Source organism: Bactrocera tryoni, chromosome 5 (genome assembly GCF_016617805.1).
Source record: "Bactrocera tryoni isolate S06 chromosome 5, CSIRO_BtryS06_freeze2, whole genome shotgun sequence".
NCBI lineage: Eukaryota > Metazoa > Arthropoda > Insecta > Diptera > Tephritidae > Bactrocera > Bactrocera tryoni.
In genome coordinates this window covers 55,673,293-55,817,471 of record NC_052503.1, presented here as the reverse complement: position 1 = coordinate 55,817,471, position 144,179 = coordinate 55,673,293, and the positions used below count along the sequence as shown (strand labels likewise).

The 144,179-nt window shown below is 36.0% G+C and overlaps 2 protein-coding genes across 2 annotated transcripts; one reads left to right on the top strand and one right to left on the bottom strand.

The window, feature by feature from the left end:
- Nucleotides 1-13,004: 13,004 nt before the first annotated feature.
- LOC120777601 (transcription factor Sox-19a-like) lies at nucleotides 13,005-18,896 on the top strand. Its single transcript, XM_040109039.1, has 2 exons — nucleotides 13,005-13,076; nucleotides 18,181-18,896. Exon 2 carries the CDS (start codon nucleotides 18,330-18,332, stop codon nucleotides 18,894-18,896), a length of 567 nt encoding a protein of 188 aa, XP_039964973.1. The 5' UTR covers nucleotides 13,005-13,076; nucleotides 18,181-18,329.
- A 28,793-nt stretch (nucleotides 18,897-47,689) lies between these two features.
- Nucleotides 47,690-115,447, bottom strand: LOC120777020 (SOX domain-containing protein dichaete). The gene is made up of 7 exons (XM_040108133.1): nucleotides 114,506-115,447; nucleotides 90,273-91,285; nucleotides 86,475-86,638; nucleotides 61,478-61,544; nucleotides 61,190-61,317; nucleotides 56,016-56,104; nucleotides 47,690-49,956 (listed from the first exon to the last, which is right to left on the bottom strand). The coding sequence occupies exons 2-7, from the start codon at nucleotides 91,142-91,144 to the stop codon at nucleotides 49,309-49,311; spliced, it is 1,968 nt and encodes a 655-aa protein (XP_039964067.1). The 5' UTR covers nucleotides 91,145-91,285; nucleotides 114,506-115,447; the 3' UTR covers nucleotides 47,690-49,308.
- Nucleotides 115,448-144,179: the final 28,732 nt, after the last annotated feature.

The following is a 144,179-nucleotide window of genomic DNA, read 5'->3' as shown; positions in this document are numbered from 1 at the left end:
GACTTCTGGTCTCAGATCAAGTATCCTCTAGGTAGCCAAAAAACCTCCGTCTGAAAACGAGCTAAAGTGAGAAAGCAGAACACCCCTTGCCCTGGGTTATGCGTTGGGGGTTGGGACAATAACGTAAAAAATACTTCCAACGAAAACAAGAAAACAGCCTTGGAATGGTGATTCGTAAAGCTATCTGGCTATCTCCGGATCGAAAAGCCACCAACCAGATCGACCATGTTGTTATAGACGGAAGACTCGTCTCCAGTGTTCTATACGTGCTTACGCTCCTAGGGCCTAACATCGACTCGGACCACTATCTAGTTGCAGTCAAAATACGCACCCGTCTCTGTGCAGCAAAGAACTCACGTCCATAAACACAAGGAAGGTTCGACGTCGAGACGCTGCAATCACAATAAACAGCCGAACGATTTTCTACTCGACTTGCACTCCTGCTCTCTGAGAGCACTCATCAGCAAATCGGCATAAGGAAGTGTGGGAATGTATTTCAAGCTCCTTACGTACAGTTGCAAAAGAGACCACTAGTTTTCGGAAAAAACAAAATAGTAGTGTCGTCTCGCAGTGGAGAGAAAACAGACTGCCTATCTCGCAACGTTATAATCGACCACAACACGAGCACGATGAGGTAGATACAGAGAGTTAAAGAGGGAAGCGAGAGGCAATTGCATTCAAACAAAGATATATGCCGAAGTTGATTACGAAGAGTTTGACAAACTGGCTGACAGGGGTTATACTCGAAAATTCTTGGAAAAGATGAAAAGTGAAAGCATAACACCAGGAGATGGCGAACCCGATTCCGTAATCGGTGACGATGGAGCGTACGATCCATTGCCCGACTATGAAGAAGTTCGAATAGCAATTACCAGTCTGAAGAACAAGAAAGCAGCGGAAGGCGATGGAGTGACGACCGAGCTATTCAAATACAGGAACGAACTGGCAAGGCGCATGCATCAGCATTTTTGTAGAACACGGTCAGAAGAAAGCATACCCTTCGGTTAGAATTTAAGTGTGCTCTGCCCAATCTACAAAAAATTAAACTCTCTGCGCCAACTATCGTGGGACAATCCACCTCAGCATCGCATATAAGGTGCTATCAAGCGTATTGTGTGAAGGATTAAAGTCCACCGTCAACAAACTGATTGGACCTTATCGGTGTTGCTTTAGGTCTGGAAAATCAACAACTGACCGGATATTCATCTTCCGTAAAATCTTGTAAATGCCATGAAAAGAGAATCGGCGCGCGTCACCTCTTTGTTGATCTCAAAACTGCTTTTGACAGCACGAAAAGAAGCTGCCTTTATGCCGCGATGTCTGAATTTGGTATCTCCACAAACCTAATATGGCTGTGTAAGCTGACATTGAGCATTACCAAAAGCTTCGTCCAAAAAAGATTTCATATCGTGCGACTTTTTCAGTCTAGTGCTGAAAAAAATCATTTGAGCTGCAGAGCTGAATCGAGAAGGTAAAATCTTCTACAAGAGTGTACAGCCGCTAGCGTACGCCGATGATTTGATATCATTAGGCTCAACATATAGCTTCGAAATTTAACGCGAAATAACTGTCGCCAACATATGCTTCTTCGGACTGAGTAAGCAATTAAAAATTAAAGTGCTCCTTCGACTTACCAAACTTTATAAGTCAATATTCCCGTCCTTCTTTATGGTGCAGGGGCATGGATGATGACGACATCTGATGAGTATACGTTACGAGCTTTTGAGAGAACGGTTCTGAGGAAGAGATCTGATGGAGAGGGATCTGGCTGCACTTGGTATCTCGAATTGGCTCCAAATTACGAAAAGAAGAAACGACTGGCGCGCTGTTGTAATCTTGGCTGCTACCGCATAAGCGAAGTCTACACCAATAAAGAAGAAGGAGTCCTCTGCGATTTTTTCTAAGAGAGAATTGCCTTATTCGATAGAAGCTTAATAGCTGTTTACCGTGAATACTCGGTTCTCTTCAAAATAACCTTCCATAAGTTGAAGATTGCAGAAAGTGTTGTGGTTGCCTAAGTTTATATTTATTATATATAGATATAGTTTCAAATTATACATGTTACCATTCGCATCTGCTAATTTGAGTTTTAGTGCCATACTTACATATTCACTTTAACAGGAAAATATTGCCGATACCCTAAAAGACCCCGGAAAGTAACATACTTTCATCTATTACCAGCTGCATTATTTCACTTAAAGATTACAATTGCTTTTTGAACAAGATAGTTACTTTCGAATAATTCTCTATTGAAGGGTATTTTACCGTACTCATATACATAAATATGGCTAGAAACTCCACTAACTCCTTACGATCGGTATCTTTCCAATGATTATTATGATTATTAATTTTTCCATGAACTTTTGCAACCAACCGCTCGCTATGAAATGTAGCTTTACACTGATTTATATTTTCAAGTGTGTGATACACATTGCAATAAAACGATCACAATTTCAAATAAACGAGTTAAGATATACTAGAACTGCAATTAAGTGAGAATCTCAGTAGCAAAGACCTGACAAATTTAAAAAGGGGCGTGGCCAGCCCCCTATTTTGTTTAATGTACATATATCCTAAATCACTTAAGAATTACTACTGACTCTGTAAAAATAGGTGAAATCGGAAGACAACCACGTAACTAACCACATATTAAAATATACTATGAGGAACTAAATACGACAAACAGTCTCCGACTGTCACTTGTGCCGAGTGGTTGTCTTTTTCTCGCAGCGCCTTCTCGCATAGTGTTCGTATAAACGTGTTTTCAGTTTACATTATCTTTTACTTCTTTGAAACTCCTACTTGATTTGGATTTTGTGTTAAATTTCTTGATATCTGTTAATTAAAGCTAAAATGCCCTCTGGGCCCCCCATCATTGGGGTTAATCGGTTCGCCTTGCTAGCCGAAAACTCCAAAGTTAAAAAGAAAAAAGAGAAAGCTTCAATTGGCAAAAATATATATCTTTTCCCTGAACTCCCCACGGTGCAAAAAAGTAACCCTAAGTTTGTGGTGCTAGAATCCCTTGATACGAATAAAACTCTATCTCAATATTCGTGTTTCGCGGTCAACCGGTCTATCAATATAATTAGTAAAGAAATTCATTCAATCTCCGAACTTCGCGATGGCAATCTACTCTTGCTGGTTAGTAGTGTAAGTGTTGCAGAGAAATTTCTAGCCTTAAAAGAATTATACGGCATCTGCCCAGTCAAGGCAAAATATCACGAGCACTGGAATTACAACAAGGGAACTTTTTACGCACCATTCCTTAACAACGTACCCGAAAATGAAATAGTGAATGAATTGGCAGCCCAAGGCGTGGTGGTCGTGTACAAATTTAAAAAAAAATTAATGAACGAATGCAACCGTCCGGTGTTGTACTTCTTACATTCGATCGTTTTCATATTCCTGAAAAATTGGACATTGCTTGGCGCAACGTGCGAGTTTTAGGTTTGTTCGAGCGGAGGAATAAAAATGCCAATGATGTTGTTTCTATGACATTATATTTTATTCTCTGATGTTTCAAGTTATGTTCTGCTTATAGATATAACTACTAAAGTGATTACAATTTTCTTAATCTATTTCTTTGTTTTGTTTATTTTCTTATATGTGAAATACAATATTTGTAAAATGTAATCTTATTTTCTATTGAATGCAAACAAACATGACTGTGGGGTTTACCTGATAATGAACAAAACTATAATACTCTCGTTAGCAACTTTGTTGCGAGAGTATAATAAGGAAAAGATATTTACATATGTATGTAGCTGCATAATTATTCGTCGTTACTTGATAACAAGCGCAATTGTTTGTGACGAACTGGACTAAAGTCGGTATCATCGCTGGAGATATCCATTTCAGCAATGTAGATAACATGCGAAGAAAATGTGTGGGTAAGAGTTATCGAATAAGTTGATTTCCCAGTTACTACTGTGTATGTTCATTTCAGCAATGGTGCTAAGTTTGCTAAAAACAAGACAGTGATTTTGAAACCGTACTATATTAAAAGTTTTTTACAAAAAAAAATTTTTTTACAACCGTGTACCTTCATGTTACCATAGCATTATAATAGAAGGATTATCTCTAAATTTCAGTTATACATATATATCTCACATTGACCGATATTTTCCATCAAAAGTCAACTATGGGTACCGGGGTCTAAATATTCGGTACCTAGGGGCTTGAACAGTTTTTATACCCTGAACAGGGTATATTAAGTTTGTCACGAAGTTTGTAACACCCAGAAGGAATCGTCGGAGACTCCATAAAGTATACACATATATAAATGATCAGTATGTTGAGCTGAGTCGATTTAGCCATGTCCGTCCGTCCGTCCGTCCGTCCGTCCGTATGTCTGTATATATACGAACTAGTCCCTCAGTTTTTAAGGTATCGTTTTGAAATTTTGCAAACGTCATTTTCTCTTCAGGAAGCAGCTCATTTGTCGTAACTGCAGATATCGGACCACTATAACATATAGCTGCCATACAAACTGAACGATCGGAATCAAGTTCTTGTATGGAAAACAATCGCATTTGACGTGTTATCTTCAACAAATTTTACATGGATTACTGTTTAAGGTAATAATATAATCTCCGAGAAAATTGTTCGGATCGAATTACTATAGCATATAGCTTCAATATAAACTGAACACATATAAACTGAACACATAACCGAAGTAAACGTTTTTTCTTGTTTGATCATAAGGTGGTGCACACAAAAAAAATTATTAGTGCAAAGTTTTATCCCGTTATATTAATTGGTTCTTGATTTGTGTACAGAAAACTGAACGAATGAAGTGGAATTTAAACGTTTGCTATTTGGGAAGTAGGCGTGGTCATTGCGCGATTTCGCGCATTTTCATAACGTGACATAGAAATATGAAAAAAAAATATAATTTACCAAATATTGTCGAAATTGGTCAGTCGGGTTTCGAGATATGCGATTTCACCAAAAAGTGCGCGGTGCCACGCCCATCAACCAATTTTCACACCGGCTCTCATAAAGCTCTCTCATACTATCTCGGTGGTAAAATTGAATGTCTTTGGCGTCTTTAGTTATTGATTTATCGCTCTTTTAATAGTTTTTAACAGTACCGTCATATGGGGAGTGAACGGAGTTTTCATTCGATTTCGTCAATTTTCACAATATTGGTAAGAGTTCTTATAATATTTGAGCTGCGCGAATTTGGTTGTTGGAGCTTAAGTGGTTTAGGAGATACATATATACATTAAACTTATTAGAGAGCGGGGCCACGCCCAATTTTTCAAATTTTTCCCTCCGGAATATGCCCCTGGCAACAGCGATCCTTTGTGCCAACTATGAGTTTCATATCTTAATTTAGTGCTTAGTTATGGCACTTTATATGTTTTCGGTTAATGGCGAATTGTGGGCGTGGCAGTGGTCCGATTATGTCCATCTACGAAATCGAACTTTTTTTTGTGCCAAGGAACATGCATATCTAGTTTCGTCAAGATATCTCAATGTTTACTCAAGTTACCGCTTGCACGGACGGAATAACTGTTTCGGAGAAACTTTCTTCACCGGCTTTGGAAACAAAGTTTAGAGAAGAACGCGTTTAAAGTTTTGAGACACTTTAACTTAGTTTATTATATAGTTCAACATATCTCCGAAACTATTTGCCCGATCAACTTCAAATCTTCGGAGAATATTACCAGACAAAATATTATCAGAAATCTAACAAAAAATTGATTTTCTGAAACTCCCAAGTGGATACAGCTCTGTAAAAGCTCCTTCTAAAGTCTGCTTTGCAACATTGCAGAATCTCCAGCAACCGTCGGCCAAAGTACGTATGAATAAGTATACATACACACTTGTATATTGAATACTACAGCTCTGTGTGCGACTTAAATTTTACCTATAGGACCAGCCTGTGTACGTCTACATGAACATCCTCAGCATAAAAGCGTTTATTCATTTCTATTGTTTCATCACATTGTTTTTCCTCAGCCTTGTGCACAATTGCCTATTGTCGTTTTAATCAACTGTGTCAATTGACTTTTGTTTTTCTCTACCGTATTCATTCGTTAGTGTTTATCTAACTGACCAGACTACAACACTAATCAACTCATCAACCAACAAATCCAACGGTTGTAGAAAATATTAATCGCAAAAACTATGTGTATGTACATACCTCAAATTTATTAGCTATTTCATGGTATACATACATACTCCCATAACACGTACCACTTTAGTGTAATAGTTTTGTTCACTCTCGGTTTTAAAAATAGGTCTTAAATTCATATTCGAAACGTCCGTTTAATTAATAAGTGAGAGAAAAGATGACATTGATCTGAGAGATTGAGAGGTGTTAAGTTGTTACATTATGGTACTCACATAATAAATCGTATATGCTCTTTATCACCAACTTAAAAAAATCGTGGGATCCATCACAATTTGTATTAAATTTGGACTGTAATGTACATTCTTACTTAGTTTTCTACATTAAAAATAGAAGATATCCTCGCAGCTTTTGACGGTTTGTAAAAATATCTTGTAAAAGCTGATTTCAATGTTCCTTATAAGAACTGAAAATTTAAGCGATTGTTGTCAGTATTTGTTCAGAATTAACTTATATTATGGGACATACACTATATGCATTAAGAGGAATGATAGCGGATATGTTGGTAAACGATGACTAGCAAAAAGGACAGAGTCCAACCGGTTTTCATGCGATAGGGCTAAGGATCTTGTCATACGCAAGTAATGAAAAAGGTAAGGTGAAAACATTCAAAAACCATTATCCAAACTTTGCAAGACTGAACGTGAAATATAGTATCTCGGGAGTCTTACTTTCGGCAACCCAGAAGACAGAGCCGAAACTGGCAATATCCTCAAGGAATTTGTGAGTTTTAGGTATCAAAACGAAACGACTTTCGTTCAATATGCGTCACTAAAATAGCTAAAAGTCGGTAAATAATAGGAATTTTAAAAATTTGGGGAATATATTCTTAAAGGTCCAGTCTTTAAGAATATGCAAAAAAAAAACGATTTTTTTTCAAAATTTTAGACTAGAATACCCCCTTAAGGGGTCCCATAGTATAAGTAAATTCCTATTATTTACCGACTTATAGCTATTTTAGTGACGCACCGTATAGACTGCCTGCAGTTAGACTCAAATCTTTCTCGAAACTACTATTTTCAACACTTCTGACATGGTTTCTCAAGTTCTAATGAACCGATTAACTTGAAATTTGGTGTGGACCTTCTTTATCTCTCTATGGTTGAAACTAGGATTATTAAAAACTTTTGATTTTTACTATTTTTAAAAAATTTGGATCTTTGCCAAAAAACGGGCAAAAAATTCAAACAGTCGCCATTTACTGAAATTTTTTTTATTTATTTATCCTAGTTCAGACGATAGCGGCATTTGTATCTACTGATTAAATTTTTTTTTTTTTGTCAGATCACCCAAAGTGTTGGAATCGTGTCAGGAAGAACGCACCCTTATTTTCAACCCCCGCCGAGCCACCACGCCGCAATTAATCAAATTATCACAAAAAATTTTTTTTTAGTTTTTTTGTATTCTTAAAATATCAATAAATATCTGATAAAAAATTGTATAGCAAAAATGTTCTTAGTTTTTTTTTTTTATTGGACTTTAAAAAATGCCGTTAAATAGCATTTCTAGACTAGAATACCCCCTTTAATGCGTCTGAGTTATTCTTTAGTTACCGCAGTTTTAGCCTTCGTGTATTAATAAATTCAATAAATTGACTGAATTAAATTTTTTTTGTTTTTCGAAGATCTTAAATTATAAGTATTTTATTTTTTGAACGGAGAGACGTAAATTCTTTACTCAAGAGATAAGCGATTAAGATCATTTATGAAAGTTGCGCGAGATTAATTTTAACGAAGTCTAAATAACAGAAAACAGTTAATTGCAATGTATAGTATTTAGTCACTTTACCTACTTAAGAGTATATAGTTTCAATTTCATCATTGCAAGATTTACTATATACATACATATGTACATATATAATATTTAATAGTACTTTCTTTATTGCCTTTTAAGAGCTTGCCATTAACAATTCATGCTTTCAAATAAGAAGGTAATAAATTTATAGAAAAGTGAATGAAAAGCACAAATTCCCCATTATGAGCCAACGAGCACAATAAAATGTCCTTATCATTTGCGGCGAAAAGCGAGATATATGTATATATGTACCTACTGTTTACCAACCAAGCACGTTCGCTTACAATGACTATTTAAATGGTCCAGCGTTGGAAAGACATTCCAGCTAATGCGAAAATTTATTGTTTGAAAAACAAGTTAATAATTCATGATTTAGTACCAGCACAGCAAGCAGAAGTGAATATAGGGAACGCTGGCGAGTTTAATGGTAATTCAGGAAGGACAATGCGAACTCGGGCACTGCAATGTTAAAGAGATCAACTTACACACATCCATATAGTATACACATGAATACGAAAGCTCTTCGTAGATACCTATATATGTATATATGTATGTACGAGTACTATGCATAGTCTGCATGTGTTGGGGTTAGAGCGGAAAAGCGGTTGATATCATATGCATGGTGTGATAAAAATAGTTCGTGGTTCAACATTTTTTTTAATTCGTCCCAATACCTCTAACTATGTGGATCAGTAAAATCTCAACAAATTACATTCAGTTTAAGCATTATATCTTTAGATTCGTACTATAACCATATGAAATTATCCATAGATAGACAGATATAAATATGTATGTACGGAATACAGTCGTGGAAAACATTTAAAATTTGTACTAATTAGTCATTTCGGATCTATATCTCTTTAATAACGCATTTTAACAGTGCAAAATTCCATCGCCCTCATATAAAATAAGAATTCCGACCCATATATTTACATATGTGTACATATATACATATATCACCATTATGAGTGGTATCTATGTAATATTGTTAACAACTAAAATCAAGTGGCCTTCCTTCATAATTTTTATTAGAATTTATCGAATACTGCATTTACATAACCATTAATACATACATAGCTTACGGAAGCATTAATTGAAAATAATTTTTTTAAATTTGATATTTTTCTGGTGAGTGTTAAGATACAAAATATTTTTTAACCATAACAGTAATATCTGAAAAATAGTGTTACTAACAACCAACAGTATTTTTTACAGTGTTTCGGTCAACCTGTTGCTTTTCGAACCTGCTTCCTCCTTTTTGTCATTATTTGACAATTACCATTGTGATACGAAAATAAAACCGAAAGTTGTAATGTCCACAAAACTGGCTAAAGTGCGGTATGCAATAATAGGGGAAAGAAGCCATCGAACACTTCCCGAGAAGCCATAGCTGCGAGCGGTATGAAACAATCCCCGAAACCACCAGTTCACTGGTTAAATGTTGCTTCTGCTTATACTCGTACAAATAGGAGAGGTGAGTGAGGAGAGAAAAACAAAACTAAAAATAGCCGTGCACATAAATTTGAATGCAGTGGTGTGATTTACGCGTAGCAACGTTGGACGGCAGTGTGAGGTGGCAAGTGTTGCCAACGCTCAGTGGAGCAGGCTTTCTCTACGCCATTGGCCAAATAATTTGAAAAGTGTGCATGCGCGTTTCGCGCTCCAGCCGACGGTGTGAGCAGGTGGCGTCAAAACGCTTTTTTATGGAGTGGATTCCCATAGACTGCAAAGTAAAATAACGTACAAACATTCACAGAACTCCACTAACCACAGACAAGCCCGACAAACACCCGCGCAGCTGCATTACAAAACACTCACTTACTTGTATGTGTATGCTTATGCAAGGGGAGTGTTGTAAGGGTGTTGGTTGCCATTTTCAATTGTGTGCTTATTTCCTTTTATTTTATTGCGCTCCTTCGTTTGCTCCGTGGGGGGGTTTATTTTCATTTTTGTTTTCTTTATTTACATACATACAGATATGTTTGGGCGGTTGGTGCATGGGGATGAAAGGTAAGCAACTCTCCGGTCACCTTGGAGACTTCTATAGCACATGCGCTGTTTTAATTTCGTTTTTGGCGCCAAAAGGATATTTAACCGTCATACTAGTTTGAAGCAGTTCGTTTTGTTGCATATTGCTCTGAATAAATGTTTTACTGAAGAAGTGTATAGGGTCTACCAAAATACGCCGTGATGTTAATTCGAAATAAGCACTCAAATTTGGTCAAAACGGGTTCTGGTTTTTTGACCCATAGATGCTGTGAAGTGAACCGGAATTTGAAAATATTTATGTTATAAACAATTATAATGACTGTTGAGCCGATTTACCCATTCTTGGCATAAGTTGTCAACTCGATTTCGATTTCGACTTTTTGGTCGTAAGTTTAAATACCTCGAGGACAATATTTGTGCAAAGTTTTTTTTAATTTTATTGTTAATCCTTATTGAAGTTTAATTTTGCACTGGCTAAATTGGTCGAGTAGCTTCTGAGATTAGGATTTCACCTAAAAGTGAGCAGTGCCACACCCATTTTCCAATTTTTACACCAGATCTTGCCAGCCTGTTGTGTAATTTATTGCTTGTGGCTCATTTATTCAGTGAGTTATCGCACTTTTAGTAATTTTATATGTAGACCAATTCAGTACTGTGATTCATGTCTCTAAATTTGGCATTTTGAATTAGTGACAATTTTTGTAACTTGAGACGATTTTGCATTTCAGTACGTGTCAGTCACAAAACTCTTTCAATTAAGGGGATATTCTTTTCTAGAAGCATGAATTTCAGGTAATTTTTAAAGTGTCGTAAAAAAGGCAATTAATATTTTTACCATCCATTTTTTTACTATTTATTTGTTAATTTTAGAAGAGTACAGAAAAAAATGAAAAACTAAAAAAAGTAAAAAATTTCAAAAATTATGAGCTGACGAAGTGAAGCACAAAATGGCGACTGCCTGAAAAAAAGTTTGCTTGAATCACTTTTTCTGACTATTTTGAATTTTTTAAAAATAATAAAAATAAAAAATTTGGGGATGGGGCTAGTTCCAACCATAGACAAGCCTCTAAAGAAGACTCTATAAAAGTTTCAAGTAAATCGGTTGAGTAAAACCTGAGAAATCGTGGGTATCGTTCCGAAAAAGTCAGTTTTGAGAAAAACGCGTTTAAAGTTTAGGAGGCTGTATCTCCGAAAGTAAGTCGAATTTTGAAAAATCCTTCCAAGGTCATATTTTTGAAAGTCTAAACTTTCAAGATATGCAAAAAAATCGATTTTTTCAAAATCCTAGACAAGAATACCCCCTTAAAAACGAACAGATCTTATTAGCTGGTATAGAAGATATTTATAGACGTATATAAATCGGAATGAAATTAAACATGTTAAATGATAAATATGTTGACTTTCAGTCAGAATAGTTATGAAATTTATTTGAATTTTTTTAACTTTTGCGTGTTTGAGTTGCTTACAAATATAAAAACCTACAGTCGATTAATATCTATCATGATCTCTATAAGTGAAGTGTCAATATTCAAAATGGAAAAAAATAATTATGATCAGTTTTGTGAACTGCTTTCTATCAGTCGACAAATTTTAGACTAAAGTAATTGTTCACAAATTGAGACTTCACTTTAAAAAGTCTCAAATAGTAACTAGAGATTGATATTGATATCTGAAAATTCTAGTCTAACTCAACCCCTTAAGTTTCACTTAAATATCCATTCATTTGTGTTATAGCTTGAACTCTACGAAACATTGCAGTGTATTGAATCAGATAGTAGAACAGTAGAATACTAATGCCTTAGTACTTGCCTGGACATATAAACATTTTTATTTGTATAACATCATCAAATTGTATATATGCACATATTATACATATTTACCTGTGGCGTATTGAAGATTGTTTACAAAAAGATAGTAATTTCTAAATGGAATAACACATTACTATATCACGACAAAGAAACTGGACTATTGACATTATTTAAATATTTACACTCGACGAATGTGATAAAGACATAGAACATTGTTAAATCTAAATAAAAGGAGGACATGCAGAGGTAAAAGGACAAATTGTGGCAGCCTTCAACTATGCCAGAACGCGTTCATCACCATCAAAATAACTATATATAACAACAACACTTAGGCAAATGATAAAAATATGAAATGCATTTCCAATTGTACGTGGGTGTGTGTGCGAGTTTTGATTATTCTATGCGAACGATCGCAAACAAATCGAAGCTGGTTCACGATTTCCTGTAGATTTTACACATCGAACACTTGCACGGACGCAATGTCGCCAACTCTACACAGCACATTCGCCACCAAGCGCACCCTGAGCCGCCCACATAAGCACTCAACACACACCACTACAGATGTTCAACGGAGATTTGCGCTCCTTTTACCAACAATTGTGTGTTTTGTTTTTGTTGTGTTGTGTTTTGAGGTTGTTGGGTGGTTGTGGTTGAGCGTTCTTCTGCTGTGCATTATTCCACTAACGTTGTTTGTTTGATAACGTTCTATTCGTCTGTTGTTTTTTTCGTGCAGTCGGCCTCGCGCATTTCTCACTTTTTGCCAGTTTGTTGCTCATTTCGTGCCTTTTACTGGCGGGCTACGCATTGTTGGAGCGCATGGTCGCGAATTTAAAATATTGTTAATAAAACGATTGAGTGTTGCGTACTGTGATTGAATACCTTTCGGAAAATCGTATTCGTAATACGTACATGTGCGCGTGTGTGCGAGTGCTTGTGTACATGGAAAGGTGTGTGCAACAATGCCCGCCATTTGTATTATCTAAAAACACTTGTCAATTGACGTGCAACGTGATCGGATGCATTGCGATAGCCGTCCCAAACGTTTTACGCAAAACTCTTCCGATTTGTATTCTTTCGAAACACTAATGTGACAATTTACAAGAAGGCTTTCAATTCGAGTAGTCGGAGATTTACGCACATACAAATGCAATTGTGTACAAATATCAATACCAATAACAACAATAAAGTGCAATTTTTGTTTTTTAATATATTAAAAAGACTATTTTTTTAAGCAGTGAATTTTAAAATTGTATTGATAAATATATTAAAAAGTATAAAAGTGCAATATTAAAGCATATTTTCGACAATTAATTCCTTTTCCTTCAAAGGACTTCAAGTTGAATAAGGTGAGAAGATTTAAAAAAATATTTTGATAAACAAGATCACGAAAGTTTTATAGCTTAAAAATGTTTTGCTGATCCCTACGATAATTAAGGACTATTTATCAAGAGCGAAATTTATTTCTTCAAAAATTTCAACTTATGTGAGTTAAGTTACTTGGGAAACGAAATTCAAAAAAATTAAACTGGATTTCCGAGCATTGAAATACAAAAACTCATAACGAAAAGGACATGCAATCGACAAATCTTAAAATTCTCATTATATTATAAATGATATTAATTATGATAATTTTTAATCTGAATCTCTTTAACCAATGCTAACCTTATTGATTTGTGTTTGATTATCATCCTATTAATTCGGTTAGTTTATGACAGAAATAACGAAAGCTCGAAACGTGATGTTCAATATAAATAAATTGCTCAAAAAAATACATATATAAAGTGCTCAAGAACAACGAAATAAAGGAAATTTTTAAAAGTATTTGCTTTGCATTAAACATAATTCTTGCAATATGATTGATTCAATTATTTGACACATAATAAGCCTGTACACCTTTCAAACAACTAAAATAAGCATATGTGACTATATTCCCCTGAGCTCAGTTCCCTAATGCATAACTGTTTCAAATTGTTATAAAGTATGAATCTGCAAGGTCCGGCGCTGACTCGCGTGTTGCATATACATATGAATGTGGTAGAATAAATTTAGAATACCCGCTATTAATATATCCAAGACCAAGTTGATGACGGCAATGTCCTAATCTATCGGGAAGTAGGTAATACCCGTATTTCCTTGTGTCCTGTTTTTTTTTCTTTTACGCATAATACTTTCTTTAATTAGTTATATTTCTTGTGTTAAATAAAATGATATTCGAACTAAATCCTTTGCGGTAAAAAGAAACTGCAACGAAGAAGAAACATAACAGAACAATACAGTATATTGGCAGAGTAAACGCACAATTCAGCGCTGAATCTCGCATCCGCTCTGCAGTACCTAAAATCGACCAGTTCTGATCGAAATCAGCTTTGCGCTCGGCTCGGCTTTGAGCGTCCACTTTTTAGGCACCCTAAGACCCTAAAAAAACTAAGGAAGCGTTTAGTTCGGGTGTAATCAAATATTTTATTTCTTTGCATCGTGAATGGATTAAATTCCTCGGAGTTGGCAAAACTTTATTTTAAAAAATGTTGCGAAAGAGTTCAACACTCATTGTTCGACGAAATCCTGATTGGATTGCAATCAAATGTATATCATATTAACTTATATTATAGGCCATAGTTTCGCTTAACTTTATTACAATATTTTAATTTTCGTCAGCGAATATTATATTAAAATCATACTTAAATGAGATATATCGGATATAAACTCAACCGAAGAGACTAAATTTAATATCTTGATTTGATGTGGAAAATGCCAACCAGATGGTCGGCATTGATTGTGTTAAGAATGTGAGATTTATATCAAGGCATTTCGCATTCATCACAATGCAATGTGGTTTGAAGCCAGATGGAAAGTCGTAAATTGCTATATTGGGTATATTGGGGACAATGAAAGGTGTGTGCTTATTTCATTAACCTTTGTTATTGCTTTATTATACTCGATAGTATCCTTTCAAGCAGTTTTATAAATATATAACTCACTCACTGATCGACATATTCGGCATGAGGACTGTTAGCATAACAAGGAATTTATACGCGTTCTAGTATATGGGACTTGAGTAATTCATAGACCAATTTCACATATTTTAAATTATAGTATTTCCAGAACGTGTTCCCAACTCTCCAAAATTAATATCCTAAAAACTCCACTAAATTCGCCTGAATATTTTTATTAAAATAAATAATAAGTTATTATTATACTTGTATAAGTCATATATTCAATTATAATAATTTTTTTTAATGTAAATAATCAAACATTAATGAAATAATAATAAATTTAACATTATAAATAAAAAATATAAATTATTAATAACAGGTTTTGATGCTCCATATTTATTTTGTTTAATACTTCAAGTATACATAAAAGTATAACAAATTTTAACATGGTTGAGAGGCTGTAAGCGATTCACCATTCTGTCATCTCAATTGAAAGCCAATTACGTAACTTATTTTTCAACAATTGAAATATATACAGTGACATATGACAGTAAGAGTTCGAGGCATTTTCGAAGCGCTGCGTCTAAATCATTATAAACTCATTTCATAGTAAAAATATGCTGACTTGGAAAGATTTGACCATTGCTTACTACTAATTGATGCCGCTCAGACTCCGCGTTATTTTTAGATTGTTGATATGACTTGATATTGGTTTGATATCAGGTTTTACCTGAGAGGTAGCACTTTTGGATGTAAATCAGCAATTAGTTTTAATATGGAGAAGTTGTCTGAAAGCTGTTTTTTTTAATATCCTCTGATAAACAACAAAGAAAATTCTGATATTTTCCTTTAGCCGCCGATAAAGTTCTAAGCGAGTTTATTTGCCATATCGTGGAAAGTACTTTGAAGTTGTGTACTTCAGATGATTCTTGGAATTAAACTCAATCAGTACCGAATCTACAAATTTCTCTAAATATTAAGTCGATATAATAAATGTTTGTATCACAAAAATAGATTTTCAAATAGTTTAGTAATTTAATGTTATCACTTGTTGGAAAATAATAGAAGTATGTCAATTTGCTTCGGTAATCTGTAACTATTTGTAGAATTTTTAGTTCAAAAAATCAATATTCAAAGTAAAGAAATCCCCTGAAAATACACCTAGAAATTTAAAAACCCTAAAAAATTCCATCTCTTTTAAATTCTAAATTTAAGTGAAAACGCCCCAAATTGGTAACACTGTTTCCAGTATTATACGTTCTGTTAATTTTCTAAAATATCTTAGATATTAACTGTTTTTGTTGTTGCAACGATTAGACAGACCCTGCTGAAAGGCAAGCAATAAATTAACTGTCATCGAAATCCGTTAATGGTAGGCCAAGGAAATGAGCTATTTTCGACAGGTTCGAACCATTGGGAGAGGAGTGTTAAGTGAGTTTGTGAAACCAAGGCATGCTTAGTGCTTAGTGTCATACGGAAACTCATGTATGCAAGATATAAATTTTGTAAGGTCTATTATGGACAAATAAGAGTTTAACCTGAACTAAATTGCGCACTTACTAACGGAATTTAACCCATATTGATCGATATATACGGTATAAGGTCAACAAGAGGTTTTATAATTTTATATTAGGTATATGGAAGATATAGGTAATATTAAGGCGTTTTTATCTATTTTTGGCATTACCATATATTATTAACAGAAACAGACACTCATAAAAGTATACTACATATTCATAAAAGTATTTCACATATCGTCAACAATAAATAAGGAGTTAAGTCAACAAGATGTTTGAAAAAACTGATATTAGTTATATGGGGTCTATGTAAAGCTTTCACTCGATTTTATCGATATTTTCCTGTTATTGGGAAAATGCGCTCTCAAAATTTCATTAAGATAATCTACATTTTGGCCGATATATACTGTATAAAGTCATACGGAAGTTCGAATATGAAAGTATTGTCCCGATTAAACCCATTTTTGATATACAATACTGTATATAAAGGATTCTAGCCGAATTTTAATAATACGGAGGCTGCTATATATATTTCTGGCCTAGGCAACACTAAGTGTTGCCAGGTGCAATCTGACATTTCCATTGGAAAGTTTGACATTTTTTAGCATAACATCACTCAGAACGTTTTGTCATTTAATAGTGAATTGTTTTATTTACAGGGAATTAAAAAATTCATCTCGGCAAAAAAATGGAATTAATTCGTGAACATTTTTGTGCAATCATTTTTCACAACTTTCGACGTGGATTATCACGACAAGAGTGCATCGATGAACTAAAATCTTTGTATGGCTATGAAGCATCATCCTATAGCACTGTGAAAAATTGGTACAACGAATTCAATCGTGGCCGACGCTCGCTCAAAGACGAATTCCGTGAAGGTCGTCCAAAAACAGCCGTTGTGCCAGAAAACATCGATGCCGTACGTGAACTAATAATACAAGACCGTCATGTAACATACCTACAGATAGAGGCATGCCTATGCATTTCTCTCACCAGCATACATTCGATATTACATGAACACCTGGCCGTAAAAACGGTTTGTTCTCGTTGGATCCCGCACAATTTGACAATCGCTCAAAAAAAGGCTCGTGTGGATTGGGGTAAAGAAATGCTAAAAAAAATATGATCGCGGTGCTTCAAAAGACGTTTATAAGATCGTCACAGGTGACGAATCATGGATCTATGCGTATGAGCCCGAAAAAGAACAGCAATCGCCCATGTGGGTCTGCCAAGACGAGCCAAATCCAACGAAAGTTGTTCGTGGAAGAAGCACTTCGAAGCAAATGGTCGCCTGTTTCTTTGGCAAAACTGGTCATGTGGCGACTGTTCCGCTTGAGCACCGTAGGACGGTCAATTCTGAGTGGTACACCACCATTTGTTTGCCTGAAGTCTTCGGAGAAATTCGAAAAACGAACAAGAGAAGACGAATCATTGTGCACCATGACAATTCGAGCTCTCACACATCTGCTCAAACCAGCGCCTTTTTGACCGGCCAAAACGTCGAATTGATGGGTCATCCGCCGTACAGCTCTGACTTGGCACCCAATGACTTCTTTTTGTTCCCACACATCAAGAAAATAATGCGTGGTCAACGATTTTCGTCGCCAGAAGATGCTGTTGAAGCATTCAAAAACCATGTTTTGGAGGTGTCTCAATCAGAGTGGAAAAAGTGCTTCGAAAATTGGTTTGAGCGCAGGCAAAAGTGTATAAATCTTGATGGAGAATATTTTGAAAAACAATAAAACCATTTTCGTTGATAAATATTCCTATTTTCATTATTAGGCCAGAAATATATATAGCAGCCCTCGTATATCTCACAGATTGTCAGATATTATAACTATAGTATTTATTTCCATCAACTGAAAAGTTTTTGCTATTAATATAAATATGAAAATATAAAATAAGAAAAGAATAGTTTTTATATGCATATACTATATCTTAATTCCTCAAATCAAGTACGATCTATTGACATTAAATTTAACTTTTATTTTATATTTCAGGTGTAGCAGCAAGCCATACGTAATATCTTTTAAGAAGAACTCAAAATTCTTATAAAACTTGTCAAAACCTGAACAATTGGCAAAACAAGGTGTATAAATAGGAAAAGTTAATACCAGTTTTAAAGTGGCCCTCAAGTTAAAGATCAAAAATGACGAGTATGTCCACAATTCTTCAACAGCAGCAACAAAAACAACCCACAGACTACCGGTCGCGTTTGCACAATGGCGATGGTGGCCGCAGCAGTCGCAGTAGTAGTGAAATGAGTAGTGGTGGAGAGTCGCCGCCACAACTAACTGGATCGGACGCGCTTAACATGACGATGGCGGCTACAACCGCAGCAATGACGATGCCGCACAAGCCGCATCATCAACACAACCAACAACAACACCACAATCATCAGCAACATACAAATATAGCTGCGAACTCCTCATTATCAACCGCCAATGCTGCGTTCAACTCGCAACAACATTCAAATCAGCAACACCAGCACCCACATCAGTCGCACCATCACAATCATCACCAGCAACAAAACGACCATATTAAGCGGCCAATGAATGCGTTCATGGTCTGGTCACGCGGACAGCGACGCAAAATGGCGCAGGACAATCCAAAAATGCATAATTCAGAGATTTCCAAACGTTTGGGTGCCGAGTGGAAATTACTTACCGAGGGACAAAAGCGACCATTCATCGATGAAGCAAAGCGTTTACGGTAAGCTACTTATTCACATACACTTGCAATTGTATGTTTGGATGTGCAGTGGCACATATACCATAAATCTCTAGTCACATACATACATACATATGTGGGCAGATCGACGACATCGTTGTTGAGTTGTTCATGAAGAGCCGATGCGAATTGAGATTTTAAAAGGGAACTGTCATGCCCTGATTGAGCAGTTAACGGAGAATTCGCATTAACAACGACAGCTATTGTTCCTAACCTCCCACAAAGTAATAAACACATATATACATGCACACTGGCATAATACTCAACTTCGGGTGTTCATATATATATTTATTTACTGTATATGTCTTCATTAGGTAATGAAGTTGGAATAGTTGACATTACTGTTGCTCCTTATCACTACTAATATGCGTATTATTTATTTAGCAACTTGTGATTTTCTCCCTCAAAGAAACTTCTATTCTACTCTGGTACATTTACTTGATAATTTCATTTTTTAATCGAACGACCTAAATCAGTGTAACCTAACTTTCAAAAAGTACCTTCTAAAATCGAAATTGACGGCTCATCGCAAGGTAGTTCCAAACTTCTCGATAAACGAATTTTCAGCGTTCATTTCCAATTACCTGTACTTATGTATTTTCTGCACATTGTATGTGTGTGTATATATTTGTATATGAATACAGAGCCCTCAGGTTCTGCCATCTTCGCTAGCAATGAGGTTTTTAGGGTAGTAGTTATCAGTTATAGAATCCAATAAAAATTGTGAATTGGTGTCTAAACGTCTAGTAAACTACTTAATACTCACCTTGTCATAAAAAAATTACCTGAACAACCAAAAAATGTCAATTGGGAACTGTTGCTAAACGTATCGATTTTATAAAATGTTTGCCTAAAACTACTGAAATAATAAAAAAAATATTTTTTGGGTTTTAACTTAAATTTTGTGCAAACACTTCAATTTCTAATATCTTGTTCTTTATCTGTCGCCACTGGCAGATTCACTACTATGCCCTATCGTGAGTTCCAATATAAATGTAATTCCACAGTATTGAGTAGGTTTCCCAAACACTTGTACATGAAATATTTAAATATGATTAAGTAAACTTCGAAAAAGATAGCACAATTTGAAAGAGCTCTCGAGCTGGATCACCCGCAGATCTTATCGATTGACCCTTTAATTCGCCTATAGTTGCAACCTGAAGAGTACGAGTACTATGCGTACAAACATACAATACTGTATAACTGACGCAACTGTCCCATTTCAACTGTCATTACCCCACTCTCAATATTATAATTAATTATGTATATTTTGTTTATTAATAATATTTGTACGCGTTTGTCAGTTGTCATAAAGTGTTGACGTGAATCCAAGTATTCCCGTTATACATACATATGTATTTATATCTGTTCCACTCGCTGGACTATCGGAAGCGTCGATCAGCTACATATTTACATACATATGTAGACTCATAAGTACATATGTAAATAAAATCACCTTAAAGACGCTTGAGTAATTGGTGAATATGGATGGCACAAATTTTTGACATTATCATTTCGGTCCGTTTCGTTTGCATATGATAAAGTCGTGTTAACTAAATTTTCATTATTTATCTATTCTTTTTGAGAGAGCTCCTGTCTTCATGTGTGAAGTATGGATGTGTTGTTGGACAGCAAGTTTAATTAAAATATAAAATGCAAATTGTCGCAATTGCGCAATCAGTTTTGGACTACAGTAGTAACGCGAGTACAATAAATTGATTCATTGCGGTTATAAGAAAGCAATCAGTTAAATTTTATAATTAATGAGTTGAATAAAATGGATGTATGATTATATTATATGAAATATGTTTATAAATTTTGACATTTTTTCCTTATTGAATTTGCGATTTGTCTAAATGACGCTGACTTATTTGTTCGAGCGCTTCATTTAGTTTCTTTCCGAGCTGCTAAAAATGGTAAATGCTTCACTATGCGCTTTGTTAGCCGCGGCAATGATGTATTACAGTTGTTGCATGGACATTCCACATGCAAGTAAACAATTAAATTTTGATCAAATTGGATTGCTACAATGACAGGCCTTCACAAATAATTTAGTGATACAAGTTAGCTTCATTCTTAAATGCAGATGTAACTGCTATTTCATTTTAGCTTCATACTTAGAATGAACTAATGAATGGAAATGAAAATACTTTGTCGAAATCAAGTACAAACAGGGTGAGCAAACCTGGAAAATAATACCATAGGATCAGTTTTTAATTCCAAACCAACCACATAACTTAAAACTCCTACATAATTTGCGTATTTTTCTCATATTTGTCTTATGGGAGGGGTTAGGGTTTCAAAGTAAAAAATTGAATTTTTTGCGAATTTTTTTCTTAAATATAGATCGAGTAATTTTCTTCATGCCTTTTGTACATTATTGAGCACACTGTTGTCAATATAGTATAATTGATAGGGAGGCATGCAACTGCTTCTTTGTAAAATATGGTCGGACGAAAGCATGCCCAACGACTGGAATTTAAGTGTGCTCTGCCCAATCCATAAAACGGGAGACCCCACAAAATGCGCCAACTACCGTGGGATATGTAGGTAGGTAGGAGTGCAGCCCTGTTGTCTATCGGGCTGAATTAGCACTTGCTGTGCCATTTTGATGCACTATTCGTAGAACCTTCTGTATCTGCTATCACGTTTCACCTTCTCTTTCAAACTATTTTGAGGTTTCGATGAAGCTACTTATATCTAATATGCTTTTAGTAGAAATCCATTCAAGGTTTGGTGATTGATGGATTCCAAATGTTTTGTGTCAGATCTGTGCCAGCGCTGGGCATTCACAGAGAAAGTGGAAAATTGTTTTCCTTGTTCCCGGCTATTCCGCAGCATCGGCAGATGTTGTTGTAGGGCATACCCATTTTGGATGCGTGTTCCCCAATTGGACAGTGCCCTGTTGTGGTAGCTGTTACTCTGTAGATACTTTTCCTAGACTTATTTAAAAAGTCGTTGCTTCTTTTCCTGTCATATGTAGGCCATAATTGTTTAGTTATGACGCATTTTGTAATGTTTTTTCATCTATTATTTGCATCTTGTTGAAATTGTCTATTGATCTCTTTTTTGATGGATCCTAGCGGGCTTGGTATTAGCTCCGCCTTGGATTCGTCAAAGAAAGCTCCTGCCTTTGCCAACTCGTCTGCTTTTTCGTTACCGAAAATGTTCCCCTGACCGGGAACCCTGACCGGGAACCCAGATCAAGTCTAGTTGGAGCTTGTCTTTTATTGAGCTTAGTGCTTTCTTGCAGTTGTGAACTATACTGGAATTTGTCATGGGCGAAGACAAGGCCAGGAGCGCCGCCTGGCTATCCGTAAATATAGTTGCTTTATGTATATTCTCGTGGTTTTCCAATAGAACTTCGCAGGCTTTTTCTATGCCCAGTACTTCCGCTTGGAAGATGCTAGCCGAGTTCGGTAGACGTGTAGAGAGAGATATGCCTAGATCAGCGAAGAGTACAGTCCATTTTGGATCCGTCGCTATAGACTGAGATGGTATATGGAATAAGTCTCCTAAACATCGCATATAAGGTTCTACCGAACGTATTGTGTGAAAGATTAAAGCCCACCGTCAACAAACTGATTGGACCTTATCAGTTAGACCTGGAAAATTAACAACCAACCAAATATTCACAATACGATTTTCATCATACGCCATCTCCCGTGAAAAAAGATTCGACGCACACCACCTCTTCGTCGATTTTAAAATTGCTTTTGACAGCACGAAAAGGAGCTGCCTTTATGCTGCGATGTCTGAATTTGGTAACTAATACGGCTGCGTAAACTGTCGTTGAACAACACCAAAAGCTCCGTCAGGATCGGGAAGAACCTCTCCGAGCCGTTCGATACCAAACGAGATTTCAGACAAGGCGGCTCCTTCCGTGTGGTTACTTCAACCCACTTCTGGAGAAAATAATTCGAGCTGCAGAACTGTACAGAGAATGTATCATCTGTACAACTCCTAGCGTATGCTGATGGTATTGATATCATTGGCCTTAACCGCCGTTAGTGCTGTTTTCCCCAGAATGGATAATGCAGTGAAGCGACTGGGTCTAGTGTTGAACGAAGGCAAGATGAAATATTTCCTGGCTCGAAATCCAACGCAGAATATTTCTTGCCAACAGGTGCTACTTCGGTCTAAGTAGGCAATTGAGTAGTTAAGGCCTCTCTCGACAAACAAAAACAAAACTATACAAGGCACTCATTATTCTCGTCTTGCTATATGGTGCATAGGCATGGACGATTACAACATCTGATGAGTCGACGTTATGAGTTTTCGAGAGAAAATTTCTGTATGAGATATACGACGACATTGACATAGTTCAGCGAATTAAAAGACAGCGGCTACGTTGGCTAGGTCATGTTGTCCGAGTGGACGAAACACTCCAGCAATGAACGTATAAGCCCTTTAGCATTTGACGAAGAATGATATGATGTAAATTTACGACGATCTCCACCTTAATACCGATATTAGAAACCAATGTAGGCACACTCTTAAAACGTCATAATCTACTTACATACATTAGGTTTTTCAGTAAGAGCGCTACAAAAGTTTTTTTAATTAAAACAAAAACGGTTTGGAATATCAATGAAACTCTTTATTCCTGTGGAAAAACATTCGATATCATTATGAAATTCTTTTCTTTTACGTGGACACCACGGGCACGCTTGCAGAAGTCCAGACGCCGAACCCAATTTTCGACGGCTTTCAAGCATAAATAGGCCGATACTCACATTCGATATTCGTATGAAGTGCATCAACCGCAGCTGGCTTGTTGGCATAGTAGATACTTTATGCAGCATCACAGGAAATAGTCTAACAGCGTCAAATCGGACGGCTGAGGCGGCCAATTGACTGGGCCATTTCGTGAGATAACACTTTCACCAAACTTGGTTTTCAATAAATCGATTGAGACATTCACTGTGTGTCTAGAGGCGCTGTCCTGTTGGAACCACATATTGCCCAAGTCCATGTCATCCAATTCGGGCCAAAAGTATTCGGTTATCATTAAGCGGTAGGGATTTAAATTCACTGTATCGTGGCGGTCTTGATCATCAAGAAATACGGGGCAATGACGCCGCCGGCCCATAAACCGCACCAAATCGTAATTTTTTCGAGATGCCATTGAGCCAGAAATGAGCCTTATTTCTGATGATGATTTCTCGATGAAAATCCGGATCATTTTCAAGTTATTGCTCAGCTCAATTCACGAACGTACGACTCTGGTGGTCAAGCGGCTTCAGTTCTTACTTTTCACAAAATTCGCTACAACGACGTCACAGAGATGCCCAACGCTTGAGAACGACGTGTGAGAAACTGATTTGGGTCTTCCTCAATTGATGCACTAGCGGCAGCAATATTCTCGACACTACAGGCACTTCTTTCTCTCTCTGGCACGGTAATATTTTATACTGTGCGTGAGGATTCACATTTTTCTACTAGACGCTCAATTATTGACCTGACAGGAAGATTATGACGACCATAAATTGGGCGTAGGGCTGTTGAAGTTGAGGCCAATGACTCCGAATGTCGGTAGTAAATTTTAATAATTTCGACGCACTGTTAGATCGTATATCTCTTCTTCTTCTTCTTCTTCTTCTTAATTGGCGTAGACACCGCTTACGCGATTATAGCCGAGTTAACAACAGCGCGCCACTCGTTTCTTTTTTTCGCTATGTGGCGCCAATTGGATATTCCAAGCGAAGTCAGGTCCTTCTCCACTTGGTCCTTCCAACGGAGTGGAGGTCTTCCTCTTTCTCTGCTTCCCCCGGCGGGTACTGCGTCGAATACTTTCAGAGCTGGAGTGTTTTTATCCATCCGGACAACATGACCTAGCCAGCGCAGCCGCTGCCGCTGTCTCTTAATTCGCTGAACTATGTCAATGTCGTCGTATATCTCGTACAGCTCATCGTTCCATCGAATGCGATATTCGCCGTGACCAATGCGCAAAGGACCATAAATCTTTCGCAGATTTTTTCTCTCGAAAACTCGTAACGTCGACTCATCGGTTGTTGTCATCGCCCAGCCTCTAGACCATATAGCAGGACGGGAATTATGAGCGACTTATAGAGTTTAGCTTTTGTTTGTCGAGAGAGAACTTTACTTTTCAATTGCCTACTCAGTCCGAAGTAGCACCTGTTGGCAAGAGCAATCCTGCGTTGGATTTCCAGGCTGACATTGTTGGTGGTGTTAATGCTGGTTCCTAAATAGACGAAATTATCTACAACTTCAAAGTCATGACTGTCAACAGTGACGTGAGAGCCAAGTCGCGAGTGCGACGACTGTTTGTTTGATGACAGGAGATATTTCGTTTTGCCCTCGTGTCATCCAATTCGGGCCAAAAATATTCGGTTATCGTTGAGCGGTAGGGATTTCCATTCACTGTAACGTGGCGGTCTTGATCATCATGGAAGAAGTACGGCGCAATGACGCCGCCGGCCCATAAACCGCACCAAACCGTAATTTTATCGAGATCCATTCAGCCAGAAATGAGCCTTATTGCTGAAGATGATTTTTCGATGAAAATCCGGATCATTTTCAAGTTGTTGCTCAGCCCAATTCACGAACGTACGACGATTCTGGTGGTCAAACGGCATCAGTTCTTGATCTTGTTAGAATGTAGGCCAAGACCTTTTTGCAAAATTCGCCACAACGACGTCATAGAGATGCCCAACGCTTGAGAACGACGTGTGAGAGACTGATTTGGGTCTTCCTCAATTGATGCACTAGCGGCAGCAATATTCTCGACACTACAGGCACTTCTTTCTCTCTCTGGCACGGTAATATTTTGCACGGTGCGTGAGGATTCAAATTTTTCTACTAGACGCTCAACTGTTGACCTGGCAGGACGATTATGACGACCATAAATTGGATTGCTCTTAAAGTTGAGGCCAATGACTCCGAATGTCGGTAGTAAATTTTAATAATTTCGACGCACTGTGAGATCGTATATCTTACCATGATGAAATGGCAAGCCTTATTGAAGAGAAATGTCAAAAGTGTGGGAAAAAATGGCTTCGTTTGCTATCTCTATCGGCCTACTTCTGTAGTGTCTCTTGAAAAACCTTTTACATACTACTTTGAACAAAATATTAAGAATTTTTCTCATAATTTTAAAATTCTTAATTTATTATTAAAAATCTGTAACAAAGTAATCCCTGTTAGCTCCAATACACTCGTGACAACGTTTTTTCTTATCTTCCGTCGTTCCGTCGAAATTGATTGAAAAATCAGAGAAAACCTAACGAAGAATCAATTCAGTATGCGAAGGTGCATTATTGTGGTGTAAAAATCAAGAGTTGTCGGATAATGCCCATAATTCCGACCTCAGTTGGATAACATTGTTCCACAGACGTTAACGCGACGCTGCTTTCGAAAAAATTTAGTGATTTTGGAGGCAATCGGGCTTTCACATTTTTTTAAGGCCCGAATGATATTTCAAAATTCACTAACCTTCCGAAATTCCAACGATGCCAGTAAGATCTCTGACTGTTAATCGTCGATTCCCAAGCACCAATTCCTTTATTTTATTGATGATCATCATTTGATGTTGATGACCGTCCTGGACGTGGTTCGTCGACAACGTGTTCTCGATCCTCTTTGAATAATTTGTACCAATCAAAAACAATTGCTAGCGACAAACAATTATCAACATTCTGAACCAGAAATTTGATTCCGCACAAAAAAAGTAATTGAACTCCTTTGTTGAATAATTTCGAAACTAAATTACCCTGGTCACCTGTTGTTGTGCATAAATTTTCTGGCAACTTTATGCATTGATTTCTTAGTTGCAGTTCTATTCTACCCAGTGGCGGATTAAGAGTATCTAACTAACCTAAGCACAGAGCCTGTGTAGGCCCTCTATTGCTTAAATGGAAATGGAAGGAATGGAATGGAAGGTAGAAAGTATAAAATGAAAGTTCATCAAAATAGAAAGTGTAGTAGGTATAATTTAAAACTTAAAACATTTTGTTCCCTGTCTTAATCAGAGCAAACTCCGAAATTACATCGTCGAAATTTATCAGACGAAGTATGTCTGTCTCAATACACATTTGAGCATTAAGTGTGTCAATTATTACATTGAAAGTCTCAATGTAGAATTTGGCTCTAGGATTCAAATCAAGGTCCTCTGCATTTCCATTATTTACTTGTTTCTTCCTAATTCGTCTTCGAGTTTCCTTACATTCCCTATTAGGAAAATTTTTTCTTGCCTCGATTTCAAATTTTTCAAATTGATTCCTCATTTTAACGAGATGACCCGATAAAGAATGATACAAATTGGAACACGTTTTATGATCTAATCCTTCTTCTTGGAGTCCTTTACTGGTGGATGAAAAACTTGTAGAATATCAATATCATTTGATTTGTATCTTCCTAATTCGTCTTTGAGTTCGCGTAGTTTGTTCGAAAATTTTTTCTTGAATCGATTTCAAATTTTTCAAATTGATTCCTCATTTTAACGAGATGACCCGATAAAGAATGATACAAATTGGAACACGTTTTATGATCTAATCCTTCTTCTTGGAGTCCTTTACTGGTGGATGAAAAACTTGTAGAATATCAATATCATTTGATTTGTATAGACGTGCGCTCGCGTAGTTTGTTTGAAAATATTGAATTCAATAGGATTTTTCTTTGTGTACGGTATCGTGCTGGGGAATACAAGTAAGTAACATTATTTGTGTTTGATTTGCGGTGGAAGGCCTAGATTCGCATTGGTGAGGGCCAAGATTTGCGGAATTTTCAATTTTCTGTCATTTCAGAATTAATTTTTAATAATTTTTTCTGATTTTGAATCTTTCGGCATGTAGTTTTTTGTTCGGGTGTGTGTGCTTGCACATAGTTTTGTGGCAAGTATTTTTTGTTTGAGTAGTTGATTTTTTCGTGAAGGTGTTTTTGTAGCAGGTTGTTTTTTTGGCATTTTGAATTTGTAGGCGGGTAGAGCAGGTGGTTTTTTGTGGAGTGTGAGGGCAAAGTGGTTTTCGAAACAGGTGGTTTTTGCGGTTGGGTGTACTGCCATACGGTTTTGGTTGCTGAACTGTCACACAGTTTCAGTGCTGTACCGTATCGTTGGCGTTCTCTGCCGGCTGAATTGCCTGTCAAGTGTGAGTTGTGCTGTGCGTCCAGCGTTCAGCTGCTCGTGTTGCGAGGGGACTTGGGCAGTTTTTGCTCAAAAGGTCCTGGTGCCTGTCCTTGTGCGGGAAGGTTTAACTTTGCGACTGGTTTGGTCGTGGTAGTGAGCCTTTGTGCCGCGGTGTGACTAGATGCATTGCCGCATCGGTCGACTCGGGGTGGTACGGGGACAAAGTTCCATCCGGCACCCGGTTTGAGTGGCCATTTTCAGGCCTAGTGCTTGAGTTGTGGGGTGTGCCCTTGCGTTTTTTTCTTTGTGTTCATTCATACGCGCCCGGCGAGCAGCTGTTCCGGGTTTTCCCTTGTACTTGTGGTACCAGCGTTGGTGTTTTTGTTTGCCGGCGGATCAGCCTGCTTGGTAGGTTGATTCCTAAGGTAGAGATGCCTCAGGTACGGAAGAAGAGGAGTGATTCCCTCGCTGGGAGTGATAGTTCGGGGTCTAAAACCGTGGTGGCAGACATGTCTTCCAGGGAGGAGGGGATGGGACCTCCTTTGAGGTCCCCACCGAAGCGCAAGGCGCGTTTGGTGTCTCCAGTGGAGGTAGTGGGGGTAGTATGGGTAGTATGGGTGACGCCTCTGAAAAAGTGGTTGTTCACCCTGTTAGTTCGGGGGTTGAGCGCATTAGGCGGGATGGTAGTGCAGGGAGCAAAATTAGGAAGAAGCGTCTTGAGTTGGGGGGGGGGGGGGGCAACCAGCCATGTTGTGGCTGCGAAGAGACTGAATGGTGAGTTAAATGAGTTGGTTTTCGGGGCAAAAAATTTTGAGAAGGAGGTCGCGAAGGGGCTGCTGGAGTTTGCCTCAAAGTATGAGGAGCTCCTGATGACGGTGATTACCGAGAATGTTCATCTTCGTGGACAGGTGTATGCGCTTAGAGGAGGATGTGGGGGGCACTTTTCAACGCCGGGTGGGTCTTTGCTCCGGTTACGCCGAAGCCGGTGGAGACTTATGCAGTGGTTGTGAGGAGCAAGGGGCCTGCAACTTCCTCTAAGGAAGTAATTAGGAAGGTGGTTCAGGAGGTGGGTCCTTCACTTGGAGTGAGGGTCCATGATGTCCGGCCACTTAAGGGAGGTGGGGCGATTATTCGCACTCCTTCTGCTCGTGAGAGGGAAAGAGTGGTGAAGAACAAGAAGTTTGAGGAAGTGGGGTTGGACGTCACTGTCACCCTGAAGTTGGGTCCTCGGGTTGTGGTCTATGGGGTTCACACGGAGATCCCCCATAAGGAATTCATGGAGAAGTTATTCCGATTGAACTTCCGGGACTTCAGCCCGGCGGCCCTGAAGTCTGACGTGAGGATGGTTAGTCGCCCCTGGACGGTGGCTGCTGATGGTAGGACCAATGTCGTCCTTGAGGGTACGGACAAGTTAATGTCCGCCCTCTTGGAGGCAAGTCGGTGCTACATCCTTCCGGGTGCGACCGGACTGCCCCGTCGCTGGCTGCTTCCGGTTTATGGGTTTTGACCATAGAGTGGCTGAGTGTAGGGCTAGATCAGATGTCTGTCGGAGGTGCGGTCAGGAGGGCCACAGGGCTGCCGGTTGCGTCAATGCACCACATTGCAGCAACTGTGCTTTCACGGGTAGGCCAGCTGAACATCTTATGATGTCAGCTGTCTGCCCGATTTACTGTGGCATTGTTGAGCTGAGGAGATGGTGTGATCATAATTTCATTCAAATTATGGTTACCCCTCGATCTCCTCCCCCGCCTTATGTGAGTCCATGGCGGCGATGGCGTACCACGGGTATTGACTGGAACCAATATGGACACTCGGTTAGGGAAGCGGTATCTTGTATACCGCTTAGTGAGTTTGAGGAGTTGGGGGTGGACGAGCAAATTGCTCGTCTTTATGAGGTAGTTTGGGGGGTAAATGATAGGGTTTTTGGTAGGTTTGAGTCTCGTAGGGTTTCTAAAATTAAATGGTAGACGCGTGAACTTACCTTGATGAGGAGGACTGTCAGGCGATTGAGGCGGAAGTTTCAACGCGCCCGGCGGTCCAATTCTGATAGGTTGTCCCAGCTTAGGTATGAATTTAGTTGTGTGAATAGGGAATATAAGGAAATGTTAGTTAAAGTTAAGGAGGATGAGTGGAGGAGTTTCGTTAGGGCAAATAGGAACGACCCCTGGGGTCAGGTCTATAGGATTTGCAGGGGTCGTAGAAGTCAGGATATCACCTCTCTTCGCGTCGGTGACACTCTGTTATCGACGTGGAGAGAGTGTGCGGGGGTTCTGTTAGAAGTGTTCTTTCCCAGGTCGGAGGTGCAGGTACCTCAAGCACAAGAGGTGCCTGTCCCTCCATTAGCTGATGGGGAGTTGGGGTACGCCTTTGGCCTGGTTAGGTCTAAACGGTCTCCCGGTTTTGATGATTTGAACGGAGAGATGTGCAAAAGCTTGTGGAAGTTCATTCCGGAATACCTGGATGCTATTTATGATAAATGCGTTTGGGAGGGATATTTTCCACGCGAGTGGAAAATGGCTAGGGTTGTTCCTCTCCTGAAGTCCCCTGATAAGATCAGGAGCGATCCTTTATCTTATCGGGGCATCAGTCTCCTTCCAGTACTTGGAAAAGTGCTGGAGAGAGTAATGGTGGAACGACTTCAGGAGCTAATGTTTGGGTTTAGGGAAGGACGCAGTGTAGAGGATGCGTGGTTTTTTGTTCAAAATATTGTTAGGGATAATGTCAACAAATATGTCCTTGGCATATTTGTTGACTTTAAGGGGGCATTTGATTACCTAAGCTGGGATCGGGGGGTGCAACGGCTGGAGGAACTTGGCTGTCCGGAAATTGCTCTTTGGCGGAGCTATTTTTCGGACAGAAAGGCTTCTCAAGTTGGTATGAATGATAGTGTGGAGATTGAGATGGTTCGTGGCTGCCCGCAGGGTTCCATCTGTGGTCCATATATTTGGAATCTCATGATGGATTCCCTGCTTGGGCAGCTCGAGCCACTTTGTAAGTGTTGTGCGTATGCGGATGATCTTCTACTTCTGGTGGAGGGTCGTTCGCGGTGTGATTTAGAACGGGCGGGAGGAGATCTCTTAGAGATTGTTAATTCTTGAGGTTTAGGTGTGGGGGTTGACATATCGATGGATAAAACGGTGGCAATGCTGCTAAAAGGTATATTGTCGCCGGTTCGTCCACCGATTGTCCGTGTGAATGGAGTCAGTATCAGATATGTGACGCAAGTCAAATATCTGGGACTGACTATGAGTGAAAGAATGTGTTTTACTCCACACTTGGTTAGGGTTAAGGAGCGCATACTGACAGTCATAGGCAAAGTACGACGCATCTTGAGGAGTGATTGGGGTCTCGGGCGTCGTGCTGTCCGTACCATATACCGTGGCTTGTTTGTGGCTTGTGCCACTTATGGAGCTGCTGTATGGTGGGAGACAGTAGTGGCGGTCTCGGGTCGTCAAAAACTCCTCTCGATGCAGCGTTGTATGATGCTTGCATGTCTGCCTGTATGTCGTACTGTTTCGACGGGGGCTTTGCATGTTTTGTTAGGAGCACCCCCTCTTGACCTGATTGTCATACAGCGTGCTGTTGCTTTCAGGTTAAGAAGGGGTTTGAGTGTTTCCTTGCTGCAGTGTGATTGGATCTCCGATGATGATGTGGAGAGGGAGGGATATCTAGGGAGCAAGATGCTTCTAGATGATAGGGTTAGGTGTAGGTGGCAAGAACGTTGGGACAATTGTCCCAATGGCCGAGTGACGTATGAGTACATTCGGGATGTTGGGTTTGTCGCGGATAACCCAGACTTCAGTTTTTGTCTGAGTCTGGGTTTTTTGTTTACGGGGCATGAGCCTCTGAATGCATTTTTGCATCAGAGGCACCTATCTGATCGGTCCGGTTGTCTTTGTGGGGCGCGGGTAGAAGATTGGGTGCATGAGGTATGGGGATTAGCTGGACAAATGGGCACTTAGATGTTAGTGGTGTGATCTCCTCTAGTCGGAATACCGAATTAAGCATTTATGTATTTAAGTATTTAAGCGGCGAAGGCGTTTAACTGTGACTTAGGGTTAGTTTTTGGTATGAGTGTTGTGTGTTGTGTTGGGTATATTTTGTGTGTCAGTGGGGTGCAGCCTCACCTTCTTTATTGGCCACCAGTCCAGAGCGGTATGGAAATTCAACTGGTAGTAGTTGCGGCTACGAGGTCTTACCGGAAACTTAATTCTGGTACCACGGGGAATAGGAGCCCTTGGAGGTAACTCCAACCTGCTCATGCGGATTGGCCCCTCGGGGAGTATTGTGGTGGTTGTGGTTTGTACCCAAATGCGGGTAGAACTGACTTTTTGTTGGTTCGATGTGGAGTTGCATTGCAACCGGGTGCCGGACCCAAAGCACGGCAGAGGTTTTAGATGGGCCTCGAACCCCACCAAGGTGGTTAGTGTGTCCTTTCCACACTGCCAATTGGTACTGAAAATGCCTGGCATTTTCAGAGCGCTGATCAACGCTTTGATTTGATCCGTGTACTTTTGAGTACCGTGAAGTAAGGCTGTCGTCAGCAAGTGCCCACGTTAAACATTCCGTTTGTTGTCAACAGTGACGTGAAAACCAAGTCGCGAGTGCGACGACTGTTTGTTTGATGACAGGAGATATTTCGTTCACTGCCTGACCCATTTTCTGTGCTTCCTTGTCCAGCCTGGAGAAAGCAGAACTAACGGCGCGGGTGTTGAGGCCGATGATATCAATATCATCGGCATACGCCAGCAGCTGTACACTCTTATAGAAGATGGTGCCTTCTCTATTTAGTTCTGAATTCATTATTACTTGTATGTAGTATAATATACAAGTTTGAAAATCTTGGCATTGCTTCTTATTATTAAGAAAAATAGATGCCATTTGAGTTTCATTAAAGTATCCCACAACATTAACTCTATAAGGATTAAAGCAAACCTGATGTTTGAAAATCCTGACATTAGTTACATTGGGGCTAAAGGGCAAGTTTTCACCCGATTTTATGCATTTTAGTCCCAGGGATGCACCATTAGGAGGATATTATGCTCACTCATTTTTATTAATATAACTCACATATTGGAGGATGGAGTCATATAAAGAGTCAAGGATGTGGGAAAAGTTCTCTGATCGCCATTCACTTGGCGGTGGCCAGAAACCATTATTTTACATATGACTCAAGCAGCTCACGGTTTCCGGTCCTAGACCAAGTATCCTTTGGGTAGCCAAAGTACATCCGTTGGAAGGCAAGCTAAAGTGGAAAGGCGTACGCTGCAACCGAAACCATTGGTTTTCGGAAAATGCAAAAGAACAGCTGGTACGATGTGGAGTGCCGTGTCGCAGTGGAGAGAAAGCAGACTGCCTACCTCGCACGTTACAATCGACCACAACACGTACAGGATGGGATAGATACCGAGAGTTGAAGAGGGAAGCGAGACGCATTTTCAGAAAAAAAGAGAGAGGCCGAAATACGTGAGTTCGTAGAGCTTGGCTGGCTGGGGTAATGCTCGAAAAATCTACGAAAAGATGTGGCGACTAACCGAAGGTTTCAAGACAGGAGCATACTCCTGTAGAACCCCCAAAGGTGATGTAGTGACTGATACCCAGAGCATACTAAAATTATGAAGGGAACACTTCTCCAACCTGCTGATTATTTCTTAATTTATTGGATCTGCTTGGTAAAGCCTAATAATAAGTATTCAAATCTTAAATGCTTTTGAAAACTCAGAATGTGATTGAGTTTTTAGGGTAGAACGCTTTTTATAGAAGGCTGGTAGATCATTTCTTTTTCAACGAGTTTGATTGCGGGAATGTACCAAAGCATTAGAAAATGGGCTTGGGTGATCTCGGAGTTTAGTAATATATTTAATTCAGCTATCTTCTAATTCTTTCCTTACCATAGGAACACCAAGATCGTTATGGAATTTTTATTACGCATGTACCATGGTGCATAGGTCATTGTTCTAAGCATTTTAGATTGGAATCTTTGAATTATATCATGGTTGGTCGTACCCCACAGTTGAATGTCATACATCCAAATCGGTTTTATGATTGTATAACAGGACGTTGTTGTCTAGGTTAAGGATACAATTTTTGTTTAAAAGCCCATTTAAATTTGCTGCTCTTAACTTCATGCAAGTTTCTTTACTCACTAAATGTTTTCGCCACGTGCGCCATCGATCCAGCTGATATCCCAAGATAAGTACCTGCTGAATGGCAGTAAAGATATAAGGTAAGGAGAAGGCGAACCCGATTCACCAATCGATGACGATGGAGCAAACGTTCTATTGCCCGACCATGAAGAAGTTCGAATAGCAATTACCCGTCTGAAGAACAACAAAGCGGCGGAGCCTATGGAATGTCGGCCGAGCTATTCAAACACGGTGGCCAAGAACTGCTGAGGAGCATGTAACAGCTTCATTGAAAAATATAGTCGGACGAAAACATGCCCAACGATAGGAATTTAAGTGTGCAATGCCCAATCCATAAAAAAGGAGACCCCCCACTCTGCGCCAACTACCGTGGGATTAGCCTCCTCAACATCGCATATAAGGTTCTATCGAGCGTATTGTGTGAAGATTAAAGCCCACCGTCAACAAACTGATTCTACCTTATCAGTGTGGCTTTAGACCTGGAAAATCAACAACCGACCAGATATTCACCATGCGCCAAATCTTGGAAAAGACCCGTGAAAAAAGAATCGACATGCACCACCTCTCCGTCGTTATCAAAGCTGACACCACGAAAAAGAGCCGCTTTTATGCCGCGATGTCTGAATTTGGTATCCCCGCAAAACTAATACGGCTGTGTAAACTGACGTTGAGCAACACCAAAAGCTACGTCAGGATCGGGAAGACCTCTCCGAGCCGTTCGATACCAAATGAGGTTTCAGACAAGACGACTCCCTATCGTGCGACTTATTTAATCTGCTGCTGGAGAAAACAAAATCGAGCTGCAGAACTTAATCGAACAGATAAAATCTTTTATAAGAGTGTACAGCTGCCGGCGTATGCCGGTGATATCGATATCAAAATTGACAAAGTTCAGCGTAGGCTCCGGCTAGGTCATGACGTCTGAATGGACGAAAACACTCCAGCTCTGAAAGTATTCGACGCAGTACCCGCGGGGAGAAGTAGAGGAAGAGGAAGACCTCCACTCCGTTGGAAGGACCAGGTGGAGAAGGACCTGGCTATGCTTGGAATATCCAATTGGCGCCACGTAGCGAAAAGGAGAATCGATTGGCGTGCTGTTGTTAACTCGGCTACAACCGGTTTCTAGGCCAGTAAAGAAGAAGAAGAAGATTTAGTGCATCGTTGTCAACAAGGTGCAGATTCCTCTCTATTCCTCTAAATCGGCTAAAGATCATAGCATTTGTTACTGCGTTGACTCCGATATGATCATCTAACCACGTATACATACATTCTCAGCTCTATAGCATCGACAGAGAAATTGTGAGGATTATTTTGACTCGCGTATAAGTTACTAAAATCGGCAACCATGTTAAATACTTCATCATGGAAAAATATTTGAACAGGTGTGAGATCTTTTACGACAGACAGGAAGTTAGAAGTTGATGGACTTGGACTGGTGAGCTGCTTTGGATACGCCGGATTCGAGTTCTCTTGGTGGCTAATGGTTCATCTTCGTTGCTGGGTTCTGGCGGAACCTAAGTCATCAATACTGCCATCTTCAATGAAATTGACGGCCTCTTCTAAGCCCAGAAAGTTGTTACTGGCGTTAAATTTCCGTTTGCGTCTAATTTTGAAAATCTGGAAAATCAGTGATAAACTAAGTACACAAGTGGCCCCTGTACCAGAATTGCCACAGTAATTTTTCGGATATAACCAATACTCACATTTTTATTACACGTTCCTGCAAAATATGTAAATCATTTATTGTTTATTGGTCCTCAAATAAAAAAGTAAACTTCGGATTTCGTGTTACTTCAAAACCAACATAAGTCATTTTTCAACAACCAAGAATTTTTAATTTATACTTCGCGTGTTTTTCGAATCGGTAAATTCTGTAAGTTGGTAGTACTGTTAGTGACATCTATGCTAAATTTCACGTCAACATATTCCAGTATTTGAGATACGCGTCGTTTTGTGATTTTTTTGATTTTTATTATGTCTGAATTTATTGAAAAAAGAAGGATAATGCACCACCGCATACTGCATTGGTTATTCGTGTTCATTTCGCCACATTTCCAACTAATATCGTGTCGCAACCACCGCATTCGCCTGATTTACCTTCGCGTAACTTTTGGCTGTTCAGCAAATTCACATGACCACTCCGAGGACACCGTTTTGACTCAATTGAGGATATAAAAGCTGAATCGAACAAGGCTCTGAGGATTTTTCCAAGTGCTTTGATGGCTGGAGAATTCGTTGGCATAAGTGTATGTAGCAGGAGGGGATTACTTTGAAGAAGATGAAATGGACAAAATTCACCTTTCAATTTGATCACAGTAGTACATACGAGCCGCCACCAGAGACAGAAGCATTTCATCTCAGGGAATCCTATTAATGATAGTGATTAATTTGTATAGAGGAATGCTTGTTGAAACATACATATATATGTATATAATAATAATATTTACTTAGTAATGAAAATGCATACTAATTCATAAAAATAAATAGATAAAATAACTATGTGACAGTTTTACAGATAAATTTAATTAAATATAATATAAATGAATTTCAGGATTTGAACATAAATGCTCGTATTCGCATTGAGCTTAGCTTCTTCACGCTTACGATCAGCGCCATCTCAAACATGCGAAAGCCGCTGCTATACTGCTGTACATAAGTAAAAGCGGCAGCGGCAGTGGCAAATTACTATCAAACATTCATCATGCCCATAAGTTTTTCTATGGCGCAAATCTAAACAAAGACAGAGGCAATGATGCTAAGCGGTGAGAAATTCAATTTTGACAGTGCATTTGGCGTAAAATTGGCTCCATGAAACAAAAAAAAATTTAATTTTTCTGAACATTTTCTTGTCGCGCGGTGTTTAAAGCTTATACTAATGGATGAAAGCATTATTAATAAAGTAATTCGTTTTGCATTTAATTTCTTTTGTACTTATTCTAGGATTTAAGTGAGAATTTGACGTAAAGTTATTTTTTTAGAGATAACCCGACGGCGTCGACAGTTGTCGTTCTCGCTAACTTCAATATCCTCCTATTTTTGCCAACGACAGTAGGACGACAGTAGAGTGGAAGATAGAAAGAAGAGGTAGAGTGGTGATGCCACTAATATGTAAAATGTAAAATTATTCACAGCCCTAACAAACTTGAAGTTATTTTACAAATAAAAGCATAAAATAGCTATATTATAGCTCTATTATATCATTTGTAATAACAATTGATAATTTAAAGCAAAAATATTGACCTATTTACTTATTTTTGCATAAAAAATTTCACTTTGAACAAAATATTAAAATTTCATTGAAGTGAAAGGAATTAGTATGGCCACAACGTGAAATTGTGTACATACAAAATGGACAACTGCGTTGTTTTGTGTACATGCCGGCCATTGTGTTGTTGTTGCTTCTCAAAATGTACATGTAGTAAGATGAACAACGACGTTTTCAGTTCACTGTCGTGCTGCTGCAGTCTGTCGCAGTCATTGTGTTTACACTTTAAGCGGTAAAAAACGCACCGCTCAACGCTTTTATTTAGGTATGCCAGTTAGTCACTGTTTCATTGTTATCCTTTGATCATTCAGAATTGTTCACGCGACGCACATACATACATACATACATACATGTGTAATAGAATTTATCTATTAAATGCTTATTTTCTTCTGCGGTTTTGACCAATAATTCTCCTTTTTAATTCAACAGATTATTTGTTGTAAATATAAATTGTGAACTTTTAGTAATATCATAGAAACCGGAAGCGAAAATCTAAATTTATATAATTTATAGCCTTTTCCCCGTTTCGCTTATTGCGTGCTGTATATTTCTTTTCAAAATTATATTTTTCGATGTTTTCTCATGTGAAATCTACAAATTAGTATCACAAGATTTTAACGCCGCTTCGCACAGTTGCTGATATGACCATCGTGAATGCAATAAAAATAAGAAAAAAATTATCCGAAGAAGGATTCCTAGAAAAAGGACGCGCACAATTGTGTGTTACCGGTCTTAAGGCCATATTATTGAAAGAAAAAGCAGTACGATTCTAAATCTTATTTCAAGAAAAAAAATTATTTTATATTGATGGAATGTATTTAAAAATAATATTCATGTACATTGATTGAAAGCGATCATTTTTTTGTGTGGTACTCCTGAAAACAGTTGTTATTTTTTGTTAGGCAGAGAAATACATCGCATTTGGCGCATTTTATTCTAATTCTGCTTGTACATTCTTTCACGCGGCACATCCGTGGTAAAGTTTCATATCCATTGCCTCTGGCCAATGATCATACCGATCAAGTACGTACATCAACTGGGAGGATCAAACGGGAGGATCTGTTTCTTTTTGCAGCTGGCTCTGCTGTTGATGTGCAATCACGGAACAGGTGGATTAATTGGCCTTTCAGTGAATTTGGCCAATACTTCGCCGAGCTCAGATTTAAACCAAATAGGTCTTTAATATTCTTTTTTCGCATGCCCGCCTTTTAGTGCATCGGCTCTGTACTCTCTCCATGCATTGCATACTGCCCATGTCAATCAAATGAAAAGTTGTTTTTACAGTCCATTTCTTCGTTTTTATAAAAATTCTGTGGTATTCCATTGACTGATCAGCTATGTCGACTCCGCCCAATTTAGCGTTGTAACGCTTCACGATTTGAGGACATGGTACTTTACATTAATGTGCTTGCGTTCCTCTTTGCACCACCTTTGTACCACTCCAACTGGGTCTTTTTCCACATTCTGTGGATACTAGCGTAACGCACTTGCTATCGCGCCGGGTCTAACCATTTAACTGCAAGGGTCTTTAACACATTCGAAAAAAATTATTAACTGATCTAACGCAGTGCATTGAAGGTCTGAAAGGTATATTTCTTTTCAAAATTATATTTTTCGATGTTTTCTCATGTGAAATCTACAAATTAGTATCCAAAAAGATTTGCTTTAACATTTGCGCCTTCCATATTTATTAACATTCTCTGCTCTGACTCTGATGTAGTAACTGTTCTCATAAAATTAGCTCCCAGCGCCATCTAACCATCCGGATAGAGCCCACTCCGAAATTGTTGTGGACATTAGAAGTGCTAGCGCCACCTACCAGCCAATAGTGCAGCTATGAAATCTGAGGTTAGCATTCAGGACATCTTCGGAGTCAGATAATTTGCGGTTGCGGTCTCAAAGATTTTGAAAATGACAGCTATTTTCGGAATGTTTTATTATATAATTTTCTGGAAAATAAATATTTAGATATAATTAATAAAAATTTTAAAAATTAAAACAACTATGTACTAAGTAAATGTTGGATGTTATCTTCTCCGCGCTTTAGTCACTCTTTCATGGTGATGCTCTGCTTAGTTTTGTCTTTGGTATGGTCATGTTATAATAAACTCTAAAGCTTTTAACCACATTCCTCTTTTTGCTACAAAATATTCTTAATAAATATACTTTAATAATAATATGAGTTTTTTGTAATATAATAGGAATTGTTGACGCAAAGGTAAATTTGGAGAAAATTCGTTGTGCCTCTTTGTAGACTTTTTACACATTTCTCTCTTTGCATGGTGTATTTTGCTCCTAAAAGCAATGTTTTTCGATGTTCCCTATATGATAACTACAAATTAGTACTTAAACGAACTTGATGCAGCATTTGCGTCTTCTCTATTCATTAACATATTGAGACATAGATGTCGCTAAACGACGTACTCTTTGGATTAACTTATATCAAAACCACTTTATGCTACACACTTTTCAGTCAGAAAAAATGTTCTAAACTTCACATCTGTCAAAAAAACTAACCTTAACACGTTCGCGGACGTGAATGCTATAGCATTCATTTTCATACTGATGCAAAATGACGTGAATGCTATAGCATTCAAATTTTAAAACCAATTTTTATTCATTTAATTTTATACAATCTTAAGTTTTTGTAATTAATTCACATTTCAAAATAATGACCAATTGGTTCATTAGATACTTTCATATTATTTTATCTTTTCTCCGTGTATTCACAAATTTCCTCACGTCATTCTGGTTGAAAAATATTTTCTATATCGTCGTGGATGCTATAGCATTCATTGTATATAACGGTTAAAATACGATCTTCTGACTACTCTTATAATATATGTATGTCTAATTAGATTTCGGATATTCTAACTAGTTTCAAAAATAATTGCCTGTATATTTTTACAGCTCCCTAAAATTTTTTGCGTCCGCGAACGTGTTAATAAAAAAATCGAAAATAATGGCAAGAAAGAAATTTTTGTTTATATAAATGATATTTTAATTTTGGAAAAATAATAAAGTATATACTCTGGTATATACCTGATTTCCGAACGGATGATGATCTCGTTTACATTTTCGAATGTTATCTGAAGAAGGACTTTTAGCAATGTCGTCACATATCTAATGCAATCAACGTCAATCAAAAGCGACTCTTTTTCGTCTTCATCATTCTTGCACGGTTCCCAGATAGCGGACATACGGCTGTGAAGGGAACTTTTTAGAAATATTGCTTTACATTTCGTTAATTTCAAAAGATTCTCTTGTGTGATTAGTAAAATCATGCCTAAGCAAACGCAGCTTTCATTCTCACAAAAAGCTGTTATTTGCAACATTACATTTTAACGAAAGGTCAGTGCGACGTGTTTTGAAAAAGTATCGTCAAACTGGAGATCTAGTAGAAAGAAAACTTCAGGAAGAACAAGAAGCACTAGCTTAAGAGAAGACAGTGCTAACTACTACCGATTTTAAAACGTAGCCGTAAGAAAACAGAGTTGCTGAAATCATTTAGTACTGATATTCTAACTCGAACAGCGCAAAATGAGCCTAACGGTATGGGAATGCTAAGATGAAAATCGGTAAAAAAGCTACTCGTGACCAGAAAAATTAAAGAAAAGCAGTTGAGTTAGGTTACAAATAAATCAACCTGGACGCAAACCAGAAGGTTTTTTGACGAGTCGAAGTTTAACCTTATAAGGCCTGATGGTTATCAAGCCGTCCGCCACAGAAGTGGTAAACGATTCGCAGAAAATTGCACTCTTAATACTGTGAAACATACACCCTATATAATGATATAGGGTTGCATTTCCAAGTACAAATCGGACTTAATTTTAATATTAGAGGGGTCAATGAGCATTGAAAAATATATAAATATTACTCGTATAATGGAAAGGGTGGGAAGCCAAGCCCTATGTTTTAGAATAGTTCTGCACCTTGCTATCGTTCCCGCTCGGCAACTTAGATAATGAAGAGTTTTCACTCTTCCATTTGGTTTAAGTTAATTCGTTAATTTTGACATCTGAGATTTGAAATTTTAAGGAACATTTGGGATTATTTCATTGCATTGGCCATCAAAAAGCGGATCTCAATCCAAAGAGAACGAATATTATATTAATTAATGTGTGCATTTATTAGTTTAAATGAAATAATGCTATAAAAAATTATTATATAAAATTTTTTGCTTCATTAAAATATTAATGTCGTCACTATAACTTTGAAAAAAGTCCACTATTTTTGAAGGGACTGAATTCAACACTGTAGGGGGATTTGCTCTTGCAAGATTGCACGATGACATGAAATGCAAAAATCCTATACCGAAATATGCAAGGCCTAGAGTGCACCCATTGCAGAATCTAGTGATATATGAACGGCTGATTCGGTCAATTTATTGAGAATGACTATTGTGAATTAGCGCACCTTCTGCATTCATTCCTTAACAAAAAACTGTAACAAAGCTTTATAATTTAAATAGAAATTATAAAATCTATTCAAAACTTACCTTCCTCAAAAATTTAACGGCGAAATATGTCTTTTAGCGGGATTCTGTAACCAGTCTCTAGTCTCTATTTGAGACATTTTGAGGTAAAATCTCAATTTGTAACTGGTTACTATTCACTAAACAGTCTCTAGCGTTAGTCTCAAAATATTGACTCAAACTTGAGACCTGGTAGTTAGCAGGTCACAAAACCAAAAAGAACTCTTGTCTGCCATTTTGAATATACTGAATAGAGATCATCACAGATATTAATCGTTTGTAGTTATTTTCTATTTTGTAAGCAACTCAAACACGAAAAGGTTAAAAATAAATCAATTTTACATAAATTTCGTAAATATTATGAAACAAAGTCAACATATATTTTTATTTTTATTGATAATTATGTTTTTTGACTATGTTATAGAAAATTTAATATTTGTTATCGACATATTTATTTCATTCAAGTTTAAAAACATCTCTGAATAATGAAATGTAATAGATTTTGTGACTGTCACTTACAGAATAGCAAAATCGTCTCAAGTCTCAAAAATTGTCTCTAACTCAAAATCTCAAATTTAGAGACTTGAGACAGTATCATGCTGAAATTCGTGCACCGTGCAAGGTTTGCAAAAGCAAGAGAATACCAAATTTTAAAATTCCCCCCAATTTCTTCATTTTACAGTATACAAATAAAGCACAATGAAGTTATTGGGAGAATACTTTTTACAAATAAAATAAGACATGACATCTAACGTCTCAAAATGTTTGAAATATTAACATAATTAATCAAGCTCCCAGATACTGCCTCACTTTTTACCGAAAATAGCGGTCAATCTCGATGATTGACAATGAAACTCATATACAAATATAAATATAAATATTTTCGAACTTTTGGTTGACTTCATATCGCACATATCGGTCATAAATTGAGATATCATAATGAATTTCTCAGTTGTCTTATAACAGTGTATGCCTCTTAGCCTCCATATACTAATATAAGGTTTTCATAAATATCTGGTTACTGAATTACCCCCAATATACTTGAGTTATGTCAAAAGTTAATGCGATAAGTCCAGGTATTCTCCTAGCCCAAATACCAGGTTGTTCAATAAGTCTTGTCGTTCGATAAGAGAGCGCGTTGCTACTAGCCCAATTTTTTTTTTGTTTTGTTGCTACACTCTTCATATGAACTTATGTGAAGTTTCATTTCAATCAGTCAATTCATTCTTTGTTTACAAGCCATTTACTGTCGCCGTGTCACAGTATTTTTTACAATAAGAAAAATTGAATATCGTGCAGTAATAAAGTTCTTATTTTTAGAAGGTGTAGCATCAAAAGAAATTCTGGAACGAATGTTAAGAGTGTATAATAAATATTCACCTACAATTAGAACAGTATAAAGATGGCTGATGGTTACTGAATTTAGACGTGGTCGTACAAGCCTTGAAGACGATCCACGTGAAGGACGTCCAAAAAGCGTATCAACACAAGAAATCATAGCCAAAATACATGATATGGTTTTGGAAGTTCGTCGATTGACTGAGAGAGATTAAGTAGAGGCTCTACACATCTCATTAGGCAGTGTGAGCCATGTTTTAAGTGAAATTTTGGGTTTTAGAAAGCTGTGTGCACAATGGGTGCCGTACGTTTGGAGCGGTAAAGTGGATTTTGTGCGTCGATTCATCACTATGGATGAGACTTGAGTCTATCATCATGATCCTGAAACAAAAAAAAGAGGCTAAAGTCTGGTGTGAACCTGATTGTTCGGCTTCGAAACGAATTCGTGTCCGGAAATCGACCAAGAAGGTTATGGCATCAGTTTTTAGGATGCGAGAGGAATTTTGTTTGGGGATTATTTGCAAACTGGTAAAACAATTAATTCTGAAAGTTATTGCAACCTTTTGGACCAGTTGTAGGAAAAAATTCGTGTAAAAATATCCGATTTGCCGATTTTTTTTTTTCAGGACAATGCACCGAGTCACAAGAGCATTTTGATAATGGCTAAAATCCATGAATTAAAGTTCGAATTGTTGAAGCAGCCACCGTATTCACCAGATTTGGCCCCCAGCGACTTCCATTTGTTTCCAGAACTCAAAAAATATATGCGTGGCAAGCGTTTTTCATCAAATGAAGAGGTCCTTCCGGATTCTCACTTCAGGGATGGGATCCACAGATTGGAGGATCGTCGGAGCAAGTGTATTAATGTTCAGGGAGATTATACTGAATAATAAAGTGTATTTTGAATCATAAAAATGTTTTTTTGTGTGTATTAATAAAGAGAACACATTTCGTTGCAGCTCAAAAATATATTCTTTCGACTCATTTTTACTTGATGTTAAAATTAACTAGCGTGAGAACCATTATTGTGCTACACGAACTGATACATCCCACAGGACCTTGGTGGCCAATCAACCGGCCCAAAACGTGAAATTATCTGCTCACCGAAGTGTTATCTTAATGAATCCATTGACTGATACGATGTGTGGGTAGTGGCATCAAATAGTTATTCTGGCGCCATATCGGTCGCCATTGACGGTTACGATTTCACCGGCATCATTTTTGAAGAAATATGTATGATTCCAATAGTTCACAAACCGTTGCTTTTTTGGATGAAATGGCAGCTCTTAAATATTTTCAGGTTGCTCTTCGTCCCAAATGCAACAATTTTGCTTTTTTACATAACCATTGAGCCAGAAATGAGCCTCGTCTCTGAACAAAATTTGGGTCGAAAACGTCGGATTTTCTTGGAACTTTTCACGAGCCCATAGAGCGAAGCGATGTCGCTTGGGAAGGTCAACTGACTTCAGTTTTTGCACAAGCTGTATTCTGTACGCTTTCGATTTAAGATCAAAATGCGCCAGCATACGTCAGTTCGAATCGCCGAATCGACTCTCCACGGTCTTCGTGTACACTCTCAGCTACGGCTGCCATACTTTCTTCACTGCATGCTGGAAGTCGTATATTCGGTCCAATATTATCCAATAATGAGTGCTGGGTCTCAAGGTGGGTGATGGTGTTGCGAATATACGCTCAATAGGCCGATTAAGTTGACCATAAGTTGAACGTGAATTTTCGTAATAAAGTTGAACGATTTGTAAACTTTGCTCAGGCATAAGTCTTTCCCTAATGAAATGCCAAACAATACTGAACAAAAGTAACAAAAATAACATGACTACTTGACACGACTCATGCGTGATCTGTCAAAAAGGCTATTGAAAAAGGTACCCCTACTTGGATTACCCGTTAATTCAGTCCGATGAAATGAAATTGTTCAGATCGGATCAATATAGCATATAGCTCACATACAAACTTAACGATCGGATCGGTTTTCTAAGGAACCTCTTGTATTTGTGAAGGGAATTGTAGCTTCAATGTAACCGAACAATAGATTTCCTTCCTTCCTTCTTTAATATATGCGATTTATCTACATACATACATACATATAATAGTTCCTTTTCTGGGCATAGGAGGAAAATATATCTTATTTTTTTAATCCATGTAGAGGAACACGTATGAGCTTTGATTCCTTCTGGAATATACTGAGCTGGCATTCTGTCGTGGTAACTCATGCAATTTTTTTAACAAATCTTCTACCAGTTTGTTTTGTACCATGAACATATGTATCTTTGCATATACTAGTATATACATACATATGTACATATATAAGAGTCATAAGTCAAGAATTTGAGGGCTTTTCAATTAAACTAATTCCAGCATTCCCATCTCACCGAGCCGCGAAGGTGTCAACGCTTTCAAGCTACCAATTGCGACGAAACGAAGCACGATGATTTGAGTTAATTGCTCATTACTCATTACCTGAGGAGCGCGCCGTGGGGGCATTGGGAGTGTTGTGTCGTTTAGGCAAACTGTTTGCCACCGAGAGGATACTCAAAGCCAGAGTAGTTGAAGCGCGTTCAAATTGGCGCAAATTGCAATTAGTGCTATTTTCCAATTACTTTTACCTGCTCGATCCGCTAAGTGGCGCACGTTTCGTTTTGACTGTATCCTCAAAAGAACCAAATAGCAATTAAAATAAAAATAAAACAACTATTTTAGCCATTTAAGGGTTGATTTTCTCTTTGCGCTGCAATGTTCATAATTATGATTTTTGCTTTTTTGTCACAGCGCAAACAACTCTGGTGACAGAAGGCACAAAATATGAGCAAATGCAAAAGTAAAAAAAATGAGGAAACGCTTTACTTTCGCTCACTTGAGTTGGCTGGAGTGCTGTTTGAGTTGCGGTTTGCACGCAGCGGGTTAATAATTTTGCCAATGCCTTTGTGGCAAACGTTTCACATTGGCTTGCCATTAATTTAAGTTAATTCCAGATACATACTTATATGCGTGTGCATGTGTAGATATGTTTATATTTACATAAATATGTATACATATTTATTTTATGTCACCGTCAATTGTACTCAGTGGTTGAAAATGTTGTTGCGTACTTAGGATTACATGATTGACATAGAAAGACCTATGAATTTGCATATTTTTTATTGATAATAATATTTTAATTACAATGGCCACATCGTTAGATTCAATGTGTGTGTGAGTTTGCACATTTATTTTAATATTAATTATGCTATGCATTTCTATTTATTAACATTTACTAATTCGTATTTGCTTTATATTTGTAGCTTATTAACTCTGCTTAATGCTATCGACTTTTTCTTGGTTTTTCATTTCTCTATTATTATTTAAACAATTTTATTCATACTTCTTTTATTATTAAATGCTTAATGGTATTGATTTCTTATTTATTTACTTAAAATTTATATCGTACTGTATTATTAATATGTATGTATGTCCGTCACAAATTGTAAGTTCTACACATTTCGAAATAATCTCAACAACTCAACACATTTTTACAGTTCTGTGCATGATGTTCTATCAAAAGACTTCAACAAACCCAGGTTATTAATACTATTTATTTTCCTTTAGCCCAATGCCTTGTCAAAATTTTAAAACAAACATTAAATTAAAAATAAATAAAAATTGAAAAAAATTAAGTAAAATGTTATTAATTTAAACACAAATATAAGTTTCTATGTGGCTGCTTAAACTCCATGAAACTCTTTTATTTTCACGAAAAAACGATTGAAAAACTGACTTAATGTAAATGTTTAAGGGGTTAGGCCAGTTAAGAGACCTAAAAAAGAGCCATGTTTCTGATTGCAATAATAGAAAACATTAATAAATAATGTTATTGCAGAGCTAAAGTTGATTTATTCAAGTGGTTATGTGGAAAAGTCTTCGATGATCGTCGTCCGATTTGACATTATAGTTGATTGATTAAGCTAAAGGAAGTTTCGATTTTGTGAAAATCCTTGCTGGTCTAACTCCTTAATCAAAAATATCTACCACCCATTCTTATTTGTGCGCTAAACTTACAAAATAGATGCTAGAAAAACTAAAATATTTAACAATTGCAAAAGAAGCATGCCTTACTGTCTCCTGACAAATGTAAGGTAACGTATCTACGCATTAAATATACTTTTGAACATAATACCACAAGTATATTAATTCACTTAACACTTTTTTTTATAATTTTTCAGTTTGACAGTTAAGATGTTACAGTATTGTTCAACCTCTTAGGGAATCTTATCCGCGTTGAGCACTGTTTAGACACTCGTTCACAAATGAACCTGCCAACTTTGTGTGAATCGATCAACTTTGTAACACTTTAATATCTATTTTCACTTACATATAATTTTTACACATTACATTATAAAATCCACCTCAAACCAAACCAAGGCCTAAACTCTTTTTTTTTTTTTGCTACAGTCCTGTAAAAAATTCGACCTTCTGCTTAAGTACTTCCACAGATTTTTCTACAATTACTTTTATTTAGTCAAGTATTTGTTAGATATTCGTTTATTTTATACTTGTATATGCAGCTATGTACTAAGATTCTAGAAATAAAACCGTTGTTGTGAAATATTCGTACGATTTACGGTTATCGCTGAAACGCATACATTTGTATATACAGTGAAACAAAAAAAACTTGTACAGATAGATGTTTTGACTTTGAATGGACTTTTCTTTTAAACTATTTCAGCTTTTAAGCTGTAACCTAGAACAACAGTATCGGAATCTTATGCAGTTTTCGTATTTTTGTAAACATTCTAACAATTATCTCGAATTTGATCTGGTTTTTGGCAGTCAAAAAAACTTTTGCAATTACGTAGACAACACTTTAAATTAAATTCTAGTACGTACCGATATTATTGTTTTGTTTTATTAGCGCATAGTCAGAATTATGAGTGTTTTTGATGAACGTATTTTGCGGTCGTATATTTTGAAGAAAACATGGTGAATAAACAAATATCTTTGGATTCACAGAATCTGGAGTCGAAATTGGCAAGGAAACAAAAGACGTCTTGGTAGTGGAACGGGGTATCAAGGAACACCCCAAAATATCCGCTGTCGTTAATGCCAAGGAGTTGGAGAAAGCTACTATTGCAAAACTCCAGCCTCAAACTGCTTGGAACTTCCTGCTTTCGCCCGATTTTAGAGCGTATACTATATACGTATATAGAGAAATATTACGAAACGTTGCCTATAAAAAGTGTATACACCGTGATACCGAATTTTGTGATTCTGTAATTTTTAGCGATGAGTATTTAATTTTAATTTTATTTAATTTATTTGGAGTTAATGGTCGTCGATTTGTATGACATAACAAAAGCTAAACGTTAAAAGATAAAAAATGAAATAGGACTGTCGCTGGAAGTGGCTGCATTATGTGATGTGAGATGCAATGGAAGCAAAAGGGGTGCAGTGGGCAAATGGCGTCGGTAGCCCTCTTTTCATCGAAGAAATTATATTAAGAATGCACCATTAATAAATATTAATATTAAAAAATATTTTGGCATCATCGGCAGCTAAACTCAATTTAAATGAAATATGAGCAAATACATCTCCTGATTAAAAAGAAAAAATTGGTGCATTCTGTGAATAAAATATTGCAAACTATGATAGAGGGCAAAGGAGCACATGCAAAGTATTAGTTTTCCTCAAAGAGTGTTAAAATGCCCAGCTATGCACACTGTAGAATTTTTTTGTTTGGAAAATGGAGTTAATTTAGATATACAATGTATGTGTGTATATTTTTTTGAGGAAATCTGTATCTTTAAAAAAAAATTTCATTTAAATAAGCAAAACAAAATTGTTCGTGAGTTTTTTTAAGTCAACTAGTTACAATGGCAGTAAAGAAGAAGTTAGAATGGCAATGAAATAAAAAAATGTAAATTATGAAAATGTGTAAAAAGGCATTTTTAACACTTTTGGATGCATCTCAAAAGTTTGAAACCATCTCGCTGTACAAGTTTTTTTGATTCACTATATGTTCTTATGCTTATAACCTCACTTTTTCCAATTCTAGTTCGTCATGGACAGGTTGAGTTCCTCACTCTCGACGGATGGTGGTCAAAATATGACTGTGAGCGGACGTCGAAAATCGCCGCCAGCACCAGTTACGCCGGGTCCGCTACCCGAGCCAATGCCACCCAAGCCGCCGTTGCTAACCACGCCACCACCCAAACCAACGGCGGCTCCACCAACTTGCCCGTACTGTGCGTATTGTGAATAGTCAAGTTGTGCGTCCGTTGGCGAGTGTAGATGTGGCTTAGAATCCACCACACCAATTGGAACTCCACCACCGGCGCCACTGCTGCTGTCCAAATGCGGTGTATTGTCGCGTTCGTCCAGATTGTTATTCGCTGTTGTATGGTTGTTATTATTGTTGCTGCTATTCTGATGTGAGCTGCCTATACCTAGACCATTGAGCAAGTGTTGCTGTTGCTGTTGATGCGCCACTGCAGCGGCAGCCGCCGATGTGCCATGCTGTTGGGCACCGTAGATTTTCGAAATGTCAAAGGCATAGTTGGCAGCACGATCTTGATACATCTTGGAGTCGAAATATGCCTTTGTAAGGACGCTGGGGTCCAAGTAGGCGCTGTAGGCGGCACTCGCTTGGGCAGCTTTCGAGGTCTCGTACAGCGTGCCAGCTGTGGCTGCGGAGCTCAGGTACGAGCTGCGATCTAGCGCGAATTTCGGTACATCCATTTGGCCGGTCTATAGAGAAGATAAGAGAAAAAAACGAAGAAAAAGCTTAAGTGAACCGTTAAAATAATTGTGTGGTCTAATTCTATAAACATTTTGATTTGTTCCAACCACGATAACAAGCGACTTAAATGGAGAGCCATCATTCTGCACCCGCAATTAAGCAATGCTGAGGGAAAGTAAACATGCCATACAGGTTTCCCGCCCTTTCTAACGGCCCTTCACACAGCTACCGTACAGGCGAGGCGAGAAGACTGTAATTGAATGCAGTTGTAATCGCATTTGTTTAAATGTTTGCTTTTCAATTCAAATCTATTGAGAATCCTATTATTACATTTCACGCTCGTTTTTGTTTTCCTTTCGGTTGATTGTGTTTTGATTTCTCCAATTACAGCTTACGGAACTGACGACCGGTAGCCAAACAGTTTGTAAGGGTGGATTCATTCTCATTCTTTGCGCTGTACTTTGCAACATATGTGCTTGAACTGAATGAAAGCGGGGTAGGGGTGTTTGTATTTCTAGAACGCTTTAGGGTATAATTATGTTGTTAACACACTCTTTTTATTTTGTGTAAATAGATGGTGTGTAAAACTTCTGGTAAGATTTAGGCTATAAATTTAATTACCAGCGACGCATTTTCTATACAAATTTTACAATACTGTGAACTAAATGTTTTAATATGCTCAAGACACTATCAGATATAAACTCAACCAAAGAGACTAAAATGGAAAATGTCAACCAGAGAATCGAAATTCTTTATATTAGGATATTAGGGATATGAGGTTTAGACCAAGGTCTTGGCTAAGTTAATTAACTTTCAGTAGTAAACCACATAATTTTCAAGGAAACTTGTTTATTTAATTAAAACTCATCAATTACCAATCTGTACGGTGGAAAGTCGGAGATCATACATATATATAGTACATATGCCAAATTTGTGGCTAGATTTAGACATTGTTCAGGTTTACTTGAAAACATATTTTCAAGCAATTTTATGAATAAGTAACATAACTTTTAGCCCGCTATATTCATTAGTGTTTGATTTGCATACTCAAAGGATAAGATGGAATTTAAAATTGTGTTGGATAGAATGTAGTGGTTGTAGTGGGCGAGACTATAATCCGATTTCAACTTATCTTACACTTTCGAACATTTGTTGTGAGCCAGCTTGGTTGATATAGCTTCTTTGTGAGATATGTATGTACATTGAACCTCTTAGAGGACGGGGCCATGCCCATTTTTTCAAAATTTGTTATAGAGTTTTTTAAGTTTTGATTCATGGCGTTTTGAGGACGTGGCAGTGGGCCGATTACGCCCATCTATGAACTCGTCTTCACTTTTTGCGGAGTAAAACGTGTCATAACGGTATCTCAATTTGTACTTAAGTTATAGATTGAACAGACGGACGGACAGACATATGTACATCCGGATGTCAACTCGTCTCACCCTATAAAGTATATATATAATTGATCAGTATGTTGAGTTGAGTCGATTTAGCCATGGCTGTCTGTTTGTCTGACTGTCCGTTTGTCTGTCCGTCTGTTTGTCTGTATATATACGAACTAGGCCCTCAGTTTTTAAGATATCGTTTTGAAATTTTGTAAACGTCATTTCCTCTTCAAGAAGCTGCTCATTTGTCGGAACTGCCGATATTGGACAACTATAACATATAGCTGCCATACAAACTGAACGATTGGAATCTGGTGTTTGTATGGAAAACTTTTGCATTTGACAAGATACATTAACGAAATTTGGTATAGATTATTTTCTAAGGCAACAATGTAATCTCCGAGGAAATTGTTCAGATCGGTTAACTATAGCATATAGCTGCCATACAAGCTGGACACTTAGTTGCTAAAAGAAATGCACTTGTGAAGGGTATATTAGCTTCCGTGCAGCCGAAGTTAACGTTTTTTCTTGTTTTTCCCTGACTTCGTGATGGTCCTGCGTTCACACGTGGTTTAGCCCCCAGTTTAACCAAATATTTCTTCTGATTTTTTAGCCTCGTTAAGTTTGCAGCTTCGTATTACTTGATATTTATAATATATACATATGTATATATGCAGTACTATACCATAATTTATTATCGATTCGATCAGCTCCATCGCTTCGAGTTACGACGCACGCATACATATGCAGAATGGCAGAGAGAACTTTCTGTCATACAAGTTTCACTTTTCTGTCTTTTATTGATTTGTTTTCTTGAAGAAAATAAGTACTGAACTTTTTTCTGGGTTCTCTTAAGGAGTTTCACGACTTCAAGAAATAATTTTTTTTTATTGTCTGATTTAGTTCTATAACATCTCTAAAATACTGTAGATACAGCTTTGAAAATTTGCGCGCTCGAGGTCAGCTATGCCGTCACTTAAAACGCGTTTTTCTGGAAGCTTTATTTTCAAAGTCGGTTGTCAAGATTTCTCTGGAAATACTCAACCGATCTTAACTACGTTTTACACAGGTCTTCGTGATATAATTTACAAGGTCTTGAATGAAGGATGTTTTTTGTTCGATTACAAACATTTAAGAAAACTAAAACGTCGATATCGAGATGAAATCGAGATGTCTCTAGGGTCATGCATTGGTCGATTAAATCGATTAAATCGATTTATATCGATCTTGGACATTTGTGTCAACATTAACCCAACAAAATATTTGTAGAGATCTGTTTGCATCCCAAACTTATTCTCAACTGAAAATGTCACTTTTTGAGCCGAATTCTCGACATTTGCGGGAAATTTTGCTTTTCTTTTTTAATTCCAAGAAAAGTGCGGCTGAGGACCCGTCCACGCTTTACTGAGGCTGACACATACATAGATAATACTATTATTCTACTTCTACCATCTATATGATTTCTATTAGGTATTAAAAATATAGAATTTTTGTAAAGCACCTTGTGTTAGTGTGCAAAAAAATGTATCATAAAGCATTTCGTGTGTTAATTAAGCATTGCTTTTTGAGGGAATAACGGAAAACACTTTTGGACCGTTTTTATACAATAACGTCTTAAATTTACAAAAAAAAACGGCGGAAGCAAAGTTGTAGACCTAATATTTTCACCTAAATTTCAATTTTTTTGTTTCTCTTTTTTCTAATACCTACTTCATTTCCTTAATAAAACCTGGCATTTTTTTTTACTTTTGATGATCTTGTAGAAAGTTCTTCTGTCGGAGGCGCCTGTTTTTCGAGGGACTGCCAGAAATTACGTCGTAATGGCCGAGGTTTGAATATTTTCCTTTGAAAATTTCACAAAATCTTTATAAAATTTAGGCAGTGCTCGACGAATCCCTTGCAATCCTTTAACCAAGTGAACTAAGGTATGCTGACATTCTTTATCGATCTTCTTACCGAAGTGGGTGATTTGTAGAAACCGGTTAATTTATTTCACTACTAGCGACGTACATACTTACATAGTTTTCACTGTGAGTGATATTACTATTTAAAAATTATAAAAAAAATCGGATATCTATATCTTGTATTATTTAGTTTTTTCTTAATATTTGATTAGTTTATTTTTACTTCTAATGTTTGTAACAAGTTTTACAAACGATATGCCAAAGCCTTTGTTCGTAGGTCGATCTCTGCTAATTCGAAGGTTTGCCTTTGGGATTTGTCAATAGTTAAAAAAGTTTTCACAGGAAATTGACGTCGTTTAAATGAGGTTGGTAGATCAGTTGAGATCATCGTTATTTACACACATACATATATTCAATTACGCACGCGACTGCGGCGCCTTTCTTGGTGTAATGCGGATACATCGCATACTATGTTGCAGCCTAGCCGACCCGCTCGGCCGATCGCCACGGTAACTCTTTTCTAATACTTATATTTTTAAATTTGGGATATCTTTTGAATGGAAGTCTTTAATATGAAGTAATTAAGCAAAAAGTAAGCAAGGATTAATACTAAGGTACAAATAAAGCATTTCTGCAGAGTCGGTATTTTAATCATTTTTAAATAAAAAACACTCATTGGGACGTTAACTATAACAATTAGACATATTTTCGCTGTCGCGTCATTCTTTGTAGATAATTATGAATTTGCTTCTGATTGATTTGAAGTCGCGTAAAACTTTGGTAACTTTAATCGAGCAAAAAATGTTACTAACTGTTAAGTTAGAATAGATGGATCCCACTTGGTGAAGTAGTTATTTGTCCTTTGCGTTCTCCAAAAACTCCTTAAAGTGCATCACCTATTTCAATAGATCGACGAGTCGTTTTGAGCTTATTAATTGTATATACCATATACATTTGTATGTATATGTCTATATATGTAAATATCACTCTACACATATTTATAGCCATTTATTGAAGATCTTTCGACTGTATGCATTATTAAATGCCATGACTTTTATACTCATTGTATTCGGCGTTATTATTATTTTGAATAATTGAGGTGTTGTAGGCTGAGTTGAAAAGTTGGTGGCGGTGAAACTCGACATCAGATTGATAAATATGCGGGCGTTGCAAGTTGATTGAATATACATATACATAATGATGCTGCTAAGGCTGTCATTATAAGTTGGGTAATTATAGGGTTGATGTAAAAAAGTTGAGTTCTCGTTAAGAAAAAGATTTCAGCTAAGAAAGTAAAGGATTGTAAAACTCGCAAACTGCAATAGCAGTAGGCAAATTTACAAATGGACATTATCATAAACAAGTGTATATTTACTTGATAAGTAAAGTAACTTTATGAAATTGAATGGTTTTACAATATAAAGAAACTGATGGGTGTATCATACCTATAACACCGACTATATAGTATGTATTTCGAAGACATGCAAAAAAATATGAAACGAACTCCCAGGGTTGGCGCTTTTTTATTTGCTTACGTTTTTTAATGAATGCTTAGATACATGATAATCGTATGTATTCAAGCAAATATGTTCTGCACATACATAAATATTGTTTTGTTTTTCCTTTCTTATTGCAGCAGGTGCAATTTGTCACTCCTCACTCAACAGGCAAACAAGGTCCTACATAATATGTCAAGTACAGAACGCCCACATGTCGTTTTCATTAAGTGATATGTGGAACCAGCCTTAAACGCGTTTATATTTAACAATTAAAAGTACTTGTCACGCCTAAAACCGTAGCTGTCTTACCCTAATTCTCTGGATGATAACCAACTCCAGAGACTTTTTTACACGCTTACTAAATTGTGTCCTTATAAAAGTGTATGCAAGGCAATGGTCCCTTCATAAAATCAATAATTGAATAATTGCAAGTTCGCTGCAGAGCACTGACAGCAGGGCACATAGAACAAACATATGTACATACAAATATAATACTCGTATACCCTTTTTCTCTCGGCTTTTGTATTTCCCATGCGCTCTGTTTACTCTCCGCCTTTAGCGTGTGCTGTAGCTATGAAAAATTCTTCACAACAAAGTTGACGATGACTTGACATAAATCCATGTCCGTTGTAAATTGGTGTGAAAAAGTTCAAAGGATTACGGGAATGCATTGAGTTGCACTTGAATAGGCCTAGAGCAATTTAGAACAGCGTGCAGTGCAGTGCAATATTTGATGGCTTCGTTATGATAAGGTGCACATTGGGCATCGCTCACCGCTTAAGCGTTCGTATAAAAACATAATAGGCAGCAGTGAAAAGTAGGCATCAGTATGTGGAAGTTCCGTAATTATGTGATTAAATTGAATAGCAAACACACGAGGTGCCTCTTCCACTTGGTGCATCTTAAGTGCGTTGCGGAGGTGGTCGGTTGGTTCGTTGCAACCGTTACAAAAGCACCGTTGTTGAACGGTCGGTTAATTTCGACTATAAATTCAATTGAGTTGATTGGTTGGCGCCTTGCTCACCGCCTTCCTATACCGTATACAATTCGGAATTTTCTACTACACTACCCATACGCCATATGTGGAATGGCTCGATTTGCTTTCGAAGGCATTTCGGCAATAGAGGCTTGTTATCTCGAGACTTAAACATAGTATTTTTTATAAGACTTAATATCGGGTGATTTTTTAAGAGCTTGAAAAAGTTATCAAGCTCTTAAAAAATCACCCGATATATAAATGTATACGTATGTAAATGAGTGTATGTGTGTAACGACTCACCTGTGATGCTGGTGAATTGGTCTGTGTCAGATGGCTGCCCAAGTGATATGCTGCTGCTGGCCCTGGCGCAAAGTACCCTGGCGTTATACCTGAAATACATATGTAAGGTAACAAAGTGTTTGAATAATTTGTAGAAAACTGGTAGCGCTACTGCTCTATTGTTTAAAATAATTGCCATCCTCTTCAAAATACGAAGTTAAAAATTGAAATTTGATTCATTGTTAATAATTTTCATATCAAAATTAACTCGTCAAATGAAAAAGGGTTAAATTGCTGACTTCATGTAATTGTTTTATGATTCAGCTCTTTCAAGACATTTTTTCAAGTTAGTCTTTTAATCAAAAAGAGGTGGCAAACTTCAAAGTACTGATTACGATTTTTGTATAGATAAATGAATAGTGAAAATAGCAATGAATATGTTTTGTAAGTACTTTTGGTGCATAATTACAAGCGCCATACCAATAATTTCGTTTGAAGAAGTATGCAGTTGTTGTCTAGAAATTCTCAAAGAGGTAGTTGTGTGAAAACAATGTCTAAATTGCTACTTTTTAGATACTGCCTCCACTACGTCAACCAGTGTTTGAATGAACAACAATATACACATACATGATATAGTATGTAAGTGTGGGCGTTTGTAAGTATGTACCAGTAGAGCGTTTAGGAATTAAATTAACATATTCTCTGTATTTTTTCAAAATTGTACAACATTTTTTCGAGTTAAGTTATAATATAAAGAGGTTTTATAACTTTAAAGACATTTTTTGTGTGTAAAGTTAAGTAGCAAAAATAGTCGTGATAGTTGATCATTGAATTTTCTTGTTATCAGTTTTTTTTAAGTGACATATTTGCATATAAACTATATACATAATATACATATTTGCATTTACATCACAAAATTATTCGAAAAAAAATTCATTTATATAGTACGAGTATAAAATACTTGTAGTACTAGTAGTAACTAATATCTAGTGGCGTATGCTTTCATCTAAAAACCTCTTTTTCTATTTTGTATTTAAACACCAAGTTTTTTGTTCTCCTAGCTGATATCTCGGCGCTTTCTGTGACTATCGCTGCTTTAAGGTTTCTTGACGTAATCTTGGGTGTCCGAATGGCGCACTCTAAATCTGCCCACAAGTGCTCGACGGGATAAAGATCCGGCGACTGGGGTGTCGTTTCTAAAACATTTGGTGTATTATATAATATCCAAACTTTTGTTTTGTCAGCCGCATGCTTTGGGTCATAATCTTGCTGAAAGTTATAGCGACTCGAAAGTCCAAGTTTATCCGGACTAGTATTCAAATTGTCTTTAAGATTTGATTATACTGTCGATTATCCATTTTGTTAGTAATAAATTGTATATTATCGATTTGCATTCATACATTACACCACAACATTAAATTGAACATATATTATTAGGGGGATTCTCTTGCTCTTGCAAAACCCTTGCGCGGTGCACGAATTGCAGAATTTTCCTCTTGATGCAAGGGCTGTAAAATATGTCAGATCAAAACCAATGTTTATTTTCTTGCAACGACACGTAAAAATATAATTGCAACCCTGTTTTAGCTGTCATTTTACAAAAAGACATTTTTCGCCGTTAAATTGTTGAGGAAGGTAAGTTTTGAATAGACTTTATAATTTCTATTTAAATTATGAAGCTTGGTTACAGTTTTTTGTTAAGGAATGAATGCAGAAGTCATTCTCAATAAATTGACCGAATCAGCCGTTCATATATCACTAGATCTGCAATGGGTGCTCTTTTGGCTCTGCATATTTCAGTATAGGATTTCTGCATTTTGTGTCATCGTGCAATCTTGCAAAAGCAAGAGAACCCCCTTATTGTATTTTTACGGTGCATTTCCGAATTCGTTCTTCGTCATACTTTATTACCGCAGTTCGGCCCGAAAATGTTGAATTTAGTTTGATCACTAAATATTACTTTTGCCAAAAACTTTCTGCTGTAATAAATGTTCTTATTTGTGAACAAACGTTTTAATCGGTTATTTTCACTTAAGAGCGGCTTGATGAGTTCATTCATTATACCCAGCTCCAAGCCCGTTTATTCCGCTAATCGTAGCGAAACTCTTAATTATTTCTGATGCAGAAGTACGTTTCCTAATTATAACTGCTTTATCGTGACACTTCAATTTTCAGGCCATCTCTTTCGCTGTCCTAAGATTAACGAAATCCTCTGCAAATTGCTGTGGATGATTGAAGTGGTTCTTTTTGTGACGCAAGATATTTCTTTCAATGTACTATATTTCGTTTATTTCGTGTACAGATATTGAATATAATGTTTCTTTACTACCAGTTTCCTTTGACTTTCAACCCATATTTTAGACAATTCAAAGTATTTTAATTAGCTCCAAGTGAAAGCGATATACTATACATACATCTGTAGGGATAAGTGAACAACGGTGTTTTTGCGATTCCGTTGAGAATAAAAATTCCGAATACTCATGAGATCCAAATTCAAGTCAGTTCATGTTTAGAGCGGTGTAAGCTCATAATTCTGTTTTTGAAGTGTTGTATTATTTCTTGGAAAAGAAAGCTTGGTATTTACATGTATTAAAAATTGTGTGCTTAGAACATGAAACTAGGATAAAATAACTGTTATGAGACCTTCAAAGAAATATTACGAATACTTTTGTGAGTCACTGTATGTACATACAGCTGTGTACGTTACGGTTAAAAAAAGTAAAACCGTTATATTGCACAAAAGCTATTTAATATTTTACTAAAAACTAAAATAATTCAAAATACTTAGTTTCTTACAATAAATATACAATGTTTGGTTTATTTTATATTATTAAGTCAAAATTGACTTGGACAAGTATTTAGCGCGCTTCAATAGATCTATAAGGCAAAATATATGTATATCATTAACAAGTGGCGTGAAATTATTTGATATTATATTTTCCCTGGTTAACCGTTATTTTTAATCACCGCTTCACAGCTGCGTGGCAAGCTCCCTATTAACCTTTGGCATCTGTCCAAAAGAATCGAGTTCCATACTTTCTCTACTCCTGTCCAAAGAACGTTGCAATTGTAAATTTTCTTTGCCCAGTTTTTCTTTTGACTTCATTCCACAAGCTTTAGAGTTTGGATCGGGTTTAGATCTGAATCTTGCGCTGGCCAATAAACAAGTGGAACTTTTTGTTGCGCACACCAGTTTTTTATTACCTTTCCATCGTTATCGTGCATAAAGATCCAATCTGCTGACATAACATCATAGGTATAGGGCTCCATTGTATTTCTCACTATGTTAAGATATGCAAATTTATCCATAATCTCTTCTATCTTCAGTAGTGGTCCAAGTCCAAGCCAGGAAAACGACCCCAAACTTTTAAATTTCCTCCACCGTGCTTTACGGTCTTTTTGGTATATCTTGGATTGACTTCTTGGTTCTTCACTTGATATACTCTTGATGATGTTTTTGCATCAGGACCAATGTATTTCGGTTTCATACGTAGAATGTATAATTTTCCAAAAAATTAGATCTTTTGATCTTTAACTATGAGTGATTGCCAAACGTACTTTGATATTCTTTTTCGACAGTATTGGTTTGTTTAAGCCCAATTCTGCATTGATTTCGACCATTATTGACTGGGAGGATCTGAACCTTTTCATAAAATTGCATGAAGACTTTTTTTAATATAAACAATATATGTATTTAATGTAGCCATTTTGATTACGTTTACTTATTGTATATTATATACGTATTTATCTTGAAATATATTTAAGCTTTTCTTTTTATTTTTTTTGGAAAATATCTGCAGTTAATAATGAACAAATAATTAAACAAATATTTGAAATTAGTTTGTTTTATTCTGCATACATACATACATATGTCTGTATGTGTTAATCTGAGTTAATACGCATAAAATGTAGTAATGAAACCTATTGAGTCCAAGGCCTATAATATAAGTTTATAAGAAACCAATATGAATGTAATCCATTCACGTAATAGCCGAATTATGAGGTAGAGTATTTCCCGCGCCTTGATCTTTGAAAATTCCAAGAGTATAAAATGCCCGCTAGCCTTTCCTTACTTGTTTTGTCTTTATCTTGTTTTTGCAAATCGCCAGAATTTAAAATGTTCTGTTACTCCCGAACTTAGCTCGTTGTTAGATGCTATTTAATGGAAATATTCGAGCCTCTGAAGCTTTATTGCAACTTTAGTGGTTTTGAACTTAACCTTTGTATAGGAGTGTGTAATTATTATATTACACTAAAGTTAAATGCTCCTTCCTTGTAGAGGTTCGCCTCAAAATAACTTATTTCCAAACTTCGTACGGCAAATTGATTAATGCTAATTCAAAACCTCACAGTCTTAGCAGATGCTCCGGCCCAGTGCGTAATAAAATCGTGAACTAAGGAAATCCTGCACTGCAGTCGTTAGAAGGCAGAACAATTCCATATGGGGTGAAGAACCATAAATAGTCAAAGTTTTTTATTGCTGATGCATCACCATGAAGGAGGAATACTCCTTTTACGTTCATACATAGTTAAACTTGATGACTTAACAAGTCCTAGCATATGTTTTTGTTGCATTAAAATTTATATCGTAACTACAATGTACGAGTACTTATGCATGCACGCATATAGTTATGAGGGTGGCTCATACAATAGTTCATCTTATTATATGTATGTATATATATACATATAATTTATAAATATATAGATATACACATAGAATGCTATGTGGTACAAGTCATCGGTACATTAGTGGGATACGCGATTCTTGATATTGTTCTCTTTCGTGCATGTCATTTAGAAATTTGTCTTCTGGCAAATAATGTACTTCCGACACACTACTCCTAAGCAGGGCGGTTCTTCATGGGTGTATTACTTTATGTAATATATATGCATATATACATATATACAAATCAATGTTATGCAGACTTTATACATATGCAAATCCATATTTGTTTAAAGGAAAATTTGATTTAGTTTACAGCACTTACATATCTTTGCATATTAATGAAAAGAGAAGACTACTCAATAGTGCCTGTGCAATTATCCTGTATGCATGTTTTATTTTAAAAATGAAACATCTCTGCATTTTAATTACCATACACATTAATGGCTGTAATCTTACGTACAACTTTACTCTTTTTAGTGTCTACGTACTCTGTTATGTGAATTCAACATTATGCGACATGTTTACTCACCTGCACGTAACGCCTCCACGGGCACTGATGGATATGGCATCGGATAAGGGTAACCATCTCGGCGCAATGCTTTCGGTTTTCTTCTGGGACGATATTTGTAGTCGGGATGTTCTTTCATGTGCATAGCACTGGAATTGATGGGATAAATAAATTTTAGACATTTTCCGTAATAACTTGAATATTTTGGGAATTAGTGAATCTGTTAAGTATGTGCATACATTTTCAATTAAGATAATTGTCCAGCCAATTTTAGAGCGTGGTGTAATGTTCTTGGGCCCATTAACTTACCGTAGTCGCTTTGCTTCATCGATAAATGGGCGTTTTTCATCTTCGGTTAGAAGTTTCCATTCGGCACCTATAATGCAAATTGAAAATAGGGTTACAGTAAAATATTAAGAAAGTTGAAAAAAATGTTATGGAGAAAATGTCAGGTTCAAAGTTAGCCGGCTTCATTTGCTAACTTTTGTATTATTGAATGAAGATTTAGTGACAATTATTGTTAAGAGTAAAAAATAAAATATTAGCCAAAAATTTAAACAAAATCTTTGGTAGAAAATAAAATGTATTTTAAAAGTTTATTCTTCTTTTCGGAAAATCTTAAAGTAGTAGCCGCTTCGTGGACATCTAAGGACATATCTATCGGTATACATATCTTGAAGTTATGCAAGTAGCGCAACAACAACGAAAGATTTCGCCGCCTAATTACCGAAAAAGAAATAATATAATATAATATACAAGACTATGGACACGCAACGGTTTGATATACCTCAGCAGACGAGCCAAAGAACAACCAAGGAACGAGTGTATTCTATTGAATAAATGAATCAATGGCTGAATACACGAATATTAAACTGTGAAGGCAAATCAGTTAAAAGTGCCACTGTGTTGTAAAAAATGACTGCTCAGAATTTTACTCACTAAGAGTAAACAAACAAACAACAACAACAATTGATAATGAGTATGAAAATACTAAAGGGGTTCAGAATAAAGTGAAAAAGCGTCATAAGGATATGCGGTGCGCACAAAAACAATTGCATAAGTGAATAGGATATACCAGAACCGGTGACAGTGCGGGTATCCGCCCGGTGGCATTTCAGTTTCCAGTACCAGTTTCATACATCGAGTTGTTATGAGAGTATGGAAAGCCATTTTCAAAATAGAAACAAAACCGCAAAGAAAGTAGGAACTCCGACATGATAGAACTTAAGAATATGTATATGCATTTTACAGCCAGCGTGTATGTGTGTGCACATATATACATACATATACCGTACGTTACGACAATATTCAGAACCTGCTCTGTCGAGTGGGCGTTGAATTGAAAGATTTGCAAGGATGACGGAGACTGGGGGACTGAGTTGGCTTGAGACGCATGCCTATGTATGTATATATGTATATCAAGCGCTTCCAAGCTTTGTAGTGCGGAAATGAACGGCAAAATTTGTAAATAAATTTACAAACGCTCGACAGGGTACAGAATATATATAGATATGTAGATCAGAAGCGCACATTAAGACACTTGAATTTGCGGGTAGGTATGTAGAATTAAATATATACATATGTGTAAGCGTTTGAATTTGTGTGCTTACAGGTTGAATATGAAAACCGACACATATTATCTCTAACCCTACTTGCCTAAATATGATTGTATTCAGGATATATGTATGTATGTATTATCAATATATACATGGGAGTATGTATTTCTTCACATTAGAAGGTACATATGCTTTTGAAAGCAGTATGTTGCTGAAGTACGAAGTTGTCCAAAAGAACGGCAAGTACACTGTCAGTCGAGAACAATGACACCCAAAGTACTAGATGCATGCTTACAAGTACAAATGAGAGTATTTATGTAAAATAGTAGTGTAAGCTAGATGGCTATGGGAGCAGGTATTGTACTCGAATGTGTTATAATGTTACTTGTTGTATTTGAACGAGGCATTATAACGGAAAACGACATATGTATAACATACAAGTGCCTACTAAAGGAAATGAAAGCAAATTGAAATAGGAGAAGAGTTGAGTCTAAACTCCTATATGCTAATGACTTTAAAGGTACACATACATACATACATATGTACTTATCTGGGTTGCTTAATGTGGCTTATCATGTCAGTTACGAAATCGGAAAAATGAGTAACATGCTAATTGTTTATTGCAAGTGCTTATACTTATATGATGAGACAAGTGCTCAGCGAAAACCCCTTTTTAAACTGTCAGAAACTCTATTTGCTAGATATGATAAATGTAAATAAAGTTAATTACTAAGTGAGTGTAGGTATTCCACTAGATTACATTTAATCCGAATTAGTTTTTAGGAATCGGAAATGGAAAATAATCGAGAGAAGATGGACTGGAATAAGGGTTCCATTTGTAGGTTATTTACCAAGGACACAAAAAGTTGGTTCCATTAAAATGATACTTTACCTCATTGAGCTCGCTAAATAAAGATTGCAACTCTCGAGGATGTCAAACATTCATAGTAATTCTAATAGTATTTTCTTTCTTTTGTTTATGCGCGCATAAATTAAAATATTCTTCTGTCAATCAAATCCTAACAAAGTAAATACAATATTTGTAAAGGATCGATGTTTTGGCATTGATGCGCGTTCTTGCCTTGCTAATAATAATTCAAGAATACCTATCTTTTCAGGAAGAATGACAAATAGAGGTCGAATAGAATATTACATTATAAAATTATTGAAAATTCTTTCCCAACGACTTTGAGCCTCAGTGACTTTTATAATTCACAAAACTCAAATAATAGCTGCGAAATATCGCGAAAAGAAGTTAAGTGCAAATATTTATTCATATACATATTTAATCCACCAAAAGTGAAAAGTTATACATTATTTCCACTGAGCCACAAATGTCATAAAACATCAAAGTCGTTTTCATCTTATTTTCAAGTTCTTAAAATTTATTTCTTGCGCACTTGTACATATGTACAAACATTTATAAAGAAATACTACTGTGATCATTTCATCTCCTTCAAAGTACTTCCTCCCACAGTAAAACACATATGCCATCCTCCGTCGTGATGGCCATCAGAGCCTTCTGCGATTTAGCTTTTACTATGTCTTCAATTGAGTCAAAACGGCGTCCTCGGAGTGGTCAAGTGAAATTGCTGAATAGCCAGAAGTTACACAAAGGTTAATCAGGCGAATGCGGTGGTTGCATCACGATATTAGTTAAAACGTGGCGAAATGATCACGAATAACCAATGCAATATGAGATGGTGCATTATCGCATCTTCCCCAACTTCACTTCTAAGTTCAGACATAGTAGAAATCGAAGAATTCACTTTTAGAGCCTCACAAAATGACGCGTATCTCAAATACTAATGAATATTTTGACGTGAAATTTAGCATAGATGACACTAACAGTACTACCAACTTACAGAAAAAAAACATCAAACGTCATAACAACATTGGTTGCAACACTGAACACGCGAAGAATGCATGCTGATCATCACTTTAGGGTAATTTTTTCAAATGCTACACAGATGGTTGCATGCTGGTGCATGCAAGATTTAAAAACACGGTTTTCCGATACAGTTCTTGAAAGTTTCAATTTGAGTCAGCTCTTACCAAAATTTAACCTAAATTTGGAATGAAAGGATTTAACTGTACTATTAGAATGTCTAATTAGACGTTTGGGAAAATCTTGCGCGGAAACAAATTGCAAAAAACGAAGCTTTAAGCAGAAGTAGCGCTATTTCAATAACCATGGAAAATGAAAATGAATTCTTCTTTGCGCCGAATCAAGACTTGGCTTAAAACAACGATGCTCCAGAAAAGATCCAGAAAAGAACGGCTTAGCACTCCTCAACATCAACTACGAAATTGCTGTGGAACCAGAATAATTAATAGAAAGATTGATTTTATGCTGTAAATTAAATGTTGAAATATGTATAAAAAATAAAATTATAGTTTAAAGTTAAACATTTCTTAAATCAGTTACAAAATCATAAAGTACCCCCATCAAAATTCTACTCTGGATCCGCCCCTGTCTATATATAATTAATATCATCTCAACACATTTTTTTCGTGATATTATATTTACATAGCCTGAATCAGGAGTGTTGTAGAATTCGATAGTTGTCTAAATCAGAATTGAAACTGCTAAAAAAATATAGTAGGTGTCACAAATTCAGAAACAGAAATTTTATCAGTCTTGTTATCAGAAACAAAGCAAGAAGATAGTCGCTGGCAGATTATAAATGTAAGTTAGGAAGTTAATTTATTTCATTGTTACGAAATAGCGCCATCCTGCACCAGGTAAACATAAGAGAATTATGTATATTCAAATTCTATATTCTGTATATTCTCCCATGGTTAGATTTACAGTTATAGCACAAACCAGACAATACTTGGAAAAACGTCAGGCACCACACCTTGAATGGATGTCCGCATAAAGTATAGCGGACATGAGTAACATAACATAACATTAATTCTCTGAAAGTTAAAAAAGTCCCTATATCACACGTAAAAAAGTATTGGAACGTTTTCCCTTGATATTAGAAAAACTAAGAAAAATCGAGCAGTTAGTATTTGTTGGCATACATTTTCCTTCATAGTAGCAATTAGGCGGTTTGGCATAGAATGCCCACATTTTTTTCTTTTTTTCTCTACAATACCTTGCCAGTCTTCTAATAAGACCATCTTTAATTCGGGTTTAGTGGTAATGGGTATCTTTCCTATCCTCCGTCCGGGTTCATCCCACAGGAGCTTGATTGGGTTGAGCCACATATGCAAGTACGTACGGCGTGTGCTGTACGCTTAGGGTCTTTGCCGTGTTGAAACGGGTATGATGTACCCAAATTCAGTTTTGGAGCACTTGCTTGTTTATTAAGCCCTCAATAAAAACCAATTCTTCCCCACATCTGTGGAAGTGAGATTTTTATGATCGCGGCATAAGATTGAATGATGAAACACATAGTTTTGTAGGAAATTTACTGCTCTATAAAAATGGTGTACAATGATATTTCGATTAAGTTAAGCGTTTACGAGATATTCATCGTCAAACATCAATGCATATTAGGGTGGATCAAAAAAAAAATTTTTTTTCGTTTGGTATTCGGAAAAATAGGTTCCTAGACACCTCAAAGAAAGCCTCTCCAAAAATCTATTCATAATATTTTTTTTTTCATTGAGTTATAAAATTCATAAGAAATAAAGAATTTTTCCAAAAATAGTCAAATTTCAACCGTTAATATCTTTTAAACGGTTGGGTTAAAAATCATAAGAGACCATATTTTAGAGCATTCAATTTCCTACAAAACCTAATTAACAAGATATTTTTTCAAGTAGTTGGAAGCGAGATATAAATTTTTCTATCTGATAATAAGAAAAAATAGAAAACCGTTAGGCGGAGGACCTTCCCGTTACAATTAAAAACTCATATTTGGAGAGGCTTTCTTAGAGGTGTCTAGGAACCTATTTTTTTTGCGAGTACCAAACGAAAAAAAAAATTTTATTTTGAATCACCCTAATGTACATACATTGATCGACAATTCGGAATTAGAAAAACGAAAATCAGTGTATGGGAGTGGGATAGCCCCGATTTTATATCTATCTACTATTATCATGGTACATACCAAAATAATGTTCCTTGGGTTTCATTAAAGTACTTTAAATACAATTCCAAATCATATGAGTAAAATCAGCCGGATGTTCAAAAATCCTGATATTAGTTACATGGAGGAAAGTCAAGTTTTCGCCCAATTTTATTTATTTTAGGCGCACAGATACACTCTTATGACTAAAGTACCCTTTATAATTTTCATTGAGATAACACAAATGTTGGCAGAGTAAAAAGTCATCCAGAAGCTCGAAACCCGTTATATTTGGTTTATGGGGACCCAGGGAAGTATTGACCCGATGCAATCCTTTTTTGATGAGTTGTATATCCTATACATGCCGATATTTTCGGTTAAAATTCAATAACAGATACTGGAGTTCACATTTCCGGTATTTGTGGCCTGGAACAGTTTTGTTTGGATTTGGAAAATTGTTGGACCTAAGGTCGCATACTTTATAAGTATAATTAGCGCAAATTTTTATACCGTTATATAAATTAATTCTTGATTTGTAAATTGGAAAGAGAAAGAATCAAATGGAATTTAAAATTGTGTTACATGGGAAGTAGACGTGGTTGTAGCCCGATTTCGCCCATTTTCGCATGGTGCCGTGTGTTCATTTAACTGAACTATATATGAACAATTCAGAAAGAAATATATCTTATTTTAGAAGTTTATTAGCAAGATATTGACGAGATATCTAGAGAGGAAGCGTTGGAAGTAATTAGATGACTATAATCCGATCAGTCAGTCGATAGATTGTGTTGATAGAAAATATTAGCAGTAAATAAAAGAAGAATAATATTTTAAATGCAACTTTTGGGGACAAGCGGATGAGTTTCACATAGGAAAAGTGCTTATCGGCAGAAAAGTGCATACATCCAATTAGTAAATCCGGGCTAATTGCTGAGTCTCGGCAAATCATTTAGAACATTCTTATTTAATGTATTTTAGTATTGCTTCAAATAACATAATAACTAGCTACTTATATTCTTACGACACACACAATTCATCTCGGCTATTGTGTTGTAAGCATTGAAGTTACGAGTGCTATATTGATTCAGCTTATCCACACGAATAAGCCCACAAAACTAACAAAAGATGAAGCCACAAACGAAAGCAAAAATGTAAAAGTAGCTGTTTAACTTTTCTCTGACTCTGGCTGGTCATTTAAAGAAACTCCCGGACCGTGGAACAAAATTGTGAACTCGGTATTGGCACGAATTGTGGATATGTATGAAAAGTTGACGTGTAACTGTGAATGATCCAGTCACAATGGTGATATTGACATTGTGGTTAGAGTAAATGAATGCTACTGTTCAAATTTGTCTGCAAATGGAGGTATGTTCAAGCAGCATTCTTTGCCACTTGGCTGGACTAATGGTATACTAGTATATACATACATACATGTATGTATGTAAGTACTTGTGCAACTTCGCCAGCTCTGCTTAAGGTGTATCTGGTGCGTTAGGTGCATTTGCTATCTCACATTTGGACATGGTTATGTACATATAAACAAGTATATTCGGTGCAGCATAATATTTGCTAGGATGTTGGTTGCTATGTTTGACGTACCCGTATTATTTGGTCGTTAAGCTGTGCTAAAACTAACTTTTTCGTTTATGTAAATATGTGTCTATTGCCATTGCTTCTAACTGTGTTTGAGTTTACACTTCTAGATACAGGTTGCAATAGTTGTCAAATATTGAGGCCGGTTTTTGTCTGATACACCGACCTCGTTTGCATAGGGAGCCGCCATGTGTCCAAACATTATGTGTGGTAAGTGCATTGTATTGAAATTGGTGCATTGAGCTTCGCGTGTAAGCATTCGATGTCTTCTATTTGTTTTTCACATCAATTATAAGGCCAGTTATGAGTTTGAGTGGCGATCAAGAAGCTCACTACCGTAATCCCCATTCAACTATATGGAATGTATGTAACGTACACATTCAGGTGCTTTGTAAAGGCTTTTGTTGTGCGCTTGTTTTTGGCAGTTTTGTTAACGTCTTGTTCTGTTGACAGGTCTACATATACATACATTATGATTGTTCTTTGTTGATAGTATTGTTATATATGTAAGTATAATCTTCTTCAAATACAGATATATACATATGTCGATATATGTATGTGTGCAAATAGTGTATATGAGTAAGTGTTTTCTCGGAATATGAAGGTGTCAAAACTGGAATTGCGCATTTTGCGACTTTGTCCTGCTTTCATTCTTCTCGCCCTTGTCGCCTTAAAGGGTCATTATGTTTCTTAGTGAAGTGTGCATATATATATATGTATATACATATGTATATGTATTACTTTATAAGAGAAGGGCAGCAATATGAGTGACTTCTGAATGGAGGAAATTGTATTTGTCTTGATATAAATTATCTTTTGTTGTTCCTTTCTAGCCCAGTACATTTGTTAATATGTATAAATGCATCTTGACATCCTCTTATAATCAGTTATGACTGTTACAATTGTAAGACCGATTTGTCTGGCCACGTCATATACATACATACATACACTACATTACCAATATAATTGGCGTTAGCCATTATTGCATGTGACAGCCACACAATCGTCATGTCATGTATTTGGAATATATATGTCTGTGTGCGGTAAAGTGGAAATTATTCTATTAGAAATGCGCAAATCAATACTATATACTTGCGTAAGTTGGTACATAGCGTTTATGGTATATAGGTGCAATATACGTAATTATCGCCTAATTGATTGTATTGTTATTTAATAAGAACACTTTTACCACTTGTTGTTAAGGGCTAAACTGCATACGCATTTGAGGTATATTTGATCAGTGGACAAAAATATATTGGAATTTTTATTTCCGAAATAGAATAAGAGCAATTGGAAAAAATGTTCTGGGTTGCTGTATTATTCGACAGTACGGCATGTATTCCAGTAATTTCATCTAGGTTAGAAATAACCACATATGTACATATGAATGTATAATGAAATATTGAAAAATCGTTTTTTTTTTGCATTTTTATAGTTTAAATACTCCAAAAATTTTAAACATATTTTTCTCGATACAACTTTTTTCTCAGCTCTAGTCAAAAAATCTAATCAATCCATTTATATAAATATTGACATCGAGTGCTAAACATCAAAATTAAAAAAAAAAATTAAATTAAGTTTCGCTTAAAGAGTTAAAGAGTAAAAACAGTTTCCCAAAAAAAAATCGAATTTTGACCAAAATTTCGGTCTTAAATTGTTTAAAACAAATATTTACCAGTGAGAAAAATCAATAAATAAATAAAAAAAAATAAAATTTCAGCTTAATAGGTTGAGCAATTTTCGAGTAATGTTGGCCACCGACTTTGAAAACGCCGTTTTGGGAAAAACGCGTATAAAGTCCGGCCTTGTACTTCCAAGTACTCTGAAACACCCTTTCAAAATTACATTTTGCGAAGACCACTATATCTCTGAACATCTCTGAGGTCGTTCCTCAGGAATTAAAAAGTAATATTAAACCTAGTAATTAATCGAAGAAGAAACAAAATTAAATCTTTTGCCAAAAAGACAGTTTCTCAAAAAAATCGATTTTTGACCAAAATTTCAGTTTTAAATTGTTTATAAAAAATATTTATCGGTGAGAAAAAATGAATAAGTAAATAAAAAAAATTATTTAAGAAGCTCCGTTAAAATTTCAGCTTAATAGGTTGAGCAATTTTCGAGTAATGTTGGCCACCGACTTTGAAAACGCCGTTTTGGGAAAAACGCGTATAAAGTCCGGCCTTGTACTTCCAAGTACTCTGAAACACCCTTTCAAAATTGCGTGTAACTTCGAAAACCGATACGATATGAAATTTTGTGTGTGTTTTCTTAAACATATGCAGATTAAGAAAATAAAATAGTAAAAAATCGTATTTTTGAAAATTCTAACTGTATATAACCCCTTAAGTGGTCAGTAGGATAATCTTTTTTCAAAAATTTTGTTTTTGTTTTGCATTTTCTGTTGCCTTATACCCTTAGAATTAATGTAGAAACCCACTTTACCATTGGAAGGATTCGAAAAATGCCCAAAAATAATAATGCCGCTCGACGTTCGGAGCGCTCGGAGTGCACATGATTCTAGTAGCGACGATATACATTCACGTACTTTTTAAGAATAAATTGGGGTTTTGTGTTTCAGATGATCCAAACATGAGAAATCGCGTCCACCACTGAAAAAACGCATCTCATTCACCCAGCCATTTCTCCGACAGATGTCATCAAAAAATTCCAAAAAAATTTGTTTATACACTCCACGATGTATAGTATGTACCTCATGATATGTGAAAAAAGTCCCATTGTAGAATAAAAATGAAAATAAATAAATATGAAAAAAAATGTCAAAAAAACAGGCCAGATTACCCTACTGACCGCTTAAAAAATGTTTCCAAAATATGAGATTAATTATCTTTAAGAATGCGATTGCGATCTTTAAATTTTTCTTCTATATAAACTTCAACTTTAGTAGTAAGCTACTTCTACTGGCTACTGTTGCCAATCGTAAATAAAAAACATACAAAAAATAGAAAACAGCAAGGCAGTGTTGAATAATAATAACCGCATACCTCGCTCATTTAAATTCAAACAAATTGAAACAAACATTTTACTTAACTTTTGTTTCAATTTCAATAGAATTAAATAAAAAAATAAAAATTTTCAGACAGTAATTAATGACAGTTGCCATTGCTTTACCATAAATGAGCAATGTGTCGTGGCTTGGGGCGTGAGAGGGACTAAACTGGTGCATAACGAGAAGTAAAGGGCTCCGAAGCACACTTCATATTTTTTTGTAAATTTTGTTTGTCCTATGGTCTTCGTCTCGGGGGACAAACGCGTGGCTTCCGGAGCAAAAAGGGAAATTCGCGCCGCCATTTTTTGTTGAGTATGCGTCGGCCTTTGTCAGCCACTCTTCGTTTTTCGTTTCCGCCATTGTTGTTATTGTATCTGCCTTTGTAGCTGCTTTTTAAAATTTAATAATGAGCTGACGGCTGACGGCTGGCGGCTGCTACTTTAATACTTGTGAAAAGAAATTAACAAATGAAAATAAAATAAATGCAAAAAACCAAACAAAATGTGGAAGCAAATTGCAAACATGGCAACTGCAACACACAGCAACGCCAATACAACAAAAACTAAACAAGCCGATTCAGAAAACTTTTCAAGTGCAAAAGTTTAACATTTCACTTTTGCAATATATTTTTGTGTTTTGTTGCTCTTTGTGGTTTATTATGAAATGTGGCAACATTTGATTGTTTCGGTACTTTAGTTTTGAAAAATGTCTGTTTTGAATGCCGTTTGTAAGCCACCACTTCCACTTTTATGCGAGTCTCGCACGGTAGTGTTGCACTGCGTTTTTGGCTTTTTGTGTTTTTGTTCGTCGTTTTTGTTGTCACATAATGCTCGAGTGTTTTGTCATTTTCATTCATTTTTGATACTGTTGTTACGATTAATAAGCTACCATTCAAGGCGGTTGGCTTTGTTGCAAAACAGATTTTACAAAAACTGATAGCGTCAGTCAGACGAGCCGGTGCACAAAGTCTAGAATTGAAAGGAAACCGGCTGTCACATTGACAATAAGGAAAATCACGTTGGCAGCACTATTCAATACATTTTATACATATGTATATACGCAACTACATACATATGCACATCTATATATACCATATAATATACATGCATGTAAATATTTCGTATATATATGTACATATATGGCACCACAACTAATAATACTTACATTAATTTCTGAGCGAGCTTCGTAAGAATAATATTATTATTTTATCGCGTTTAGTGACGTTCGTAAAAAATAATCGATCTCCGATACATGTATATGTAGTTGTAATGGTGAAAAAGAATTAAGCTGTCAATTATTTAGAGCGTTGTGAATTCCGAAACTCACGTTAACATTAAAACAAGTCATAAGCACGTATTTAAGAAAAGGTCTTGTTAATAGATTGGCCACAAATATTATGTTTTTGAGGACTGACTTTAGAGAGGAATAATATAAACAACATGTGCATATTTTTTTAAATCAAAAGTTGTATGCAGAATTATGAAATATAAAAGATTTAAGACTACATAATGCAGAGGCAGGCACGTCCTCATTTTAAACAAGAGAAGTAAGAGATAGGCAATACAGAGGTAGCCCGAAAGAGTTCATAAAATCGATTTTCCGTATGATAAAAATATTTCTTCTCTTCTATCCAACTTTTTGAAACTACAAAATGTATACCAGGTGCGTTCCAAAGTCAACAGGACTTTTTAAAAAAAAATAACAGAACAAATGGTTTTTTCGGCAAAATCAATTTATTTTATTCAAAATAGTCTCCTTCTGTGTCAATACAGCTTTTTGCACGGTCCAAAAGCATGTCGAACGAGTGTTTTAGCTCGTTGGCTGGTATGGCCGCCAGTATGCCGCTGCAAGCCTTTTGAATGGCCTCTACGTTTGCATAACGCTTTCTTTTCATGGGCAAAGGCATTTTTCCGAAAAGGAAGAAGTCGCAGGAAGAAGTCGCACGGTGCCATATCAGGTGAACACGGGGAGTGGTTAATGGTTAAAATGTGATTTTTGGTCAAATAATCGGTCACAAGCGTCGATTGAATATTGGATTCTGAGCAATTTTTGTTCGTCAGTCAATTTGTGCGGAACAAACCGTGCACACACCTTTCGTAAGCCCAAATGTTCAGTCAAAATGCGATAAATCGATGTTTTTGAGATGTTCAATTCCATTTCCATGAATTTCGATGATGATTTCGGCTGATTTTTGATGAATTCACGCACAGTTTCGATGGAATTTCCGGAGATCACGGATTTTGATCGGCCCACATGTTGATCATAATTTATGTCCTCACGACCACTTTGAAAAGGTTTAAACCACTCGTACGCTCTGCTACGGGATAGGCAATCATCGCCATAAACTTGTTTCATCAATTGAAACGTTTCGGTACATGTTTTACCAAATTTGAAACAAAATTTAAAGTTGACTCTTTGTTCGAAGCTCATTTTCGCCCCGATAACACAAACATACTGACACTTAAAACGCAATAACTTCACTTGCAATAGATGAAATGTCATGAAATTCTTACTGGGCAGTCGATAAAGATAGCAGATAGATACCAGTCGACATATAGATGGCGCCACCGGGGACACGCCCTGCGACAGCAGGGAAGTTCAACTGTGTTTCTTAATTTGCCGATGACAATATTTGAAATGTACAATGATTGAAAGCTACAATAAAGCTAACATATTTTACTAACAGAAATATAAAAGAGCTCTGATATACAGGGTTTGTCCGGAAAGTAATAGGACTGATTTCTTCCGCCGCGACTGTACTGCGGAGCGTGTGCACACGGACTGGATTCAGTATAGGGCGTTCCTAGCTAACGAACGAGCGGCTGGTCAGTTATCTCCGAGCACCTAGAGAGTCAGAACAAGCATTTTCGCGGGACGTGTTTCTGCAAACGTGTTGGTGCAAATCGAAAATGCAGCGTTCGTTTCAACAGAAGTAAATCTGCTACAGGGACGTTTGATATGATCAATCAGGCTTACCAGTTGTTGATTTAGCAAAAAGTGGTGTGTATCGGTGGCACCAGGCTTTTTTAGAGGGCCGACTTCGACCAAGACCGACGATATGACTCGTGTGTGCAAAGTTTTGAACTCAGACCTTCGACTAAGTATTCGTTTAATTTCCGAGATGTTAAATTTATCAAAATCTGTGGTTCATGACATTGTGACGGAGCACTTGAATATTGGAAGTTGCACCACGGCAACGCCCCGGCTAACACTGCCTTTATTGTGAACAGCTACCTAATCAGATTTTTACAGAATTTTCAGTTTGGTCAAAATATTTAAATTTCGTTGAAATGAAAGGTTTTGGTACGGCAACAACGATATTTACATCAGCGGTTTTATAGTCGCCGCCGTCTTCAAGCTGGTCAAGACGCTCTTTGCAGGCAAGGAAATGTCGCTGTCGCTGTTCCTTAGTCGTGTTTTTGTGAACCTACAAAAAGATCTACTGGCCATTATTTTATGTTAGTTTCTGCAAATGAATAACGCTGCTGTAAGGGTCATGGTTAGCTAAATGAGCGAGCCATACATTTTAACACGGATCAAGTCAAAGCAGATGCGATACATAATCTTATTACATACATGCAAAGAAGCATGTCCTTAATACACATTTATAAAAAGTTTAATTTTTCTTAATATTAACAAATAACAGCATAAGTCTAAATTGGCCTTTATGCATTATGCCACAAAATTGATATGATTTTTATTATTGGGTTTCCAACAATATGAGAAGAGAATAAAGTTGTGTTATATATTATTTCCTGAAGACGGACTACTAAGGACTACTTATGTAACATAATGGAATCGACTTAATCAATGAGATGTTGTATGGCAAATGAGCCGCGTCAGTTGAAAAGGCATTGCATAAACAAAGATGTATGTGAGATTATGCGTATGTAGGCAAAATACAAGTACAAAACAATGCGAGAGCTTGGATCATTATTTTCAACTTCGTCCTGTTTGAATCACCAGAGACTTCCGAAGCAAAGGCATGGGGCAACTCATTGAACAATTGATATGTTTGCAATTGGAATTGTATTTTCATTGAATACGCATTGAAATTGTTTATGCCTCTTTTATTCCATGCATGTACATAGTGTGGAGGTGTGTATCATCCCCCACTTAAGGCCTTGCTGTATATATTAACCCATCAATTGTTCCGTTTAGAGAAGTGGGTTTGGGTGGGATTTGGCCTATACATGTTCGAGGTGTTTTCTGGGGTTTGAATAGGCGGGGATATTGCGCTGTGTCGCGCCTGTCAGTCGCCTGCTGTGCAATTGACAGGTGTTTTTCCTTTTACTTCTGTGCATTTCTTTATATCAAATTCTTTTCATTTACGTCAGTTCGCGTTGCCTTGTTTATTTTGACGGTTGAATGGATCGTTAGCTATTGTTCTATATTCTAATCGCTTTCTACGTACGAGCAGGCTTTAGCTCGTTATTGCAAGTGATTTTGCAAGTCACCTACACGAACTTATATACATATACAGTTGAAATTCCCTAATTCGAATCACCATAATCCACAAAAAAGTACGATTTAGAGAGACCTCGAGTTATAGAAGTTGTCATTAAAATTTTTCAAAAAGCTGAAAATATAGATTTATACACGGTTTTATTTATTCACTTCGCATAAAGATTTTCGTATACTCGTATGTACAATAAAACATGTTTTCTGTAATTTTTGGCTGAACATATATTTTTTGCTTCTTTTTTTCATTAGAAAAGATTCTAATCTATTTTTGCTTTGTGATGATTCAGTTGTTTTATATTCGTATATAAACTGGAATGTAAAATTATAAAAGAATGCGTTACATCTTTTTGGATGAAGGTGGAATAGTTTTTTCTTCAGAAATTTCTTCAGAGTTTTTCATGGCGCTAGAAGTCATATCCGTTGGGTCTGAAAAATCGGTTCTACAATGTCATCTGTTATAAATCCGGTTGAACATATCACATTGTCCACCTCAATATAATCTGTAATAGTATAATAACATACAAGTATGAAGGCATAAAATATGCTCGGCGACAGTTTTTTACAAAGTGGAATTTCCGCGAAACATGCGACTTAAAGAATCTCGTGCCAATTTATACGTTGTATTTATAGAAAGAAATTTGTATGGAATTTGACTTCTATTGCCAATTCAAGAGTTCGAGTTAAGGAATTTAACTGTATATGTACTAGAAGATAAAGGCCTCGCCTTGCGGTGGCTAAGATGTACATAACTAAATTATATTACACTGGTCTACAGAGCTTTTGTTGTCCAAAATCGTTTGGATATATTTGTGCTCACAATTTATGATACCATCAATAATTTTGTAAGATTTGCTCTCGTGTAACTTATATTTATATAAAGTGCTTTTTATAAAGTTTCCTTTTACAATTTTCCAGTTAACAATATTTTTAAGCGCCAGAAGTAATATTCCATCATGAGACAATCCCATCAACCTTGATAACTTTCTTCCATATTTTTTAGTTCTTGCTAGAACTGCTTTACCCGTTTCTCAGTATAATACCTTAAATTATGAAGCAATGTATCCAGATGATTATGGAGATTGTCTGACTTGCTACTCATATTTGTTTTTAGAATCCGAAAGTTTGTTAGCAATTGTGGACAATTTCTTCATGTGATTTATACTTACTTTGGAAATTTTCAACTATCATGATGAAACTTTTCTAAGCTTCACTTTCCGGAAGTGTCACAGCTTTGATGTAATTAATATCTTACATGAATCGCCGTATTTGAGAAAATAAAAAAAATTTCTTCAGCGGGATAGTCGATTGATAAATTTGTGCTGGGGGCTTGTTTTGAAATTCTAAGCGCAAACTTAACATTTTTAACACTTCGCTATAAGAATTATATTATCAAACATATGAACATTTATTCATCGGCGATTTTGGGAAATAACCAACGCCACCGAAAGTTCAGCGTTCTCGTTTAAATCTTGTAGTGTTGTTCAATGTGTGCAATGCTTCGGGTATGTGTTGAGGTTTGATCTTTTTTTTTGTTTTGAAATTTTTCAAAACGTGGGCGTGACCCCGCCACGAATAAATTTAATGTATATATCTTCCAAACGAAGAAATACATTTACACAGGATAAATATTTTTAACTCCTCTAACGATAGTGTGAAAATAAGCGAAATCGGATTATAATCCTGCCCTTTCCCAATGCTACGAAAGGGTTTTAAAGGAACCGGTGTCAAATTTGGACAATGGGTGTTGCACCAGGACCGGGTGTCGGGACCTACTCGACCGATATCAACCAAATCGGTACATAACATTCCTTTGGCATTCCAGAGCAAAGATGGGGGAAATCGGACTACATCCATGGCTACTTACCATATAACACAATTTGACTCTTTCACATTCCAGTATACAAAGTAAGCACCAATTTGCATGAATAATGAATATGAAGTGAAACTGTTCAAGCCTTTAGGAACTGAATTTTCTGGACAACGGTGTCAATAGTTGACTCTTTATCAAAAGTATCGGTAATTGTATGAGATATATAGTTGCAATTTGGAGAGCATACTTTCCTGATAATAGTATGTCTGAATGTTAACAATTGGTTGAATGGGGTCAATACTTCTTTTAGGCTCCATATATCGCCAATTATATTGTAATCCATTCACGATTTCGTCGAACAATAAAGTTAAACCCTTTCGCTACATTTTCCAATATTGCCAACACCTGAAGATATTAAGCCGGCTGGGATTCTTGTAAGTGACAAGAGTATAAAATGTTCGATTACACCCGAACTTAGCCCTTCCTTACTGGTTTGTTTCTGAATTGTTTTGACCATTACTGAAATATAGACTCTCTTTTCAAGTTGGATCAAACTGAACGCAGTATGCGAGATTTTAGTAAAATCGGTTCAATAGTTTAGTTTAGTTTATACATTATTTCCATCATAAGTGACACTCCACGAAAAAACGGACTTTGAGTTGCAAGTACCAAATTGTATAGTTCGCTCCCCAAAATTATAGTCTGGAATAAGTATATTCTATTTGCTTATGAAAGTAAGTAAATTTGTCCGTACGCAAAAACTCACTCGCATAGGTATTTGTTCCCAATACTTTTAAAGATTTTTGGTATACAAGAGTGCAGATATCCCAACCTCAATTCTCTACAACTACTATCATTCGCAACCCTTGACTTGGCATATTGCTTACAAAAGCATTGAATGACAGCTTTGATATTTCCATTGCTGCTTTTGCAATTTAATCTGACGACACTAGTCGTACTCGGACGCAGCCTTCTAATAGCTTTTATGTGTTCGTTACACGCTTTTTAATTCGCTAAAAGTTTTTACCTACAAAGTACGCTTTAGTACGCAATATTGAAATTACAAAGTGTGCATTAAGGAATATTTTTTTATATATCGCACATTATATATAAAAGAGTCACAACTCGAAAAAAGACAAAATTTCAGGAGGAGCAAAAAACCGTTATTGTAAAAATAATTGCATTTTTACAGTGTAATCGTCGTCCATAATGTGGACAATGGTCTTCTTCAAAGAGGTCTTACCCAAATATAATTTATCAAATAACAATGGGATCATCACAATTAATTCATCAAATGTGGAACCTCTCAAATAATACAGATGACTCACTCCCAAACAAAAATTTAACTTTGCAGATTACACCAGAAAATTTACGAGTTATTTCACTAATAGCGATACAACTACAAATAGTAATTTTTACTAAAGATATTCTATTTTGAACATTTTTGAGTGTTGATATTTTGTATTTAGTGTGTTATATATTTTCCAAGTTGATTTTTGTTGGTAAACGCCCTCTGAAGTCTTAGTTTTTGTCCAAAACAAGATTTAATATAACTCAAGAGCATATTTTCAATCTAAATCTTGTCTAATTGAACCCAAATTAAAATACACAATATCTTAGGATCAGTTGAATCAATCAAAAATTCAAACATTTTGTTCAAACGTTTACTTAAATTTTGACTACAATATAGTGATCAAGAGATATCTAATGAACCTAAGTAAAGTTTGCGAATTTCATAAAATACTGATCCACATGGCAGTGTTTACATAAGTATGATGGGCTGAATTTCAATGAAAAACTCGCTTTTACCGTGATTACCTGTAATATAAAATAATCTCACATTTTCATAAAGTACATACATATGTACATATGTTCAAACATGTTTATTTGTTGCTCCCTCTCTTTCATTTTTCGCATCTAAACCAGCTTTACTTATTTTACAATTTTGACAATGGCCTCCAACAATAAGTGCAAACAAATGCACTCTGCAACTGACAGAAAATATTAGGCCACTGTCAATTGACATAATGGTTTTACCCAAAATCACGGAAAAAGTTGGTGTGTGAATACAAAGTATGAAAATATATGTATGTAAGTACATGCGTGCGAAAGTAAATTCTTAAAAAAGTATGTGGTCTACTCGAACAGTCACAAGAAAATTGGCTACTAAAAGTAAACTTCTAAAAATCGGTAGATTTATTCAAGTACCTCGATGATTTTAAAAAAATTGTTGTTGATGTACCGAAATACATTCATACGCAGATCGGAGTAGTTGTAGTCGACTATATGTCCGAGCATATGCGCCTAAGAGTATGCCACGACAGCTTCTCACAGCAGAAATATTAAACGCATTGAAATATTTTTCGTTCGCTCCTTGTCTGCCGCAGACGACGTTTCAGTGTGCTGCCTTTGTTATTTTTTCATTTCTTTTCAATTTTGTAAATATCAATTCTCTCACTAACCTGCTATTCTGGCTGCATACGAGCGCTCCCCTCACATGTTTCGGAGGCAAGCACTCACGTGCTCTAGTTGTCTCTTTCTATTGTCGACTTACACTGGGTGCCAACATAATAGAGCAACGACTGTTTCGACTGTGCTGTCTAACAATGGGCGCGATTCCCATTCTTTCGATTGTACTTTGTCATTGTTTGTCCTTTCCCTGTTTTCACTTTACGGAAATGAAATAACGAACTCGAAATTGAATTGAGCAAGTAGAGTGAAGTGGGTGAAGTGAAAGGCAGAACACACGTCAACTATGCAATGTGTTTGTGGGTTGGGCAGGAGAGCTGAAAACTCATACAAATAGTAGTCGAGCGGTTTGTATATTTTAAATTGAAGTTGTTACATTTCAAACGGATGTTTGTTAGGCATTTTTGGGGAATCAGGTTCATCAATTCTTTCAAAATATCATAATTGAAATATTCTTTTGCGTTGCACTGATTAGGAAATTAAATATTGTGGCTTCCAAAAGCGGAAATATCGGTTGGTGTGAAATTTATATCCGACCATCCATATTGAAAATGTAGATATGTAAATGATTTTAATCATATCTACTATACATACATATATATGTATATATGTATGTTCTGCTTTTAAATTATTAATGTTTGTTTTTTTGTTTTGTTCTGGTATTCTTATTGTATTCCAGACTCACAAGTAAGTAATGGGTTAATGAGCAAGTGTTCTCAAAAAGGCGTTTCCTTTTGCTCAACTTCGCAACAATTCATTCGTAATTAATTTGCATTGTTTTCCAGTTTTCTGTTGCAAAGTTTTTCAGACGAGTCTCGAATGGATCCGTGTTCATTTTCATCTGTCGAGCCGTGCATGTTTTTTAATGCTCAAATGAGTGGAAAGTACTTTGGAGCAATTGCCGTATTTCAATGATTTCGAGTTAACGGTTACAAAAAAAAGTGGAATATGGGAATTGAAATAAAGGTATATTTATTACACTCTCTTTTACTAAAATTACTAAAATACTTTATTTAGAGCTTTCGATAATGTGCATATATGTATTTACAATATTTGTTCCTATAGGTATGTATATACATATAAGTTCTAATAAGAAAGCGCTAAGCGAATTTGATAATAATTTTCGTAGCAATTATAATAAAAATAATACGTCAAGTTTTCGAACCACAAATAGCTGTTTAGAGTGTACGAGAAAATATTTTTATTTTCTGCTACTCTACTCTCTTGAGGCTCAGTTTGTATACAACTACTTAAAACTATTATTTTTTAGTACATTAAGGTTTTCCAAGTTATAAATCTAAAAAAAGATAGACAGTTTTGGTACTCTTCGAATCGGCTTTTGCTGAGATACGTGGCTTGTTCCGTCCGTTGTTTAAGCTTTTGGTCGATAAGCGTTACCCACAGTTGCACGATTACACACAATCCTATAACGAAAGTAATCACCTCAAATATCTACCAAAATGTAACACTGATTGCAATAACAACGCGCTCACGCGCTCACTTTGAAATCTAATAATTACCTAAACCACCAGAGACGAGTGTCATCACAAGCACACCGCATTATTCGCCGCCGGCGAGTTGTCACAACTGACATTAACGCGCTGTCAAACAATGACACAACGAATACATAAACTATTTGAAATCACTCGACCCTCAACTGTCTGGTGGGCGGACGGATGGTGGTTTGTTTATTTGAACGGGGTGGGTGAATTAGTTAATGTTATAGTGGCAACAAAATCAAAAGCTGCCAACTCATCAAGTATACTCCCTCATCCACTTAACCAGTTGCATAGTTAAATGATTACGTAAAGCTAATCTCCTGCATCGCAATCAACATTGGGCTCAAGTTGCAGGTCTCGCAGAGAATTGAAAATAAACGGCGTGTGTCAACGCCAGCCAATATACAATTTCGCACAGCTTCACACATACCTACGCAATTCCCAACCACCACTCCACTTGCTTGACAAAAATAATTCAATTTCAATCACACACATCAACGATACTGTGTGAACGGCACGTGCCATTCGCCGTTCAGTCATCCTGCGCAAAGGGCGCAACGCCCAAATCACAGTCTAAACTTCCCCAGTAACAATATGCTACATCTTAGCATAACAATAGGCGCAAAGCCTTAAGCAGCTCAATGTTTAGCTTTCGCTCAGTGTCTTTGCCAAGTCATCGCCTTTGACTGTTTCATTTGCACTTTATTAAATATGCAAACGAGTGTATTCGCTTAAGTGATCGGCTTCGTCTTCGCGTTGTCATTGTTGCTCGTCTGCACCAACGCTACTGCCACCAGCGAAGCGTTGTCAAAATACAGATAGAATAAGTTTTGTAAGTTTTGACAGCGATACTCGAGCTTAATTTAAATAGATTTTTGTGGTTTTAAGCGAACATGTTCAATGACAGGTGTATAAATTTGAATGAATTTACCTTAGACGTAAGGCACTAAAGACACCATTGAGATTAGCATAGTTATTGGAAGCTAACTTGGATCTGTCCTAACAGAGATAAGCAAAAAATACCAGAATGGGAAAACCTTAAAGAAGCTTATGTATTGCTACAAAATATAAAATTCAATATGTATTTAGGAACAGTTTAAACATCATGTTTGAAGTAGATGTTCTGTGGTCACAAGGAATGCCTTATTTAAAACTTAATAGTAAATGTATTTTTTAGTCAAGAGTTTTTACTTTAATGTAAGAGAAAGAGAGTTTTGATTCACCTTCAAATTATTAATGCATTGACGACATGGTATTTTGACACCCAATATACTTTACTGGTATCTCTAAATATCGGCAATCTTACTTTGCACCAATATACTACTGTGATCAAATTGAAAGGTGAATTTTTTATATACATATGTACAGTACCTGTCCAATAAATTACGAACGAACAAAAAAATTATCCGAAGTTCTAACTTTAATCATTTATAAAAACATAAATATTTGGCGTATTAAAAAAAAGAATTATTTTTTATATGCTATATATGTACATTAAACTGAAATTATCATATTTTTGTATTGAATCATATTCAATATTATTAAATTATATTAAAAATATTAAATTTTTGTTTTCGTTCGTAATTTATTGGACAGGTACTGTACATATACTACGCGTGTTTTTCGAATCGGTAAATTCTTTTTCTGTAAGTTGGTAGTACTGTTAGTAACAACTATGCTAATTCACGTCAAAATATTCATTAGTACTTGAAATATGAAATTCTTCGATTTTTATTATGTCTGAATATATTGAACAAAGAAGTGCGAGATAATGCAGCATCTCATACTGTATTGGTTACTCGTGTTCATTTCGCCACATTTCCAACTAATATCGTGCCGCAACCACCGCATTCCCCTTATTTACCTTCGTGTAACTTCTGACCCCTTCGAGGACACCGTTTTGACGGTATAAAAGCTGAATCGAAGAAGGCTCTGAGGATTTTTCCAAGTGCTTTGATGGCTGGAAAATTCGTTGGCATAAGTATATTGCAGGGGGAGGGGATTACTTTGAAGGAGATGAAATGGACAAAATTCACCTTTCATTTTGATCACAGTAGTACATACCATTTTAGTCTTATCGATTGAAGTATGTTATTATTAGTAAATAAGGAGGAAGTATATTCTGGCGCTACCGATCATTAAAGAAAACAATATTTTTTTCACATTTTACACATGTTTTTTATGATACAAAATATAACAAATGAATTTAGTAATAGCTATTATCGAAACTCCAACTCATTAAGAAGCAGCCACGCCCATAGCTAAACCTTTAAAATAGTTCATCTGTGAGTGCAATGCACAGAGCTTAATAAAAATTAAAAACTCAATTTTAAGCTTTAAACTTAATCAAATCTAATTATATATAAATTAAAAAAATAAAAATAATTTTTCGATGTAAATTATGTGAGAAACTAAAATAAACCCCATTAAAGTTAAGCAATAGCAAGTAGAAAAATTTGAGAGTGTAAGAGGTATTCTTTTGAAAGATACCTACTACATACATATATTTACATCGGTTTATTTTAATTTGTTCAGGAATTACAAATTTTATTTTCCGACACACAGAGCGCATTTAACAGTATATAGAAATATGAGACAATTTCAGCAGGGTTTAACGGATTGGAATGTAAGGTAGGTCATCTCCATGCGGTGTTTCGTGGGTAACTGTAAGTGACCTGCGGTTTTCACGAACCAAAAAAAAAGCCAATGGACCTTTGACTTCGGTTTCGACTTGACAATGATTTCATGTCCGTCATTTCGGTCCGTTAAAACCGTAAGAAGTCACCATTGAATTGATATGGTAAGTTTAGGCCTGAACGCATTGATCCATAATTGTGTCTGTCAACCCTCGTTTTAGCTTCATAAGAGATAACCTTGCTACCTTGGCAGCGGCTCTGAGTTCCCGTTTGCGGCACTGCCTGCGGCGACGAAATAATAATTCACGAAAGTCAGTTGGAAAGTTACGTTTTGAAAGCGTCGTTATCCCCAGTCTAGGATGGTAAGCCAGTGAGCAGAAGTCAGCTGACGGGAAATCTAAGTAAGGACGATGCGGGATTGCCAGCACCAGAAGTGGAGCTTCTGCTAGGTCCATGGGAGGTTCGGGGACTTCAGGTAACTTTAAAAATGCAAATAGAAAGCAGGTAATGGCAGGAAGGAAGTTGAAGTCGGACCGTCGCATATCAGCAAAGACAAAAGCAAGCTGCGGTCACTCGCAGACTATTCTGAAGTCTGAATAGGATGGAAGTACTCTTGAGTTGGATATGAGATTGCCGAGCGGCGGTGAGGACGACAAAGCAGCGTGTTCGAGTGATCTACCTCCAGAGGATGAAGATCCTCTGATCACAGGTGTATTGGTTTTAAGGTGGAAAGATAAGGTCCAAATACTGAATTCTATAGGAACTTTAGGAAGACAACTTGAAACTTTTACGACAAAAAAACTTCAATCAACTCTTGTTGAAGGCAAGCTTGAAAGAAAGCCCCTTTGATGAACGGATGAAAACTGATCTTCAAGCAGATAACTGTTCACTACGACTCGTAGAGGTGGTTCGCTGTTAAAAGGGAGTGCAGGAAGAAGATTCTTCTCCGAAAACTTTCCCTGAACTGAGTGCATTTGATAGAGAGGTGTGCATCAGCTCTATGATAGTAGAGAGGATATACTGGCTTTGAGTTGAAAGCTTGTCAAAAAACTTCACTAACAACAGCATCAAGTATCGTTCAGTATCGTCAAAAACAGCAGAGCCGATGAGCTTGCAAGGTGGCATCCTAATTTCACCCAATTGGAAGCAATTCGAAACTCTGTAGTAGCTTTGTGTTCGACCTATGTACCTACCGAGACTTCTGCAAGCGCTGGTCAACAATCAGATACTTCCAAAACCTAAAAAATCAATTGAACTGCAATTCTCCCGCAATGAGCTACTTTTATTGAAGCAAACATATATTTTCCTAGGCCTTCATACAATTTTTAGAGGTCAAAAGCAAAAGATTAATATATACATTTTTCCACACCCCCATACGACCTTCGCAGTTCAAAAATCAACAATACAATAATACAAATTAAAAACGAAAATAACAATAAGGTGAAGTATTAAATTCAAAAAAAAAAAATGCCCACAGCTTTAATTTTCTCGCGCCCAACATATACAAGAGCTTTCCGAAATATTTGCTTCACACATGAACACAATGACTCAGAACTCGTATCAATGGCGCAACATGCTTGTAATCACGTCAATCTATAGACCGCCTCAACTAAGGGTGCTTGCAAAGGTCAACAGCGGTTGTGAGTACCATGGTATGCGGTCAGATTTCGAGTTGAGAGTTGAAGCAACTCCAGTCGTAAAGAATTTCCCTGCAAACGTTGTAGTTGCGAGGGGCTCGTATGAGCTTAATATTCATAACCCATCTTATTTCATACACTTGTTTGTATTTATAAGCACACATTTGTGTGGGAAATTCATTTGTTTCGTTCAATTCATTGTTATGAGTACTTCGTTCTAAGTGCACTGGGCCAGTGAACGTTTTTGCGCCTTATTCATTGTTTTTAAGCGTAATTGGACTTGTGCTCATGTTGCCATCACCATGGGAAACCCTTTTACCACTTCGTTTCTAAAGATTCATTTCAGTATTATTTCCGTTGAGAGTTGAAATAAATCCAATTTTTTTTTTGTTTAAAGGAGTTCCATACGTTCTGTGCATTCTTTTGAAAAAAATAATTTGTAAATGTTCAACCCTACACACGTCGTTTACTTGAATACTGCTCTGTACTTCATTTGGCTGTGTACACACACTTATAGTATATATTATATATAATGTTTCTGATGTGATTTGTAATTCTTTGTTTGCATATTTTTCTATAAATATTATTTGTTAATTATCATAATTGTGCTTACCTAAACGTTTCGATATTTCGGAGTTATGCATTTTCGGATTATCCTGTGCAATTTTTCGTCGCTGGAGTCGAGACCAAACCATGAATGCATTCATTGGCCTTTTGATGTGTTCCTCGTTTTGACGTTTCGTTGTATTTTGTATCATTAAACTAAAGAAGACGTCGCTGCAAAAGGAGGAGGTGATAATGTTACAAGCAAAGTTTATAAAAAACCATATATTGATGAATATGCTATGGGAAGAGCGGCGAGGTGGAGAAAATAATTTATTTGAATAGTTATTTTATTATTGGTGGCTGCTAATTTGTTGTAGGTAAGTGCTTTGCAGAACTTCACTTAACCCGGAAATGTACTAGGTTGTCGCCCGTCTGCAGATATCGCTAAAACTCTAGACTTTTAAAGTTTAACAGTGCTGAACTCAATTTTAAAATTTGTTAAGAGGGGGAATGGACATGTGTACAATAATTAGAATATAGTGAGCTTATAGTTTAGTCAGCGAAGCTTAAAATATGAATTTAAACACTTATGATAAATTCAATGAACAGATGATATACACCTTATGATAATATATCATAGGACCCGTCTTACCCAGACAATTACCAAAGTTTGAATAATAGAACCAAGAACCACTGAAATTTCGGAACAACATATGCTCTTTAAGTACCTAAGCGTCTAGAGAGTTACAGAGCAACTAGCGTGTGAAGTAGAGTAAATTTCAAGTTTTTTATATTAAAAAAATAAGTTTTTGTGTGGGACGTTCCGGGAGGATTGAACATCAGACCTACGGGATTAGATAAGTACGCTTTGATTTATACTTATATATAATCATTCGCACATACCTTTTCGTCTTTTTTCCGCGCCAATTTGCAAAATAAATTTAATTTTTCCCCTTAGAACAGCGTGTAGTTAATTGTATTTTCCCGCCGTTGTTACTTTGATCGATCAGCTGTTTCCCTCTTCGTGTTTTCGTTTTTCCTTTTGGTTTGTGCATTGCCAACCATAGAAAACACAAGTATCACCTGTTGCCTTTTTCTGTTCTGTTCTGGCATTGCCAACCATTTTGTTTTTAGTTAAGGATTAAGGCTAGGGACTGAACATATACAGCGACGGGAATCCCCAATCTATTTTTTTTCCTCAGAGGTATGGCCTCTGAAAATAGTATGGGGCGAACACCGGGTAATCCTTTCCGAAGGATTTCCAAAATAATGAGAACGCCGCCTAAAGGAAAAAACAGTGATCAAATGGCAATTATAGCACAAATTTCGTACCTCCGAAAGCAGGAACTTCTTAGCAGAAACACCTGCCGAAAGCGAAGCTGGAAGCAACAAGAGTTCGAACCAGACCTGTTTGAGCTAGTCTGGAGTGCATCAAAGGCATCAGGTGACGGCGCCGCCCAATTGGTATCGGCAGTGCGAAAAGAATTGATCGCAGCATACGATGCAACAATGCGTAGAAAGTCACATCACAACAAGCGGCGGACTGTATATTGGTGGTATGAAGAAATTCCACGCTGAGAAAGCTTTGCCACTCAGCTAGACCGAAACGAGAAACGAACGAAAATCGCCTTAGGGCAGAATTTAAAAGCCACAAGAAGCCTCTTAAGTCGGCAATTAGACGAAGCAAAAAATCATGTTTTGAGAAGCTATGCGAGGAAGCAAACATTGACCCTTGGGATACTGCTTACAAAAAAAAGCAGCAGCAACCGAAAGATGCCTCTTTTATGGGAAAATTCGTCGAAACATGACCGAATTTCATATGCCAAGCGACGAAACGAAGCTGCAGAGTCACCCCCGTTAGTCATGGAAGACGAACTATTGGCAATATCAAAGAAAATCAAAAATACCAAATCGCCTGGATTGGATGGCATACCAAACAGAGCTCTGAGGGAAGCCTTAAGCTCTAAACCTCAAGTATTCGCTAAAATATGCAACGCTTGTATAAAGGAAGAGGTATTCCCCGACTCTTGGAAAGTACAGCGTGTGATTCTGCTCCCAAAACCAAAGAAACCACCTGAAGAACCTTCTTCGTACCGACTTAAAGTGTACAAAAATATAATACGAAACCGCTTGGAGTTAGCAATCCAGAAAGCCGGCGGATTATCAGAGAGACAATACGGCTTTATAAGAAAGAGATCCACTGTAGACGCACTACGAGAAGTCGTTGATACTGCGAAATGTGTAGTAAGTGGCAAAAGATGGAAAGGTGGTACAAAAAAGCACTGCGCGCTGATTACCCTGGATGTCAAGAATGCGTTCAACTCGGCAAAATGGGCAGACATAATCAAAGCCCTGCATGAAATTCGGGCCCCTGAATATCTCATAAACATAACATAACTTATCTCGAGTGGAGTACCCCAAGGGTCACTACCTCCTGGAGTATTCTTTCGCGAAGGCAAACAAAATTTATAGTGCCCAATCGAGAATGATGACCAATATAGGCTGTGTGCGTTCCAGCCGGCGATTCTAAATAGCGAAAGCAATGAGTTCTGTAACCCTGTATGCGGCACCAGTATGGATACAGGCAATCGATATAAAAGCATATGCTAAACAAATAATTGCAGTGCAATTCGGGTAATAAGTGCTTTCCGGACTATATCAACCGACGCTGCTGAAGTATTAGCCAGCATGCCGCCCATTGACATCCAGGGAGATGAACTCGAGCGTATATCAGTTATCAACGCCTAAAACAGTATCGGCAAGGCCAGAAGAAAGAAACAAGAGCACTAAAATTTGGCAGGAGCGGTGGAGTCCCTCATCCAAAGGTCGCTGGACCCATCGACTTATACCGGACATCCACTCGTGGGTAGACAGACGACATGGGGACCTAGATTACCATCTGACCCGAATACTTAGTGGACATGGATGCTTTAGAAGCTACCTTTTCAGATTCCACAATGACATTAGTCCGAACTGTCCGACGTGTACAGAGTATATAGAAGACTTTGAACATGTATTATTTTATTGCCTTCGATTTTCGAATATAAGGGACAAGCTAAAAACCATACTCGGGGTAGTTTTACGGTCGATAATTTAACGACACTCATGTGTCAGTCGACTGATAAATGGAAAGCTGTCAGCGAAGCGTCAGCATTCATAATGACCAAATTGAGATTTTTTCAACAGACTAGGCGTCCGTCAGTCGGCGCGATAGAGGAGACTTAAATGTCTTGTCCCTCCCAAGAAGTAATACTTAGCCGGTGGTTCCGTGGGAGAGTCTTGTGTTGGGAGTAGGTTAAGTTAAGCGGATTAAAGTTCCACACTCCGCCTTTCGATGCTTCCCCCTACTATACTATAAAAAAGCGTTTAGGTCGGTCTAGAACCCGAAAAAATATGTAACTTTGACAATTTATTCTGGGAGCAAAGAAAAATACCTGTAATACCAGATAACAACCAAAGTATTAGTGCCGCAAGCATCACGAAATTTTCAGAACAATAGTTGCTCTTAAAGTACTTTAGCTGTTAGGCCAGTCTATAACCAGAAAAAATTACGTAACTTTGACAGTTTATTTTAGGAGTAAAGAAAAATATATCGAGTTTCTTTTTTTTTTTGGCTGACTGGTCACTGACCGCCAACCCATCACCCCTCTCTCTTTTCTTCTTATGACAAAGCGCACGTCCTTATTTTCAGAGTGGTGCCCAAAACACTCGCTTAAGATGGGGAAATCCTAATTATTGCACAACGTCAAACATCAACAGAAATCGGAATTTGTGTATACATATGTATGTGTGATCTGTGTGTAAGTGAATAGACATTTTTAGATTTACATATATGTATACATTTGTATGTGGATGGCGTAATTACCTGGCGCTACTGCCACTATTCATCAGGCCACCCATGTTTTGATGTAGATTTGTCATCGGCGAAGTCGCCTGCGCATTGTGGTGCAGGTGTGCAGCGGCGGCGGCCATTACAGATGCGGTACTGGCTGAATTCGTTGCGTTAGCGGGTGACGAAACGGCGGTTACGTGTGCGTTTATGTGACTGTGCGTGTGATGGTGGGTGGTATGGTGCAGCGAATTTTGATGCTGACTATGCAACGCTGCTGAGCTGTGGTGTTGCAGCTGATGTGCGGACGAACTTGAAACTCCTACAGAACCACCACCTGAGCTCACTGAGCTGCCTGATCCCGCCGAACCAGCCGACGACGAAGCTGAGGCTGACTGATGAAGTAAAAGCGACGTGGATGACGATGCGGAGTGGTTATTGCTGCTGCTGCTGTGTGGATGGTGTGACAACGAAGTTGGAGAGGTGTGAATGCCCGAGTGTGACGCCAGTAGTGAGGTGTGATGATGGTGCAGCGATGCAGACGCTGAGTTGCTAGATGTTGGTGAGTGGCTTGTCGAGGATGCCGAATTCAATGAAAGCTGGTGATGGCTTAGATGATGATTGTTGTGATGTGCTTGTAGATGGGCTTGTTGGTGATGATGCTGTTGTTGTTGCTGCTGTTGCTGTTGCAACTGTTGTTGCTGCTGTTGATGAACAACCGCGGCTAATTGACCCAAATGGTGATGATGATGATGATGCTGGTGATGGTGCCCACCTGTACTAGTTGACGATGTGACCGCCGATGCTGAATTAAGATGGTTTTGCAGTTGCTGTCCTGTTGTGGATAACGAGAGTGGATGCGCGAGCGATATGCCTGATAGCGATAATGATGGGATGCGATCCATCATTTTGTGCAGATCCGCTGGGAATATTTGTTTGTTGGCGTGCGTATGGTTGTGGGAGTGGTAGTGTGTGGAAAAAGAGGTCCTTGTTGGAGTGACGGAGTAATGGTGTTGTGTTTGGTGGCAAGAGCTAAAGGCAAATGGAGGCTGTAAAGACAAAATTGATTTATAACTCCGCGACCATACTTTATATATGTATAATACAATATGTAGTGTATATTATGTGCATAATCAATTAAATTAAGTTAATTTAATATTACGAATAAGAATAAGGGTTCGTACTTTCAGTTCAATCTGTTATATACAACTAAGTATATGTATATTGATTATTGTTTATATAACATATAATATTGCGGTAATAACTTTAAATAACCCCGATTCGGTGGACTAATTTTATAAACAATTGAGATATTACCGTGGAATAGTATGGACTTGTAGTTTAACTAAAGTTGAAGAATATGATTTGAGTCGCGCTAAATACTGCGAGTAAAGATGTGGCGACTCGAAAACACCTCAACTGTTATAAGGAAGCACTCACGGGTTTTACGTTTTTGTATAAATAAGTACATATTTGTTGGTTGGATGTGGTACAAATCGAAATAAATTCATTTCAATTTAAATATGAAAAATATATGTAAATGTACAAATACTACATATGGGCATTTTCACGGTAACGGACGCAAGATTCGTACGCTTTTAAGTGCGTCCAAAACAAAGAAGACAAAGGAAAAGTTTATATATATTGACATTGTTTTGAAGGGCTGACGCAGTACTAGATTTTAATATATACGAGAAGGTTCTACTACAAATAAGTACGTAGTTATGAGCAATTATAAAGTGATACGGGCGCGACAAAAAAAGAAGTTTTTTTGAGGCGCATTCAGAAATATACAAAATTCAGCAAATTAAGGATTTATATATATATATATAAATATATATATTAATAAATGCGAACAGATGACTGTAATTCGTAGGTTTATGAAATATGTTAATTTTCCCATAGTTTTTTTTAATTGAGTATTGAAGAAATACGGACGCGACATAACGGACGCGACAAAATCTTCCATGAACAAAGAAATACAATTTTTTCATTATAACACTTCAATTTTATTGAAAATTAAGCAAAACAATAACGTAAATTAAAAATTCAAGTAACATTATAGTAAAAATTACTTAAAAAATTAAGAAGAAAGTTATTAGTTTTTCGTATGGTCTATTTTAATTATTTTCTTTAATGAATTGGCGGTCCGAGGAACTTCAATAAATTTACTGTCGAAATATGAAAACCAATGCAAACTCTTAACTCCTTTGATATTTGGAATATTTTGCCATAACTCTGACAGTTGATTACAAAAACTATCAATTTGTGTTCCAGAGATATACAAAATGTTAACTCCATGAATGTTGTTCTTAGCACATTCATAGAAGCATGAAGCATCACCAAGAACAATATTTCTTGCTTTAACGATTTGCCAGACTTTTCTTTTAACTACGGCACCTATGCCATCTACAGCACCTTTGCCATGTGAAGTGGCAAAAAAATTCCACTCTAAGATTCCGCAATTAAATTCAGCTGCAAGTCTTGGAATACTAAAAAGAATAAATTTATTTTTGAATTGGGAAATGCTTCCATCAGAGAAAATATAAATGCTGGTAACTCCTTTGTACTGGTTTTGTAATATATTGATAATTTTGGAAATAAAGCAATAAACGTCGAATTTACTTGGCTATAACTAAAGTGGTCATCTTGAACTTCGTTTTGGAATGTCAAGCGATAATTTTCAGCAAAATCAACTTGCATAACAATTTCATTAGCTGCTACATTTTTTCTTAGTTTCAAAGCAATTTTGTTGGTGACGTTTAACAAAACAATGCATTTTAAAAGCTGGTAGCTGAATCTCTATATTATTTATATTATATATTATTGATTAACTGAATGTAAGTTGTCTTAGAACGAATAAGAATAGTTTTTCAGACTTTTTCTTCGGTATATTCGGCTTTGAAAAGTTGATATGCTTCTGTTAAGGTCATAAGCATAAAACGTTTTGAGGCTACTTTCCCATTGATTATCATTGTATCCTTTCTCCCAGGAGCTTGAACGCTGATTTCATCTTGCAAAAAGAATTGTTCAATTAATTTTTCGCGCATCTGGCTTTTTGATGACTTGGTTGTATTTTCATTCATCGTTTCTGTTGGCTTAATATATTTATTGCATAAAATTTTAATTTTGTGCAATTTCTACGACATTATTTAATATTTAAGGTTTACGGTAACGGACGCGACGAATTTCAAACAATTCAATTATTACTTTTTTTAAGTGAAATGATGTATCTGCTTTTAGTCTGAAAGCAATTTACACTTCAACACTTTGTTCACTAATGAGAACAATAAATGATGTTTTTCGGTCACGGACGCGACATACTAACATAAGCAGAAGCAAACACAAAAAACTACCGTTTTCGATCTCCACTCAGTCTGTCTGCTTGTTGAACAATATGTTACTATCAGCAGAAGATTTTTAAATTATAAAAACATCATAGTATTACTTTGAATTAGGGAATATAACAAGGAAAAACGTTGGTATATTTAGTCAAAAGAGTCAGATTTTTGTAAATTTTGTGTATTCGTTGTATATTTCGGCTCAAAATTAGAAGAAAATAAAAATTCCTTTATATTTATAAAATAAACACATTTGAGATTTATTATTCATCAACAGAAAGTTTTCAGGAACTGTTTGAATTTTGCACGCGTGGTGGACCTTTTTGTGGAAATGTCCATATGTATAAATTTGTATGGGAAACACCGTTGGGGCCCAGGGAAAGTAGTCGAAGCAAATCTTCAACAAACAGATAAACATGTCGAATGCAAAGTGATTTGATTGCACAGGCGAGTAAAAGAGAAGAACTCATTATAGGTTTAGTACATCTTACAATATATAGGCACATACATATGTACATGTACATATCTATACACATATTTCGTAGTCCTTCTGATCGAATTATGGTTCAATTTAATAATTCCATCAGCAAATATGAATGCCAGAAACAGTGTTAACCCAAATTTTGTTTAGTATATCGTACAATGTCGCCACCATATGTCCGACAACCGCATTTTCATATAAATTTAAGAGTACATGAGTAATATGCTAAGTACCGTTTGTATGGGGGTGTTATTTACCGGGGGATGTTTTGACTGACGACGAATTAATAGCTTATAAACTTCTACATAACCACAAAGTGAAAATGGTAGAAAAAAATGCAATGTAAAAAAAGTAAATAATATAATATAAGGGACATTTTGACAAAATAAAAGGATTGGGTTGTGAAATTCGCCGGCATGCGCTGTGGTCTCGCCCGGCTTAGTGTTTTATGGTAAGTGCCTTTACGCCTAATGAATTTCCCATTGTTCACAAAGAAATACTTCACTTCAACGCAGTCAACGTGCGCAACGAGCGTCTGCCAAGGAGTGGTGGACTTCATCATAAATCGCACAGTGGTTACAGAAACGTTTATGATACAAATAATGATCAAATATCTATAACATTCAGCTGTTACTGTAAACAATAACCTTTTTAAAATAAAATAAAGTGAAATGTTCTTTTAAATAGCCTTATCGTAAACTTCGCGTGAATTAATCATTCGCATGTATTTTCATTTTCACGCGAATGAAAAATTCGTATCATGAACTTCGTGTGAAAAAAATTTTGTAAACTCATAGAGCCAATTATCCGACTGTTTTAGCTTAAACGCGTGTTTTTATTTATATATCGTACATAACTTTTTTGATCAAATCGGTTTTAGCTGATGGAGATAACAATTTTCGGATGTTCTATTGATATATTTGAGTGAATAATGGATTAAGAACAACTTGAATGGCTCACATTGAGCAATATTCCGATATCGATTTCGATAGTAGGCCTTAATTCATATAAAAACGTTTTTAAAAAGAAGTAAAGAAGTAAATAGTTAATCAAGTTTGCTAACATTATATTTACAGTTGTTTCTAACTGCAGTTTTTGTGAACAAATTTATTGGATTCGCGTGAAAAAAGTTCATTTACGATTAGTGAACATTTTCGAAAATAAGTGATTTTTTCATGGAAACCTCATGATTAAAAGAAACACAAATTTGTAAATTTTCTCATGGGAAATGGCCTTCACGCGAAGTTTATGATTAGCTTATGATTAGCATTTTTCTGAGATTTTTAACTTTTATCTAAAGTTATACAATCTGCCTTTTCAATCTTACGATTTAATTGTTATAAAAAAGGGGATTAAATTAAATGCTTAGGTTTTTCAAGAATGGAATTTTACTTAAAGTGCCACTTTGCAAACTGGAAAACTTTTTTAATTGGAAATTGGAGAAATCCAAGGGGAGTCTGAAAGTCTAGACATTTAAAGAGAGTGTTGAGAAGATTGTACTATACTTCGTATGCTTCGAAGTAACTTCTACAAACGATAAGATTTTTAACCATTAACCAGAGGGACCATGCAATTGTCAACTCGTAGTATGATAGCGGAGTTCAGTTGGTTCTATTTTGTTTACAGTGAATTAAGTAAATATTAATTATATTTAATAATCAACAACAAAATTCGTAAATAAAAAACTTAAATTAATAACAGTGATTTGAAGAGTACAGTGGTCACACATGCGATGTAAATACAATTGAGACCTGAGTAAAATATTAAATGCAACTACAATTTTTTTTATTATATACCACTTGACATTAATTATCTATTTTTTGCAACTTGACCACAGTGTGGTGGCGATGGTGCCGAAAATCTGGTGACAGAGCCATTCGCTGAAAGGTTAAATTTTAAAAAGATGTCGGTATGTCTATAAGTGAGCGCGTCGCTTTGAATGTTTCGCTCGCTGAATTGATATACTTAAGCGGAGGCGGAAGTGCGTTTGCCAGCAAGCCAAAGAGTTGGCCACAGGCAAACGACAGCTCCACACAAAGAACTCATTTTGTTTGAATATTTTATGAAAACTTAAAACAAAGCAAAGTTTCAGAGAATACAAAATCAGCAAAGCCTCGGAGGCATAGCATTAGCTGGGGGGTTAACGGTCAAAAGCATTAATAGCTTAAATCAATTACTTAATTGAACAACAACGGAGAACAAAAAAGGAGCTGACGCCCACACGAATTTCAAGTATTTAAACTTGTACCCAAATAGAGGTCAGTAAACTCTTAACTTCATCCTTTCATAAAGCAGATTGTTCCCTAGTGGCGAATAAGTAAACAATTTTAATGGATGCGTGTCGTCGAGTGCCCTAAAGTGTTGCCTTGCAAACGGAATTGGTATAATGCTTGTATGTACTCGTATGCCCCATCCTGACCCTTGTACTGTATTTGTTTATCACAGTCTGTATTATTCACCCTCGATATTATACTTTCGCCTATTACTCCTTCGCCAACACATCCAGTAATGCCGGCTTTTGGCAAATTCTTATTTTGTCTTCTTTTTGTTATATTCGGCATTGTTTTCAAAGCATAACGGAGTGAAAAGCTGTAAAATAATCATAATCAGGCAATTTATTTAATTTCCATGAGGCTTAACTTAAACGCTTTATGACCAGCTTAAGTATCGGTTTATGACACCGACAGTTGTTGGTATTATTCTCTGCTGTCCTCTCAAGTGCTTTACAACTGATGTATTAATTAATTCCTGAATTGAAGGGATGTACTCCTTTTTCGAGTTTACAATATGGCCACTGTGTTTGACTATTTCCTTCAAGGGCACTGAAGCGATCTTTAATATTCTAAAGTAGTACTGTGGTACAATCCAAGCAAATTTTGATTAACTAGGGCACTTTTTTCCTTTGAACTTTATATGTAATTCAATGAAAAAATACCATTATAAATAATTTGGAAAACTTATAGTTTTGAAAGAAATTGACTGTTTTACAAATTGGTAATTCAACATGCCATTACATATCATGTTAATTTATTTTGGGTATTGGCGCGATTCTTTTATCCGAAAAATATTTCCCACCGATAAGTTTTTTCTATTTGTCATATTGTTAATCAATTCAATTAGGGGGTTACATGGCTTTACGGGTTTCAAAAAAGACAATTTTTTTATTTTCTTATTAAATTCGACAAAATCTCCGGAATATTGCGCTTAATTTTCAAGTTGATCTGAGTAATAATTTCGGAGATAGCCCTGAGAACTTGTGGGGTTGAGGCTAGCTAGGCTAAGTGCGCCGTCTTTAAACGTGCTTTCGAAGTCAGTTGGCAAGATTTCTCGAGAACTAATCAACCGATCTTCATGAAATTTTACCCAGGTTTTTGAGATACAATTATTAAAGACTTGGAGGAAGGATTTTTTTCGATAGCAACTATGTGAAAAATGTTGCGAAATTTTTCCTGCGATCTTAATTTTTTTTTTAATGTGTGCGAAAAATAGAATTTTCAGTTTCTTTTTGTCGTTCAAGTTTTAAGTTAAGGCTTTAACTAAAGCACATATTTTTTCATTTAGATGATCCTGTAAGGAGTTATCCTGCCAGAATTTCTTTGTGTTTGTAACAATAAAAAATTCGAATGAAATATTTCATTTTTTGTATGAAAAAAAATTGTTGAAAAAAGGCTGAAACCTGTACACTAACTCATTGCTTATTTATTTTTTAATTTACAAAATACATATACATAAGTGAACATAATCAAAATGGTTATATTAAATATATTGTTTATATTAGGACCATTACTCAATTATACTTGAGACAAATTTTATGACGACAAATTACACACTGACCAAGTTATTCGGCATATAGTCTCCTAGAAAAACAAAAAAATGACGAAAAATTTTTTCTGGTAAAATTTCTGGATGAGCTCTTAAAATTGATACATATACTTATTTTTACATACTTTTTGTAATTTTTGATTATATTGTGGAATATTGTTTTGTTCTTCTTGGCTGGTAAATGCATTTAAATAAATTAGTTTGTAGTGTAAATGAAAACTTATTTTCGTAGAGAAATTATATTAAAAATTTAATATTATTATCAGTAGCTCAAAATTTACCAGAATTTGTTTTTCGTCGTTTTGGACGATGCACATTGCGACAGAATAAATACATATATATATATCCCTTTCAGTGGAAAAAATAATTTGTGGTGGAAAAAAAATCTAAAACTTTATTTTTAAGGTGCTCCTAAGTTCGAAAAAAATATTTATTTTTACCTGTGATATCGCAATTTACAGTTAGGGCATGTCGATTATATTCGACATTGACGCTGGAAGATACCAAAATTTGTTATATGAAAAATGCAATTCTCTCTCAAATTATATGGCATATTTATTGAAAATTAATTGATTTTATAATTGTACTTATTGGTTTTTGTGGTGTTGCAAGAAACAATTGGCTTCTCGTTTTACACAGAGATCAACGTTACATTTTTTACATATTATAAAGGAACTTTTACCACAATTGTTGGCTTTGCAACGTCCTGCGCTTTTAACATTTAAAAATTCCGGTAAATGCCTTATTTGATCCAAACGAACTTCTGGCGGTGGTTGTGTTTGGACATTTCTTTTATGCTTAGGCGGATTAGGCGACATAGAATCATTGTCGCTTTCTGTGTTACTTTCAGAACGCAAAGCTATTTGGCTGCTGCCCCTTGACTTTGTCTTCGACGGTCTTCCTCGTTTACGTGCTATATCCCCTTGTGTATTTTCCTGTTCTGCAGAAAGCAATGTTGTTGCTACAGCGATCCTAAAACTCATGGAGTCCTTTACATTTTTCTTTGGAATATTCTTCAATGTACAGTCGCGTCTATATTCCAACCATGCCGCTGTCAAAGACAAATCCACAAAGTGCATTATCACACGAAGTGTCCACTTGACAGAACGAATGTCAATGCGGTAATATTGAATCATTTGATCCAGTAAATCCACTCCACCCATGCTCTCGTTATACATACGTACAACTTGTGGTCTGTCAATGCATATAAATTCATTAGAATCTTTTTCCCACCGTTTAGCCTTATCTTTAACTCCAATTCCAACAAAATTCGACCCCAGGTTGATGACTTTATTGTCATACCAACGAGTGATAAGTACAACACCATTTGCGTCAATGCATTCAGCAGAAACCCCTCGCCCTCTTGATTTCATTTCTTTCTCACTAGGAAGTTTGTGATTAGCGAATCTATTAACACGAATGGTTCCGGCGGCATTAATTTTGCGTTGCTTCAATATTTCGAAAAGCTGGTAAGAAGGAAAGTAGTTGTGGAAAAATAGATTGTGACCAATGGCCATACTTGGAATCCGTTGACATAGATAAAGAACAACAACATATTTTTTTATCTAATGGAGTTGTCGATCCTTGATAAATAAAAAAATCATACGGAATTCCACTTTTACCGCATAAAAAAAAACTTTGATTCCCCATGGGATGGGCTTTCCTTTTATGTATTGTTTTGCTACAAACTTCATCTTGTTCATCAATACAGAGATTTTCCCCCCCTGGTAGGCTCCAAAGACGATTTCTCACTGTGTTTATTATTGGTTGAACTTTAAAAAGTCGATCTCTATTCTGCCCTTTTTTGTCCATAACATCAACCAAATGTAAATTATTTCTAATAGAAAAAAAACGTTTTCTGGTCATATTCTCTCTGAAAAATGATATTCCAAGCGAAGGATCGTAAAACATTTCAACACTCGGAAATTTTAAAACCCCCATCATTATATGATGTGCAAAAACAATTCGAACTTCATTGACTGAGCACTCGGTGAAATTTAATTGACCTTTCTGTTGAGCATATAAATTGGTATGATACGCAGTTCCAATGAAGAAATCATCAGTAAGGTATTTTTTAAAATATGAATATGTTGTACTAATTTCAATATCTGCAGCATCTTGTGTACGTTCAAACTGAATTGCTGTCGAAGAATGTTCTATTAGATTTTTTCTCCAAGAAATAGCTTTCTTTGCTGTGAAGGTCAATGGAGTTTGTATGCTTGACCTTGGCTGCTCATTATCAACTGATATACCCATTCCAGATATTTCGGCCTCAGTGATAAGCGGCAATTCCAAATCTAACACTTCATCTAAGGCTTCACCGCAATCTGGAATAATTTCCCGTTCTATCACTTCAAAAGTATTTCCATCCACCTTTTCGACATCATATTCCACCATATCTTCACACTGGCACTCATTTCCATCTTCAATATCAGAACAGTTTGCAAGAATTTCAAATATCTCATCATCATATAAAGCTTTATATGCCATATTTTCTGAAAATTTATTATAAATAACCAAACTTTTATATACATTTTTTTTTCTAATCGGAAAAAAAACTTACTTTGCGGGTCAATGTCAATTAAATATATTCGACAACAATATATTGGGAATTATAGGTATACGCTAATTACTTTTTCTTTGTTTTTTTTGATAACAACGATTATTTAAACACTATTGATTAACATATAATTTTGTCGAACACTTCTGATAAATTCTAAATACCTAAATTTATGTTGAAATATAGCCGCTCGGACAATCTTGTTGATAACCCAGCAAAAAGATCAAATTAACTAAGTAACTAAAATTTAGAAAACTGAATGTAGCTTATGTTCATTAAATGCTCTCTGCCTGACTAACTAATTTAACAACAAGAACTTATGAGCACGTTTACAGTTACTTTTTTGACATGAAAAAGCGCGCTCATCCAATATATATTTCTACTACCGTTACCCCTTAATACAATGAAATTATTATGTACGAACGAAGACGGAAACGTTAAAGCTGGTATAATAACCCTCTGTGTTGAACAAAATTTTCATACAGTTGCTATTTTACAAAATAATACATTTTAAAATTTATTTATTTTTCTATTTAAATTCGTAACAAATGAGTATATTACAAAGTTGTTAATAAATAACATGTGGCACTTAAGCTTATAAATGAGGTAGGTAGGGCAGATAGTCTTAAATCTTTAACAATACTATGCAATATTTAGAATTATCAATACTTTTAATCTCAATTTAATTTAGCACTAATTGGTGCACAAATATTTGGTTAATCCGTCTTTAGCTAATACAAATAGATTCAACGGTTTTCCTACACATGAACATGCAACATGAGAAAATCATGGATTTTCCAAATTCAAACCACAAATGGGCATTGTTTGGCCTTGAGATTTATTTATCGTCATTGCAAAAGCTAAACGAACAGGAAACTGTAGCCTCCTGAAGTGTATCGTAGAGTCCGATGGTATCATTAGAATACGTGACAACAGGTCTACTTCTCCTTTAAACTTTCCAGTTGCTTTACGAATATTTCCGGTGATCTTTTTGATAGTCAAACGCGTACCATTGCATAATCGACTTGGATTCAAATTAGGCAGGAGAATAATAGCGGAACCAATCTTTTATCGAAGATTATGTGGTGGCATTTCAGGTATATGGTATCTAGTGAATTCAGAAATGCAATTGGAAAATTTATACTCTCATTTTCATTAAGAACAGTATCAATTGATTTAACAGACATCAGACCGCCTGGTAACAATTGTTGTATCCGGAAGTTAATTTCGTCAACATCAACATTTTTGGCTTCCAAAATAGATCGCTCACTGAGCCAGTGATGATTCAAGTAATTACTCTGTGTACTCTGAAGTAATTCATTTTTTCTCTGAAGAACAGTGCATAAATTGTCTGGCGTGTTTGGTTGCATTTCTATTTTACCGTTTGCAATATCTAGTAAATTTTCGGAAGATATTTGTGCAGATGGATGAATCATTACGCAGTTGTACGCGCATGTTTATGGTCAATCGAAGTGTTTCAACACTCGCCATATGATTGATTATTTCAAACATGCATTAATCTCATCCGCGATAGTAGAGTGAGATATAACCGGTAAGGTCTGTCGAAAATCTCCAGACAAAAGTAAGACCACAGAAAATTGTATCATTGACGATTAGATCTTACATAGTTCTTTGCAAAGCTTCGAGTAAATATTTATGTGCTATTGTGCACTCATCCCAAATTATTTAAGGTTGTCAGATATCTCATAATGCTCCCCTCCTTATTTGCGAAGAACTCGGACAGCTACTTTTAACAAGCCTTTTTTGAGTTCAACTTTACGCCAACAAGGGCGTTCTCCAGAGACCGGAACAGGTGGTAATCACTTGGCGCTGTGTCCGAGCTATATGGTGTATGCGATGAAACCTGCCATCCGAGCTCCCGTAGTTTCAGACGAGTCATCAACGAAGTGTGTGGTCTGGCGTTGTCTTGGTGGAACACTACAGCCTTCCTGTTGGCCAATTCTGGACGCTTCTAGTCGATCGCCTGCTTCAAGCGGTCCTGAAGGCACGAGATGCCACATGCCGGTCGAACTCGATGTTTTCCATGATTTGATCGGTATTCGTCGTCACAGGTCTTCCGCCGGCTGGCTTATCCATGGTGTCGTTTTCAACAGCTCAGAATCGTCGAAATCATTCCTCCGCAGTTCGAAGTGATAGAATACCTTCCCCCAAAACAACATTAATCTCACGGAACGTTTCTCTAGCGAATTTGCCTTTAACGAAGGAAAAATTAAAAATAGTGAACTCCATGTTTACACGTCTATAACTGTTGAACGTAATATCCAATCTAATCATGCATAGCGTCATTTTGTAGGTTATGTCAAGACCTTTCAAATATATATAGTATTGCCAGATACGAGCGATACGAGTATGAACATAGCCGCGAAATTCAAAATTCAAAAAGGCGGAAGGGAGATATTTGACAACCTAATAATTGAACTCGTCCGCAAAACTGCAGCCATTCCACTATTCTTTTTCTTTCTTTTCGTTTCATATTGCATTTGGTTTATTTTGAATGTCCAATGGTAGTTTGAATGTTGAATGTTCCGTTCGCCCACCATCTAGCAAAGTAGACTTATGCCTGATAATGCAACGGCCAATGCGATTTTCTGATGCGATCCTAATTTGGCGGGAATCGAGGAAATTAAAAATGTCTTACCGGTCCCACCTGGTGCGTCCAAGAAAAAAAAAACTGCCTTGTTCAGCAGAAAATAATTTGCAATAAAATAATATTGCGATTATAAATTGAGATGTAAGCTATCATATCTTTTAATTTAGATCAAATTGCACATGGTGCGCAAATCAAATCTAAAATCGGTTCAGTATTTTAGGAGTCCATCGCGGACAAACAACGCTATACGTAATTTTTGTATATAAAGTTGACCCTATATACATATATCTATATCTATCTCGATTAGTTTTAGGTGATACAAAAAACCGTTAGGTGAACAAAACTATTATACTCTGTAGCTCCTTCATACTCCTTCCTTACTTTTCTTTCTATCAGAAATGAATTGGTGCAACTAAATACACATACAATATATGCACTTTTAATAAAAAAAATACATATTTTGCATTATCAATAAGGGACTTCTTACAAATTGCTTACGGATCTTCCGTCTTAACTACTTGATTAGGTTGTAAAATATGTGCGCGCGTCGAGAAAATTGCAGAAGCTGACCGCCAACAGTTTGTAGTCAAAAGCATTTTTTCTTGTATTTTGTCAACAATAACTGTACTAATTTTACACAAACGGTGGAGAACAAACAACAAAAACAGTTCATGATATAAAAAACATAATTGCCTTAACAGCAGGTTGCAGCGGAATTTATGGCTTAAAACGGACACTGCGTTAACACTTGCAATCTCATCCGACTACTTATTGCCGCTGCTAAGCCTGAAATATGTATACACATGTGGATGGATGTAAGGTTAAACTGACCGTGTTAACCTCATATTAAAAGTTATGACACTGTGAAAATTATATTCTATAATACTCCAGCCTAAAATAAAATTTCTAAAATCGCTTTATCGTCGGGAGCATATAATGCAAATATCTTATATTATTACTTGATCAATAGTCAAACCTTGGAGAATCGAACAAACACCTAACATTAGGATGATAAACTAGCATAACCAAATAGAGTTTGGACAGTAAGAATCTACTTTAATGAGGTACCAGCCACAGGTGACTGAAGTGACGAATTTAAGACGGCAGATTGATACATGTACATACATATATATTGTTTCAGAAACTTAAGACAGCGCTACTTACTGCTGGGTATTTGCATACATTATGTGTATTAAATACATATGTACGAAGGTTCAGTAATAAAGAGTTCGATTTTAATACGATGTATGTGCATGTGCATTCTTGCCACAATGACAGTGCCGTTTGATTTTGATCGGTCAGTTCCACTCGAGCAGCTTCTTGAAAAGAAATAGACGTGTGCAAATTTTCAGTTCGATATCTCACAAACGGAGATACTAGACATGGCTAAATCGACTTAACTCGCCACCCTGGTCATTGTTATACTCCTACAACATGTTACTACGTAGTATAATAGTTTTGTTCACCTCACGGTTGTTTTTATCACCTAAAACTAATGGAGATAGATATCGGGTCATGATGACAAGACGAGATGAAATCCGAATGACTGCCTGTCGGTCCGTTCGTCCGTCCGTCCACCAGTACCAGCTGTAACTTCGCGGTATACGCGTTCCTTGACAAAATACTGAGGATGAGTTCGTAGATAGGCGGAATCGGATCACTGACACGCCCATAAAACGCCATTAATCCAAAACGTGTAAAGTGCCATAACTCAACCGAAAATTAAGAAGGCCACCTGTGGTTTGAAAATTTAAAAAATGGAGTTAATGAAATTGAAAGGACAAGTTATCTTAAAAATTATTTGGTTTAGCGCTGAATTAGAACGGAATTGTTCTATAACTTGATATAAATCTCATATCCCTAACATTATCAATTCTGATCCTTTGGTTGACGTCTTCCAGCCTCTTCGGTCGACTTGATATCACATACAAATATATACCTCATTTGACGGTGTTTTCATATAATTTTAGCTGACGCGAATAAAATTTCTTCCAATAATGAATGTTAAATTCTTTCGCGAAATTTTTTAAATAAAGTTTCTCAACATCTGAAGGTATTTTCACAGGTTTTGATTCTTGCAAGAATATAAAATGTACGGTCACAGCCAACTTATCCCTTCATTACTTTTTATATATACTTTATAGGGCCTCGGGTTTCTATTTTAGTGTAAAACTTAATACATTGTGGCAAAAAAGCACACGGAAATTGTAATTAAATTGCCCGAGTAAATAATATTGAAAAACAGGTATATTGCTAAGTTGCCAGGACTGTCTTTAATTACTATGTCAAATATGTATGAACGCGATATGTCTATCAGTTTGCTTACAGCAGCTGCTTAAGTCGGTACCCCTCAGAGAGATCGTTGAAGATATGTCTTGTTCTGGAGGACCTGCGACCTCTTTAACTGATGAAAATATTCAAAAAGTGAAGGATATGATGCTTGAAAGTCGTCAGGCAAGAGTTAGAGAGATGACATGACAGCTCGTCATCTCTCGCGGGTCTGTTCGAATAATTCAGGATATTTTGGGTATGAAAGGCATTCTTGCTTGACTCGTCCTGATAAAACTGATTTATTTTTTGAGAAAGAGTACCGTAAACAGTTCTCTTTGGACAAGCTAGATCATGCCAATTCCCATACCATATTTATGGAGAGCATTATAACTGCCCTTGTTCCATCGGCATGAGTTTGATACGCAAACAAGTCAACAATCTGAACTGAAACCAAGAAAAATCGTTATTCGTAGTTTGGTGCATTATGAATTTGTTCCCGATGGTCTGTAAGGAGTTCTATTTTGCCGTATTGGATCGCAATTGTGGAAGAACACTTCATGGACTTTACACGGTGTAATGCACCATCTCATCGAGCCATGATTGTGACCGAATTTGAAGCCAAAAACGCATTTAACACCATTGATCAACCACCGTATTCACCAGATTTGGCTCTGTGCGAGTTTTGCTAAAACTAAAATTTCCGCTTCTTGGAACCCGTTTTCAGTCGATCGAAGAGATAACACGCTGAGGCCATCCCAAAAAGTGCTTATGAAAAGGGTTTCGAGGACTGTAAAAATCGTTGGCATAAGTGTATTATATCTCGTCCGGATTACTTTGAAGGTGACAAAATAGATATTGATGAATAAGTATTATTTTTACAATTTCCGAGTACTTTTTCGTCACAATTTATACCCTTTCAGAATATAAAATGAAAGTGTTATGGTAGTAATGGTGTTGGCGGCAAATGTTCGCGTGTTAATCTTCGATTTTGCTAAAGTTACCATCAAAATTTGACCGGCTGCCTAGCTGCGAAATTGTTCGACGGATTAAGCTGCAAATTTATGGTAACAGCTGGAGGTCGGAGTCGGCGTTGCACACATATCCAGCGTCGGCAATGAGCCGTTAAAGTTGGAGCCCAAGTAAGTGGATGCAAATAGCCTGCATGACTCTGTCTAATCCCCAATGAAAGCAAACAGAGTCATTGTTGGAAGATGATAGTTTCTTAACAGTATGGCTGGTACATGCCTTTTTGGTTTCACTTGTGTTTTTGTTGTGGTACTTTTATTTCCATGGTACAGAAGTGTCAAACAGCTTGTTGGACAGAAGTGACATGCCAGACCACATTCGAATTGTACCAAAGTGACTGTGAGATTTTTATGTTTGGTTAACTTTACGTGTATATACTTGTGTATATATACACGCATGCGAGTCAATAACTTCGGCAAGTTTCGGACTTTGCCACATGTATTACAGCCGGCTATCTCTCCACAGTAGTTAGAATCAGCAATCCTGCTGCGCCGAATTTCGAGTATTATTTTTTACTCCGCTTACGGCCGTCTCATTATTACTTATAAGTTTATCCCTATGTCTTTTATTTTTATTTTTTGCTCTCACAAAATGTTGCACGGATAATAATTGTATTCACCTAAAAGTTTTCTATAACACTTAAAACTAATAATAAAGATAGGTGTAGACGTGTATATCCAAATATGAGATGAGACGCATTGTGTTCCTATGTCTATCTGTCCTCTCGTCTCCAGCATTCCCACCTTCTAAAAGGTTTAGTACACTTTCATCATTTGCATGTAAATTAGCGCAGTTGAGTCAATAATTGGCAAACAATCTTTAATGAAATTAAGTTTGTAAAACAAACAAACAGCTCTTCGTTAAAGTTGCATTTGCTGATCAAATATTTAAACAAATTAGTGAGTGAATACTTGTGTGAAACACTTATATGTACCCTTTGAAAATTACGTATTTTATTAGGATTTGCTAATACTAATAGATAATTAGGGAGGCTAACTTATCGGAATCTATTTTGACCTTACATAAGTTCGCTCTAAAGAATTTGGTTACGTTTTTGTTAGATGTGTGACAAGGCGATGGATTTTTACGATGAATGAAAGTACTAGTTGTCATATAGAGATGTTTTCATATGTCAAATAGCAAAACTGATTTTAAGTTTCGATAGAAAACTTCCTTAATTGAAGTACATAAATGTGATGTGAAGTCTACATCGACTTCCACCATACATATACGTATAAGTTTATTTCTGCTTCTTGGACATAATTTGTTAGATATTTCACTGAAAGTTTCAGTCGAACAAGCACATACATATGTACATGGGTCATAACGTTTACTCAGTTTTCCGTGTTCCCAATGCAAGCATTTCTACAAGTACTCACAAAAATCAAACTGCACGTATCTTCTTGCCGAGTTAACCGTCCTCTGTTCTTCTGTTTATATATTTTGAGAAAGCGTTGGTTGTGGCCATCTTGCAGTTGATCTGTAAAATGGTATTTGACATATACTGTGGTGACCATCTAAAGAAGATCAAATTCGATTGTACATCCTACGCCAACTATTAATATTCAAACCTATTTTGATACAGAGGTATTCCAACAGCGAGATTTATACATTAAAAGAAAACAAACAAACAAATACTTGTCAAAATTGAAATTATATGTATATTATTGATCTAATGGAATGACTGTTTTCATAAAAGTCATTAACAGACTTCCAATCACTGCCTGAAAAATCCAGTCATAGGTCAAAAATTAAAGAACGCCAAATGTTATAGTATATCTCACTCGGAAACTGTCTCGAATCTTTACTTGTTTTTGTTTCAGTGTAACCAAACAATTTTAAGTATTTCTCGAAAATTTTTAAAACTGATACTCGTAATAGTGTCGTCAATATGTTTTCGAGATCACTCGTACCAGTGAGATTGGTTATCTCCGTTAAATAGCAAATCAAAAAAATTTTATGGCAAAATACAACACCAAGTTCGGTAAGATTCTGTCGACATAACCGAGCAATTTAATTATTATAAGGTTTAAATTGAACCTCCTGACAGCTGAATGAAATAACCCATATCTAAGCTATTTAATAATTATATTACCTACTATTAAAACGTAAATTTATTAAGATCAATTTAAGGACATATTAGAATGAGCATAAAAACTCTCTCTCCGAAGCACTATAGCTTTTCAAACTCTGGGTTAATCTTTAGGTGAAATTTAGTGGCATTACAAATCGCTTGTTCTAAAGCTCTCATTCAGATTGCAGAATATTTTAAATTGCCATTTTTGTATTATTAATTTTCACACAAAATGAATTAGCCACTTATACTCATGTCTCACTTATTATGAATTGTACGTACCATAGTAAGCAGAGGATTTTGTTTTGAGACTTTTACAGGATCTCATAAAATTAACGCAAGATTGAAACTAAATAGAAAATACAGTTTTAAGTCTTTCGAATGTCATTTTTTATTGAATTTATGGAGTAACATAAAAGCCGACAAATAACCAATTTTAAGGTATCACAAATTTCGATCAATATAAATGGTTTAAAGCCAGGTGGAAAGTGTGAAATCACTATAAGGGGTCTGGACTCATTGAATTAAGGTTTGACATTACTCAAATTTTACTCGAGAATATAGTTTCATACATACACTTTTGTGAAGATAGTTCACATGCTGAACTGACACATTGGACATTAAGTCTAAGTTTCTAAGAATAAGGGAATAAGTTGGGCTATACGTATATAAATTTTATCCATTTTATGCATAAGAACTTAGTGTGATTAGATTAAGATTTCATTATTGATCGGTAGTTCAACCTATATATTAGATATATGAAGGCCAATTTTTTTTACAAGCGCACACTATTATCGGGAAAAGATCTCTGAATTTCAATGAGATATTTCAGAGGTGTGCCGATATCGTGTGCCAAAAATCAGCTGGTTGCACTGAGGTTCACATGTTATGGTTTTCCAACATGACGATTATATGGAGAGTGTGCGGCGCTATCATACCATTCACCAAATTTTCACATTGGCGGAAGATGTCCCAGAAACCATTTAGGTTGTTTTTTAAGCATTTTCAGCTCACAAGTGACTCTCACAACTGCGATCATCTGCATAGAAGTTTTCGTTTAATGGCATTTTGTGAGCGAGGAAATGGACCGATTACGTTCAACAGCAAGCCTAAGCTCACAAAAAAATGGATCAAAACCTTTCTAATACTTATAAAGTACACAGGAGGTGTCTAATTTTGCATTCATTTAAAATATGCAAAAAAATAAATTTTTTTCAGATTTTTGGACAAACTACTGGACGAATTTCCAAAATCTGTTCCATTCCATTGAAATTTTAATTAAAACAATAAACACATGCCAAACTGAAAAACCAGAGCAACAGGGGTTTGTTGCCTGTGGCTCTTTCATAGCATCCACCTACAGGTTTATTGCTTCAATTTGCAGCGTTGGCTTGGATCATGTGAGCGAGGGGGATAAAGAGGCGGGCAGTGCGCGGCAAATGTGGCCCGCATGCGTGCGTGATTGTATTCGAGTGTGAAAGTAGTTAATTATAAACATTAGGGGGCTGCCAAGGAACAAAGCGCACCTAAAAAGGTGCACAAACGGAAAAGAATGCACACACACAAGAACACTCGGTGCTTTTGACAAACGAAGACTAGACCGAAACGACATTTGGGGTACTACTGTTTCGCCAAGAACAGAGAAGGAAACAACAAAAGCAACATGTAAAACAAGCGACCAGCTGCCAGCCGCAATGGCGCGGAAAAGGACAGTAAAAGTAATAAAAAATATCAACAAAAGATACAAAAAAGTACGTTAGTTGCAGCTATCCACTCTGAAGTGTCAAAAATCGCTTCGGTGCGGCGTTGACTCGGAAGCCAAGAAGCCTGCGCGAGTCTGGTGGCTGAATGGGCGAGTTAAGCAGTGGCTCAGCATGTGGCTAAGCCGATCATAATTCTTGTTTGCCAGACAGACAAACATACAGATAGTGGAGCAACGTTCCTAAAGCCACTTTCAAAGCATATTCGAAATCGTTGCTTACGTTTTACTCCTCTTCTGTTGCGTTTATGTGGAACCTTATTGTTTTGTCTCCCTTTTTTGGTGGGCTCCATTCGATTCTGACCATTTTTCTGTCCTCCTTTACTGCCCTTTCTGTGAGTGTCCAATACACGACTATTGTTATTCTTATTGTTGAGTTTGTTTTGTAGAAAATATTTGCTCATGTGTCAAGTGGCAGCGGGCAATTTGTTCCCACTGTGTTCCTATAAGTTAGTTAGTCGCACGAGCAGCATAGTAGTTGCCGGCGGTCAAAACCTGCTGACTGTTCGCTGCCCATCCGTCTCTTGTTCACTTTTTCATAAGCGGCTGCTGCATTTGCGCGTCATATTTACATGTTAATGTAATTTAGCTGTGAGCTATAAATTTCAAACACTGATATCTATTACTGTTCAACTGGTGTTACCGGATTAATAAAACCATGGCCGCAAAATAGAGTCTTACATACATACTTGTAGATGCGCAATGGGGCGCAGACGCGACTGAACGCGCGAGCTGCGAGCGCTCTGCGTGAGTGGAGAAAGCCGTCAAGGCGTATTTGAATGGATATTGCGCCTAGACGTCTTGGAACCAGCCCGCTATCTTTCCGATTAGATGAATCGATTTCTTTTCCAACTTTTTAATTCTGCTTTAATGTTATGAAATAGAGTATGAATGAATTCGAGAGTGCTTTGTGCGGTGGCATTGTTTGCTTAAGTGGAATAAGATTTCTGTTTGTTAGGCAATTTGTTAATAAAGTAACATTTTCCGCTTACAGTGTCGGATTTTGAACTCAAGTCTGTTAGATAGCATTTCATACTGACTGCCTAAATTGATGGCATGCATAGTGTTTTGTGGAGAACGCGTGTGACCGAATGAGAGCGAAGTGTTCAAAAACGGAAGTTGTCAGTGTAACCGATTGACTATCCATTGTCAGTGTTAATCAGTTTTTTGTAATGCATTTATAATACTTTTTATTATTATGTATTCTACCATCTTTAAACTTAACTGATTGAGTAGCGGTGAAGCATCATTGTTAGAAATACAATATCACAAACTCTTTTTTTGTAATAAAATTGGAAATTATTTGAAAAAATGGGTAATAATGATAATACATATGAATGAGTGGTAATCAAGAGTTCGGATTTGTTAAAAAGGCCTTCAGACGTTTATTGACTTAACAATAGTGATACGAGTACGTACGAATATTTTTTCTAACATTTGTTCAGAAACCGAATCTCTTCCAAAATATTTTCATGTTTTTTCGAACTTTTATATACCTTTTCAGCATATTCTTTGCACATATAGTACAGTGAAAAAAGTGTTTGGTATACAATGTACTTTAGCAATATTTAATCGCAAACAAAATGGCACTGAAAAGTTAAAAAAAGGCTTTTTCCCTGTGATCCACAGCCTGACAACATTTAAATTTGTATAGACCACACGCTGTCGGCATCAGACGCGTCTTACGAGCGGGCTTGTGGTTGAATATGTATGTATGTATATTCTTTACTCCACATTACCATAAAATGGGCAATACGGAAACGATTAAATTAGTTTCAAATTCGTTTGCAATATTCTAATTACCATTGAATTTCGTGTTGGTTTAGCAAAATCTCTCAACCTATGTATGCATTTAAGTCCTTTGTTGTGGCGCAATCAGTGGCGTAGCTACAACTTCGGGCGTCCGGGGCCAAGGATGTTCTGCCGCCCCCCTTTATCTACCTACCTACAAGTTTCATGAGGTGGTTCGAACAAAAGTGAATTCTTACAAAATATCTTCGATATTAAGTATACAAAATTTAGGAACTAGAAGCCACACAAATTCTGAAGTTACAAAATTCTCACAATACGGTTTTTGAAGAAATTGATAGTAAATTTACAAGACTTCTTATTAAAAGCCATAGAAAAAACCCATTTTCGTCCTATATCTTGTACAATTTGAAGGAATTGGAGTTTTTAAATACCATTTTTGAAAATTTGGAGAAATAAAAGTATTTGTTACATTCAAAGCATACGGTAACTGTGGGAGTAACACTTCGCTAGACAAAGCGAGAAAAGTGCATCTTTAAGTTCTATCACTATTTTTAAGAAAGATATAAGCCAAAAGATATAAGACAAATTCAAAGACTGAAGAGTATTCGATAAAAATTAATATTTTTCATTGTTATTCAGATTATTACATTGTGAGTGTACAACTCTTTATCTTTTAAAATAAATTTTGTAAAAAATTTTGTTGAAGTATTTTTCTCAATATTAAAACACAGCGAAGATCGTTTTGCCGCCTCCAAAACGTTGCGCCCGGAGCGACGGCCCCCTTCGCCTCTCCCCCCATAGCTATGCCACTGGACACAATGGATTCATTCAATATTTTGGGAAAAATATTCAAAAACATATGCAATCTGAGCTTTTCGTAAGGTGCATACAGCTAAGAGTAGTAATGGTAGGAATCTAAGTTAGAAATTATTGTGAAAAATATGTTAAATAACAAAATTCAACCATTTCCTTTACTATTTTCATGTGCTTATATTCCTCCAACATGTTGCAGCAGAGTATAATACTTTTGTTCACGGTTGTTTGTTTCACCAAGTTCAGTTAGATATTAAAATATGTATATATAAGTATGATGAGCCGGTTGAAATCCGAGTGACTGCCTGTCCGCCCGTCTGCCTGTTTGTGGAAGCTATACCTTGCGTAAGATTGAGTTATCGGAACTTCGGTATTATGTTCCGTGGCAAAAAGAGAGTTCGTACATGGGCGTAATTAGACCACTGCCACGCCCACAGAACTTCATAAAATGAAAGCTTATAAAATGCGTTAACTAAGCACTAAATTAAGATATAAAACTGTAATTCGCCACATGTGGCGTGGCCCCGCCCCCTGAGAGGTTTAAAGTTCATATCTTCCAAATCATTCATGTTAAAATAAGCACATTTTTCGAGATAACTAACTACTAAAAGACCAATTAATCAATAACTAAATACACTAGACACATTAAGTTTAGGTTCGGGAGGTTCGAGACACTTTTATAGGAGACGCAGTCAAAGTTGGACAAAGGGTGTGTCATCGCTCACTTATGTATACGTAGTATCATATGTCTCGTTACCCGATCAACAAATGCCAACTAAATTAAGTATATAAATTCTTTTAATTCACATGTCACAGTACGAAATGGATGAACCACGTCTACTTCTCATTTAACACAGCTTTAAATGACATTTGATTCTTTCACTTTTCAGTACACTAATCAAGAAGCAATTAATCTAAATAGATTAAGATTTGCACGAATTGTGCCTTTGAAGTATCATAGTTTTAGACCAAGAATTGGTCAAATTGCGCCAGAACTGTTCAAGCCTCTGGATACCAATTATGTGAACTCAGTACCTTTAGTTTACCTTTTACCGAAAAATTTTGGAGAATGTGTGGGATTTGGAGAAAATAATTTCCTGATAAAAGTGGATTGAACGGGTCAATACTTGCCTTAGCCCCCATATATGTATAGTACCAAATATAAAGATTTTCGAATTTCCGGGGGACTTTGTACCACATATATCGACCAATGTAACTCACGTATTAATAAAATTTAAAGAGCATATTTTTCCAATAACGGTGCATCTTTGCATAAATAAAGTCGGTTAAAAACTTTTCCTAGACCGTATATGATTAACAAGCCTTATGTATCTGAAGGTATTACCTCGGCTTCAGTCTTTGCAAGTTGCAAAAGTATGAAAACTTCGGTTTTACCCAAATTTAGCCCTTCCTAACTCCAAAATATCACTCTGCTGCCGGTCTGCTTATTAAACCTCATATTAGTTTTATGCATATCTACAAGTAAATTAAATGCTTCAATGTGTCTGTAAGGGGTTCAGGGGAGATCAGGTTAGACGGTTCAACAAATCGATTCGAGATTTTTTTAAACGACTTGCACTTATTACAGAAAAAAGAAAAATCATTTTTTAAAACTTCAGAATATTGAAAAAACGGAATTTCAATTCATAAGATTGCAGTTTCATTTTTAGGTTCAATTGCCAAACACTTTCGAACAGTAAAAGAAAAAGAGAAAGAAAAAACTCTTGAATAATTAGTTCAATTTCCAATAAGTACTCACCTTAATATTTTAGTCATTTCCAGTTAATCTTTTGATATCTCCGTAGTGAAACTCAAGTCAGTTTATGTTGCAGCTAAATGCTGTTTCGGTATGTTTATAGAGAACGCCTTTTGTTGTGACTCTGGTGCCGATGAATATTTATAGATACTTAGTTCAGGCACGGAGTGTTTTACAAGCGCAATACGTGTCACTTTGGCGAGATATTCGAAATTGTTTGGTTTTTAAAAGAATATGAATTTGTAAGCTGCGGGTTTGACCACTGCACGATTTAAAAGTAATAAACTTGTTGAGAATTTTTATGTGATTTCGTATCGGCTTCGACGTAAATTGTGTATCGGAGGTTTTGTCATTTCTACAGCAGCTTTCAAGCTACAAAATCAGTGTTTTGCTCGTCATTGTTGTTGTTGCACTTGATGGCCCAATTTGAAACACTCATCCCAGCCCAAACGAAGGTCACACACAAATGCGCAAATATAACTAAGATGCGGTTACTTTGATTAGATATTGGGCTTTATATTTGAACGGATATTCTTTCACTAGCATCACATACACAAGCACAAAGACGATACAAGTAACAAATTAAAAACTTTTACAATCAAAACACCGGTTTTGACCGGTGTTATTGTTGTGAATAATATTTAATTTTGGCTGTTGTAGATGGACTTTTATGGTTGTGACCGCGCGTTCACGATTTATTATTGCGGTTGGCTTTAGCCTTTTTACGGAATAACTTTTTATGATTAATTTTTTTATTACTATTTATAATGTTTCTTCGACACAAGTCGGACTATTCATATACATACATGGGTGCATAGATATATATGTATGTACATATGTACATTTTATTGACTTTGGCTCGCTTCCCTGATATTTCGAGAAACTTGCTCCATTGTTTTATTTTATCACTTTAATTGTATGTTTTACTGTCCTTGTGTGTTCCTCTAATAGCATGCATTGTTTCTGAAAATAATGTATTCATTTTTTTATTTAATTGCTTATTTTAGTTCTGCGTTTGAATATCGCTCCGTTAGATCCATTTTATTCACATACTCGGTTTCAACGATTTTATTAGGCTACTATCAAGCATCGGGGTTATAATAAAAAAATGTACATATACTTATGTACATACATACATATATACTCTGCTCATCAAGAGTATGCCTCTGCTGTCTCGTCAGCTTTAAATAGTTTTTCATGTTGAGAAATGTAAAACATTTAAAATAAGTCTAATAAGGGATCCAATACAAATGAGTTTATTATCCACCATTATTCAAATAAAGCAGCAAAAACTTTAAACTTGGCAATTTTGAACTAAAAGCAAATCTAAGTTTTTTTCAATACCTCGAAATAAGTATGAGCGTTAATTAGGGATAATGTATTATGCTTTGAATGTCGGTATTTTCTATCCAAAAAGTCAGTTTTCAACGGGTAACTAAAAGTACTTGAATACCCTCACGAAACACTGAAAACTTCTGGTGGAGGGAAGTATTTTAAAAGTAATCGGCACCATTATCTTTTGAAGTGCCAAATACATATATAAATATAGATCAAAATTTATTTAACTAATATCCACTACTATTTCATTGCTCGCAGCTTTGAATGTATGAAAAGTTTTGGCGTTTTTCGAAATTCAAAAATCTATCTCTAAGGTTAAAATATTTATCGAAATTTCCATTGTGGTATTTTATAACAATACTTCATATTTTTCCAGCCTTTCCACTAAATTCCCCCTTAAAATGGAATCAGAAGTCACCGACGGCAAAACTGATTTCGATTGAAACTGTTACAACATCGCTGTTATATGTCTGATGCGATATTTGCGGTATTGTACAGCGCGGATATTTGAAAAAATCGAATTTCTTATTGGGCAATTGATGCGTTTTCTAATAAGTAAGTTCTAAAGTTCATGTTCCTTAATGGGGATCACATCGCCTCAATAGGTCCTAATAGTATATTGGAATTCACTAATGTGCTGAGAATCCTTGTCGTTGTGATTTAGGGGTGGGCACAATAGACCTTCGGTCGCGGTGCAAACCTCATTTATCTGTCTATCTAATAAGTAGAAAGAACTTTGATTTTCAATCTACTTCAATGGGGATATTATTATTAGGTTATTTGTGGATGGCTTTTGATTTTTTTTTCATCGCTGTATTTAAATAACATTCTTAAAGCGTTTTCGCTCAAGAATATGTATGTACGTATTATACAGGCTCACGTATACATGAGGATACATTCATATGTACATATGTATATAGATATTAGTGCTTAAACACAAAAAATCACTTCAAATAGTTTTTTGAAATTAATATCTTATTTTATCCGTCGTAATGCAGTTTATATGTACATATGTACATACCTATGTATATCGTACATCGTTCTATTCGATTTATTAAACTTAGAAATAAAGTACACACAGCACACTAGAAACGCACAACGGAACGCGCTCACATTTGAAATTCGCGTCGGCCACGTTTTCAAAACCGCCGCGTGAAACTGGAGCCAATTGAAAAAGTCACACAACTGAGTTGAACTTTTGTGGAAATTTGGCTAAAGCGAGAAGAGCGCCAAAGAACCAAATGAGACATACAAAAACAGCAGCAACAATAGCAACAATAAACACGCTGAATAAAATCGAAGAAAAAATCGAAAGAGAACAAACGACAAACGACCAACGACACGGGCCAAAACAATTTCACAGATACGCAAAAAAATCCGAATCCAATCCAATCCAGTTCAACACTCCAATACGAGTGCGAGTTAGTAGAATGCCACAACGCCAACAATAACACACAGTAGAAGAAAAAGCACACAGGCACAACGAATACGGCAATGTTTGGGGATATGTAAATGGCGCTGGAGTTATGAGCAGTTTGTTGCGTCTGACGGCAGTGGGGATGGTATTGAGCAAGCAACGACGACCACGACGACTACATCGCTGGCAACGGCGATGACGAATATGTGAATACGAAGAGGCGAATTTGGATTTGCGAATAGCAAATGCGAATGTAAACCTCATCCCCACAGTAGGTAAATACTTCATATATATCTACATATCTATCTACATACTTATATATTTGTATATTCATATGCAGTGCAAGTATATACAAATTCATGTATGTACATATGTATATACATACGTATGGAATATGGCATACTCCGGTTAAAACGTTTTAATTCGTATATTAACTTCCCACTTATTTACATACGCCCATGTATTATACATATATCCGACCTACTAAAAAAATATGTGTTTAATTTAACATTTTTCGACAGTGATAAAATGTAATAATTAATTATTTTTATATTCATATACACCAAACCTAACCTCATTCATATAATAATGACCACTTTGCTACTCACCATGGCTGCACAAGCACTGGCTCTCATATCATAGTCAATGTCCATTTACTGTTGTAAAACTGTCTACAGAGTTCCATACGTATAAGTATTAAAGTGGAGAGCTAAGTTCAGACAACAACAATAACATAAAACACTAGCTGTGTGTAAATACAGAACTGTTCGCAGAAAGAGGTGGTAAGAGTTTCTCCCCTACTGACATTGGTGGTGTTTTGTTATTGTTGCAAAGGTATGTACACTGGACGTTGTTAGCCATATTGTTGGTTACAGTGCTGCCACAAGACCTTGGGGCATCGAAATGCCGCCCCAAAAATCCAGTTAAATACACAACGATCACACAGACATATACTTATAACATGCAGATACAGCCGATACAACTGTTGAAAATTTTGCTCTTTTCTTTCATATTATAGAAATATTTGCTGATATCAAAAGTGAAGTACGAAGTTTAAGATAAAGTTTTCTGTTAAATTTCCATACATGCAGAATATTCATATACATACATACATACATATGTGCAGACACATACATAGGTACATATGTATGTACATAACCACATGCGAAGAGTTTGAAAATAGTCCGAGATTTTGGTTTTACCACATTTATTATCGATTTTCCCAAGAAAACAACAAATTGACACCGAAACTGGTATTGCAGTATTAAGTTTTTGCTCTTTTATATAGCTTTAAAGGAAATTCTAATTTTTTCATTTAGTTATATAGTTAAACAAAAGAAGTTGTTGAATTAAAATTACTTTACTATTTACTTTATTTACGGTTTGTTAAGTCTTGAGAAAATTAAAGAAACTATCGCAGAATACTTGTTGTTGTCTAATTTTTAAAACATATCTTTGTTTTGTATTTTAGATAAATTTGAGAGTTCAAATTTAAACAAAGTTCGACAGCTGGTGCACATGGGAATGTAGTAAAATTTGTGTAATTAATATATTTATAAAATTTCGGAATGATAATATCCTAAGTATTTTCTCGCTTTAGTTTTCAAATTTTCTTTATCAATAGGAGAAAAATTTTTTTGCAAATGATTGACAAAGTAGTTTTAAAGGTCATCTATAATCAATTGAACATATTTACTAAGACGCACATGAATAACATAGGAAATAAGTTTACAAAGGTATAATTATAGGCCACGCGCTATGGAAACATGGTATTTAACATAAGATTCAAAGCCTGTCAAATTATTTGATTATTTTAGAAATATTAAAATCAATTACTGAACCTATTATGTATTGAGTTTTTTTTTAACTGTCAACATTACTATGGACACATACATACATATGTATGATTATCTAAATATTTGGATTACTTTTAGTTCTTTTTTACTTTTATTTTATACGAAAGTTGTTTAGTTTTCTAAAAAAAAAAAACAAACATTTAATTTTGTTTTAAAATAAATTGACTTGTATTTTGGAGCAAATAGCCAACCACAAACCGATTTTATTAACGAATTAATTTAAATTAAGCTGCTGACACATACTGATGACAAACGACTAAGTGACTTTCAAATCTTAAGCACAGTGCAGGAGAATGAGGAATAAAATGAGGCTTATATCCGCCAAAATTACTTCCATCAGTTTTTTGGGCATTGAAAAGGTATCCAAATGAAAAAACAGTTTATTCGAAAACGCTGTGGATTGATTGTTATCTGTTTTCTGTTTCATAAATTCTGTCTTCCTAGCAATTTTTATATTGGCATGCAATTTAAATAGCATTAAAAGCGTGAGGTAGATTCTAAGGGCACGAGAAATGTTTTCGAATTTCAATATTTAACGTTCTTTGTTTTCACATTTTCACATTGAAATCAAGTTTTCTTAAATATGAAATAATTAGTTTTAGTAAACACATTATTTTTGTTTTGATTCACTAGGAAACACGGAAACTTCCTTATACACTCATATAACATACAGATATTATAAACAAAGGTTGGAATGGGGAAACTTAGGCAATTATTTAATTATGTGTGTAAATTTTCCTCTGTTGCGAATATTTCACGTTTACTCTTTAATCGTTCTTTTTAGTTTTTAAATAGATGTATTTCAATACAACTGAACATTAAAGACAAGTTTGAAGTTTAACTTGGAGCAGAGTGTCTTAAAATTTAGCTTTAATAAAGCCGCTTATTACTAAAAAATTTCGATGTTAAATTATATCATGATTTAGTTTATTAAAGTTTAAGATTTTACTTGAATTTATCTTAATTTTGCATCTAAATCAACACTGTGGATACTGGTACTATATAAGCGTTTGTAAAATTTTTGTAATTATTTACTCAAAATCAATCAACTTCGGTTTTGAATTGGGAAAATTTTCGAGAGTTTAAGTAAATATTTACTTAATTCGAACGACTAAAAGTGAATTCGCGTCCAGACGCGCACGTCAACAAATCAAACTGAAGGAGAGATTAGAAAAAATATGCAACCATTCATACGAATATCTATGCTATTTAATTCTTACACATGTACATCTCTATGTACCTGAATACCATTGCATTTGAGACGATTGAGAATGTGAACAAGCAAATAAACTGCCATGTCAAGGTGTGAACATGTTGGCAAGCTCGCCCAGGAGGATGGAAAAGCCATGGTTGGAGCTTGAATAGAAGTAAAGGTTGAAGTTAGATGAAACGGCCTACTGCAATGAGGGATACAATCATCGGGGAGCGAAACTCGCACAGAAGTCCGCAGACCAAAAGTGTAATTGACGTTTGTGGCGCAGGCAAAGAGAAAACATAAAACTCGAATCAAATTGAGAAATTCAATAAATGAATTTAAAGGAAAGGAAAAATTGTAAAATTTTCGTTGACTGTGCAAACAGCACGTGTGCATTATCATATTTTAAATATCTAAACCAACCCAAAGTCTTAATCCAAATACGTCTTTCAAAGAAACTGAGAAAATTTAGTAACATGAACTCTCAGTAACTGCATTTCTAGACTATGTATATTTGATCAATGAATGTGATAGCAGATTTATACGCAAGCATCCAAGAGAGCGAAGCTCGAGAGCTCCAAGCTCGCTTACACTGTTCATTTGGTTCAAAAAACGTCAGGAGTTACACAAACTACATATTGGCACGCATTTCGTTTAGGTGGCTATTAGTAAGTATTTTTTTTTATAAATCCGGTCCGATATACACCAAAAGTGGCACTCACCAATACTAATACCGGTACACACCAAAAGTGGCGCTCACCAATACCAATACACAACCGCCAACATAAGTACACACTCTCCATTTATTGAAGGGAGCGAATGCAACCAATGTACAACTTGTCCAACAACGCCAATGGTGAACAGCGACGAAGAATACACACCCCTTTTATACACATACATGTGTATACGAAGCAAAATGAAATATGCAGGGGGCTGCGTGGGCATCGTGTATAGACGAGCGATGGCAACCGCCAACTGTGGCGCAGCAGGTGGCTATGCTCAATAGAAAGAGATAGCTCTATGACACAAGCATTCCAACAACTGGCATTTGTCGCTCTGCGAAGCACTTGTTGCCATCACACCTTTATACACTGAGGCCACCACTTCGCCACCGCTCTCAGCAAAATGGGCGTTGCCTTTTGGAGTAAAGTAGGCAAGCAGTCTTTCATTATACAAGTACATAAGTAGGGTTTTGGAGGTTTGATATATTCGTGTTTCGTAGTTAGTACACATGGTAAACATACATACATACATATACGTAAAACTTGCAACTTGTGTTGTTTTTATATACCATCGGCCCTGTGAAACATCGAGTATGGAATGCATTTTAAAAATGCTTCAGTTGAGTTAAAAAAAGTTCTGAATTTTTAAGAGTTGCTTATCCATTTCCATTTGAGAATACTCAGCAAGCACTGAGTTTACTATAAAATGTAAACGACGCACGCGCTTGTGATGTTATTTCGTATGAAAATTATTCCTATAAATCGAGTTTCTCATAACAGAGTTTCACATTTAACTTGAATAACAGTCTAATATTTTATGCATTAAACATGTTTAGCACTTTTTAAATTCATTCTAAGACGTTTCCAAAATTGATAATACGGTAGATTTAACGTCTTTTCCATGGATAACGCGAATTGCATATTTAGCTTAAGAAAAATATAATGTTTTCATAGTAATGCAAATTTTGTTTTTCTTGCCATCTTGATAGTAAACAAATTATGTATGTATGTATGTATATCATCCAAAAAATGTTAAGTGCATTATTAAATGATTGATTATGTGTTTCAAACCAAAATCTTTTCAATTGATTTAGTTCTTTTGATGCCAAACAATACGAGTTTTGAATACACATACAATTTTAATGATGTTTGACTTTCGATATTTTAAAATAAAAAAATAATATTTTCAATAAAATTTGCAAACGGTTCTTTCCAAAGGTTTTATAAATATTGCATATCATTTTCAAACTGATTATGAATTACAAATGTCATTCATGTATGTGGTTTTTACATACCAACCTATTTTTATAGAATTATGTAGTTTGTCATTGATAAGGAAAACGATCTTTTATGAAAATTTTAACTTGATTTTGATAGGTCAGTTTGTTTGACAGCTATATGTTGTAGTGATGTGATCTAAGCAATTTATTCGGGGGTTCTGACGTTGCTTTGAGCAATAATCCAACTCCGGACTCAGCTCGTCACGCTGATCATTCATACACATACATATATGTACATATACTAATTTAAATATTTATTCTTCAACGTTTCCTTCTGCGTGTTACAAACTTCGTGGCAAATTTGTTCTGGGTATAATTCGTATTTTGTAAAACAAAATGTTTTGAATGTTCCTCGCCTGTCTATACGCGAACTCCCCTTGTTTTGAGTTCAGTTTTCTCAGGATCTGGAGTGTGACGCATGTCTTTTTTCCCAAGACGCTACTCATTCGTCGGAACCATTTATATATATCTGACCACTTTATCATATAACTGCCATACAAACTGACCGATAAAAACCATGATGAGGATCTTTTTTACTTATTAAGTAACCTTAATTACCGTTTTAAGTTTACATGTTAAAATAAACATGTACCATATGTATGTACCAGCATTTTAATGAACAAACCAGCCTCTTTAGTGTTCATAAAAGTATTAGAAATAATGGTAGTTTGCCTCGCCCCCAACTGCAGCCACCGAAACGCTTTTCATAGAACATTTGCATTTATTTTTCAGGAACAACAATTGAAATTTGCAACAATGCAGTTGCTTGTCTTCAGTTGCTCATCTCACTTCCGCCTCTTTTCCACCTACTACCATATAAAAGTAATTACATACCAATCCATGTTCGTACGAAATAAGTATGTATACATGAATGTACCCCCTACAACAACACAAGCATTCTTTTCTTTCATTCCACTGTAGAAATGTGTATTTCCTTTTTATATGGTTTTCATCATTATTACATTGCTTTTCTTTGCATGTAACAATGTTTTTGTATGAATTCTTTAGTATCTTTCTTAATCAGAATATTCATTAGCATTCCATTTTGTTCTAGTTTTTGGTTTTGGCTAACATTTGCATAAATATAATCAGCTAAAAGAAAAAAGATAACAGAGCAGAGAAGAATGGATACAATGCATACATTCAGTAAATCATTAAAGCTGGTAATGCACATAGTTATACATATGTATATACATAAGTATGTATGTATATTGGGGCATTTACATTGATATTTTAAAACTGTTTTATTGCCAAGAGCTCCAAGACAATATTCACTTTTAATTACACTAATAGATATATTTTCTGGCAGTCAAAATTTTAATTATACTCATTCCCTCAAAAATGTCAAGTTAAAAGCTAATATTATAGACTTATAAACGGCAATCTTCCACGCACGTACATATGTATGTACGTACAAATTTATTTATGTCTACGTCTAGGCCTTACCCATGCCGTTTGAAACACCTCGTTTTAATTATGAGTCCTTTGGAATAATAGAAACATGAACGCACATTGCGCCACTCTTCCGCTCACCTGCATCTTCAACTGCTTTTCCCCGTACTAATGTTGAGCTACCTAGTGTTGAAGGAGCAGAGACAGTGAGAGAGAAAGGAGCAGCGACAGTACTTTCGTAATTCTCTGTGTTGCCCAGAGCGACTCCATTTGTCGCCATTGTGTCAGCGACCGCCTTTGTTTGAGCCCTCATACGGTTTCAAAGCGTATATACATACATATGTATGTATATCCCTGTACGTGCGTATATGTGATTGTGTATATTCATATAGAGATGTATAGATTGGCGTGTGTAGTTACGTCCTTGTGAGTCAACTCATTTGGGCGCCTCCTGGGGAAAGTTCAATATGCGTGGGTGTGTTTGCGTTTGTATGTATATATGTATGAATACACTCGCTTTTAATTCATTCATTATTTAACGCGGCAAGGTGTTGAACGAAAAAGGACTTCCACTTCGGTCTCCATTTTTCTATTCATTCCTTTCAAATGATCGTTCCGTTATTCATGACGGCATAGTGAAAGAACGTTGCCACCAGACACCGAATAAAATGCTAGAAAAGAGAAAAAGCCCGAACAATAACGTAATTAAATGAAAACTGAAACGTCTACATAGAAATAAGAAATAACGAAAATATATTTGGCTTTCCTGTTTTTGTTTCTTTCCTTTTGCATTTGCAAATTTGAGCGTTAAAAGCGTTAAAGAAAGAGTATTTCAATAATTAAATATGCACGTGGATAGAAGTAAAGAAGAGTCAAATACATGGTGTGGCTCTTATTGTATTATAAAACGTTTGTAAATATATGAAAATATTCTTAAAGGTCTTGAAAAACTACGTTTTTTTGTGAATATGTAAGTGGTTAAGTTTTGTAATTCGTATTCTTAAAATGAATTTGAATAAAATTAGTTTGAAATTGTGTTTGAAAAATATATACTTGAGATTGTGAAATACATGTGTATATGTATGTAGGTATAAAACTTAATATTTTTACTCATAATACTATCTGGTCTGAGGTATGCTAGGTATTTGTGGTTATATGCTGATAGTTTATTGACCGAAGATATAAAACGGATTTTGGAAATTTGTATAAAATTAGAAAACCTAAAATAAATAAGACGGTAGTTTCTGTTAGTTTCGAACTCAAATCCCAAATAAAAATTCTATTCACAGCTTTTTTGTTTTGTATATTTTTGTAAATACATATGTGCATCACTGAAATTCAAGTGTAATCAGTTTAGAAATGTTTGACTATCCTTTTGCATTTATTAAATGGTGTGTAATTAAACACTTATATATACCATACAGTATATATGTATGTACATATGTACTGCCTGACTACATCTTGTCTTCATGACTTAATAATTAGAATAATTTAGGATTTTAATTCTACTAAATAAAATCATATTGACTAAAATGAGTTAACAAATCTCAATTTGTTTTCTACAACAAAACGTTCGATCTGTATCTGTTATCTGCACGAGTAATAATTACTACTGTGATCAAATTGAAAGGTGAATTTTTAATTTGGCGTAATTTTCGAATCGGTAAATTTTTTTCTGTAAGTTTGTAGTACTGTTCCATAGTGACATCTATGCTAATTTACGTCAAAATATTTATTAGTATTTGAGATACGCATCGTTTTAAGAGGCTCGATTTTTGTTATGTCTGAATTTATTGAACGAAGAAGTGGTGCGATAATGCACCATCTCATATTGCATCGGTTATTCGTGATCATTTCGCCACATTTGCAACTAATATCGTGCCGCAACCACCGCTTTCGCCTAATTTACCTTCGTGCAATTTCTGGCTATTCAGCAAATTCACATGACCACTCCGAGGACACCGTTTTGACTCAATTGAGGATATAAAAGCTGAATCGAAGAAGGCTCTGAGGTTTTTCCAAGTGCTTTGATGGCTGGATAATTCGTTGGCATAAATGTATTGCAGCAAGAGGGGATTACTTTTAAGGAGATGAAATGGACAAAATTCACTTTTCAATTTAATCAGAGTAGTTTTTTGTATTCAATTAAGTGTTTGTAACGAATCAGCTGATGTCTATATAACGTATTTTTCGCTATGAAATACCGTCGTCTGAATAATCTCATATGTAAATCATAATCTTCAGAAAACCTCAACTCAAGTGAACAAACTAACTAATAAAATATCTATTACATTTTCAGCGGGAATGACAACAAAGCTTCTTCGATCGTCATACATATGTCATCAGTTCGAATGCATGTAATGGGCGCGGAAATATTCCCATCAATTCTCTAACTTTTCTAACAAAACAATGGCAAATGGATTGTTTCTGTTTTCGCAACATCAATAAAGGGGTAAGAAAGCGTTGTATTGCTTCTTTATGCAAGGAAGAAAAGTTTGTGCCTGAAATTGCATCTACCGTTGCTCTACGACTCGATAAGAAGAAAATAATGAAAGGAGAAAACGGTTGAGAAGAAAATTTGCATGCTCCTTTGTCTGCTATGCTCCAGATCTACCTTCTGATGGAACAAAGAAAGAAAAAAACCAAGCACTAAAAATAATGGGAAACACACAAAAGACTTAATTTTTCCGAAATAATCACTGCGCAATTCGCAGCAGTCTTACATTTTACTTCATGAACGAACTGATTATGTTCCACACGACAGTGTTGGTTTTTTGCAAGCCCTCTGGGGTGATGTGAAAACAGCCGGTATACCGACCTATTTTAGATTGATTCAGTGCGTTCCTATGCAGTGGCACGGTCTTTTTTCTACTTTTCATACATTTTCATTATTTGCAAATGCCTCGATTCTTTGTCGGCTGGTCGATCTGGTTCAATTCATTATTTATGACTTTTCAATATTGTTTCGCCTCCTTTACTACCATTCCACATTCGATCTAATGAATACAATAGCAATTTTCCTGCAAATGAGCAACGAACGGAATAATGAAACAAGTAAGGAATCGGCTGGCGAAGGGTTAGCACGCCCTTGATTGATGGCGTAAAGAAATAAAATTTGCTAAGAAAAGGATGGGAGGTTTGGGTTGAGATGTAAAACCATGGAGAATGCAGGATGGCACGGAGAGCTTGACGCAATAATGAACATTTAAATTAACTTTCATGACTGTTTTACCGGAAATAGGCTCATCAATATACTTCAAATACATACCTGAGTAGATATGCGTTAGTATATAAAGTGAACTGTGTTTAATCTATGTATGTACATTTGCTTTTCAGTTACTTGCTGCAACTCTTATTATTAGAAGATAATATTGAAAATAATAGTGGCTCTAAATTATCTAATAATCTTTCTTGGAAGAAACAGGTTGTAAAATGCTCATAACTACCTAGTAGCGAATTGTCAGTTGAACTAATAATCTAAAATGCATATAATATGCATGTAGATCATAATTAAGCTCTTGAAGAGCTATCATTTCACTGACAGACACTATTGGGAAATATTTCGTATTTAAGGTTTTCATATACTACAGATGATATTTCCAGTTAAGAAAGATTGTTTATATGAGCGGGATGAATATGGGAAACGATTTCGCATGCTTTCACTATTGATTGAGTGAGGTCAAAATGAATTTGAATAAAATTTGAAATTGAAAGGGTACGAAGTTTATACAAATGGTATAATAATTGCGAAGTGTTTGTTTGTGTAAGGTTGATTTTATTGAGCAACAAATTTTTTTGTGGCAGATTGTTATTGTCCTTACCGTTGTTGATATGGCGCAGAAGGCCTTTGAGTATCAAAATGCGGTACAAAAACGTTTATAAGTGGTACAACAAATTCACAGGGCCAAGACGAACCGCACTCTAGACGACAACAGCCTCTCGACGAGGACTACGTCAATAACATGGTGCTTGGAAATCGTCGGTTGAGAATGAGAGATCTCTTTGATTGTGTTGGAACATCTTTTGGCTCGACCTAAACTATTTTGAAGCATGTTTTGTGTCTCAAAACGGACAGGTCTCGATTGATCCACCGCCACTTCTGCCTATTCAGCAAACTCATTAGGGCAATGCGGTGATGACGTTTTCATAAGATTAAGGAGACAGAAACTGAATCGAAGAAGGTCCTGAAAGCTATACCTGAAAAATAATTGTTTCGAGGACTGGAAAGAATGTTGACAAAATTGCATTTTATCAGATGGGGATTACTTTGAAAGAGACAAAAATGTATATATTCATGAATAAACAAACACTTCCTTAAGAAATACAAAATTCGCAACACGTTTTGAACAAACCTTCTTGTTGGAAAGATTGAAACACCATGCAAAGCCATCCCGTGAGCTCAATGTATTACCCTCCTCATCTAATCGATTATTAGCGTTATAAACAATTAATATATTGAAAACCTATTTTTGAAATAATTTATTTTTCCAAATCACTGCACAGCGTTTTTCTAAAACTAGCAGAGATTCCTACACTATTTTTTATCTTTTTTAACTTAACAATGGAATTCTAAATCAGATATCGAAATGTCCAAATAAAATTATAGTTGTGTGTGTTGTGTATTTGTGGTTTTCAGTACATAGTCATTATGTACATAGGTTCATTTCTAACCGCCTTAAGTCGCCTTAGTTTTTTCTTTTGATAATATTACCTTATCTTCGCACATTAACTTCTCTCAATAAATATTTTTTTTTACATAAAATCCTTTTGTCCAAAAATTTATAAAATCTTTTGTAGAATTAATTGATAATTGATAATTGACTTACACTAAAATACTGACCTCTTCAGTTTTTTAACGAGTCAGCTTTAAAAAACATTGAACTGAATTCCCTCTGATCTTTCAGTGAACAGTGAAAAAGAACAAATATGATAACTATTTTTAATAAACTGTTGAACTTCCATAACTTGAAGTTCTCCACTCGAACTCTGGAATTGGCAATAGAAGGCAAATTTCGTACAAATTTCCTTCCATAAATCGAATTTTCAAATTGCCATCTGATTCTCTAAGTCGCATTTTTCAGGAAAATCCCACTTTGTAAACAGTTGCTCACGTAGAATTGCTCAGCTGGACTTATAACATACTTGTAGAACCGAATTTTTCAGACCCAACGAATATCACTTCTAGCGCCATGAAGTACGATGAAGATTCTGAGGAAGACATTGTTCAACCGTCATCCAAAAATTATGTAACGCATTTCATCGCAATTTTGAATTCCTATTTAAATATGAATATTTATTAAACTGTATGTATGTATGTATGTATGTATATTCCTGTAAGCAAAAATCTTTATGCGAAGTAAATAAATAAAACTGTGTATGAATCTGTATTTAAAGCTTATTGAAAAAATTTAATGAAAACTTCTATAACTTGAAGTCTCTCTAATTCGATTTTTTTTTTTAATGGTGATTTGAGTTAGGGAAGTTCAACTGTATTCAATTTTCAAAATTTCACATATCTTGTTACGAGATTTTTGCTAGTTTCGCACAACGTCTTATATTTTAAATATTGAAGTAATATTCCATGAAAGATTTACACACACATGTGCGGCTCTTCATAGAGAATTCTTGTAAAACTGTTAGTTATTCGAATTCAGATTAGCATCAGTTTCTGGGCATTCAATTTCACAGTTGCGAAAAGGGCGATGCGATTGCAATCGACCACAACAGCGTACATACTCATACATATCTGCGTAGAGGAGCGAGAATAGCGTGAAAACACATTTGGCCACATGTGTGATCGCATATGACATACACATTTCCCATTCATATTATGGCTATGTAACAGATACTTACAGTTGTAATAATTGTACTCAAGCATTTTGATCAAACTATGGACTTCAGTGTTTTGCAGACTCTCATTACAAGATTACTGGCGATTGTTTGTGTGCTAAAAAGAAGAAGCAAATAAACGAACACTTTGGGGGTGATTGTCAACAGACAATTGAAAGCGCTTAATCCTTAAAGGAAAATCAGCAAAAAACTATAAAAGAAACAAATGAAAGAGATTGCAAATATGATTGAGCACCTACAAACAAACATGCAAACGTTTAGGTAAAATTTATGTGTGCATTGTGATGAAAAGATGAAGCCTTTTACGGTGAAACCATTGACAGGACAACTGTTCAATTGAAAAACCTCAGCGACAGAACTAAACCATAGATAACCAATTACCACTTGAGAGAACATATTGATGTGAATGACAAATACAGTCGACGTGCCTTATCATATAAGCTGACATACAAACAAATACAATAGTGTCTAAAAAATAGAGTACATATGTATATATGTATGTATGCATACATATGTACATTATGGTCAAAATAATAAGGTTACTTTTTGGAAATGTAATTTAATTAAGTTCTTTGCGATCCTTAGCCAGTAATTATTGAGTGCTTTGGGAAATTATTAGTGGGTCACAGTTCTTAACATTCTCTTATTTACAATCACTCGAAATAAACGGTAAAATCAGTGGCGTAGCTACAACTTCGGGCGCCCGGGGCCAAGGATGTTCTGCCGCTCTCTTTTATCTACCTATCTACAAGTTTCATGAGGTGGTTCGAACAAAAGTGAATTTTTACAAAATATCTTCGATATTAAATACATAAAATTTAGGAACTAGAAGCCACGCAAATTCTGAAGTTCCAAAATTCTCACAATACGGTTTTTGAGGAAATTGATAGTAAATTTACAAGACATCTTATTAAAAGCTATAGAAAAAACCCATTTTCGTCCTATATCTTTTACACTTTTGGCACAGTTTGCAGGAATTTTTGCCCCAAATTGGAGTTTTTAAATACAATTTTTGAAAATTTGAAGAAATAAAATTACTTGTTACATTCAAAGCATAGGGTAACTGTTAGAGTGACATGTCGCTAGACAAAGCGAGAAAAGTGCATCTTTAAGTTCGATCATTATTTTTAAGAAAGATATAAGCCAAAAGATATAAGACAAATTCAAAGGCTGAAGAGTATTCGAGTAAAAATTAATATTTTTCATTGTTATTCAGATTATTACATTGTGAGTGTACAACTCTTTATCTTTTATAATAAATTTTGTAAAAAAATTTGTTGAAGTACATATTTTTCTGAATATTAAAAAACAGCGAAGATCGTTTTGCCGCCCCCAAGACGTTGCGCCCGGGGCCGACGGGGGGGAGATTCCAAATCGCATACGTAACAAGGTTTTAAGATTCTTCTTTTACGGTGCGGAATCGGCTGCAACCACGCCTACTTCCCATATAAAATGATGTTTTTTTGATTAATTCACCAAACTTGGCAAGAATAATCCACTTCGAGTATTCCACCTTAAAACCAAAAATTGTTCAAATCCACCAAAACTGTTCAACCACCCGGGTACCGAATATTTGGACCACATCATACATATATAGTAGACTTTTTTGTCACAAAATCGGCTAATGTGTGAGATATACAATTGAAATTCAGGGATAATAATTTCTTGACAATGGTTTCTCTGTGTGCAAAAAATGGGTTGAATCGAGTCAATATTTCTTTTATCTCCCATATAACTAACACAACGATTTTCGAAATTCCAAGTGACTTTAAACCGCATATATGTGAGTTACATATCTCTCTGAAAATAAGAGAGCGAGTTTTATTGATAACAGTGTATCTTGTGCTTAAAATGGATAAAATTGGGCGAAAACTTGGCCTATGGTGTCCACATATAACATCCGGGTGACTTAATGATTTCCCTTTTTCTATCAAACCTGTCGAATATATCGGTCGACATATGTATATACATATATTTATAAATATATATATGTATATACATATGCAAAATACATTTGAACTTCCATATTTGTATATTTTGTAAATTTAAGGCTTTATTGTATAAAAACGGTTACAAAAATGTTATTCAAAATATTGGCCGTCGCTAGCTACTACTTTTGATCATCTTTCTGACAGCATGCGTATTCCGTGACGAAAGAACTCCTCATCTTTTGAGTCGATCCAAGTATCAATCCAATTTTTGACTTCTTCATAAGAACTGAGGTGCTCGTTAGCTAGACCGTGTGCCATCGATCGGAACAAGTAGTAGTGAGATGGAGCAACGTCTGGAGAATACGGCGGGTGGGGTAAGATCTCCCATTTCAGCGTCTACAAATATTTTTTGACCATCTTTGCAACGTGATGCCGAGCATTGTCATGCTGGAGAATGACTTTAATGTGTCTTTCCTCGTACTGTGGCCGTTTTTCTTTTGGTGCTCGGTTCAAACGCATCAATAGCGTTCGGTATCGATCTCCTGTGATGGTTTCACTTAGCTTTAGCAGCTCATAACATATCACCCCCGCTGGTCCCACCAAATGCAGAGCATGACCTTGGCGCCGTGAATGTTCGGTTTTGCCGTCGACGTGGATGCATATCCAGGCTTTCCTCATGACTTTCTTCGCTTAGGATTATCGTAGTGGACCCATTTTTCGTCGCCAGTTACAATGCGATGTAAAAATCCCTCGGTTGTGCCTTTGAAGCTGCTGTTCACATGCAAAGAAGCGCCGTTCGGTTTCCTTGTTTCTGAATCATCCCCATGGCTTTGAGGCGTTTTGATACGGCTTGCTGTGTCACTTGCAACGATTCGGCCAATTCCACTTGGGCTTGAAACGCATCTTGGTCGATTAATGCTTCCAATTCAGCATCTTCGAAAATCTTCTCCCTTCCCCCACCATGCCGGTCCTCGACTACATAATCACCATTCTTAAAACGTTGAAACCATTCGCGACATGTTCTTTCACAGCCTCACCGCACGTATCTGAAAGCATTCGATGAGCCTCAGCCGCACTTTTCAAGGAATTAAAAAAGAAAAGCAAAATTTCCCGCAAATGAGTTCAGTTGACAATAAGTTTGGGATGCAAACAGATCTCTACAAATATTTTGTTGGGTTAATGTTGACACAAATGTCCAAGAGCGATATAAAACGATTTAATCGATTTAATCGACCAGTGCTTCACCCTAGAGACATCTATTGGTAAACGGAAGCGGAATCAAAGTTGTAGGCCTAATATAATGGGTTGGATCCCGATCCTCGGGTTGACGGTTTGCACCTTCAGTTATTTGCCTGGCTTTAATTCTTGCAAGGGTATAAAATATTCGGTTGCACCCGAACTTAGCCCTTCTTCACTTGTTTTAAATAATATAATTACGAAGTTAGGTAGATATGCAGAAAATTCTATATTTCAAATTCAATTTTCACTTTTGCAGTGAATACTAAAATGAAAATAATTATTTTATTTAATTGATTTAAAAAGTTGTTTTTATTGGCCTTGCTGAACGGGTGAGCCTTTTAGTTTGTCCGCAACTGTTTGTACTTAAACATAAATATGTTTTTAAACGATTATAAAACTTTAAATAGATTTTGCGTCTTAAAATTTATTGAATCAAGAAGTTATGAACTCTAGTCTAGTATATAGAAAAGTGAATTGAACGTTTCTAACTAGCACGATTCCATTTGAAAAGTAATAGTCCTAAACTGGTATTTTTCTCTGACTAGTTCGATCTTTCATTGCAGGGTATATTGTGCGTGCACTTTCATATGCTAATATGAATTACTATAAGTGTGTCCTTTTAATCCCCATCATACTGTGCCTTTGTTTCACTGCACGTTTTGCCATTCTTTTCATTCTTATTTCTCAAATGCATCGCCCATTCAACGTTTTTTTTTAATACTATTTTTCTTCAGCTCACCTTTTGTGTTCAATCGAAACAAATGCGGCTATATATGTATGTATGAATATATGTAACAACAACATATGTTCGAACGAACAATGGGAATCCTCTAAATTAAAAATTCATTCAAGTCATTCGAAACTGTCATATGGCAGCTGAGGTGAACGTAAGAGACAAGGTGCTGCACCTATTCACACACGCACAAATTTCAAAACTAAACGTACATACGACTGTCGTTAGTCCTCCCTCACTTCTCTTGGCTAAGCAGCATTGTTACCGTCGTTGTTTCAATTCGAGACGTTGTTCTACAACACCTTAAAGCGGATTATGGCATTTTGACACTTTACTGCTCTCTTCTTCTTTCCGACACTTTATGAGTATGTGCACCGTTGGTGTTCCACTTCCATTGAGAAATTCGTTAAGCCACATATCCAGATATATACATATGTATGTACATAACCACATACATACAAACATACATAGCGTATGGAGAATAATGCATGTCCGTTCGTCCCATTCGCAGTATTGATCGTCGCCAGACTGTCTGGCTCGTTCGCTTTAGTATCCATTTTTCTGTCGGTGTTTTGGTAGTTGTTCAGGTGTCCTGGAATGTCCTGCACACGTACATGTATCCTGCTGTTCGATAAAGTCGGTTGACCCGTTGACTGTCTTCTTGTTTGGTTGGATGGTTACTTTGTTTCTCAATGAAATTACACAAAAGTCAATTATTTGTGTTTTCTTTCGTTATTCTTCTTTTTCTTTTTATTGTACGATCTATAGGTATGTGAATTGTTAATAGTTTATGATGTTTTATGAAGCTGTTCTCCTACTGGGCCGATATGCTGTTCCTTTGTTGTACGTTTTCTGAGAAATTTGTAAAATTTCGATAGAACAGACGCATAAAACGTGTCTCACCTTCGAAGCGTGTGAGACAACGGGTTTTACAATGATTATCCTGATTGTATTTTTTCGGTACCGAATGACCAGCAGAATTGTTTTTGTCGCTTTTAAATGTTTTTGTAAGTATCGTATTGGAGGATTTATAAAACTCTTTGAGAAATGCACACTCTTCAGAAACTATTTAATCTCATTGAAGGTTCACTGAAATTTTTAATTCATTAAATTAATGGGCGGAAATTCTTAATTTTTTCCTTTGAAATTAAAAGTACGAACGAAAGAAGTAAAACAGGGTTAAGTTCTGGTACTCTTTCAACTTTCAAGAAAGAATTCAATATTCGCTAATCTTCGAGTTTTTATAACTAATTCTTATTTAACATGACATTTTATTGACTAACTTAGTTTCATTCGTCCATTGACCCGATTTTATCCACTTTTGGCGGTGTGATATATTATTACCAGAAAAAGCTTCTCAATGATTTTCATTAAGAAACTTCTCACATCGACCGATATATGTATGTAGTAAAGAGTCAAACGGAAATTTTCGATTCTCACACACTCAATAGGAGTAAATGCTCTCTGAATTTCAGTAACTCACATCTTGACCGGTATAAGCGGTATAAAGCAAACCGGAAGTTCGAAAACTTTTATATTACGTTAATGCGGGCTAGGAGAAGCTTTGATCCGTTTTTATCCATTTTTGACAATAGGCCGTCTTATTAAAAAAAAAAAACAATTTGGCCAAAATTTGCTTAGTTTTACTGAAATATTTTAAGAACACGGTGAATATCTTGTTTTTAATACGCGATATGGCAAAACACTTGCCTAAAATTGTATTTGTTTTGTTTAAAATTGCTTAAATTTTAGACTGGTGAAACTCTGACCGACATGGAATATTTTTAGAATGACGTTTTTGGATATGGTTGTAGCATGGGCTGGCAGTCGTGGTATGTGTCTGGTGGGTTAAGGCTAAGTTGCATCTGAGTGGGGACCCTTATAGCATGAAAAGTAATAACAATACAAAAACAGACGTGGGAGAAAGTAGGTTGGATTGGGATATGGGAAAACTGAACAGTTTTCTGGAAAAGGCAGAACGTCTGTTAAGATTATTGGGTCCGAACGCCGCAGAATGTGCTTCTGTGTATCCCCTCATAAGGGGAAACTAAAAACTCAGAAAGTCAAAGAGAAACCTCTTTGTTGGCCATTGGAAGAATCGCAGCGTGTCAACAGCATAGGCCAGTCGAGAGACACTGCCAGCTAGAAGGGCGGAAAGAAGCGACTTATGCCAATCCAAATAAAACTATACTGGTTTTAATAAAATTAAATTGGTTTTATTTACGAGGAGGGGACATTCTAAAATTCTCTACAACTTCAATTGCATCCCTGAAAACTCCTAGCGGAATTTTCTCCGTGCTCATACCTAGGATAAATATGAGGGGAAGAGTCGCTGAGGAAGAGATGCAGGGAGCGGTTTCACGGATTTAATCTCAATGGGAAGGTTGGAGGGGAGTCTGCTTTCGGGAGCTCTCCATCATCTTTTGTTTCAGTCTGTCAGTCCACTGTGGAGTCTTTTAAGCAGAAGTGGCAGTCATAAAATTAGCAGCAGATGTGCTTCTCCGAAGTGCGGCTTCATTTTGGGAGATGAATGGGAACGAGAAGGGCTTCCCCTGTCAGCGTGCATTCGTGATAGGCATCCTTACTAGACTTTCCCATTGACGCAACTTGTCAAAGTTGCAATGAGAAAGATGAGGTGGAAACATCTAGACACTTTCTCCTCCACTGTCCAGCTTATGGACTTTGGAGTTCTTTGCATCACAACGGACAAGTGTCTATAGCAGTCCAAGCGGGATTCGTGATCTCACGAGTAAACCTATTAGTGAATGTTTGTTGGGCTCCTATAAATCAATTGATTTGTGAGCATATACGTACTTTTATTTTTGATTTCGATTTCAATTCAAAGATAACGGGTGTTTCAGGGTTTGTAACTGGACCATATATGTTGGTCTATGATGCAAATATATGTATTTGGTTCAGTATGACAGATAAGGTAGATAATGTAAATCATCTATAAATGGGTATGTTCAGACTCATCTTCAAAACCATGAGTAAGCCTTAAGAGTATGTCTATAGTACTAAAAAATATATTATAAAGGAATTATAACAAGGAGATTTAAATAAACCTCTATTGAGCCGAATGTTTGTAACATACTGCCAGATCTACCAGAAAGTGGACCATAACAAATAGTACAAATGTGTGCTGCCCTGACTACACATCTCTTGTTACATTCCATGGCAACGTGACGATGGTATACATTGCTCTTGTGAATTGCTCATTTGCATAATGGCAATAATTTTTCCCCGCAATGCTTTCTGTTGTGTGCTTTTCAGAAGCCGCGTAGCGACTTTTTTCTACACCTTTGCATATGTTCATGTACAAGTGAAATCCTCGGGAAATCTTTTGTTGTGTAAATCTATCGAGGGTGGTCGCACGGCAGGTGCAACATTTGATCACTTACTTTCTTCGCAAGAATAAAATAAAATATTCTCTCTAAATTTCAATTTTTTAAATTCAGTTTATGAAAACGAGTGCACTGAAAAAAATAATAATGCTGAAAGGCGGTCGAAATCCGTCTTAAGAAGCTGACAAAACGCGCCGCCTTCAAAGAAAAGCTTTCAAAAGTAAACAAAACAGTGCAAACAATGCTGGGGCAACATGAAAAAGGCAAGCGGAACGCAGGAGGAAAGTGTGTTTATGTGAAACAGCGAGTTACTCATACGTCTTCCATTTTTGCATGCGTTGCTGGCCAGAAAACGGATTCAACAATAAATGTAGAAAACGATTTAAATAAAAAATTATCGCTAGTAATCCCTAAAGACTCTACTACAATATTTTAGCAGGAGTGGGAGTGGTTCTATTTCTAACAAACCATTGAAATTTTTTTATTCCTTTTGTAGTCAAATGCAAATTGATGAGTTGTCGCGATTATATTTGGGTAACAACATTGCATTTACCAATACAATATGTGCAAATAAATGGGGAAATCTGGTTGCTGAGAAGCATTTTCATCGGGTTTATGGATTGCGGAGCCTTATCGAACAAACATATTACCGGAAAAAGGATGTAAGATTTTAACTTAGTAATTTATATGAAGTCCTACGTAATTATTTATGTATGAATTTGCGAAACCCACACGAACTACACAAGATTCAATAAGGGGTTACATGGGTTGCGTCGAACAAAATACGACCTGTTTTCAACAATTTTTTTTTACATAAATTTTATTCGAACTTCATATTATTTCAAAGATGCTTACTTGAAAAAGATTTTGTGACAAAGAAAAGCGTTGACAGCTGAACTTCTTACAATAACGTAAAGAAACGTTAACTTCGGCTGCACCGAAGCTAATATAACCTTCACAGGTGCATTTCTTTTAGTGTTTTAGTGTTAAGTTTGTATGGAAGCTATATGCTATAATAATCCGATCTGAACAATTTTTTTGGAGATTATATAATTACTTTAAGCAGTAATCCATGTCAAATTTCGTGAAGATACTATGTCAAATGCGAAAGTTTTCTATATAAGTCCTTGATTCCGATCGTTCGGTTTGTATGGTAGCTATATGTTATAGTGGTCCGATATCGGCAGTTTCGACAAATGAGCAGCTTCTTGAAGAGAAAATGACGTTTGCAAAATTTCAAAACGATATCTTAAAAACTGAGGGACAAGTTCGTATATATACAGACAGACGGACAGACAGATAGACGGGCATGGCTAAATCGACTCAGCTAAACATACTGATCATTTAAATGTATACTTTATAGGGTCTCCGACAATTCCTTCTGGGTGTTGCAAACTCCGTGCCAAAATCCTGTCCAGGGTATAAATACGTGCTTTAATTAAGTCCATGAACTAAGTAGTAGACGAAGAATAAACAAAGTGAAAATTTTATTTTTGACAGTGGTTTTCCAAAAAAAGGAAATTTTACTGTAAGATTCTTAATGTTTTTCTTTTTTTACATCCTTTGTTCAAGATCTTCTCAATTATATCACGAAGGCCTGTGTAAAATTTTCGCTTGCAAGAAGAATTGACAACTGACTTCGAAAACACAGTTTCAAGAAAAACGAGTTTGTTAAGTGACTTTATAATATAACTGAACTTTATCTCCAAAACTATTTCTCAGATCAACTTGAGAGAACAATATTATAGAGATATTGTAGAGATTCTATAGAAGTAAAAACACAACAAAATTAACTCCTTAAGTTCAAAATATAATTTCCATTCGTATAGGCCTAAGGGGGTATTCTACTCTAGAAGCATGAATTTCAGGTAATTTTTAAAGTGTCGTAAAAAAGAGGCAATTAATATTTTTTATGGTGTTTTTATTGATATCTTAAGAATACAGAAAAAAAAATTTACAAAAGAATTTTAAAAATTAAACTAATTAGAGGGGGGGAGAGACAGGTGTAAAAAAATGGCGCATCCTGGTGACATTGATACTGACTCTCCTGGTGGCCTGAAAAAAAAAATCAAAAGAAATTCTTAATCAGTAAGGATGCTGTTATAGTCCCTACCTCAGGGAACACGAAAAACAATGTTTTTGAAAAATGGCGACGGCCTGAAAATAAAAATCATTTTTTACGCTTTTTTTGAAATTCCTGAATTGTTTTATATTAAAAACAAAAATTTTGACACGATGCCTATAGGAACGATAAAGGATTGTATAAAGAAGGTTCACACAAAATTTCAAGTAAATCGGTTACATAGAACTTGAGATAATGCCGGTACCGTGTGGAAAGAAGTAGTTTCGAGAAAAACGCGTTAAAAAAATTCCATACGGCCGAACCGGGCTAGATACTGCGTCACTAAAGTAACAGTAGCTCTTAAAATAATTTTAATTTAAAAAATCCTTTGGAGGATGTGTTCTTAAGGGTCCAAACTTTAAATATATGAAAAAAAATCGAATTTTTCAAAATTCTAGAGTAGAATACCTTCTTAAAATACTTCTATTCGCAACAATAAGGTCCAGACGTAGAAATTATTATTTTGAGTTTACAGTTGATGGTATATATAATTTACAGTTAGCAAAACGCCTCTTAAAGAATCCCACACCGTCCAAGAGTTTTCTCAATTTTAACCTTGGATCTCGAACTATATGTTATACAATGTGCGACAATCCACCGATAAGTAAGATGTAAAAATGTTTATACATATCCACATACATATGTATGTATGTGCATACATGTATGCCGATATGTGTACATACATACACTCACAAAACGTGATTTTCATACTTATTTTCAGCGCGGATTAGAACTTTTAATTGATCATCGAGTGTCCAGTTTTCCAACTCATTGCTCCAATCCGCAGATTTATTAATATGACATATGAGAAATCTGCCAGCGCGATAACATCTGCGCTGCCACTACTTTATCCTAACTGTGAGACCAACGAAATTGATAGCCAAGTGGCATGAGCGAATTGCCCAGTTTAGCTTCCTAAAGCAACGACAAAAAGATGGCGCGTGTACTGCATTGGTTCTCATGCCATCTGGATGTGAGGCGGCTAAGGCGGCAGGAGAACCATTTGTTATACAGGTAGCTAATGTTGGTGAGGTGTTCTTTTTCCGCGGCTAGTGTCCATTAAAATGCCAAATGTCGGGCGTTCATACAGTGGCCAACCGTGTCGAATGGAGTCCGAAATGCACCAAGTGCTAATTTATGATTGCTCTCCATTCATACACAAAGGCATGTTTGTACGCCTGCCTGCACATATGTATGTATGTATGTATGTATGAATATATGAGTGCACACATTTTTAATGCGTATAGTGAATTGCAACTTTTTTGAATGGCTATTAGTCTTGTTTATTTTGTTTGGATTTTCATTTTTATGTGTTACAATTTCATTGATTTCGGCAATAGCTTTACACACAGGGTCGAATAGCAGAATGACGGACAAATATGTACATATGGGTGTCCAGTTTTTTAGAAAAATTATGAAGCACCTTTTTTACTTTTTGTTTGGTAAGACATGGACCTACAGATTCACTGGACCCGAGTTGTTGAGATTTGCAAACCATGCTGTTCACAATTTCTTTAACACTATTTGAGTGCATATGTTGTATTTGAATCAATCAATTTCATTTACATTGGAATAAAAATCAATATTCGTCTTAGTTAAATTATATATAGACCATATACATAAGTATCTAGACAGCCATCTTTTTTAATCCTCCTATTTTTGTATAAAATTTTCTTGATCTTTAATTTCATTTAACCACCTGATGTTGAAAGCAATCTTAAGCTTTTAAAAGAAACAAAAAACCGTATTTTTCTTTTTTGACTATACTTTGTAATTTCATCCATTCATATTAGGTAAACTGATCTAAAATATGTAAAACGAAACTGCTTACACCACTTTAATGAGGTATTTTCATATTCGTTCATAAAAATTCACCTCGATAACTTTATGCTTGCTTTTGCATGTAATTTTATTGACAATGGAGCAGCGTACAAAGATGGCGAGCAGAGAAGATGTTTTTTATTTTTGTGACTTATAAGGATAAGTATTACTCATATATACCTGTGTTATTTTGAGAGAAGCAGCTCACTTTCGTTTAAAATCTTCATAGAAACTAAGTTAGTCGTAACTGCGTCTGCCAAAAAAATGAGTTCTGGCGGTGCTTCACCAAGAAATATTTGGAAGGATTTGAATTTTCAAGTTGAAGCAGATGACAAATGATATACGGTTCTTTGTCTCAATGTTTACAATTTACAATTATTTAAATTGTTTACTATCATTACTAGTATTTCTTATTGGTGAATGTTTTAAATAAATATCAACCAACTACAGTGAGACTCCCCAATACGGGCATTCCTCATAGCCGGACACCTTCTATAACTGGACAAATTTCATGTCCACACTGTTTCCATTATTACAATATTTTGATGTAAGCATTTTTATTCAAATTATCTCTGATAGGCGAACAAGATTTCATTCAATTTGTCAAGAATAAACAATTTGTTCCCGTTTTTTAAATTCTCATTATTTTTGTATTTTGAGACAGCTTTTTTTTAAGAACAAAATGATCACCGCAAACAAATTGACTTGCACTGGCACCTAGTTCGTAGTGGTTTAAGGGATCGTCTCAGCGTGAAGTTTTCGAGAAATCGATATTTTTTGTAGCATTATTGGATAGTATAACTATAACAAACATTTTCTCCAATATTGAAAGCGAAATGTAAATTATTACGCTCGCTACAGCGTTTCTTGTAGATAAGGAACAGAGTGCGGAACATAGCGTCGCCAATCTATCAACGCGTTTTTCTCAGAATGGTGTTTTTCAAAACGGTTTCCTCTCTCAAAAGAAGAGTTTTGAAGATATCTAGTTCCAATTTGGAAATAACATTTTAACGTCATTCGCTATCGCGCTATGGAACCTTTTATTTTTTTTTAATATTCCTATTTTTTCTACGAAAAACTGTCGAAAAAAAGGCAAAATTCAAACTTTTTTTTAAACCGCCACCATTTTGTCAAATTTCAAAAAAGAAAAAAACAAAAAAAGCTTCCATAGTGCGATAGCGACTTTCGTACAGATTAATAATCTTTTTGAAAATTTTGTTTTAGACAAAAATTGCGGCCGCAATCGTGGACATTGTACAGGACTTTTTTCTTTGCGTGTCATTTCAATAATTTATTTAACTATTACACACCCAATAAATAAACATAACAAAAAATCATTTTGGTTTTATAATGAATGTATTTATTTATAAAAAAACCGAACCGATTAGTCAATTTCAACATTAGAAAAAAATTTGTGAAATCAATGATTTTTCGGACGGTCACACTGAGACGATCTCTTAACAGAAGCAAGTTGAGTTGCAGCTTCTAACTCAAAGAATACGTTTTAAATACTGTGACGGTTATGAAAAACTTCACTGCATTTAAAACTTAGTTACATTTTTGAAACCTTATAATTCTATTTGAATAGAAACTTAATCACTGCAGTTGACAGTCTTCCAAATCAAACAGAACAAAATGAAAAATGTGTCAAGTTAATAGACCTTTGGGACTATTGGATAATACTATACTACGGCAAGACATAGGGCATACATACTTCAAGTGTGGGCCTAAGTACATTTACATAACTATATCTGCTGTTACATTTGTCACGGCATCGATGATTTTTCGTATTTTTTGCGAAAGGTAAACACGAATTGTACAAAAGCCAACAGAGGAAATCTTTTATTTGCAATGAGTGCCAGAGTGTTTGCGAAAAGGATTAAACCTCAAACACACACATACATACATGAGGAAATACATACATATGTATGTATGTATATTTATGCTTATGAGAATACCTGCTTGTACATGTAAGTGTTCGGTAGTTTGCCAATTGTCAATAAACCAAAGCGAAGTAACAGTGAAAAGGATGTCAAACAAAGGCGCAGTGGGTGTTTGTCAGTTATTCAAACGCCCACAGACGGAATTGCAGATGGTCGAACACTGAAATCCATTCGGCAAAATGGAAAGGTTATTTTGGTTGCTACGCAGCTACATATGTATGTATGTATGAATTCCTTGCAGTTTACATTATTTGTGGGTGTTGTTATCGATTGTTGATAAACACTTTTCTTTTAAAATTTCGTCCTCATAACCATAGTGCGACATACTCCCTGCCCTTCATCGAACTTTTACAACTTGCCAAGATCAAAACTGGAGAAATGCCGTCAGGTGTTGTCAAAATTTGATTTTAAAATTGTTGGGAAACAGTGCAACATTCATTAGACCAAATCGGGAAATTCCTTTCTTAGGTATATGGGGGATAGCGGTAGTATTGACCCGATTCAATCCATTCTTGACATACAGACATACTATTATCAGGAAAAGCTTTTCCCCTAATTTCAATTATATATCACAGCCGTAGTTTCTGGGGGCTTTAATAGCTATGGTCCGACTTTGACATTTTTTAGACTTGATATGGCATAATTTTAAGGCTCGATTCGTGCAAAGTTTTATCTCGATATATTTATTGGTGCCTGATTTGTATACTGGAAAGTGAAAGTATCAGATGAAATTTAAAGTTTTTTTGTATAGGAAGTAGGCGTGGTTGTGGTCTGATTTCTCTCACGGTAAATGACAGGATATGATGTGCTAAAATCGGTAGAAATTAGTCGAGCAGGTCCCGAGATATGATTTTTCACCTAAGTATGGGTTGTGGCATGCCTAATGTCTGATTTTTATATCGGCTCTTATAAAGCTTTGTACCATTCGAATGCAAAATTGAGTACTTCTAACGCTTTTATTTGTTGAATTATCGCAGCTTTAGTAGTTTCCAAAATAACCCTTGTATGGTGTAGGTATGGTTATAATCCGATATCTCACCCATTTTTACGGTTTCGGAGGTGGTGATCGAAAGATTTGTCCTGAGTGCGGTTGGTTGATTTAACTTAAGTGGTTTAGAAGATTTACCTAATAAAGGGCAGGGTCACGACAAATTTAAAAATAATTGTAAGCCATTAAACCACAGATGCCTTTTTTTAATTCGATCCGTTGTACTAGAGATCCGTATTCCGAATATTAATTATGGTGCTTTGTAGGCTTTCGATTTATTACATTTAGTGGGCGTGATATTGGTCCAATTCCGCCCATCTACAGTACCAATCCCCCTGGCTGTCAAGGTTTACGTGTACCGAATTTCATCAATATTTGAATTTTTACTGAAGTACGGACGGACAGAGAACTTGCCTGATTATTTATAAATATATATTTCTTGAGTAGTTTAATTTTGAAAAAGTGCTTCCATGGTGGCACAAGAAGGCCTTATAGCAGCCAGTGTC

Coding starts and splice junctions, on each gene's coding strand:
- LOC120777020 (XM_040108133.1), bottom strand. CDS start 91,144: ATGATGGATCGCATCCCATCATTATCGCTATCAGGCATATCGCTCGCG. Junction 61,545..86,474: donor CGAAATATCGAAACGTTTAG/GTAAGCACAATT, acceptor TTTGCATTATAG/GTGCCGAATGGAAACTTCTA. Junction 61,318..61,477: donor GATGAAGCAAAGCGACTACG/GTAAGTTAATGG, acceptor CATCAATTCCAG/TGCTATGCACATGAAAGAAC.
- LOC120777601 (XM_040109039.1), top strand. CDS start 18,330: ATGACGAGTATGTCCACAATTCTTCAACAGCAGCAACAAAAACAACCC.